General features: G+C 46.5%; 2 protein-coding genes and 1 long non-coding RNA gene across 6 annotated transcripts; 2 read left to right on the forward strand and 1 right to left on the reverse strand.

Moving 5' to 3' along the window:
* The first annotated feature begins 17,120 nt into the window (after positions 1 to 17,120).
* Positions 17,121 to 20,310, forward strand: LOC139060461 (uncharacterized). Its single transcript, XR_011514834.1, has 3 exons — positions 17,121 to 17,288; positions 18,992 to 19,033; positions 19,985 to 20,310. It is a non-coding gene; the product is annotated as an uncharacterized lncRNA (long non-coding RNA).
* Positions 20,311 to 23,043: 2,733 nt separating this feature from the next.
* On the reverse strand, positions 23,044 to 38,949 carry LOC139060462 (uncharacterized). The gene is made up of 4 exons (XM_070539596.1): positions 38,754 to 38,949; positions 33,836 to 33,962; positions 32,427 to 32,680; positions 23,044 to 23,850 (listed from the first exon to the last, which is right to left on the reverse strand). Exons 1-4 carry the CDS (start codon positions 38,937 to 38,939, stop codon positions 23,320 to 23,322), a joined length of 1,098 nt encoding a protein of 365 aa, XP_070395697.1. The 5' UTR covers positions 38,940 to 38,949; the 3' UTR covers positions 23,044 to 23,319.
* A 14,927-nt stretch (positions 38,950 to 53,876) lies between these two features.
* Positions 53,877 to 116,029, forward strand: LOC139060463 (uncharacterized). Of its 4 annotated transcripts, none has more exons than XM_070539597.1 (9): positions 53,877 to 54,071; positions 61,742 to 62,045; positions 71,083 to 71,291; positions 76,419 to 76,721; positions 80,932 to 81,225; positions 91,975 to 92,285; positions 97,529 to 97,653; positions 108,828 to 109,174; positions 115,540 to 116,029. In XM_070539597.1, the coding sequence occupies exons 1-9, from the start codon at positions 53,934 to 53,936 to the stop codon at positions 115,840 to 115,842; spliced, it is 2,334 nt and encodes a 777-aa protein (XP_070395698.1). In that variant the 5' UTR covers positions 53,877 to 53,933; the 3' UTR covers positions 115,843 to 116,029. The 4 variants fall into 4 exon arrangements, with proteins under 4 accessions (XP_070395698.1, XP_070395699.1, XP_070395700.1 ...); XM_070539598.1 differs by having other exon boundaries at positions 71,083 to 71,222; XM_070539599.1 differs by lacking the exon at positions 80,932 to 81,225.
* The last annotated feature ends 28,150 nt before the right edge of the window (positions 116,030 to 144,179 follow it).

The following is a 144,179-nucleotide window of genomic DNA, read 5'->3' on the forward strand; positions in this document are numbered from 1 at the left end:
TACCTGAGAAAGACACAAGAAAATAATTAGTGCAAGGCAGATATATAAACCAGGACGCTGTCCGGTTGGCTCCTCTACTCCTGTGGAAAGGGAGAAGGGTGCAAAAGGTTAAGAGTAGGAGAGAAAGTTTAATATTGACGTTTACTGGAGTCTGCGACGTAATCAAAACTGTCAACACTGTGTCACAGCCAGTAGCTCAGTCCGGTTACCTTCACGAATCACAGCAGGGCTTTTCTGGCCTCCTACAGCTTTCTTGACGAGGTCTAGTATGACGAGAAATATCTGCCGTCGAGGGGATGTAGAGCAGTGCGGAAGGTTTTTCCTTTTCGAAGGGCTGGCAGTAGCGCTGAAGTTGTTCTGCGGCTTGTTAGCGACTCCAGGCACTGTATTCGTTGGTATCGCTCGTTGCAATCAACAACTAGTATGAATTGGTGAACTCTAAGCCCAGGCGTCCACGACAAAGTACGGATGTTTAATTTCACACACTTTAGTTTATTGCCTCTCATTTCAATTCACTCGACCCTTGAATGTAACTGCGCTTGTTATCCAGTCTTGCCAGAAATAAGAATGCCCTTCCAAAAGGGCTATACGTACCGCTTTCTTGTTCGTTTTGTTTTTCACTGTATACAGAATATTAAATACTGGAGAACGCTTCAGTTTTCCCTTTAAGAGCAGAACGCGATAGCACTCAAAGATGCCTGACTGCTTCTCATACTTACCGGAAACTGCAGCGTAGCCGTAATGTTTACCGGGAAACGCTCGCAGCAAACGCTATGCACGAAGTTGAGCTAAATCAATTATCGGTTCCCTGTAATGAACAAATTCCAACCGTATCGTTTAAATTGAAAAAACCTCATCAAATTTGATTTTATGGACCAATAGCAAAGCTATTTGTGCGTTCCCATACATTCAAATTAGAATTCTCGAAGAACCAGTTTTTTTAAGAATCATCATACAGAAAGTTATAAAACTCAAGTTTGAATGCCTGTGGAAACCAATCACAGGAATCTATTGCACGAAATTTTTGTTAGAGTTGAATACGCATAACACGGGTCTCTCCAGGAGTGCAGATATGTTTTCGACTTTTCATGTTTAGCGGTAAATGAAGGTACGGGACTTCAAAACTAGCAAATATACTCATAAGTGTCAGAGCACCCCCAAATGTGTTCCAAAAACAAATTTTCCACGAACCTATCTTTCAGTTTGTTCTTACTGTGAATATGGTGACGTCACGACGCAGAAGATAGTCACGTGTGAGCGGGGCATGGCTAGGCCTTGACACTACACTTGCTCCACCTTTCTCGGTAGTTTTCTGCTACTTGTTGCAATGCCTGGTGCACTGGAATAAAATACTACTAGGTGAGCTAGAGCGAGTGATGAAACGCTGTGATGCACCGGTCTTTCATGGACCACTTCTGCGTCGTGAAGTGATGACACCTACATTTCCATGAGGAACGAAGCCAGAACTGTTCCATAAAAATGTCATAGCAAATTATTTAGCGCTCTCTGAGTCTGGCCGGAATTTTTTCTATGGTTTTGAGCTCCCCGACGTTCATTTAACACAAGAAAATGAAAAGTCTAAAATGTTAGGTCAGCACTGCTTTCAAACTCTAATAATGAATGAACCTGTTCTAGACGTCGGCACCGCTGAACATATCATCTCTTGCGGCCGGCAAACCTAAGGTTCACCCAGTGACCGTTCATGCAAGCACGCGCCAAGGGCGTGCCATGAGCGTCTATTATTCTCTACGCCTTTGCGACTTTCCCACGAGATTATCCTTCCACGAGTCGTCTTTCTTGTCCTCTCCCTGCGGTTGCCGCTTAGAGTGAGATGTCAAGCACAACGTACCCGCCTTGTATAACGTCGAAACGCGTGGCGGGCTTTCCTCGTCACTACCGTATCCCACATTATTCCGCCATCAAAATCGCTTGGAGAGGGGATAATCTCTGTGGGAGGGATTATGCGCTGGTGCCATGAATAGTGAGAGCGCGATAGGCCGTGATACTTACGGTTGGGGCTCCCGATGTTTGAGGAGAGTTTCTCCCTCTCACGGGCGAGCTCGTTGGCGCACCCAGCGATACGCTTTGACTGAGTTTCCACGTGGTTTTCAAGCTCCCATTAGCGCATAACGCCACCGAAAACGTCAAAGTTTGGAGTGAAGAACGTGCTGCGAAGCCGTCGACTGACCGCACGCGTACATGTCACGACGACCCGTCGTCGTATATAGCGAATTTTCTATCACCGTGGTATTACACAACGCATAGGGCACTCAAAGCGTGATCGTGTTATTTTACATCCAACTCCAATTTTCCGACTGAAATGCATATGAGACCGCAGTGTCATTACAGACGTTCATCAAACCGGGCTCTAAAACGACACTTGTTTTCTTCGTAAGGAGCAGTCAAACTGCTCGTTGATATGGTAGCTGCCAAAATTTGTCCATTTAATAGCAACTTCAAAAGCTAGACCTTACATTGGTTACCCGAGTTTTGTATACCACTCATTAGTAAATTATCAGTTTGGATTAAGACCACGGAAGGCGCGTGAAATTTCTCTAGTTTAAACTTCTGAACCAGTAGATTTCATATATTTGAAGCATCTAACAGTTTTTCTATGTTAATTTAACTCTACATGCAAATACTTCGATTAATATCAGTTGACGCAAATAACGAAAGGCGGATGTCTTGTAACTGATCAGCATATATTCCACTAATTGACTGCTAATTTATCGACAGTGAAGACATGAGGTAACAAATCGCTTTCGTGACATCTCCGCATGTTGTTGCCGTTTTCGTAGTACCTCGCTGCCATTGATTGTCATCGCGTTTCTTCACTCGTTCAGACCGAAGACGAAGAGCAAGACGCAACCTGTACTGAGGCCAGGCCAAAATTTTTGAGAGAAGAGAAAGGAGACGAGACCTCACTCGGGAAACGTTTGGAGGTTGGCGGGCATGATATAATGTCCTCTAGCCTGCTACTCCACTCAGAGGGGAGAGGCAGAGGAGCAAAAGAAAGGTACGAAGAGTGATGATGAGATGACGCATAGTAGGGCACGATTTTGCGAGCATGCACGTCTGTGTTCACAGGGTTCGTTCACAGTCTTGAGCCTAGACCTGTGCCGATTAAAATAAAAAGAAAAATGCGATGGGGAGCCTTGATGGCTCGCTTTGCTTATATTGTGCCCCGCCGTGGACTCAGTTAGACATTTGCGCTCAACTACCTGTTATTTTTTCTAGATAAGAAAAAAAATATTTTAGTGCCCAAACATGGAACAAAGGAAATAGGCTACAGGACACTCCTGTCGCCTTCTTTCGCCGTTCCACGTATTGTGCATTAAAAATATTTTTTCATCTCTACAGAATGTTTCACCGACCAGCCCAAGCAGCCTCGCTTTTGGCTTGTTATTAATTGGCGCAAACAAAGCGGTCAGTTCCTGCTGTTCACGGACATCTTTGGCACAGGCAACAGATGTGGGCTCCACTGTCTGAGGTATACCACACGTATCGCAACCTGTTGAGTCCGAGCGTCGGTAGCGATGCAAATAGTGTCGCGTGAAAGCGTCTTCTACTCTAAGCTCGTTCATGAGGCTTGTAAGGCGGCGTTGGATGCCACGCGGCGTCCGTAATGTCCTAGGGGGGCAACAACAGCTAACCTGCCATTTTCCCTTCGCTTTGATTTCTCCCCAAGGTACACGATACATTTTCGTGACACCATGCGATTCTTGGCTGAATCGCTACACTAGGTGATCGTCAGGGCCTGAAGGAAAACAAATCAAGCAAGTGTTGGGAAACCTTTTTGGTACAAATTTGTTAAGTCCTGGCATAAAACATTTAATTTTCACTCAAAAGACGGTAAGTAATCAGGGGAACTAACTCCTGCTTATGTCCTGTCTTTATTTATTTTAGCATATGTCTTCATTGACAAATTTCTTTTTTAAACTACAACAATTGATTGCCTCCTGGTACCTCGAGCCTATGGATATAACGTTAAAATGTTAATAAATCGACGTTGTCCAAAACTAACAATGTATCTCACGTTTGTGCTTTAATTATGAAAGCAGTTTTTATGCACACATATCAATCACTCATCTCCTTGGAAGTTGCGACAGACACAGGTGCACACGTAGCCCTTGGAACAAAATAGAGAACCGGCACTCAACTTATTCATGGTTTGTTGAGGAATTCTAATGGTCCACTTACCTGGCTATTTATTAAAAATAAATTATTGGTCTTAGGCACCAAAACAAAGATATGAGTGCGAGGCACACCGTAGTAAGGGACTCCGCAATAATGTGGACCACCTGAGGCGCTTTAACGTGCACCTAAACCGAAGTACACGGGTCCTTTTGCAATTCGCCGCGATCGAAATGCCGCCGCCGTGGCGGGGATATGATGCCGCAACCTCGTTCTTGTAACAGCCCACACCGCAGCCGTTAAGCAACCACAGCGGTTTACCTGGCTATTCATGTCCTTCAAAAACGACTCATATAATGTCGCTACAACTTCAACAAGGCAAGAGGTCGTTCAGATAAATAAAAGGCCTTTAATTCTAGTGACGTTTTCGCTAAGTTATAAACACTGAAGCCACGTCACGACTATAGCTTTTTGAGATACATTAGAGGGTGGTGCCACGCTTACGTTTACTGCTCGCTCTCAGCTGGGAGAAGCTATATAGGGCTCGTCACGCTCATTAAAGGGACACTAAAGACGAATATTAAGTGAAGCTAAAGGGATATATTAGTGCTCGAGAATCTCTAAGGAGTCAATATTATCGCGAACAGAGCCTAATAATCGAGAAATTAAGGTAAATGCAGGACATCGTAAGAGATTACCACGCGACATTCAAGTACTTGCCCGTTGACGAAAGCAGGTTAAATTCTCTCACTAATACTCAACCACTCGCTGCAAACAACATGCTTGTATTGTAGTAGAAGACGAAATAAAATGCTACATGTCCAGTTCCATTTCACTTTTTTAGGAAAAAATAACTAATTGAAATTACCCTTGACAACGACGCGAGCGGTCGAAACGTTTCATTTTCGCTCCGACTCCGCGCCGCCCCCGCTTTCGCGTTTCACTAGTTTCCTTATCGCGTATATTGCTGCGCTGGTTTTGATGGATCGCGAAAGTCGCACAAACTGCAAGTAGCAGAGAATTCAACTTTCATGTGATGTCATGGGATGCCCGAGCGGTCTACGCCACATGACCAAAAAGCAGTCGCAGCGGCGAATCCACCACTCTGTCTTGGCTCGGTACCGCCGTCTGTCGGGCGCTCTTTTACTCACCGACGGCAGCAGAGGGCGGTGATGGCTTATGTCACCGCTCCCCTAGTTTGTTGGTGGGAGATTTGAATTTGGAAAAAGGCATTCGGACCTTTCGGATGTAATTTCCTCGTAAAATAAATATTTTCTTGGCGCGAAAGAAGCGTTGCAAATTATCTGGAATGGTATTTAAACAGTCCACGTTGCTTTAGTATTTGTCTTTAGTGTCCCTTTAAGGCAAGCCAGTGCGTACGTACCGAAACAAAAGAACGTTTTGCAGCCCACGCCCGCTATAGGGCAGGGTGGGACACAAATATAGGGTGGGCACACAGCAACAAAGAAGGTCAAGCGGAAAGTCAGAGAGGCGGAAATAATCTCATGAGTGGCGGCAATGGAAAAGAAACCTACCATGAGTAACTACTTAAGAGGAAAAAACCAAATCAGGAAGGAAACCATTTATGATAACGCAAAGGGAAGCTCATTAATTTTCGAAGCGTGATCATGATGCCTTAGAACACGCACTTATAAAGCGAGATATAAGAAGGAAGAAGAAGCATGTGCTTGCTGCGGTAAAGCTAGAGATACGACGGAGCATGTTTTATTAGAATGTGAAGACGTCTACCCAACGGTCCATTTAGGCACCACTAGCGTCCTTGAAGCCCTTGGGTTCGGCGGGAGCAGTGGTAATGCAAACATGTCCGCGATAGACATCAGTAAGAGGCGATTGGAGGATTGGTGGAGGAAAAGTAGGGAAAGGACAAAAGACCGAGACGTGCAAAAGCACAGTTGGCAATAGGGGATGAGAAAATTTGGGCGTGGTAGTTCATAGTGTTTTTTTTTCTTTTTTAATTGTTTAACCTAGGTAGGATATTAGGCAGTATAGTAAAAAGAGCTTGGTGGCGTAACCCACCACCCCGTTCCAAAGGGGACGCTCATAGCATCCATCCATCCATCCATCCATCCATCCATCCATCCATCCATCCATCCATCCATCCATCCATCCATCCATCCATCCATCCATCCATCCATCCATCCATCCATCCATCCATCCATCTCTATTGAAAGCAAGATAAATTAAAATTAAAGGGCAAATGGTGAGTCTTAGCTAGCCGGTAAAAAAAAAGAAAAGGACGTCCACAGCAGAGAAATTCTAGGTTTCATGGGCGCCGCTTGGGATGTGGCTGCGTCAGATGTAGTCTTGAAGTCCTGGAGGCTGCAGCCGGACGACGCCGGAGGCATCAAGCGCCATTTCGAGTGTTCAACAGCTCTGAGCTCAACGTCACTTGCATCCAGATGAAGCAGTGTGGAAACGGGAGACACAGAAACGACAGCAAGTTCTATTGCGAATGTTTATGTAACAGGGTAAAATATCTACTAATTGCGTTTCGCACGCCAAGACCAGTCCGGTTTAGTGTTGACCACCTGCGATTCTTTAACCTACACCAAATGCAGGGTGCATTAGCGCTTTTGCATTTCACACTCAATGGAATGCCGTCGCCGCGACCGGAATTGAACCCGCGACCTTGTGCACTGCCAAGCAACGCCATTGTCACTGGGCTACCGGGGTTGGCTTTTAAGCGGGAAACTGACACACAAACATTTGATTCGAACTTCGCACGTTAAAATGGTAGCTATTGCGCCATTTAGATTTAGTTAAAGATTTTTAACGTGGACAAAAAGGGAGAATCTTTACAAGGCATCAGTAACATCCTGGACAGATTTCTAAGATCTCAGGTTTTCAGGGAGAAATAATCGGTGCCTCTCAGGACAGCTAGAGGGATTGATTGCAAAATTACGTTGTCGTATACTCCCCCCCCCCCCCCCCCCCCCGCCATGACCCTGCATTTGCACGTCTGGTGTGGTCATTTTTCCACTGTGCCATTTCTGTAGGATAATGGAATCTATAGAAGATTATTTTTTGTACTGCGGCCTGTTCGTATTACAAAAAGCAAAGCATTACTTGTAGCTTCACTTCTTGAACTTGAATTCAATTTAAGTGATTTGACCTTTCTCTCCTTTGTAACTTTAGCACTACACATTAGCTGCAAGGATGTGTTCGACGCTATAAGTGCTTGGATTCAAGGTACAAAACGGTTTATATGCTGATCTTAGTTATGGTTACAATCCCTAGTATAATTCTTCATTCCTTCCAGTCTAGATCATTCAGATAAGCTTATTACATTTCTTTTAAATTTAATCCATTCATCTGGTTCGAATTTTCGAAAAAGCGATAATTTCTTCCCAAATTTTAACTTTTTCTGCCATTTATTTGTTCTTGAAAGTATTAGTGCGTTCGAAGCCGTATACTTGGCTAATTCACCGATATTTGATACAGGCCCTGATTTTAAATTCTCGTCTGCTAACCCCAAGCAACCCCAAGCAGCTGCTTCACGTAATACCGCAAATAGCAGTTTACTTTTTCATATGAACGTTTTTGTTTGTTTGTTCTTTCTTCTAGTCCTTCCTTTATTATTTTTTTCGCGAGCAGATAGAGTATGCATGCAACATACACCAACATTTAGCCATTTATGTCGGGTTACGTAAACATGCAGACATTACTGGCACGAGCAATTGTCATTCGGGTGACTCATTACAATGATTCCCTAAGTAACTTGTTTATCTTAAGGTGCATGTATCAATACACTTAAGCCCATGCAGTAATGGAGTCGTGCCTGCTTTGCAAAAAATTTCAGAGCACTTTCGAAATGTGCGCCTCTAAAGATTTTCTTTTGCAATCCAGGTAAGATATTGAAAAGCCTCATCTAGTAGCGTGGGACGATCTCAACAGGAAAACCAATGCATGTTATCTAGCAGGTAACCGGTACGCATATCTCTAAGTGGTTGCAGTCCGCGAAGCAGACAGTCCTTCACTACCACTCTGGTTTCGTTTCACAATCGCAGCGTGTTTCCTGAAGGAAATCTTTAAAATGCACATTGGTGAATCTTTCTCGATTAGGCGGTCGCAGATTCCGATTTCGCACGCATGTAATTCCCGCTCATTAGACAAATGAACCCAAAAATGGCAAACAAAGCTGTCACAGGCGAATAATTAAAGAAGTATCTTTCTGGTTAAAAAAAAGAAAGAGAGAATAGGAAAAAGAGATGGTATGAGCATATTCAAAGTAAACAAGCAGGTACAGAACAAGATTAAAATAAAGCTTACACTAGTTAGGAAAAAAAAATTATTACCGCTGAAAATGCGTCGCTTATATTTCATGTAATCTTCCTGTAGGAGTTGCGCCTAAGCCACTGCGGATTCTGAGCTTTCGCAAATAACCTGTCGCTGCCTCTTAAATATAGAAAATAACGGAATAAGAATAATATCTGTAAGATCTTTATGAGGCCAGTTGGTTCATATGTAGAACTGAGGTTGAAGAGCACGAATAAAACAAGGACACGAGAAAACAAATACCACAGACTAGCCCTGACTGCCAACTGGATGTTCATTTGAAGTTCTCCAGCAATTCCATACATTTTTCAGCATAGGCATGCGTACACCAGTCGCAAAGACATCTGCAAATCAGCAACATCATAATCTTTCATGCAAAAACAATATTTCTTTTCCCGACAAGGCAAGAGAGGGTGTGCTTACATATTTACCTCCTTCCTTTCTAATGTAATAAGCCTCTCTTACTTCCCTTTCCCTCTTACCTTTTTGGGAGAGTCATTTAGCAGGACATTGTAACAAGTGTCCCTGCGCTCCCATATTTGAAAAAACAAAATTCATAGGGAAAGGAAAAGGTAAGAGGGAAAGGGAAATAATAGAGGCTTATTACATTAGAAAGGAAGGATATCAATGTGGAAGCGCTCCCTCTCTTGCCTTGTCGGGAAAAGAAGTGGCGTTTTGCATGAAAGCTTATGATGTTGCTGGTTTGCAGGTGTGTTTGCGACTGGTGTACACATGCCTATGTTGAAAAAGGCGTAAAATGGCTGCAGAAATTCAAATAAACTTCCAGTTGGCAGTCAGTGCTTGTCTGTGGTATTTATTTCCTCATGTACGTGTTTTATTCGCGCTCTTCAACCTCTGTTCTAAATAAGAATAATATGCCACACTTATTGCCCCAAGTGTACGCGTCCGTCCAATGCCAAGTTCGTTCAACCCACGCTGCCTCTCTGCAGGGCGTTTACCCGTTCTCAGAAAAATTCCACATTCCACGGAAAGGAAGACAGAGACATCCAAGTATATCGCACACCGTAATAAGAAACTCGTGAAATATTGGCTGATGCTGGGCGATTGCTTCGGGATTAGGCTAAATAAACTGCACGAGCGGCGAATGTCACTGTTAGGCTTGATATGCAGGCCGCTTCCGCCAATTATGACGCATCGAGCGTGATAAGAGGGTCTCAAATATCAGCACTGGCGGAAGCGCGACGCAATGAGGATATCAAGCGCCTGCAATCTAGCGGCCACCCGGAAGAACGAGTGATTCACGATTTAGCCAACAAGATGCCGAGCACGTGATAATCCGGAGGATTATCGCGCACTGCGCAGTGATGCATGGAAGCGCCCTTAGAGCCATTTTCTTCGCTTTTCTTCTTCTCGGCCCTCTGAAACCTAAGCGTTTCATGCTGTATCTATATACGTGCAGGTGTTGACATGTGTGCCGGGCGGCCGCGCCCAAAGAACAAAACATCGCTTCACGTCTTCGCCCTACAAGTTTTCCTTTCGGCATTATATCGTATCCTCGGAGCGGGATATCGCAGGCAGATAAACGCGCGAGACCGTTTTACTTCTCGTTTCTTATGGCCACGCTCCGGGTTCTCGACGTCAGAGCCTCGTTACGGCGCCGACAGAGTCTGCGCAAAGTCATCGCGAAACACAGCGCGAACGCGCGTGACGGGCATTCAATTCCACCGCTTCTGTCTCGATATCAGCCGACTCCGTCGTCGTTTCTGTTTTCGCGGAAAAAACGCATTGTGATTGTGCCGCTGAGGGAACGTGGGAAACAGGCCACACCAATGGCCCGCCGCGCTATATGGGGGCGAGCAGTAGCAGTGGCACCGGCAGCAGCGACCGTTCGCGATGGCTCGCACTGGCGGCGGCAAAATCCTTTAAGTGAGGCATGCGCGGGCCTCCCCAGCCCATCGGTGATGCGGTACGCGTCTCCCCCCCGCCAGAGGTCGTCCTCCGCACAAGCAGGTCGCGCAGGGGTCAGGCGATGCGCGAATGCGGCGGGGTGCGGTGGCGGCGGCCGTTTGTTGGGGGATCAGAGCGGATTAAAGCAATCCGAGATTTTGGCGCCGGCCATGCTTTACGTGGTCCAATCGCGCTGGACTGATTCTCCGGGCTCTCTGGGAACAGTTGCCGCGGCCGTAATTTCTCGGTGCCTTTTTATTGCCCGAGATACAGTTTAGAATGTAGGAATGTGAACGTTTGGTGATATATACTTATGCAGCTCTTCTTTCCCTTGCTTTATATAGAAAAAGATAAAACAAATCCGACCGCGACGATATGGCAATAAACTACACAAATAGATCTATCTGGATGCACCCTAACACACACCTTATGCGGGGAACGGTATATGACCGGGCAGAATTTATTCCTGGCTTACTTTCTGGAGTTTAATGCCCCCGCGAAAGAACGCGCAGTCTTTGACGTTATTTCGCCTATGTGATATTCTTTAATGTATACTCAGAGCATGCTACATGAGCGACCTTGCAGGCTTGCCGCGGCAGAGAATCAAAACCGTTACCTCATGTTTAGCACGAGAATGCCATACACTGGGCTACCGTGTCCGGCGGCTAGGACGGAAAGAAATGTACATTGACCGTAATAGGCCTACCGAAAATTGAAAAGGGAATAGCTCAGTCAATTTCCGATGTCGACTTCCGAATGCGAGGCACAGTTCATTCCTTTCCAGAAAGAAAGGTGATAATTGCAAGTTTTTGGCAAACAGTAGAACACGTAAAGGGTGGCGGCAGTCTTCCGCCTCATCTAGTGAGCCACCCTACAGTTGCACGCCCAAAAGCATGCCCGTGTGCAAAACTCGCATACGCTGGCACTCCTGTCTGATGAAACTTATTGCCTTAATGCCAGTGGTTCTGAATTTCGTTTGCAAACAGTTTAGTTTCTGGCAAATAAGTTCTGCGCAAGTCCTACATGTAGATTAAGGTTCTTGAAAGGAAACAAATTGTTGTCCACCTGACCGCAGCACTCAACTACAAAGACCCAATACATCTTTCTCAGAAAGGAAGGGTCGCAGTTGACGAAAAACTCGCGATGGTCTGGAATGGACAGATTTCTACCTTTCGCGCTTTCGCAGAACTGATTTGCCATTTTCAATGTCCCTGTGCTTCGAGATGTCAATTAGTACCCTATTGCACTGCGACCTGCTATAGCCTCCTGGTTAGATCAGATGCTATATAGGGCGACCTTTCGGAAATGCGTTGGTACTGGCTGTGATTGTCAGGCCAGTATGATTTTTTTTTTCAACTGTAAGGAGTTCTCTCTGCACTGTAACAATCAAAGGCGTCAAAGAGTTTTAATGCTACGCTGTCGGCGCAGTAGTCGCATGTCTCACATACGACGCTGTTTCTAGAATACCAGGAATAACGAAGATATATTTTGCCACTTTAAGAGATAGTATAGTAGCCGTGTAGTAATTTGATCTACTGCGCACGAGGGGGGAGTGGTTGCAGTAGAGCTGATTTTACTGTATCGCAGCTGCTTAGAGTGACTGCTGTAGAGCTGTTGCAGCTGGTTAGAGTAACCGCGTTGCTGTCGATTTTACTATATTGCGTGCGGCTTAGGCAGCTTCGCCCCTACACTGAAACTAGAATAATAACTCAAAGCTTGTCTCAGAAATTACAAGAGCAGGAACGTTCAATTTCGAAGGATTTTAATTAAGCCTACCTACGTAGAGAGCTTATTCAAGGCTCCCCACTGCTTTGTACGCATGTGTCAAAACTGTACCATCGCACCCTCAGCTCCGTAAAGCTTTCACGTATATCAGGGTGTTTTTCAGGCTTTCGACATGCATAGTCCGGACTCACATAAACTGGAAGTCTGCAGTGAGCACTGCAACATATGTAGGCATAATTAATAGGCCATTCCTTCACTTGTAATTTCTGAAACGGGTTTTTCATCTATCATTCTTTTGCAAGCAGGGACGAAGCTGCGCCAAGCTCACAAATCCGGCAATGCCAATGCCAATCTGCCAATGCAGAAGAAGCAAAGAAACACATAATCATTAGCCAAAGTCAATTAAAGTCCAACGTGAAATTATATAAAAAAAGAAACAAGCAGTCATTGAAACCCTTGCACATGTTAATACAGCCAGGCTAAATTCTAGTAACGCAGATGTACTGAATAACTAATGCCTTATACAAGCTGAACAACTAAACTCATCCACGAGCAAGTTAAAATGCTTTCATGGAGAGAAAATTCGCTTTAGTTTGCTTGTATTTATCGCAAGCAATACGTGCACTGCTAGCCAGTTCCCCGCAAAGCGTGTTAACTGGACGAAGTTTGCAGGGCATAATGCTGATTTCCCCATTCCACAATTGAGAACGAACAATCAGAACAGCAATAAATGTTAGCAAAACTTCACCTTAATGAGAAAAGAAAACAGGAGACACATAAGTTAACTGATAACTCAAATAAAATATAAATAAAATTGAGTTTTGTACACTAACTAGTGACAACAGTGGCTATAATAAATAAAGTTTAGCTACACTGTACGGCTGCTAACGGCGAACCGGCATGACCATGCTCGGCCGCATCGCCAGCGATGGTGCCGCGAATATAAGGGTACTACTTTATTCTTTGCGTGAACCTATTGTAAGGAGGGGGTAAATGGGCAACAACGACAACAAAACATGCCAGCTTTCGAGCGTCACTGGTTCATTATGAAGCGCCGTCAGGTACAACTTCGAATGAAAGTGGAAAAAGGCTAGCGAGGGATCAGCGGCGGTCAGGCTGATGCCACGCCAGAGCGTAGCCATGTGGGATGAGCATGGTAACTTTCGATGGGGGCGAAATGCGAAAACACCCGTGTGCTTAGATTTAGGTGCACGTTAAAGAACCCCAGGTGGTCGAAATTTCCGGAGTCCTCCACTACGGCGTGCCTCATAATCAGAAAGTGGTTTTGGCACGTAAACCCCCCCCCCCCCCAAAAAAAAAAAACTGGCACAATTGAAGACTGAGCATGCAACGAAGACAAAAATCTGGTGTGTTTTACTTTATGATAAGCCGCTATTCAAATACAACGTTGAAAGCTATGGCGTCATTAAAATCAATTTTCTCATCGACACTTTTCATCGAACTATAATATTTGAGAAGTTGATTAATTAATTAACACTAAATATGTAATTAGACTGGACGCCCTAAATAATCTGAGTATCTACAAGAGAAGGCAAACAATGTTGCCTTGGTTCTGTCACATGGAACCATGTGGAACATGGAACATGAAACATGGAACAGCTACATGGAATGTGCATAGTTATTAATGTTTGGCTTGAGCTGCGTCGGCTATAGAAGGAGCCTCTGTATCCGTTCGTCTTTACTTATGATCACGGCTGCGTGGCTGTTCTGGGTACTGCACATGTCACTACAGAATTCTTCTGCTGTTTTTACTATATTATCGAAATTGCTAATGACACTTCCCTGCTTATCTTCCACTGAAGACAGCTTACCCTGTTCAATGTCAAGTTTTCTACTCACTGATTTCATGCTCTGGCCATTTTTTACTACTTCCTCAGTATTTCCGGCGTTATAATTTCGTATATCGCTTACTTCTTTGTTGTTTTCCGCCTTTGACATTTAGTCGAATTCTATCTGATCTCGTTAGTTAGACTCTCGCATGATTTTGTCCTGTCTTTATTGGGTCTCTTGTTATTTGAGAGTGCTTACCTACTGGTTGACTTGGTATCTTACGTTCCACTTCAATTTCTGCTTTGCGAAATCAGTCTAGTTATTTCATTCATTACCTCTATGTTATCTTTATCTTCTTCTTCTAAAGCTGGATATTTCTTTGTGAGCACTAGGCTGCATTCATCTAATCTTACCCTTACTTTATCTAGGTTGGCATGCTTCTTCTTGAATAATTCAGTTCTTTCTGTTTTCATTTCAGCCATGAAACGAATTTACTTCCGCATATGTGTATATCTTGTCAAATATCTAAAAAGGATCTACAACTATCTTGTTTGTCCACAAGAAAAGGAGAAAGTTACCTATCGCGAAAGGGGTAAGGCAAAGAGACAGGTTCTCTCTAATGTTGTTCACTGCATGCTTAGAAGTATTCAAGCTATTAGACTGGGAAGGCTTAGGAGTGAGGATCTACGGTGTATACCTCAACAACATTCGTTTTGCAGATGCAGTGTGCTGTTCGGCAACCCCGGAGATGAATTCCTACAAATGACGGAGTACCGTAATTAGCGAAGAATGTGCAAGAGTTGCACATTCTTTCGATATGCAAGAGATAAAGATAATGTTCCGTTGTCTGTCAAAGGAACTAGAATTCATGATCGCCTGTCAGCCCCTAGGTTCTGGCAATGCTTATCTAGGCTAATCATCGCCTGCGCTTGAAGCGCTACATGAATGCTTATGTATTGGATACCACCCAGTGTTCGAAGGCACAAGTTTCGGCGAGGTACAATAACACCAACTTGGATATAGGACGACGGCAGGAAGACCGAAAGAGCATTGCATATACGGAAAGTACGAAAATCAAACCCATGGTACGAGACACAGATGGAATGGGACGCCCAGAGGTGCCCAGGCATTCAAGAGTGAGATGCGGAAAGCGCACGTGCGCTGAAGTGCTCAAGAAATGTGTTCGTTTCCACAGAACGGACAACGTTGTATGCGTTGCATGCTCGCCAGGAAGAAGCACGCAGTAACTGTGGCTTGCATACAATGGGCAGTAAAAGAACACTTGAATGCGTGAGGAACATATATAGGCCATCAAAAAGCCTCACATAAAAGCATACACGTATGATAGTAAACAGACTTACTACATCGGTTGCCAAAAATACTATTTCTGTTTCTCTTTGCTTAAGTAACTGAGTCTCGATATTCAATAGTGTTATGTGAACCAAGGTAAAAACCAAGCAATCACTATAATGCGTAATATGCACGTTCTAGATATTTCCCATGCACTGTGCAGTACGCCTCCGCATACAGCACACATGGCAGTGAAGGACATTGTGTTGGAGGACACCAGAATAATTTTTCAGACATGCTATTGATTACCTTGCTCCTATATTTAAGCATAAAGACGTTTTTGCATTCCGCCTGAACTAAAACGTGGTGTCCTTGGCCGGGACATGTACCAGCCACCTCGCGTTTCATGGAGCAGAAGCTTAAGAGTTATAGGCCATAGGAGGGGGTTCTGCACGTTGCGGTGAAGGCGTTGCGGTGACGATATCAAACTGTCGCAAAATCCAACCACCCTAAAACGTGTTACTAAGATGCTGTGGTGGCAAAAATTGTGAAAAAATATGTAACCAGAAATATGTCAAGCATTCCATCAGTGTTTTATAAACCGCAATGACATAGTTATACTCGTTTCGCTGACGTTCCGATTCATGACATACTTTCCATTTACGTGCTCGATATGCCGAGCAAATTTTAAACAAGATGCGACGTGACACAATGCGCGACTTCTGGTATACGCCGTCCATACGTAATCATTTAAACTCATGATAACACTAACTCCTCCTACTTCATACTGATTCTTCGGAGTTGGAATAGAATGAGAGAGTGACGAAAGGTGCGATATGCAAATTTGTTTGAACGGCAGGGATTGCCGGTGTGTTTGAGGGGACGTGAGTACTAAAGTGTACAATAGCGAGCATGAAGGCAAGTGGGTGTTCGCGAATGTACGTGCGGCCGCGAGTAAGAGCTTGAATTTGAGTAGACGCGAGGGGATGGTTGCATATAGCACACAAAAAGAATCGGCGAGTGACTATGGCCAACCACTTATTTTGCCAACCTGTGGCACATTCACATGTCCTGTCGTAGGGAGCGGCATGACAACTAGCAGCGTGAAGATCGCCCGGTTCCCGCCGTGCGTGAATGCCGTGGGTGCAGAGCCATCCGTACGCGCGCTACAGCGCTCATCGTCTCAGCAGGGAAGCAAGGTGGTCACGTGACCACCGTCATATAGCTTTAGGCTCTTTTATTAAATCATCGCTTGCACGTGCGTGACGTAACGTTGCCTCGTGCTCCACGCTGCCGAGCCCTTGTGCGATATTGGGGGCGAGGAAATCAAAGGGAGCGAAAAGAGAGAGAAAGAGAGAAGTGGGGGCAGCCCACCCGAACTTTTGAGAGTGTCCTCCCCGCACATCGTGGTGGTATATTCCGGTCTGCGAACGTACGCACGGGGAAAGGGACATGCGTTACGCCAGAAGGGGCAGCGAAGTAGCACTGAGGAGCGGGTTCGTGCGTGAAACGGAGGCGACACGCCCCCAATGCTCCGTGTGTGCGAGGTCCCGAAATTAATTCCTAGCGTGAGTTAGGGAGTGCGCGCTTGGTTCTCTTCGTTTTCTTCCCTTACTCCGCTCCCGGCAAGTGGGTTGCCTTGAGCCGATATATGAGCGCGGGGGTTCGGCTGTCATGCTCGATTACCGCGAAGCGGCGCCGATATGCTATAGGCGAAGCCCCGAACGGTGACATGGTACAAATAACATACACGTGTGCGAGGAAAGGAGAAGTGCCGATGAAAGATTACTTGTTTTTGTTTGGATTACTATGCGGGCGAGACACTAATACATGTGCTGCGTCGCTTTGAAATGGCATCATCAAAGAAAAAAGGTCGTTTGCTCATGCACTCGATTCATTATCGCAAACAGTGCAGAAATCTTCGCTCTTGCGTTGCTTCCCACAGTGCGCAATTTTCCTTCATTCGGACAGCGAAGGCAGAGGGGCATCAGCATAACGGTCGTCACAGCCTGAGCGATCAAAATCATTCAGGCAGGAAGTCATGGTAGCCTTACCAGTCTGCGTTCTGCTTTTGCTGTCTGGCCTCGCAGCAGAGGTTGCGTCAGAGCCGGGCGACGGGTTTCATTCAGCGAGCCTCCAAAGAGGTAAGCATGTACGGACCCTCAGCGACCCTGTGTGAGGCCACGACACTGGTGTGTTGCCACAATCTTCAGGACAGGAATATTTAAAATGTAAAACTTCTTGTTTCCGATGGTATCGCGTCAGCAAGTTGCCACTCTTGCATGAAATACGCGTTGCGTCGGAAACATGCGGTTTGTCCCAGAAACTTATTTTGCATTTAGTATACATTATACTACCTATAATTTCAACTAGAATGTTCGGTTCACAGGGTTTACGACTAAGTCCCTAAGCAGCAATGAAGCTGTGACAGTTGCCTTAGTGAAAGGCTCTCAATTAATTTTACCGCATGGGTGGGATTCCTTGCCGTGTGTCTCTACAGAACCACACTGCCATTCTTGCATTTATTCTTCATTGCGATGCGATCGCCGCAAATGTGGATCGTACGCACGACTTCATGCCGAGCAGCAAAGTGCTATGACCGCTGTTCCGTCACAGCACGTGGACAATATTTCAGTGAGACTGCTTTTTGGAGAGTAAAGGTAGCCAACACAGACACGCAATTATTCAGTGTTATCCTTAGATGGTGAAATAAATGGAGATAACAAGTGAAACTGTTCCTCCTTTTGCTTCAGAAACAATAAACTTATTCGGTACGGTAATGAGTTCAAATTTAGGACTAATTCTCGCATGCACGGACTAGCGCAGCTTGTCAGGTCGGCTAGTCCTTATCACTCCAAGCATGACATTTTCCAAGCGAATAAAATGTTGCTGCGATTAACGGTACCAATGATCGAATACGAATTTCCAACAGTGTTCTATGTCTGTGAGATAACTACGTGTTTAGTTAATGTATTAATAACTTTTGCACATACGTATTTACAAAACAAGTAATTTCGCAGGGCTTGAGTACACTTTTCCATCGCACTAAGGAAAACTACTAGGTCGATACCAAAGAAGCTCTTGCGGCTATGTTCCTCATACAATAGCGACCTACTGTTTCAAATGCTGCTTGAAAGAGGTTCCGAACCTTTCTCAGCTATTTTTTCGAATGCCTGGAATATCGTTTCGGCGTTGGGTTTGAACGTTCATCGCCTAGTTTATATTGCAAGCACTGAGCAAAACACGTGGATGAGAAGAAACCATAGCGACAAGTAAAAAATAAAAATAATAATACTAAGGTTTTGATAACATTTACCGCCTAGAGGTATTAACGGTGGGAACAGCAAGACACGACATCGTGACGACTACGACACCGACGGAAACAAGACGCCGACACATCTTTGCCTAACACCATAACACTGTCTTATCGCTGCATCTACTAGCCTGCCCATGAGAAATACTTCAAATGTGTTACAGTTATGCCACAAAACAACGCTAAAGCCAGATTGCTTTGAGCATTACTGTGGTGCGGAAAAAAAATAAATAGACACAACATACTTCTTCTCTTTCTTCCACATGGCCCATGCGGAAAAGATGACGGTCGTAAAGTGCATTCTTCAATGCGTGCCAGATTACACTCGTGCGCATTTCTGTGTCAAGTGAACTGAGGTCATAAGCGAATATTTCGATGCAATATATTTAAAAGGTGGTCCTTGGGTGAACTTTCTTTGTTCATACGAGAAGAAATATTACTTTTTATTTGGACATATTGGAATATATTGTACAGATTTTATATTAGTTCCATGGGTATTTTTGTGTTATTGACGCACATCATCAATATTTCCAGAACGACGGGCAGCGTTCAACCTGCGGCAGATGGAAGAAGATGGTGAGAAAAATACGTACATCCATTACCTAAACAGAAGCCATAGCAAATCATAGAACGAGGACACACGGTAGCGCCTGCAGGCCCAAAAACAAACAACAAGAGGGCCGTTCTGAAAGAGGTGTTCCAATGGGATATATAGCACACGAAATAGTAAAAGTACATTTCGGAATGGAATACACAAAAAGGCGAAGTAAGTTACCAGCATGCTGAAAATTTCCTGCTGCTTACAACACTGGCTCAGCTCGGAAAAGCAACGCCTGCACTGTAGAGCTTGTACTCCACTTTGAGCATCAGGCCTTCCAGAACCATTCAGTCTTCCTAACGAGATTAGTAACCAAGTCTGCCCAGCAGAACACTCCATGAGTATTGAACACTGCGAAGAAATGAGATTAAGATAAAGTAGGTTCAAACCGTTCATTGAGAGATGACAACTGTTTACTATCAGCGCTGCTCTAAAGTATAGTTCACAATTTTCGGTTTGTGTTCTCGTCAAGTAGCCGCATACATAAGCCACACGTCAGCTATTGTACCTCTTGCTGTTCCCCTCTTAGCGATGAAACAAGCAACAAGGCCAACTCAAGCCGCTGCTCAAGATACTTCAGGCACTGACAGTAACAAAGAAAATTAGGCAAACCGAAGGGAACTAAAGAAAGACAGAAATTAAATCTGCGAGAAAGGTTTTCAGGAAGCGCCCGCTATCAAAGAAAAAAGAATAACGGCAATTCAACAGTGTAAAATCTCGGACGTCATTATTGTTAAACAATGTCCACTAGAATAAATGACTGCGGATAATGGTGCGTGGGTTTCATACCTTGTTTGGCGTCATTTCTTGATTTTTTTGAGCTCGATGCAAATGGCTGCTTGGTTTCCCTATTTGTTCCCATTGTCGTAAATACTGCCTGTTGCAAGGTATTATTGCGAATCACATTCTGCTCTCTGATTGCACTCGAGGCTTCCGAAAGATGCACGTCTACCGACGTCCCCGGAAGAATCCGCCGTACTCGGATGTGGCCGCCAACCTGGTCAACGACGGCTTGACCTACGTTCAGGGAGGGCGCATTTAAAGCGCATCTCCGGCAAGCGCAGGGACTGCCAGTCCAAGAGGGCAATCGGCTTTCCTGGTCTCAAGAGCCTCGCTGGTGAAGGAAAGTTGAACAAACTGTGGAAAATCAAATACAAACGACAACGCGTCTTCGTATAAATCTTTCATTTCCCCATTATTAGATAAATGATTCGATCATTATGACGTAAGCTGAAGAACATTAAACGCTCTATTGAGCAACGAATATCACCCGAATAGGGTACTGAGCCTCCGCCGAAAACACCCCGTATATTAGTGAGCTGCGATGTGCTCTTTCGCAGCGTCTGCTATGGTGAACAAGCTCATCCCTTCAGCTTAACAAAACAGTTCACTTTCACGTCAATGAAACAATATATAACAGCCAACTCATCGATAATAGATTTTTGAAGCTTGTATACGCGTCAGGAATCCGCATCACAAGTTGCCTACGCTGGCTTTGTAGAGGAAGGATCAGAACAAGCGAATATCTCTGAGCACGTTAGTGATAATTAAAGTCTGCTTTGATGCAGTGAAACGTTATCTTCATCCAGAAATTGTGTCGCAGCACTTTTATACACTCTGGTGGACAACAGACGCAAAGCTTCTAGCGTGTTAAGCGTGAAGAGAGCCAAGCAAATGCTGACATATAAAGGTGTCTAAATTAGATTGTAGAGTTGCCGTTCCTAAACTGCGCAGTGAGCTCCGAGGAACATCGAACTTAAGGGCTCTTAATCAATATTGATGCCACGTGGTTCTTGAACAAGCAACAGAATATAAGTACGCAAGCGAGATTACATTTTGCCCTCAGGGAAATGGGACCACCACTGTGGGGTTCGAGCCCCCAACCTTGGTCGCGCTCAGGGAAACACTATAGCCAGTAAACCACCACGTTTGATTAAGGTGAAAGCAATGCAAATAAACTTGTGATCTGGTGCGAAGTGATGCGTAAATCGTGGCAGGGTCATATCGAGAGCCACTTTTGGTGTTACTGTGCAACGCATCGCGCGTTCTCACCAATGTCTGCATTCTTGAATTAAAGTGCATATCGAAAAAAGGGAACTATAAATACGTGTAAAATGGTCGCGCTACTGTTCAGTTTTCTCCACTTATCGTGACCAAGGTACCTAACCATGGTTACAATCGTTAAGATCATTACCCATTTATATTCTTATGGGCGGATTACTGAAGTTACGTGCCATGCTAGACGATTCAACAATCCAGTCTCTATTTTTGTTCTTTTGATTTTTTTTTCTCACGCGAGTTGCCAGCACTCGTCTGTTAGCTTATGCCATACAGCGTCTACATGTATGCTACATTTAAGGATACTTAAAAACGGCAGCTCAGTTGTGGGCTTGCCAACCTGACGCTGGTGCCGTGCTTGGAATCAACGATGTATTCGATACGAACATCGATGGGTCAATAGTTACGAAGGAATGCAAGTCGACGGAGGCACCAGTTGCGTCGAAATAGAATGTCTTGCCCGCAATCTGAACTAATGACTGCGCGTAGTGGTTGAATGAACGGTTTGTATGAAGCGGAAAAGAATTGGGAGAATATTTCACGGTCACTTTTGCATGGTTGCGGACGATGGAACACATGAAGCGACGATTTAGCCCAGCAAGTTTCTGGGGGCATGACCTAGTGCTTCAGGGGTATTTAGGTGTTGCACTTGTTGCTGGTCAGAATGATGACTGTAGCGAATGAGTGCTTTATGCTCACTATTAAAATGTAGTTGTTCCTATTACCACCTAGAGCCGTTATGAGGTAGACCGTCTAGTAAATACGGTTGGTTGAGGTGTTCGGCATGTTTTTCTGACAGAACCACCCCACAGTGGTAAGTTATCACCCCTCTCCCCTGCTTCAGGAAGTGAATGAATGGGCTGGCAGCAGCGCTGAAACTCTGCTCAAGGAAATAAAAATGTAATGAGAAGAACGAAAATGGGGACAGCACATCGAAGCGGTTATACTATCCTTAATGCGCGTTAATTTACGTGATCTGGATACTCTGAATGTTTGTACTCGGTACACTAGAGCCATTTACAATAGCTGTTTACAATTAAGTACTGCGAACCTCGGTGGCCCAGGCAGGATGGGAATAACATGACTGCAGGAAAACACTCATAGTTCTTTATTAGCGAAGCCTAGGTACCTTTATTTACGTTGCAAAACAACAAGGTTAGTGAATTTAGGCGCTGCCGGGCTATATATGAGACTTGATGCCCCAGCTCTCCTCTTTTATAGCAAGGCATCTTGTAACTTTTCTTTCCTTAATAAAGAGCAAATAAGCAGGCTAGAACGCGCTGGTGGTCAGGACTGCGCCAAATGAAGCCAGCCTCTCTCTCTCAAGACGCAGCTATCAAATATTCTTATATTTAGGCGACTCATTTAAAGTAATGCTTACGAAGCATACAGTGTCGGTAAATATTTTGTAAGACCATAATTATGTTCGCAGCAAACAGAAATATGGCAGCGCCTAAGACGGTATACGTTGTGCAAAAGAGTTTTCATTATTCCAGAAGTACTGTGCAGAACTTTGTTCTAAATGAACCTTGAAGGAGTTTATATAGTATAATTTCATGCTAGGGAGAAATTGGCGCAAGCGCTACGATTGGAATGCAGGAAGTAAAAATGGTAAGACGAAAATAAAGAAATACGCATTTCCAGAGATAGGTTTAAGTGCTTTGCTACTCAGGGGAGTTTGCATTTTTGGTAATTCAAGACTCCCATTGCGCGAGGTGTCACAGCAACATCTTGAAATTTTGCGTCCTACCACGCGGCATTCATATCGTCCGAAACGTACGAAGTCTTGACAGTAAACGAATAGGACTTCCAGTGAGAGGCATGAAAATTTTGCGAAAGAGTGTTTAACTGACCAAGATCAATCTCGGTGCTATATGGTAAATCAATAGCTTTGCCGAAACGAGGAGGTAGAGTGCACAGCCACACTTGCTGAAGAACAAAAGAAGTGCATTCTGTAGAACTTATCGTTAGGTATGCAATTGTCACAGTTACAAGTTTTTACAAAAATGTTTCCAGAGGACCAGGCCCACAAGAATTTCGCAGGAGAGTGCCAAGTTAATAATTTTCCAGCATTCCGGAGACCTATTCATTGAAACGGTGGTGGGGGGGGGGCACCAAAAATGACGAATTTTTGCTGCACTCGGGAGACAGACGACGCCTGAAGTAGGCATATAAGAATCGTAATGCTGATAAATGAACACGAAAGCTACGTCTTAAAAGTGTCCAGGAGGGCAACCACGACTGGACTTTTGAGGCACATCGAAGCTCCAGAAGCTTCGTGCGGTTCGGTGGCGACGAAGACGTTCTCGTCCAGGCTTAGCCCGCACGACGTTCCCACGATCGCGGTGGCACCGGCGAAGATGTTGCACACCGTTTCCATCACGAACGTGCTCAGGTCGTTCTCTTGCAGGACAAGAACCAGGGCGCCCTCGAGGTCGCCGAACGCGCACCGCATGTCTTCCAGGTGTTCGTACATTCGAGGCAGCGCCGTGCGCTCTCTGAATTTGATGGTCGTGGCCCGGACGCTTTCGCCGAAAATCATGGCGCCCCAGTAGGCGTGAGGTAGGAAGCGGCTTCGAGAGGGAGGGCTGAGAACTCTGAGGCACGAGGTCCACAAGACGCAGCTGGCCATCCGGTCCATGCGCTGCGAGCTTTTGAACACTGTCTTGGAGAAGGCGCTGGTGGCGTAAAGAGCGAAGCGTACTGGGCAGGTTTCGGTCGGGTGATGATACGTCGGCTGTCAAAGAAAGATAATAAAGTTGTAAATTACGCAACAGGACTGATGTAATAATCATCATTACTACCTTTGCATATAACCGATTGTGCATGAAGGCACAGCAAGCATACAGGTGAGCTTGGGTTGAAGCACCTGAAGAGAGCACAATTTTAAGAATATTGATGACTCTGCTTGAATAAACATTGGGTATGTCGTAGTATCCTGAGCGCAGTTGTTCTTCCAAGTCCTTAAGTGATTCTGGCAGGCTTTCTGGCATGCTCTCTGGCAGAAGCTGCCTACAATCGTAGTATGTGATACAGGGTATAAAACGTTAGCTGCCAAGACAGCTTTAGGCGGCCTCATTCGAGTTATGACCTTCACGAGGTATAGGATGAGGAAGCAGGGGAAAGGAGGCAAGGACCTCCTTACATGTAAGTATGTATATCCACTCATTAAAGAAATAAACTGAAACTGAGGTTGACGTTTGCATTATCTCTTAGTCTCAATTCTAGAACATGTTGAGGTCTAACGTCACCTAAATCTGTGAAGCCAAGGCCCACAGTAATCGATTGGTCACGAGCCGGTCAACTACAGTAACAGTGCCTGTATTCTTACAGTGACAGTAACTATAGCAAAACGCTCGCACACCCGATTCTTTAAAGCTCGTCACGGTAAGTTTGATTTTCCAGCCTCGCTTGCTTAGGAAGCACCCAGTGAGTGTTCATTGTGATTATATATATATATATATATATATATATTGCCGCTAGGTGTCACGCGCCAGCGCTGAAAAAGAAGTGACTTGAACGCGCGCTCAGCAAGAGGTGGGCGCTGAAGAAGAAGAAGCAGAGGCTGAGGACGCCAGCTTGAGTTTTTGTGTACGCCATCTTGAACAACTGTCTGCCTCGCCGACGCCGGGTACATCTTCAATTGTCATTTCGCGACAAAACTGGTGGAGGTGCGGGGTACGGTTCATCCGATGCCACAAACTCCTCCTGGTAGCAGGAGTACCAGCCCTATACTAGTGGACACCCCTGTTCACCGGGCCAGCAGGAGAATCCGAGGATTACCTCCGGAGTTTGATCACATCTCCGCAACAACATCGACGCCCCCACGGACCAGTATGGAAGGAACATCGACATCTTCATCGACCATTATGCAAGGTACGGCCACAACCGCAACTCAGTACCTGCTCCAGAATCTCAGAGTGCCGAAAGTCTTCCACGGGGATGTCTTCGAGGAAGTTGAAGACTGGTTAGCCCAGTTTGAGCGCGTTGCTGAGATAAACCAATGGAGTGACGTGGCGAAGCTGAGAAACGTGTACTTCAGCTTGGAGGACGGTGCTCGCACTTGATACGAGAACCGAGAAGGGCTCCTGAAATCGTGGCTAGAGTTCCGCCATGCCTTGCTGGAGACATACACAAATCCTGATCGCCGCGAACGAGCCGAACGGGCGCTCCAATCCCGCATTCATCTGCCGAATGAGAGCGTGACGTCATACGTAGAGGATATGACGCGCCTCTTCCGTCGGGTGGACCCTGCCATGTCAGAGGAAAAGAAGCTGCGCCATCTAATGCGGGCAGTTAAAGAACAGCTATTTGCTGGCCTGGTTCGAAGCCCGCCCAAGACCGTGGGTGAATTCTTAACCGAAGCCACCACGATGGAAAAGATGCTGCACCATCGCTCAGCTTTCTATGAAAGGCAAATGAGCGCTGCTTCACCTTCGGACCAGCGCTCAGCTACGTATGACAGACACGCGAATGCTGCTTCACTGACGGACGCGGTTGCCTTTGGAAACCTGGACGTTCTCCGAGACCTTATCCGCTCTGTGGTTCGTGAGGAGCTTCAACGGCTCAGCTGCCCACCTCAGCCCACGCTGGGTTCCATTTCTGCCCTCGTGAGAAGTGAAGTGCAGCAAGCGATCCAAGGTCCCGTCGCAAGCAACAACGCGCCGCCTGTGACAGCACAGTTGCAACGGCCGTCGTATGCGGAGGTTTTGGGGCGAATCCCTGTCCGCGCTCCAACCCATTTCATCCCCGCCACGTCTTACGCCACGTCATACGTCCCGCCGCTCCCATCAGTGCAACCGATCCAACGTATGGAGGATCGGCGCCCGCTCGAAAGGAAATCCGACGTCTGGCGTACCCCGGACAGAAGGCCTCTGTGTTATCATTGTGGAGAAGCCGGTCACGTATACCGCGAATGCCCATACCGCCGCCTTGGACTGCAAGGTTTCGCCGCGAATTCACCAAGGCCAAGATATGGCGAAAGGCCTAGGGCGATTGAAGAGTACTTGAACCAGCAGGGTATACCACTGTTCCCGCGGCGGCAGTCGCGCTCGCCGTCCCCCAGGCGATCTTCCCCAGCTCCTAGAAGCCCTCCAATGGCAGCGCAGGGACGATCGCCAAGCCCTCGCCGGGAAAACTAAGAGCAGCGACCTTCGGGGGCGAGGCCGCTGATAATCGCCCTTACGAAGACCTCCCATCGACGCGAGCACGGTCTGTTCAGCACGATTCAGCGACGACAGCAGCCGAACTCAGTGACAGACTCTCGCTAGACATACCTGTTGTGCTCGACGGCCGCCACGTTAGTGCGTTATTGGATACGGGTGCCGACTACTCGATCTTGTGCGGAAAACTAGCGACGGAACTTAGAAAAGTTATCACGCCTTGGTCTGGAACGCAAATTCCTACTGCTGGCGGGCATACCGTTACACCGCTGGGCATGTGCACGGTCAGAGTACAAATTCGTGGGTCCACGTTTCCAGCCGGCTGCCTTATACTCCGCGATTGTTCTCGGGACCTCATCTTGGGCGTCGACTTTCTGCGCGAGTATGGTGCCGTTATAGACCTCCGGGCACGCACAGTGACTTTTTCGACAGAGAGAGCAGCGAACAGCCGCGACAATTGTCGACGTAACGCGCTTCGGGTTTACGCCGACAGTATAACTTTACCACCACGCGCAAGTGTCCTGGTAGCGGTCGTATGCGATGATCCGCGTGACGGCGAAGCTGTTGCAGAGGGCAATACCTCCCTTATGCTGACTCACGGTGTATGTGCAGCCCGCAGTCTCATTATGCTTCGAGGTGGACATTCTGCGCTCCTCGTGACGAACTCCAGCCGTACTACTATCGCTTTTGCTGAGCCCATAGCAGACGTTGCTGAATGCTTTGCGTCTATGACAAAGAACAACCCAGCTCAGACGCTCAGCAACATCGACATCAATTCAGGCCTTTCGGAGGACAAGCAAAAAGCGCTGCGCGAGTTGCTATTTCGGTTCAAGGAGTGCTTCGCATCTACTTCTAAGGTACACCAGACGCCCATCACGAGACACCGAATAATCACGTATGACGATTCTCGTCCCATACGACAACTGCCCTATCGCGTATCGGCGAAAGAGCGCAACATGATTAATGCACAAGTGAAAGAAATGCTTCACGATGACGTCATGCAACCATCCCAAAGCCCTTGGTCGTCGCCGGTGGTCCTTGTCAAAAAGAAAGACGGAACGCTTAGGTTCTGTGTTGACTATCGAAAGTTGAATAACGTCACAAAAAAAGACGTTTATCCGCTTCCGCGGATCGATGATTCGTTAGATCGGCTGCGGCGAACCAAGTATTTTTCATCAATAGATTTGAAGAGTGGATATTGGCAAATCGAAGTTGACGAACGAGATCGCGAAAAAACTGCCTTTGTTACCTCGGATGGACTGTACGAATTTAAAGTACTTCCATTCGGCCTGTGTTCTGCACCGGTCACATTCCAGAGAATGATGGACACTGTTCTTACGGGTCTGAAGTGGCACAGTTGTTTAGTATACTTAGATTACGTCGTCGTGTTTGCGGCGACCTTCGAAGAACATCTGAAGCGTTTAGAGGCGGTACTTGCGGCGCTCCGCTTCGCTAATCTCACACTAAAGCCAGAAAAGTGTCACTTCGGTTACGAAGAGTTGAAGTTTCTCGGTCATGTCGTGAACGCCGACGGTGTCCAGCCTGACCCAGACAAAACATCCGCTGTTGCTGCTTTTCCGACTCCTCGTGACAAGACAGCAGTACGCCGCTTTCTCGGTCTGTGTGCGTACTATCGTCGCTTCATCGCAAATTTCTCCCGGATCGCCGAACCACTCATACGCCTCACGCGAGAAGACACACCCTTCGTTTGGACGGACGAGCAGGACGCAGCTTTCACCGAGTTACGGCAGCGCCTGCAGGAATCACCCGTGCTCGCTCACTTTCACGAGGACGCTGACACCGAGGTGCATACCGACGCAAGCAATATCGGTCTTGGCGCTGTTCTCGTTCAACACCAGGAAGGCATCGAGCGAGTGATCGCTTACGCCAGTCGCACGCTTTCACGTGCCGAAATTAACTACTCCACTTCCGAGAAAGAGTGTCTAGCGGTTGTGTGGACCATCATGAAATTTCGGCCTTATCTCTACGGTCACCCTTTAAAGGTGGCGACAGACCACCATTCCTTGTGTTGGCTAGCCAACCTACGAGACCCGTCCGGGCGACTTGCTCGATGGAGTCTCCGTCTGCAGGAGTTCGATGTTACCATCGTCTACAAATCGGGCCGCAAACACGAAGATGCCGACGCGTTGTCGCGCGCTCCCGTCAAAACTTGCGATAAGGACATGGACGAAGACGGCGCATTCCTTGGGGCCCTCACAGCATCTGACCTGATCACACGACAGCGCGAGGACGCCGATATACGCCCTCTCATCGATCACCTAGAAGGCAAGAATGTTACAATTCCACGACACCTTTCTCGCAGTCTCTCGACCTTCTGCCTCCGACAGGGTGTCCTCTACAAGAAAAACTCGAGTGCCAGCGACAAAGAGTATCTATTGGTCGTACCTGCCACACTCCGTGATGACATTCTCCTAGCCTGCCATGATGAGCCCACGTCTGGACACTTAGGATTTTCCCGCACTCTTGCAAGAGTACGCCAGACGTACTACTGGCGCAGACTTTCTACCACGGTGAAGCGTTACGTGCAAAGCTGCCGTGCGTGTCAACGCAGGAAATCGCCGTCTTTGAAGCCCGGGGGGTTACTGCAACCCATCGCACCACCTAGCGCACCGTTTGATCAGATCGGTATGGATCTTCTGGGACCCTTTCCCTTGTCAGCCAGCGGAAACAAGTGGATTATAGTCGCCACAGACTATCTAACACGCTACGCCGAGACGAAAGCTGTACAACGTGCCACCGCCTACGAAGTTGGCCAGTTCTTTATCGATCAGATAGTCCTAAGACATGGTGCCCCATCACATGTCATCACCGACAGAGGAACTGCCTTTACGGCCCAACTGATTGAGGACATATTCGAGCTGAGCTGCACGCAGCATCGCAAGGCCACTGCCTATCATCCGCAGACCAACGGACTGACGGAACGGCTAAACAAAACCATCGCTGACATGCTGTCTATGTATGTAGGCGTCCACCATAAAACATGGGATCAAGTCCTGCCGTACGTTACATTCGCGTACAACACCGCCTTTCAGGAAACAACACGCTTCACACCGTTCCGTCTTGTCTACGGGCGCGAAGTCCAGACCACGCTAGACGCAATGCTCCCGCACGACACCGACGCATCACTTACTTCCGACGCCGAGCAACTTACTCAACACGCAGAGGAAGCTCGTCAACTCGCGCGCATACACATCACGACGCAGCAGAGTGCAGACGCGCGACGCTACAACCTTCGACATCGGCAAGTCGAGTACCAGCCAGGTGACCAAGTTTGGGTGTGGACTCCAACTCGTCGCCAGGGGTTGTCTGAGAAGCTGCTGAGTAGATACTTTGGACCCTACAAAGTGATACGCCGCGTTAGTGAAGTGAACTATGAGGTCATTCCCGACGGTGTCGCGTCGCCTCGGCGTCGACAGCACCACTCAGAGATAGTGCATGTTGTTCGCCTCATACCGTATTTCGCGCGTTAAGGCGGCGCCCTGATCTCTGACGACTTCCACACTTCCACTTTTTCAGTAAGCATCGTAGTTTCGTAAGCATCGGGTCGATGCTTTTCTTTTGGCGGGGGGATAATGCCGCTAGGTGTCACGCGCCAGCGCTGAAAATGAAGTGACTTGAACGCGCGCTCAGCAAGAGGTGGGCGCTGAAGAAGAAGAAGCAGAGGCTGAGGACGCCAGCTTGAACAACTGTCTGCCTCGCCGACGCCGGGTACATCTTCAATTGTCATTTCGCGACAATATATATATATATATATATATATATATATATATATATATATATATATATATATATATATATATATATATATATATATGAGTGGTGCTACAAGGTAAACAGAACAAGTATTTAATTTCGACAGTTTCGATCGGTGGACCGATCTTCGTCAGGGTTTACAAAAAAATGGCAGTTCGGTCGTGGTAGGGAAGACACCAGACCGGGTATCCGGTCGTTCTTACATACATCAATCCGAGAGGAACAGTTGTGACAGTGATTGATTTTCGGCGCCTTGGCAGATTTACAGCGGCCTTTGGCAGCTATGCAGGGCAAGAGGAAGGCGGAGTCACATGTATCTAGAGCAAGGAGGTGTGTGAGGAGGAAAAAAAGGAAAAAAAGGAAAAAGGAAGAGAGAAAGAAAACGGAAAGAAAAAGGAAAAAGCACTCAGGAGGAGGGAGACGTAAGACGGAGAGGGAGGGGGGCGGGAAGTAGCGGCAGCTAGGTTCCCGTGCACCCGAGACAAGGAGGGAGGAAGCGGTCGCTCCGCAGCTCCAGTGCGTGGGCTGCCGTTGTAGCGGGAGCGGGTGGCGGGGGGCACAATAGAGAAGGGGCCCAGAAGGAAGACAGAAGAGCGGCAACTTGTAGAAAGAAACACAGTGTCACAGTACAAATATACAAGGCACGGCCCGTTCCGGCAGCTTTGTGGTCCAGCTACGGTGCGAAAAAAAAAAATAAAAAAAAATAAAAAAAAATAGTTCCAAAAAAAGAATATATGCATGGGATTCGCAAAGCAAGTGCGCCCATGGGCTTAGATTTAGGGAGTCGAGTTAAATAGCCTCCTTGTGGTCCAATTTTTTAACGTTTAACAGACAACCGACATCAAGTCAGCACGTGCGTATTTCAGGAAGGGCAATAGGTCACTCCGAATGACCACTTCAGTGGCAGGGTCCAGGGAACTGAATTTATTGGTTTTCCACTCGCCCCCTTGAGGCGCATGCGGAGGGGTGAGCAAGCAGTGAATAGCCAGCGTCTCAATTGTAGAGTACATAGAATGTATTCGCGTTTCCCACGCGCTTTCACGGCATATCCCGGAGGCACGTCATCCGCCCCGGACTCTCATTAATTCCTTTAGTGTACGTTCCAAATTTATGGATGAAAAAAGATTCTCTCTGCTCGCGTGCACGGGTGTGTTGGAAACCAGATTGCAAGAGCACAACGCTCACGCGTTCGAAGGAGTGATCTGGCAGCCGAACGTGCCTGGAGAAGGGTAAATTGGGGAGACTTTTCACATGCGCGCGGTGATTGTTAAACCGCAGGCGAAAAGGGGTCTCTGTTTGGCCAATATATTCCTGCTTACACACCTCGCATCGAATTTTGTACACGACGTTACTGGAATCACAGTCAAGATTTTCGGTAATTTTATATACGAAGGGCGAGTTCGATGCTTCAGCCGTGTCTGCTGTTGTCATGTGACGGCATACCTTGCAACGAGGTTTCCCACACGGTCGACAGCCCTTGGGCGTGTTTGACTTCTGTGTCCTCGCCCTGACTAACAAATCCCTTAAATTTTTGTTTCTTCTATACACAACCCGAGGCGGCTGCTTGAAGATAGTAGCGAGTCGGATGCTCTGTTTCATGATATTAAAATGGCGGGTGAGAATGGCATTGACCCGCGGAGCACCGGCGGTGTATGTGAGGACCAAGTTTGGATCTGATTGTGTATTAGTATTGCTAACCTTTTCTCCCATTATCTGTGCTCGATCTAAGTTGCGGGCGCGTTCAATGGCATCGTCTACAATTTTCGGAGGATATTTTTGGCGTATGAGAGCAGATTTCAGTTCCTCCGCGTGTCGCTCAAATTGCGCAGATTCGGAACAGACTCTTCTGTATCTGTGGGCCTGGGAGTAGGGAATGCCTGTTTTGCAGTGATGGGGGTGGCTACTATAAAAATGCAGATATTGCTATATATATATATATATATATATATATATATATATATATATATATATATATATATATATATATATACATATATATATATATATATATATGTACTCAACAGCATGTCTTTCATGGAAACGTACTGTTTTTGGTTAGTATTTGACCTCATAATCTGAAATAACGTGCACCAGCTTTTTGAGTTGATGATTTCACAAATCCTTAGAATATGTTTACGATTGGTAGGATTAAAACTTCCCTATGAATGCGCTGTTAGCTGGTTTCATGACATTACCTGGGATCGCTGTGATAGCTTTGTTTTTCGCCACATGGAAAGTCCGCTTTTTCACTGTCACGCCGAGCGTTCCAATGTTAGCACCGCACTGTATTCCTGAGCGACTTCCGCTATGTATGGACCAAGCGGCTTATCTAATTCCCTCCCCTCTCGCGTGTCGATCTGCGTTCTCGCTTGCTAACCTCGAAGCAGTCCGGTCGCATCGTTCTCCTGAGCCGGTTGAACAGAGCTGCCTTGGCAGCTGGACGCCTGCAGGCGACAAACGGTGACCACTCGCACTCAATTATGGCACCGGGCGCTTCGTACAGGACGAGGAGGCACAGGCAGGCCGCCTGGCGCTCCTCGAGTCCGTGCTGCTGAACCCAGATGGGACATCGCACGTCGATGCGGACGACGCTAACTTCATCGGGAAAACTGGAACTCAGGCTGCTGGTATCTATGGAGTGAAATTGCGATTACTATAATATGAGATAAAGATAAAAAATCAGGGTTATCACGGTGGATCCTCGACAACTTCTCATTAGTCGCCAGAAAAACTGCCACGTCATTTGATCAGCCGTTTCTTCAGGGTCCCTCTATGGTAGTTATTGTCAGCGTGCTTCAACTGTCCTTTCCTATACTGCTGCGGTGAGCGACAACTGATTGTATCTGTTATCTGGAACAAGCAAGAATGTATGTCTTCACTAATGCGTGCTCTAGAGCGTATTAGCTAGCTTCTACTTAGATAATTAGTAAAATGCTAATTCTCTACAGTAGGTGCAAGCCTTTTAATATGAAGGCGCTGTGTTCCACTGCGTCTTGAGTTATATTGCTTGTTTGCCGAGGATATGATAACTTAGTGCCCCCATTCTCGTCGTTCAATTGCTTTTGTAGTATGTTCACAACTCTTAACAAACATGCGTGATTTCGCACAGGTTTTTCCGTTTCAGCTCCTCTTATAGATATATACCGGACTTTGTTACATGGCGACAGGATTAGTGCCAAACAGGCGTGCTGCTTTACCTGCAAGTAAAGATATTTCAGTAAATATAATCTGCATAGGGTGGTATTGTTCACATCAAGCCCAGAACAAGTGCAGTGCTTGACCTAATTAAAACATCGCTAGTGATCATGCTTAGGTTCAAAATAGATTGTGCACGTTGCGTTCTGGTGCTCCCTTGGTCAAAAAACTGTTTCACAGAAAAGTATTCAGGTAAAACTCAAGAAACATAGTCATCACCTCTATTAGAGGACCACAATCGCCACTTCTGCAAAGGCATGACTCCATCTGTTACGTTGTTCTTTTCCTTTGGGATAACATTTGTGAACCTAAATAGTTTTACCATATTGTGCCGCTAAAAGCTTCACCTTATGAAGTGACTTGTCAAAATGACGATGGGTACCAAATTGTAACTTGTAATTTTATGGGGGAGAAAAAACGTGCTAATCGCAGTAATCGTCTGTTACCGGGCAGCCAGCTGGTAAATTACACAAGCGAAAGCTACAAACTCTAATGTACTTGGTAATATGCTGAACTAACGACGTTTCGTACAGAGCCATAGCCTACTTAGCTGTGGTGCTTAGCAGGATCTTTGCAAATGTTTACACTCACCATAACGTGTGCCTGAGCAGAAAGCTATCGCTAGCGCGGGACTTCGAGATGCTCTCTCTGCAATACGGAGGCGGGCCCGTAGCTCAGTAGTGAACGCCTTGCTCACAACGGGAGGGTCAATTTTGTCCTGCAACAAAGAAGAAAGAAATGTAGTTATTCTAGCGACATATCCACTTCAAGAAAACTGCTTCTTGGCCTAGTTGGTATATGCTGTAAAAAATCCGCAATGGCGCCCTAAAGACGAGTCATCACTTGCGACATAAAACGCGTAGACAGCTATACGAAGTAAGGATAGTACCTTAATCGGCCGTATGAACTTACAAATATTTACTCACGATTTAAATTAAAAATTATGGTGTCAGCACGCGCAGGCAAAGATAAACACATCACACTCCATGACGGCGGACACTCCCTGTCAAAACGCTGGCGTGAGGCAGCGCGGCAGCAACAGCGAGCGAAGTGACCTCCATGGCGGTGTATCACTTCTACGCAAAGTCAGCGGCGAGAACGCAGCACGCACAAAGGTACGAGCTGCCGTTGCACCTAGCCTCAGCCACCGACGCAGATGGCTTTCAAAATAAGCCGCGCGCTGCCGCGCAACGCGCAGTTGCTGTCTGAGTGCAATGCCCCCCCCCCCCCCCACCCCTCGGGGGGTCTTTCGCGGTACGGAAGACGGCGCATTCATTGCCTGCTTTCCTCCCTTGCACTCGCGAGACTCAGTCGTAATCATCGGCTCCCCTTGCGCCCTTTCCCTCGCACCTACAGTATGCGGCTCATGGCCACGATGCCATCGACCTTGGACCTTATACGGAACATCCCGGCGACGGCAAAATCCGTCTGGGCTGTCCCTATATTTGCTTTTGCAATAATATGTATTGGTCGCAAATAAGACTCCCGCAAGAAGGAAAACATTGTCGAAGATACGGGTGTCACTTCAGAGTGGTCTATTTAGGGTGCAGACCCACGAATAGTGTCCATAAATACACGCACATACAGACTAATCCCAATACGTGACGCCACGAAGCGGTCGAACAACGTCGTCGTCAATTGATATAACAGAAGTGATGTATCGCCGTTGCCGCTAGAGTTGATCTTTTTTATGTGGTCGGCGTCCCTTAGCTTACGTGCAGTCTCATTCTTGCTTCTGCGAAAAATATTTATCTCACAGAGGCGAGGTTCCTGCATAGAGGACATGCAGTGTGCTGGAAAGTGCTCGAGGATGTTTGTTCTTAAAGTTTGTATCGTGTTCTTTGGCTGTTCCCTTTAAACATTTGCACAAAGCGGTGATCATGCCGCTGCATTTATACTTTAATTTATACATACACACTGCATTTACGGAGATACATAAAGCTGCGTTATATAATGTTTAACAGCTGTATAAGCTCCATAAAACTCATACAGCTGTATAGACGTTTACGCATGTAGCCTGTCGACAGTTTGCGCTTACGTCATCGTGGCCGCCACCTTGGAGTACTAGCAGGTCGGAAAGCGGCACAGACAAGAAAGTAGACAGCATGACAGCATGACAGACGCGCCTTGCGCCTTGTAACAAAGCGATAACCGTGATTATCTAGAGAAAGACAGCCATTATCAGAAAGCAAGACAAAGTGCGCGTGATAATACAGTGCACTGACATGATCGTAGTTACCATGTTAGGGACTAGCTAAGTGAGAACTGCGTCCGCGACATTACGTGAAAGATATGATAGAATATTTATTTGGAGCGGTAAACACAGCAGTAAAAGTAGTATGGGTAGGAATTGGCGCTAACCACAGTGCCATGGCAATTATTTCTGCCCATATTTGTTCTCTCTGTTGTTTTTCTGCTGTTTACCATTACATATACTCCAAGCAAAACAACCAAGTGTCACCCATGGGTTAATTTCCTACTGGATGCAAGCGTCATTGCTACAGATGACTACGAAGCATAAATCTATTTCACAGAATGTACACATCGTACTCTTTTCTGTGACTGCGATAGAAAACGGCGTAGTATGCCTGCAGGCTTCATGTTTAATATATTTGTTAAAAACCACATAAATAAGAAAACACTGTGAGTAAGAAAACAGAACCTAGCACCATACAGGGCAACCTGTTCGAGATTCGTCCATGAAATCGTGAAATGGCAATAGTTCTGGTCGCAGGAGAAAAAGACTGGAATGGTCAATGGCATAAAATGACCGCGTACATTTTTCGTTGCAAAGAGCACAAGAGCACTATGCAGATATGTTATTCCCTCACAGCCAAAGCTCACCTGCTACAGTAGATTTACTGCTATGTCAAAAAGAATCGAGCATTGCCTTCGGTGGATCACTCGACTAGGTATATCGTTCTAATATCGTTGTTTACATTGATTAAAATTAACCGCTTATTAGAAATACCATGGACAGATACGGAACTTTTGTCTCGTTTTTTGAGGACACCGTATTGACCGCAGCAACTGCGATATACAGATGACGTTTTTTTTTTGTCGAGAGCTCCGTATAATGTATTTTATGTTTGTGAAAAATTGCGGGTGTTACTCATTTACATAATTTCATCTTTCTCCACTCTCCTGTCTTAACGAACTTGGCAAACAAAAGTAAAGAATACATCTGCAGTGTGTTTCTTTTTTGTTTGATTTGAGTAAAGTGAAGCGCTAAAGGCGAGCAATGTCAAGACGAGCGCTACTGAAAACTGTTTACATGAATTGGAAAAGTTTCGCTGCAATACGACAATGTACGCATGCACCCAAGACACCCTGAAATGAGCAACAGAAAAAGCAGGCGCAAAGGAACAAGGTGATATGGCGAACATTGCATACAGCGCATGCACAATCTCTTCATGAAGCATGATAATTGGAAAACATGTACATGCTGTGAACTGCACACAACTAGCACAAGAGGCATAAAACCCAAAACAAAATGAACCAGCGTAGATGTAGGTACCCATGCATCGCGCTTTCTTTAATTGATTAAGGGGGAAAGTGCTTCTTTGTAAAAGTGCTGTCGCAGCCTGTTGTTCAGGCACCGGCCAGTCTGTCCTAAACAAACACGACGACAGGTTAAAAGCATTCCGCGCATGACAGAAATATTACTCATAGGACATACTCATACTCTTGTTTCGTCATACAGTATTTCCTTACTTGACTTTCCGTGACGCGTTTCCACAGCTGTGCCAACTTTCATGGCGCAGAAAACGCAAAACCACCTCATGCTTCCATACGACTTAAGTTGTGCGAAAATGTATGCACACATGACGCAACCTCGAACGAGCGGCTCTTCTGCCGGGTACCTACAAGGTCTACTGCAGGCTCGAAGGAGCGGATGTGGGAAACCTGCTGGATGAAATGGGCCTGCTGCTGCTCAAACGGGAAGTTCAGCGAGAAGGAACACTTGCTAAAAACTTCTACCACCGACATAGCCACCAATGTTAAGCGTGTTGATGCGTCTAAAATAAGATTACTAAAAAATGTCTATGTATCTATATCTACATGTACTAAGCATAGTCCAGTTGCGTCAGGCTGACGTTCCAGTTGGCGGCCAAAGCTGGCCAACACAAATTCACAGAGGACTGGAGCTATGCAAAAACCTATACAGATGCCTTGCTTCCGAATGTGCACGTAGTTTACCAAAAAAATGAAAGTGGCGCCAAGGTAGAATCTCAGGAGCTCTAGGAACCGTTCTTTGGGCACGCCGCATTTATTTTGAAAGGCAACCGTGTCAGAATTGTCAATGAGTTCACTCACACCTGGGAACAGCTCGTCGTGTGGGACTGAGTAAAAGAATTCCGCGATGTCGATAGACATACCGCAGTTCGCTTCTCTGATGCCTGACTGCAGGACGTCTGTCACACATTCGGAGCTCCTGACCTTGAAGGGATGCTCTGGTGACAGCTCGTTCAGATGCTTTAGCAGCTAGCTGCCCACGACACCCGGCCAGCTCCCCTCCTCGGAGACAATGCTTCTCAAGACGCACAGTTTTTTGTGTGTTTTCGGCGTGAAAAACAGTTTTATAGCACCTCATTTAATGGCCTTCACTTGCTGCGGCAGCACAGAGATTCATTTTATCAAGCAAAATTTGTGCAGCCGATTTGGCCTTGCTTGACTTCAGCTTCATGGGCACAAACTTCTTTTCGACGACTTCTGCAGCTTTCTTACGAAAGAAGACATTGGGCAGAACTGGTCAGTGCCTGAGCGATAGGCTGCGACAGACTTCAGGTCTTGGAAATCAGTAGGAGCATAAAATCTTGCTATATAGACTGCAAAATTTGCCCTTCATATCCAGGTTGAAGAACGCGGAAGTTGTAGGCGGTGGAAAAAATGAATTGGAACGTGTGCTTTTGGAAGGGATGTCCTTAAAAAATTCTGGATCTGATATCTGCGTTAGTGTGGCTTCGGTGGTCCTTTTAAACTAAAACAAATAAAAGCGCGCTTCATGTGTAGGTATACCACTAAGCTGGTTCATTCACCTCTGTTTTGTTTGTTGCGCCTCTAGTGCCAGTTATGGGCAATTGAGACAGCGGACATGCTTCCCAGTTACGATGTTTCGTGAAGACATCTTACGCGAATTGAATGCAATTTTTTACTGTATTGCCTTTTTTCTTGCGCCTGCTCTTTTCATTGCTCGATCTGGGGTGTCTTGGGCGCAAGTGCTCGTTGTACTGATGCAGCGAAATTTATCCGACATACGTTCACATTTGTCAGCAGCGCTTGTCCTGGCTGTCTCGCCTAACTTTTCCCTTCTTGTGCGCTTCACCGTACTCAAATATGCAACAACAACTGGCCCAAAATTATACTCTTCTGCGCGTTTCCTTGTTTCGCAACTTCATGAATTTGCAAAACAACCTCATTTGAACTGCGTACGTTAGTAATTTTTTTTCCCTATGCAAACGCGTTCCTCACTTTCACGTGAGCACGTAGTATAGTGAAAAGGCTTTACCTCGCAGAGTAGGAAGAACCGAAGCCTCTTGCTGAGTAGTGGTAGGGCGAGCTCTTCCCACAGCGGATCATATCGTGCACAGTTGAAGAGGTCTTCCACCGACAAACACAAAAGAATTTCGCGCGCAACCGTGCTACACAGCAGGGCTGCTTCGGCCGTGGTCCCCATGCCCCCTTCTTCCTTCATCCTCCACCTCTTCGGCCATACGGGCGTGAACATGATGATGATGGTGCTCCGCTTTTATGATACCGATTAAGGTGGATAGGTCAAAAATGCGGCAGCATATCATCACGGAAAAGAAGGGCGACGTGGTTGCTAATTTCGTTGTGTGTTGTTTTTCACTCGCTTGCATGGTTCTTCGCCGATCTCGCACGTGGTTCTACGTGCAACTTCGTTTGGTCTTGTTGACTTTTCTTCTGTTGCTATTTTGGTCTCCTATTTAGGCTACGTTTTCGGCCCGCATTGCACCATTTCTTACCAACCTTCATCCGCAGCGGGTGTGCGCCATTGCTTAGTTGCACAAGAGCTGCAGAAAACATTGCGCCGTATCGGTTTGCCTCGTTTCATTCCTCATATACGATGTCTTGGAACCACTTCTATGAGAACTTGTTGCAGGGAGGCCTGCGCCGAAGTTGAGATTTCTTTAAAAATTCATGACAACTTCCTTTTCGAATTCCTAAACGTTACGTCGTTCCATTATTTGATGTTTTCAAAGAAATAAACGTTATGTTAATAGTTCTCATGTTTTTTTAGACTTCACTAATAGCGTTTTAACCAGACTCCAATTCGACACCAGTGCCCCATAGAGGGTGTTAGCTAGTTCAGCAACTGCTCCACTTATAACAAGGAGTGAAAGAGGGGGAAAATATGGATGCCGCGCGATGTCGAATCAGCGTTTTACGGTACGTTCACACTGAGGAATCCGGCGTCTACAGCGAATGGAATTCTCCTGCCGCCTAAAATCGCGTAGTTCACACTGCTTGCGGACCGCGCCGCGGAAAGACATACAGCGCCATCTGCCCCATAAAGTGCTAACCTCCAATCAAGCGCGGGATATCCCGGATGTTCGCGCGGCTCGAAATTGCGCAGTTGTCTCCGCTCGCGTCGAGTTCGTGTGTTTATGTTGCGCGTCTCCACCATTGCTTGGAAAGACTATGATGAACCCCGAGCAAGAAGAGGCAGTACTGCTCGGCCTGTTGGCAAGCACCTTTCTGGCGATTCATGGCGCGCAGAAGCATTCGCCGAAGAGACGGCGGCAGTGGCGTTGGTGGGTTCGCCCAGCTCTGCAAGAGCGCGAACAGCTTGGTCACGCCTCGCCACGCATTTCGGATCTGGATGTCGCGGCGGACTTTGATAACTGCGACGACTGCGACATGACGTGAGACTTTGGATCTTTGGAAGTTCTGTTTCGCGCTCCCCGATTGGTCAGCGCCGCGCGGCGGCGAGGCAATCCAGCGGCAGCTGCCGCAAAAATCGGTACGGCAGCGATCGGCGCGGAAGGGGCTATTCCGGCGGATCTCGCCGCCGCCGAACTGGGTTCCGCCGAACTGGGCGCCGCTCCAGACGCCGAATGTCTCAGTGTGAACGAGGCATAATTTTCTAACGGAAACAAAACTGATCCTCTGCTAATTTTTGAACTTTTACTCTGCCTATCTTATCGCCATTCGTTTCAGTGCAACTGTTTCTTCAGATGCTTTATTAACAATGTCTTTATTCTCTCCTTGATCATAACCTTTTTTAATAATTTTCCTTGAGTTATTCTACCTCCTAGCTCGCATATTATTCTTACTTTTCCGGTATTTCCTGTTGTTTTTCCTTTTAATTTGCGTTTCCCCTCTTCAAATAAGAATTATCTTAGGCTACTTCCTGCCGCCCTGATTTTTTGTCCAACCCCTTAAGTGGATCAACGCCTTTCCCGGTTTAAGCGCATCTTTCATAGGTGTCGCGACCATTTGCAAGTATGAAGCACGAGACCAAGTTGGACACATTTTCACCGGCAAATGCCTCGCTCAACAAAAACTTGTGACGCTCGCATATGCGGATCACACGCATGAGGTTGAAGGAGTTATGACAGTGAAAGGAGGCGGTTGTCCGACAACAGTCTGACTACGACGGCATGGCGGCATTAGGATGACGACACTCACATTACGGCTGTAGAGTGTGTACGATAGCATCACATCGGTGACGTGAGGATGACTCTATGACGACGAGCTACGACGACGCTGGCGGGACGATGACGAGATGACGACAACTTTATGACGACATTAGAATGCCTACGACAGAATGACGACCACGGAGCGACCCCGAGGCGGGGCAGCGACGCAATGACGGCGATGGTATGAGAATGATCACGTAACGACAATGTGTCGTCGACGCTGGAATGAGGACGATGGTATGATGACGATGACGACGGGGAAATGACGGCACGACGACAATGGGATGCCAACGGGGGGTATGACGGCGAATGTATGAAGACTACGGCGTGACAAAGATGGTATGACGGCAATAAGATGACAACGACGCAATTAAGCCGTTAACACGATGACGACGAAATAACGATGACGGGATGATTACGGCGGTGTGATGACGCGGGTATGAGGACAACGAAATGAAAACGACTGCGTGGTTACGACGGCGTGACGATGACTCCATATTGAAGATGGGTTGACGTTGAATTAGTTACTATGAGGTAGCGATGAGAGACGACGACAGAGAATGACAACGCAATGACAACGACAGAGCGACTATGGCTATTGCAACGCAAAAAATTATCACACTCGAATAAGCGCGATTCAATGGTGACGGTATGACGACGACGGCACGATGAGGACGCCGTGTTTGCGTTAGAGCTCACGTCCACGCATGCGTAGACCAACACAATGCGGGCATGGACCGGTTGAACGTGTTCAAGCTGAATAAAATAACACCGCACGTGACTATACGAAAGGGAAAGCTCAACTATACTCACAACCAAATTGTGTGGCTCACAGGTTCACAACGCAGTATGTACAGGTGTGGGAAAAAAAGAGAAGAAAGGAGAACAATAGTGTGATATACAATGCAGGATACGAGGAAGATACAACCAAAATAAATAAAATTTTCAAACTGGGAAGTATTGTCTATGCGAAAGAAAAATGATTTCTTTCGAGAGAAGCGGCACAGATGGCGCACTTAGGCATGTGGCGCTTTTCCCTTCGTTACAATATATATATATATATATATATATATATATATATATATATATATATATTTATATATGTCACATACACTTTGTTGCCATTAACTCCCTCACTATTTTGTACTCAGTCATCAAGGTCCGAATATATCATCGGGATCAATGCCCCTAATAAATGAACGGAAGTATAGTAATGTGAATACATAGACTGAGTCTGCGAGAGGCGCCTATAAAACGGATTACAAGCTGGTCTTACCAAACTCGTTATGTTGACCTTTCTGCTGATAATTTTCATGGTGTTTCTCTTCAGTATATTGCGCAAAAGTCCACCTAATGTTGAGAGGAAGCTTTAGCTTGAGGTCAACTACAATTTCCCTACTCAAATGCAATGTGATCAGGAGAAGTACTCTAAAAACACAACGGCTAAACAAATGTTATTGAAATTCGTTACATTTAGGAGAGAATGCCGAATTTCACATGTAACCCCCACAACGTAGCAGCATTTTAATTTAGTGTCTCATAGTTTTTTATAATAATTATCAGAAGTTGATAAGCTCAATACAAATAAAGTACTCAGTGAGAAAAACACTAACTCATCCCCATAGCCAGACCTTACGCTACTGTCCTAGGAAGCACAAGTTGGCTACCAGCCAGCTTGATCTACCTTGATACGCAAGGGTTATCGTTCATTCTATCCGTTGCGTATGTCCTCACCGAATCTTGCATTATCAGATTGCATATGCGACACGAATTGTGCAGTAGTTTCTGGACACCACGCGGGCACCAGCGATTACGCTGGAACCTTCGACGAGTGATATATGACAGCGGACACGCTTGAGCCGTTGGTCATATTTGGAGAATCGCCGAAATTGTCTGCCGCTATCATTGTGCTTTGAGTGTAACTTGCTTTTGTGGGCAAAGATTCGGCCAATAAAAAAGTTAGTTAAGCTATTGACAACTTCGCTGCTGTGTTTTTTCACCGTCCCTACTACGTGAAACTGTATTCATCAGTATTCATACAATATATACATCATATACATCATACATCATGCATTATATACATCATCAGTATTCATACAATATATACATCAGTATTCATACAAATAACACTCGCCAGTTGCGACTGCACACGAAAAATAAGGGAACCAAAAAATGTCGCATGTTAGTCACCTCAATACTGTGACGTCATCCCGATACACACTGTGTGTGCCTGTGCCACAGACATGCGCTGAGATAAGCGCTACGCTTTCATTTCCTTCGACCAGTTCTCACACAAGTCATGTGACCATTGTGGCTGTATATATTTCACGATGGTACTTTAAAAAGGATTCATTCTTGATCATGAGACAACGAGCGTCTGTCTGCCTGTCTGACAAATACCGTTAGTTGACCTACTAAATAAGAAAAAAAAACTGCTAATCGCCCCAAGTTTAGCTCACTGAAGTGTGTCCACTCCATTATTAGGCATGAAGGCAGTGCCAATAATACCAACGGCAGGCAGCAAACAAACGCGGTCGCCGAAGTTAAAGGCCGCCTGTTGCTTAGGCCTCTTTTGTACAATGATGACCGTGAAGAGCAGAAGGTTATGATGCTTTCTTAAGGGAAGCCACAAGAGAGAAAAACAAAATCATCAGCCGCTCATAAGCATAAATAACCAATATTTCATAAAAATTGAACATTTAATGTGATTCGCTGATGATATTGCCTTGCTTAGTAACTCATGGGATCAATTGCAATGCATTCTAGAATCACTGACCTAGACAGGCAAAGCAGAAGGGCGGGTTTAAAAATTATTCTGCAGAAAACTGCAGAAAGTAATGGGTAACAGTCTCGGAAGAGAACAGCAGTTCACGATAGGTAGCGAGGCACCGGAAGTGGCAAGGGAATACATCTACTTAGGGCAGGTAGTGACCGCGGATCTGGATCCTGAGACTGAAATAATCAGGAGAACAAAAATGGGCTGGCGTGCGTTTGGCAGGCATTCTCAGATTGTGAACAGCAGGTTGCCATTATCCCTCAAGAGAAAAGTGTATAATAGCTGTGTCTTACCAGTACTCACCTACGGGGCAGAAACCTGGAGGCTTACGAAAAGGGTTCTGCTTAAATTGAAGACGACGCAACGAGATACGGAAAGAAGAATGATGGGTGTAGCGTAAAGGGATAAGAAAAGAGCGGATTGGGTGAGGGAAGAAACGCGAGTTAATGACATCTTAGTTGAAATCAAGAAAAAGAAACGGGCGTGGGCAGGGCATGTAATGAGAAGGGAAGACAACCGATGGTCATTAAGGGTTACGGACTGGATTCCAAGAGAAGAGAAGCCTGGCAGAGGGAGGCAGAAAGTTAGGCGGGCGGATGAGATCAAGAAGTTTGCAGGGACATCATGGTCACAATTGGCACATGACAGGGGTAGTTGGAGAACTATGGGAGAGGCCTTTGCCCTGCAGTGGGCTTAGCCAGGCTGATGACGATGATGAATATGGTTCAAAAATCTGGCGTGCACTGCATGCTACTTTGAGTGGAAAAAATATGTCACCTTCGCACATTAGCTAAAGGGAACTTACAATTTAAAAGTTCAGAAATTTAGTACTGAGGGACTCGTTTCAATGTTACTGTGTGAAATGTAAAAAGCGTATCCAGGAATCTGGTGAACGTTAAATTTTACGTGTATTGTTTTGGTTGAATGAGCATAATTATGATAAAATTTCTTGTTAAATTAAGGAACATTTAACGTCAATTACCCTTTATTCTATTTTACTGATGGTCCCTGCACTGCACTATCCCATGTCACTGTCAAGACAGCTGTGTCGCTTGCAGTGTTGTCAGAGTATTTTGTAGTCAATATACCTGTCCCTTGCGCCATTAAACATCACATATAATAATAATAATAATAATAATAATAATAATAATAATAATAATAATAATAATAATAATAATAATAATAAATATAGTCTGCATCTTTTACGATTTTTGTTCCAAGCGTATGAACCATTTTTTTCTTTTGGAGCACCTCTCTTTACTTGGAGGTCGCATTAGAAATTGTGTGTAAGCTATCACTTTTCATATGGCATACTACCTTTCTGACTGCAAGAGGAAAACCTTGATTAAGCGATTCATAACTGTCATGGAATGATAGCGTGAAGTAATGTACGATTAATTTGGCTGCAGAGTGAAAGCAATGACAATACATTTGAGACGGGAAACGAGGCTAAAACAAGCTCCATTTTGTTTGCTGAATAGCGAGCTATCACATTTAAACTGTTTGCTTTACATATAAGCCAGTGCAGCTCAATGCTGTTAATAGCCAATGAGCTATTATTTTGCTATTCTAATTTAAGTAGTCCTCTGTGTTACCAGTATCAGCTGATAAATATTCCCTGAATTTCAGAGATGGCTTGGAACGACCCAAGGTGAACTAATATGCTATCGCACTTTATCAAAACAGTGGCAGACCGGCTGACAAAACTTCTGCTCAAGCGTAATCCTAGCCTCAATAGTAAATGTGACGTAATTTACACCGTTCATTATATAGAATTTTTACTGTGTTTTCTGGTATATATAAAAATGAGCTATCCTGGAATTTATTGTCTGGGAAGCACTACCTTTTTTAATTAGTTATAGATATCAATCTGAACTCCAGCTTGCCAAATTCAATCAAGAAAGAGAGTTTTATGTTGTGCTTTTTGTCAGTAAGGAAAATGGTCTTTTCCTTTCAAAACTTACAATATCTAATTTGAACTTGACATCAAAGTAATAATGATCAGGTTATTTGTCTTTGTGCTGACGAGTGAGTACTTAGCTTTTTCTAGGAGCACACCACAAAATTTTTGTTCCGTTTTTATACCAAGAATGGATCCCTGTCAACTCAGTCATTATGCTACGGAGCCTCAATTACGTTTCAATTATATAGAAATATTATTAACTAATACCTTAATTTTTTAGTGTTAAAGCTCAAAATATGCGCGAAGTGTAGTGTGGCTTTGAACGTGAAACATACGTCTATTCATGTCCCCAGTACTCGATGTGGCAGTCTCGTGGTGCTGCACATAACTGACGTGCATACACATACTATGACCATGCTGCCAAACCAGAGATCATTCACAGTTGACGGTATAACAGGGGAGAGAGTCCTCGGTAATAAATAAAGGAAATGAAATTTAATAAATTAATGCAGATGAAAGTGGATCAATAAACAACTTGCCGCAGGTGGGGAATGATCCCACAACCTTCGCATGTCGCGTGCGATGCTCCGCCAATAGAGCCTCACACGCGAAATGCGAAGGTTGTGTTATCGTTCCCCACCTGCGGCAAGTTGTCTATTGATCCACATTCATTTGCATTAACTTATCGTTTCTTTATTTCATTTATTAGGCACAAGTAATTTCCCTTATGTTGTCCCCGGTGTCAGTGTTCGTTGGCTTATGATATGACTAAAAAAATCGGGCCCCTCTGTTAATCCCCTTTCTTTTCGATTACAGTAAAAGCTCGTTAATTCGAACCTCAAGGGGAAGCCGCTTCAGTTCGAATTAACGAAAGTTCGAACTAACGAAAGTGAAGGAGGGCAACAGTACACTGCGATTCGGAAGCAGTAGGGCATGTCAGAAATTTGGCGTGTCAGAAAGTGGCACACGCCATCTTCAAGTTGAAGCTCTGGGTCCGACTGTGCCACACCACCGATGTCCACCGAAACGAACGTTAGCCGAGGCTTAACACCATCACAATGAATCGCGACGGCCGATACCTCTTAAGCTGACAACAGAGGTGCACAACCGATGAAGACTGCCGAGACAAAGACGCTGAACATGTGAAGGTGGCGAAGGCCCTGATTCGTTGGCTCTTGATTGCAAGCGCAGCTGCGACGTACTTGATTCGCTGTGTTTTGGAGCTTGCCGTGCCATCTCCGCACATTAGCAGCTGTACAAGATTTACAAAGACTCCGAGACTCGCAACGGGCAAGACGTCTCGGAGGTTACGTAGAACGGAGAAGCGGCAGCCGCCGCTGCCTTCTGGCTGACCCCGCGTCGGTTAGATTTTTTTCCGATTTTGCCTTCTCTCGCCGTTCTCTCCGTTTCGGAGGCAATACAGCCTTGTGTGTAGGCAGTAGGCGCGTTTCTCTGGCCGTGTGCCAGGCGAGCGTAGTTCGAATTATCCGTGAGGGAACCTTCTCGCGTTCGAATTAACGGACTTTTTTATACATAGACTTCTGTGGACCTTGGCCGGACCAAATCGTACAGTTCGAATTATCCATAAATTCGAATTATTGAAGTTCGAATTAACGAGCTTTCACTGTATCACATTTCTTGAGCCGTATTTTACATTTTCTTTCACATTTTTCTTTTACACTTTTGCTCTGCACTGTTGCCCGAGGCACCGGGATGAACACTGTTACATGCTTTGCAAAACTGCTCAAAAGATTCTATGATATTTCTACACTTCAATTACCGTTTAAAGAACATCTGCTGCCAGCTGTCGAGAAGAATATAAGCTAACTGCTTCAGTACATAGCCTTCAAGACTAAAATCTGCATGTACTCAGTTCAATCTCTGAGGCCGTGCCTGGCAGGTGGCCTCCGAAACGTAAAACGACGAGACGTTGCTGCGCGAATCTAGGAGGCAACAATTGTAATGCGGTTGCTCTTGCAGCTTGTTGCTTCATTCCCCAGAAGATGGCGATACAAGTCTGCGTTTTTTAAAGCCGATATTGACACGTATACATGTTTATCCTATTTAAAGAGCACCGCGTATCGCCCGCTAACAATTTATTGTTATCAATCAGTGCAATACCAGCATGCATGATGTGGAGATTGCTGGAATGTTATCACTGATTCTATCTGTTGCCCATGTTTTAGCTGAACCTTGTGCAATCAAACTGTATTACGATGCGAATAGTGTTGTACATTCAGTAAGGGATGCGAACACTAGCGATTACACTGGAACGTTCGGCAAGTGATGTGATGGCACGCCGGCGGGCTTGACCTGCAGGTCAGATTTCGACAATCACCGACTGTGCTCCCCTGTTATCATTGTGCTTTGAGTGTCACTTGCTTTTGTGGGCACTGGTTTGACCATTAGAGAGTTTCGTGATTCAGTTTCTTGCTACCGTTTTCTTCACCGTCCACTACAATGTGACAATACACTTGGCCTTGCGCACAGGTTCACAAACACCAACTCTGTGGAAGTTTATTCCTAGATCTAGGGTATTCGTAGCAAACTGAGGGATTTGGCGCCTTTGTGGCAATGTCCAGGTAGGTAATAAAAATGATATTCAGCTATGTATAGGCATTTTTTCTAATGACATATTCTTGCACTTGTTACCGTATTTGTAATAATCGATTTCAATACCCACTCTTTTTCTTTTACTTCTGGCATTGGCTAGGACGCGATGTTATCCACAGGATTGGCCTCTTAGAGTGACGGATATGTCGAGTCAAAATTCAGTGCCCTTCCCCTTTTTGAAGACGGATGACCAGCGAAGCTGTGAATAATGGCCCCTTAACGGCGAACTGCACCTCCGCCGCGGATCGGCCCGGCATTGCACTATCTTCGGTATCGGTCCACGTATGAGGAGTGCTTAACGCCTGCTTCGCCTCGGCCGCGGGTGGTGGGCCCGGCAATGAACTATCTTGGCGATCGGCCCACGTATGAAAAATTGTTAATCTTTGTCCATGGACACGAGATTCGCCAGAACCTGTAGCCGGATACAACCCAAGTCTGCAGAGAAGTGCCGCCCGTGCCAAAACCCAATAAGCGTCCATAACCGACAGCCACTGTTGCTCCCCGAGGCTACAGATAGTTCGTACTTCAAACTTTGCCTGTTACCCTAATGAGACGGTAAAGAAAAAAATTATGAGCGCGTAAATTTGTATGTCTTCACTCGAGTGTTATAGGGAATGGTGAAAGTCCAATTCTTTACTGAACAGAAATAAAACATTTACTTCTCTGCAACTATTTATTGTCAAGTTTCACATTAATTGGCAGTGCTTCCATAAATAAAACGGGGTCAGTAGTGAAATGAACTGCACCGACGACTTTGGAAGAGTGATATGCTCAGACTTCATACACTTCGTCCATGTCTGTTGCACACCTCATTGCTTCCGCCGGTGAAAAGAATCGCCCAGAACACACGCTTGGCAGATATCAAGTACGATGGCATATTGAAATGGGCGCATGATGTCGATTTTCTTTGCTTCTGTAATTTACTAGTGGAGTAACAACCCCGCGAGGTCCGTGTGCCTTGGTTGCCAACTGCTGTTTCTTTCAGTTGTGTCCTACTGTAGCCATAAACAGCTTCGCTGTAAAAAAAATATTGGTATAAAATGCGGCCTCTGTAATTAAGTATATAATAATGCCACCTAGATGCCGTAGGGAAAACCGCTGACGACTGGTTCACTTTGCTTTTGTATTGTGCCAAACGCCGTCCCGCAGCCTATGCGTACAAATTTTGCCTTCGCTGGCAGGGAAGTTGAAAGTAAGTTTAAAGCATAACCGTTCTTCAGTAGCTCAGCGGTGCAGCGGTGTCCACAGACGCGAATACTTGCCGTAGCAGCTTTCAGGGCTTTTGGTAATGAACACGGCTGCCTAAAGGGCGTTGTCAATATGAACTATTCCAAGAAAAAGGAGCTGCTAAGAGGTACTCAGCAGTTAATTTCCTGCGTTATCATCACTGCATCTTCGCATCCCTCCCTTTTGATATGAACGAGAACAAAAGGGTCAACTGAAGGGCCCGATTTTTATTAATCGTATCACGAGAAGCCAACAAACAATGACACCAAGGACAACAGAGGGGAAATTACTTGTACTTACCAAATGAATTTAAAGAATGATAAATAAATTGAAATGAAAGTGGATGAAAAAACAAAATGCCGCAGGTGGGGAACGATCCCACGTTTTCGCATTACGCGCGCAATACTCTACCAATCAAGCTACCGCGGCTGCTTCCCGGCCACTTAATTGGTAGAGCATCGCACACATTATGCGAAGACGTGGCATTGTTCCCCACCTGCGGCAAGTTAATTTTTCATCTACTTTCATTTCCACGTATTTATCCCATTTCTCTAATTCAATTAGTAAGTACAAGTAATTTCCCCTCTGTTGTCGCTGCCGTCATTGTTTGTTGGCTTCTCGTGATACTTTTTGATATGTTGGTTTCGGTATTGGCGGCGAGCTCCACCACTGGAAAAGCTGGCGCCACCGTCGGCTTGACGGGGCATGAGGGATCACGTGGGCACAGCGGCCGCGTCGGCTGCTTCGGAAGCGCCGAAGCGAGCTGAAAACGAAAGTTTAGAGTTCCACCTGCGCCGCCGTTCTGATTAAATGGTTAGGCTTTACTGCCTTGGGAGTCAACTTGACAACATCTGAAACTACTATAATAGGTAGTGGCCGCCTTTGGAGGCGTGCAGCATGGTAGGCTACTCCTCGGTGCCGCATGTGCCGGACGTACCCAACGGAGCCCGGTGTCAGCCTTATTCACACGTAGCCGCAGGGCAAGGAGCTGCGTGAAGCTTGGCTGGCGAAACATAGAACCGGCAGACAGCCATCGGCTACAATTCGAGTATGCAGCAAGCACAGTCGCAAGGAATATTTCTGCTGCGGCGCCGGTACTGTAGCGCCTCCCTCATACTACGCAAGGGAGGCGCTTCCGACAGATGGTCACTTTTCTCTTCTTTCTTTTGGTGTTCTTTCCTTTTCCTACCTGTGCTTGCCTTGCTCGATAGATAGGCAATAGAGCGTCATTCTGGCTTGGGTGTGGTTGCCACGTCCACCCGATACAAAGGGTTGGCCACAATGTCGTCGTCGTCGTCATCATCATCATCATCATCATCGTCACTCCGTAACTCCTCGCCGCCAATACCTCTTTATCAGAATCTAGGTACATGGAAGGCTTTCGCATGAATTTATGAACAGGTAATGCAGCATCAGAACATAACGAGGAAGATGAACGTATGTCAGAGTTTTTCACAGGGCTTTACATATGCGCGTGAATACAAATCATTATTACGTACAGTCTCGGGAGAATTTAAAGCAATAACAAATGGCCTTTCAAAGTGTATAATGAAGCGCTAATGATAAGTTCAAAAAATTTGGGTTGATTTATGGATAATGCCTTTGCGGCATGAGGGCTGAAGTAGAAAAGACTGCCATGTATTGTGAGTTCTGGAGCTTTTGTCGACGTTTTTCGCACTTGTAGCGCCCCCCCCCCCCCCCCCCCCCAAGACTGAACGCAACATACATGGGACAGCGGACCCTCCACACATTATATATATATATATATATATATATATATATATATATATATATATATATATATATATATATGTGACGACTAAAGTACCAAACTGGAAATTTCTAGAGGTCATCGTAGGGATATCATGGCTAACAAGGCTTACATAACTGGCAGAGGCACAGATTTTCTCAATGGCCTTGTCGTCGTCAAGTGAGGCAGTTTCCGTATGTTGTTCTTTCTTTAAATGGTAGTAATGTAATACTTTTTGCGGTTTTTCAAGTGGTGGCATCAGCCCGGTTGTTCGGCTACTCGCGGTTCGCGTGTTACCTCTTTCATTTGAGGTAGAAAGCACCGGTACAATGTTCTAGTTCTGTAGCTCTCTACTGTATGGTGTATAATTTGTTGGCAGTAAGCAGACGGAGGCTACACAATTATCCCTTTCTTAATTTTTAAATCACCTATCATCTTAATGTGTTCTGGAGCTCCACAGCCTTAATTTTTTTGGTTGGCCTTTCTGCACTGTCTGGTGCATTTTTTGAGTGGTCGGTCGATTGGTCAATGGTTTGGTTGATTTACTGATTTCGTCTTACGTCCAAAACCAAAGGAACTCCTATGTGTATGAAGTCGAAGTGCACACCAATGCATTAATTTTTCAATGGTTGTTTAGCCTGCAGACAAAGATCGAAATAGTACCATTTTATCTTATCAACCCTACAACTTTCCTTTGAATTTACTTCTTTCACCCTCAACGTATGCTGTTTGCACTTACTAGGTGCATAACTATAGACAAACATTCCGAGTAATCAAATGAGTACCTATCGTAATTCTCAACAGCATGAAAGTTGAACCAGTGGTAATAATTCCAGCGCTTCAGATTTAGTCGTCCCCCATCTTTGTCGCTGTTTTTGCTTTGAATTTCGTCAGTCTTTTCCAGCATCCGCCACAACCAAAAGCTAGCCAAGGAAGCAAAATTATGCACGCTTAGAGATGAAACGAAGATAAGAGGGAAAAAGTAAGCTTCTGTGATGGTGTACTAACGTTAGCTATTATTTCGAGATTGCTTATTCCGTATTATATTCCCAATGAACGGTCACTACTAAAAAGGCTGCCTTGGAGATGAATTGCTTAGCTACATAATTATCAGCCATTATTTCATTTAGCACGGTAGATATGGGAATATCTGTTCAAAAGTATTTGCACCAGTACTTTACGTACGTTTCTTTATTAATTCTTATTATTTTATTTTATTATTAACACCGTCTCTTTAACTGGCAATAAGATAAGCGCTTGGGTAATTTACCTAACCCTTTCGCCGACTCCCCGACAGGCGTACGCGCCATGAGGGAGAAGCCGAAGGATGAAAACGGCGATGCTGATGATGACGTTAAAGGCTGCATTATTTACTTACTCATGGAGCGTTAACCCGAGTACGTAGGTTTTCAAAATACATAACAGGGTTGAACTTACAGGTTTGTAATAATAATAATAATAATAATAATAATAATAATAATAATAATAATAATAATAATAATAATAATAATAATAATAATAATAATAATATATTTATTTATTTATTGTTGCCATTTTTCAATAATCGTACATCAGAAGGCAGGCCCGTCAGAGCCAAGGAAGTGGCTTGCGTGACTTGCCCGGCATGTCGGCAAACAAAGTCAAAATGGCAACGTGTACAGAAATGAAAAGCTCGTGAAGTTTATCACGCAAAAATGAAACAGAAACTCAGCTGAAATCAGTGACAAACGAAATACAAGAAACAAGAAAAGAGAAACGTAGTATTATACAAATCTTATAGGGCCTTGAAAATTTTTTTCAAGTTTCGTTTCGAAGTTGCAGTAAATATATGATCAGGTAGGTCATTGAATATTCTTGGGACATAAGCATACCTACTAGCTTTACCAAATCTTGTGTTGCAGTGCGGTACTATAAAACGCAATATTTTCCTCAGTGCACGGGGAGCAATATATCCCTGTTTGAAATCAGGGTTCCAAAAATGTTTTACCACAACCGTTTGAGTGAACAAAGTTTTATATGGCGGAAGACCCAGATGTATAAACAAGTTCACATTGTCGGCCGAGGAAGAGTTATAAGCAATGGACTTCAACATATTTTTTTAGAATTCTGCCAACTCGACAGAGCCATCGAGATGAGCGAAACCCGAACAATGTAATGCCATAACGTAACACACTGTATGCTAAGGCATGCATGATAGTGATTTTTACAGACATCGGAACAATGGATTTAATGTTAAAAAGTAGCGAGGAAACACTTCTGAGCCTGTCGCAAAGATATGTCATGTGATCATTCCATGATAGGTCACTGTCAAAGAAAACACCAAGGTATTTAATGGAGCTTACATATTCTATAGGGGCACGCTGACACGATTGGCAAGTACGACAGTGCATAATAATAATAATAATAATAATAATAATAATAATAATAATAATAATAATAATAATAATAATATAAGAAATTCAATATAGGTCAATTCCTGAAATGTATTACTCAATGAGTGAACTCGAATAAGCAACAATTCATATACATGTCTACAGAGAAAGGATAAGAAGAGGTAAAATTAGATTAACAATTTAATTGATGTGACATCCAATACAGTTTATCCATGGCGACGCACATATCCTTGCAGGAGTATCCCAGCACAGAACATCCAAACGAGAGTGCAACATACAAGTCAAAGAAGAAGAAGAAGAAGAAGAAGTCCGTTTCAATTCGGCGGAAGACATCGACAACTCAGTGCCATCTCGCCTGACGTCATGCCGAAGAAAAGCCCGGCAGCACAAGGCACGGGGCTTCCTCAAAGCCCCCCGTCCCACGGGAAGAAAGTATCCTCACCCGGAAAGCACCGAGTTGGGAGGCCCAAGACCAAGAGACGGTTAGGCAAGCGACAACAGGTAACCCTCATTCAATGTTTCATTGGCAGGGCGCCATAGAGACGGTAATCGGGAAGGGTAGTTGCCTTCTGCATAGCATTCAAAGCGGGAATTCAGGCCTTGACACTTTTATAACGTCGGTAAAGCGACAGTTTCTCACTGGCTTCAACCCAAATCCCCATTGATGGCGCTAACTTTAGGTTTTTGTGCACAATCGGAGCGTAGGTGGAAAAAAAGACCGCTTCCAATCGTATTTCCTTAACACAGCCTTATGATAGACTTAAAAGATCTTACGGATCTGATGGATCGGCTCACTTCAACCGCTCGGGCGACAGACCACTCTGCAAGAAAAGATCCCGAGAACTTGGACGAAGTGCGTGTGCATGCGCGATGCCACAGAAGCGCTGTTGGGTTTTATGAAGTTGACTGGTCTGTACGGGCGCCCACCAATTTCAAGCAAATGTTCCCCTACAGGTCTGTGCACGCTTGCTGACTCTCTGTTCTTCTTGTACCCCTTCCCCAAGAGTAGGGAATGAGCGAAAGAGGCGCGATCTTGCTGATCTGATTTGTAGAACAATCTGAGGTGCGATCTGAGGCGCGATCTGATTTTGTAGAACAAAGCTGCTATTGAGTTGGATGATGAGACTTTTGTTTGCACAAGATGACAACGTATAGCGCACACCGGTCAAGCGCTCCCATCTGTGTAAAGCCTGTTCCACGTGATGCGATTTTCATTGCACTGCAACTGCATTTTGAGTCGCATGCAACGAAAATTTTAGTTTCAGTGCCGACTCCCCTCCTCGCCCCCTTCTCGGCTGCACTTAACCGGTTGGTCACAACGTCGCAGCGATCTTTGCGATTCTCCGTCAAGATTCCGCAGTGAGCTATTTTACAGTTTGTTTTGGAAAATGACGTCTCCTTCAACAAGTGCAGTGCGCGGAGACGTAGATTGCCGAATCCCGTACATACGCGAAAGGAGAATAAAAAAAAAAGAGTCGCAGTTTCGCGAGAAATGCGAAGCATCGATTGCGATAGCAAATTATAAGCCAGGTATACGAAGTAAGGATATCAGTTTTATCGGCCGCATAAACTTGGAAACATTCGCTTACTGGCGTGGGGTCAGCGCGCACAAGCAAACCTCAACACATCACACTCGATGAGCGCGGACACTCGCTGACAAAACGCCGGTGTGAGCAAGCACGGCAGCAGCTGCGAGCGAAGTGACCTTCGTGCGGTCTATCGCTTCAATGCGAGAGCGGCGAGTACACGTCGCCCACAAAGGTATGAGCGGCCTGCGGATGGTTGACAAGATATGGCGCGCGCGGTAGTGCGAAGTACGCGCTGGTCGGCAGAGTCGAAGCCGCCTGCAGTCGCCCTCGCGTTGCCTCCCTGCGCTCCCTGCTTTCCTCCATGTACGGCGAGGAAGATTGAGCTGCGATCGTCACTTCCCCTTGCGCCCGGTCGGAAAATGTGTAGCTGCTGCCCGAGCGCAAACACCACCCTCTAGAGAACGAGGAGGAGTCTAGGAGGTGTTGGCAGAACCCCACCCCACCTCTCTTCCTTCCGTCCCCCCACGGCTTTTCGCGCGACGGAAGAAGGCGCGTTAGCTCTCCGCTTTCTTCCTTCGCGCGCCAGATTGAGCCGGGTCACTGGCACTCTCTCGCGTTCTTTCACTCGCACACACAGCATACTACGCGCGACGGAAGTGTTATCGTCCTTGGACTTAATACGGAACATCGCGGTGGCGGCGACGGCAGAAATGCGCTGTAGTGTCTGTATAAATGCTATCTCAATAAAGCCTCCTACCGCAGATTACATGCTCATCTTTCTAAGCGTTTGCTGGCACGCTACGTAGCAAATGAGGTGCGTTTTCACGTCTAGACCCACATTTACGACTTGTTAGTACTACGAGGTGTTCGGTACCCACGAGACGACATGCCCCTTGGGGTCTTCAAAGTTTTCTTTTTTTGAACAGCACCCAAAAATTGCGCGTACGTAGAAGCTTAAATAATCGCAACCTCGGCAAGGGTGAATGACCAGACAGCAAAATACTCCAGGTTTCAAAGTTGCGGTAAACACAAGACAGTTGCATATGTTTTACGAGATAGAGGTAAGGGCTCCGTGCCGCATAAAATGTGGTGTGAGCGCCTTGCGTCGACAGCCGTTTAGCGAAAAATCATTCCGAACCCAAACCATGCAGGTCCTACATGTGGCGCAAAGGCGTTACTGAACTAATTGAATCCTTCAAGGTGAGATGCGTCAGAAAAATCGTAAAGTACAACCTAAACACAGACTATTGACATGATACTGTCAGATTGTGATTTGCATATACAAAATAAACATAATTCTGTTGCACGAAAACTCAAGCATAAACCACTTTTCCTGCGTTTCTACCATTTATATAGCGGCGCGCTGCGCTCGGTTCGTTGGAACAACACGATCCAGATGGCGCTCGCCTTCGCGCATCCGCAACCCACGCGAGGGGCTGCATTTTTACCAGAAAGCTTGCCCACTAGCCTTCGTGCATAGCGCTAGCCGCCAGCGTTTCAATTCAAGGTAATTAAACGTTATTTCGCATCTTCCTTTTTACAGCAAAAGAAAATGCAAGGGCAAGAACAAAAAGCTGCACAATCGCAGCTTGACGAGTTTCCTGTTCCCTTTCGTTGACAAAATGTTGCAGCATATTCACAAATAGAATGTATTAGATATGTAAAAAAAAAGAATTCATATTATAGATACTGCCATATTCACATCGGAACATATATATATATATATATATATATATATATATATATATATATATATATATATATATATATATATATATATATATATATATATATATATATATATATGTTCCGATGTGAATATGGCAGTATCTATAATATGAATTCTTTTTTTACATACATACATATATATATATATATATATATATATATATATATATATATATATATATATATGCACATTCCTATCTACACCAACACAGCATCTATACACGTTTGCATCTGTACACGTAAACAAGCACCTATATCAAAAAAGGGGGCAAAAGGATTATGCACAAATGATAAGCAACACCGAAAAAATATACGCAAAAAAAAACCTGTAACCATTAAGGTTACATAAGCTGCAGTTACCGGTATGCGTGAGAAGCAGTCAGGGATCTTTGAATGCTATCGAGTTCCACTCTCAAAGGCGAAGCTTAAGCGTCCTCCAAATTTTTCGCGTCGGTTGTTTCACGCGTAACTTTCCCGATGTACCTTGAAAGGTTATCTTACCTAACTCACTTATCAAATTTGACACGCCAAACGTGCAGCCTATCATAACGAATTTTCTACGATAACATACTTGACTCCGTGGCTTGAATAAACAGCGTCGTCAATTTGTTTGCGAATGTTTCATGGACGTTAAGTTGTATCTTTTCTGCGATGGAGAACTTTTTTTCGTGCACAGAAACTAGTAAACCTTGAACACGTTGCGCACTTTGTATCCTTACGGCCCCTGTATTAACCCTTCCTTTGAACTGTAATTAAAAGTTGCATGACATTATTTACTTGCTATAGTGGCACAGTGAGAACGCACCCTCGCGCAAAGACTTGTAAAACTCGTACAACAATGCGAAAAGCAGGCAAACAGCCTGTACTTATGTAGGTGATACAAAAGCAAATTAAAACTGTGCAGTGAAGTCAGCCAGTTCTTTCCCTTTCTCTGAATAATTGCATCCCTTAAGTATAAACCTTTCTTGCCCGTCCAAAGCTAATCATGTGTGCAGAAATACCATGCCTAAGAAAGTTTCTAATATCAGTTTCTAATAAGTGTAACATTACATTTATTAGTGTGCGAACTCATATACAGATATCATCTGTCATTACTACCTTTATAAATATCGGACTTACATTCTACTTGCAAGACCATTTCACACTGGTATTTTAAAAGAAATCACCGAATTTTAATTTTACTCAATATTCAATGTAATAACTGAAGGGGCACAAACCGCTTTTTGGCAATGAAACACTCATTTATTGCAATTTTTACCTGCATACAGGCAAAAAGAAAAAAACGCAGACCTGTCGACAAGGTATTGTTCTTCAATGAATTCCCGTGCCCCTGCGGCTATGGCATTCTGCGCTCACAACACGTGAGGGGTTGAATTTGTAGCCGTGACAGTCGCATTTCGTTGGGAATTACAGATAAAAAACAAGAGCTATTGTACTTAGATTTAGTTTATCATTGTTTATTGCGCGTTGAAACTTCCAAAGGCTTTTGCATAAGGGGGGGGGGATGCATATGGAATATCTAAGAAGGAATACTAACACCAACCGAAAGCATACGGCAGAACTGTAAAACAAGCATCTTTCCGATACTTTGAATGTGGAAAACATGCATTGCATCAATATCTACTGCTCAACAGCACATCACAAATAAGCATGATCAGGTAGTAAGTACTGTTTCAGGTAGCTGGTTCTACTGACGTATAAATGCCAAAGAACATGAATGCTCACATTACGTAATGCGTACAGCTGAAACAAAACCTTTATAAAAAATGTTCCTTCTGGCAGATACGGGGGGGGGTAGGAGTTGCCAGCCGAAACTTTACTGGAGGGCATTGTGTAATACCGCTTGTGAAAGAATGAAGAGAGTGAAGAGGCTGTAGACGACCCTTGACCCGGGCCCGGGCCCGAACCACTGGCCATAACTCGTTCCTCCTGCAGCACCCGTCAAGGAGGAGGTAGTTAGCTCCCGACCGCGCAGCGTATGCAGCGCGATATAAAAATAAAAAGAACAATTCAAAACTCAACGCTGCCGGAGCTGGGTCTTCCTCGCATAAGCTCCTGCAAGGCTTTAATACAGTGGCTCATGCTACTGTAATAGGAGGAAGGATGACCGAGAAAATTTGTGGTAGAACACTTAGGTTCAACGGTAACTTTGTGAAAGAATATTCCAGGTGAGACAGGTTTATTTGGCCCACCCACACAAACAATACATGCATACTAGAAGAAGTACTACAGTCAGTCTATAGGGTACTTCAGACTATGGAAAAGCTATATTATACAGAAATCAAAAAAGATGCAACAAGCCCTCGACCCCATTGCAGTGCTTTCTGAGCCTGTCTGGTCTCTAGCTTTCTGATGAGTCAGTGACATCGACGTCGGAAATGAGACTAGAATCAAGAACTACCCCAGATTGCAAGTTGTGCTTCGCATAGCCTGACAAATATACCCGCAAGTCAACTTCTCCGAATTCTAAGATATTGTAAGACCAAGATGGCAGAGCCAACACATGGCTGATATAATTATGCCCCACCTGGACACAAATTCTACCTATGTTGAACAGAAAAATGTGAACATCGCATGTTCTTTGCTTGAGTCCAAGGCATTCTACGGTATGAATTACAAGCAATATGCAAAAAGGACAACTCATCGAAAATAGGCGTCGCGTACTGAGAAGTCCTTACAACGTCACTATGCTTGAAGACCTCTACGAGAAAGAGCAAACGAACGAGCACCTAAGCAGAGCAGAGGTGTAGCCTGCGGCACAAATTCTTCGTCTAAAGAGCTGGGAACCAGGTCGCAAGATACTATGTCAGCTAGCACATGAGCCGCAAGTACGACAGCCCCTGCCTTCAGAGACAGCCTCAGGAGCACCTGAAGTTGAAACACAACGCGCCCATTCCGTGCAATATGGCGCTAAGCAATTAGACCAGGAGACAATATGCAACTGCCAAATATACAGAGGAGGTTGCGAATCATGACGGCACAAACAAACGTCAGCCATGTATAGTATACTGATGTGGCAATATCAGTATAACCAGTAACAGTAATATGACACTACATCAAATTAAATACAAATGGGGACCATTCCAGGACAGCCTACACCCGGAGAAACTGAACTGGACGCAATCGAAAAAGCACTTGCAGTGCATATTTGTCGAGTACAACATCCTGCAGAAACTCTCAGCGCCTCCACATCACACAAGATTATCGGGAAAATCAAGAGACTGACACGCGACTTGCACGCACGTGGCCAAGTTATTAAATTACAGGATGCCTAGCCATGCACATATTCCAGCTCACAAGCGGGCTCATGAGCCCGACATAAGACCTGCAAACTGGACGGGTTGGTGTGTATTTATTATTAACTACTGCGCAACAAATATACAACCAACAAGAACGAAGCGTCCTGTGTGTTCATTTGTTCTAATTCATTGTCTTTCTGATAGGGTATAGTTAATGAGCTGATGAGGCTGCACAAGAGAAGAACGATACCTCCGAACGAGGACTCAATTTCACATTCAAATACACACACACAGGAACACGCATGCACACACGCACGCCCCCCTCCACCTCACACACACACACACACACACGTATACAAGTGTTGCAGGGACGCATAGCATGAATCAGTGTCAACAGAATGACGCTAGATAGGGACTAGGGCTAGCTTCCAACTAACGTTTAATGGGAAAGTAAGGCGATTTATTAAGTTCACAAAGAAACAATACAGCAAGAGGGCCAGGCAAACACGTTACAGAAAGGAAATAGATAAAAAATCGAAGTGCAGAAAAAAAAGACCATCATTGCAATCGCCAATCGTGCACGACAGCATCTTTCGAGAAACACATTTATTTTTTTAATAGGCAGACTGAGAGCTTCCTCATGCAAGCATACTCTTCCAGTTCTATGCCATTGGAAATAAAAAAAAAACTGAGTTGCTGGAGAGTAGTCGTAGACGCAGTTTGTGATCTTAGTGTTTCTTCTCTTGGACTTGTGAATTTGTTTGCATTTTCTCTCTCTCCTGTTTTTGATTATGTTTGGTCTCTCAAGCACTGGTATTTATCAAGCTTTCTTTCTGTAGTAGTTTCTCGTAATTTTTACAAAACTACATTTTCACAATAAACTTTTTAATTAGAAGTTTGCGTACCCTACTAACCTAGTGTACCCTACTAACCTAGTGTACACTACTAGGTTAGTAGGGTTAGGTTAGTAGGTTAGTTAGTTAGTTAGTAGGTTAGGTTAGTAGTACTAACCTAACCTAGTGTACACAGGATTCTCCCAGTGTTTTTAGACCTACAGCCTCCATAATTTCTCCAGGCAAGTGATCACATCTGCACATGATGCACATTTTCCTCTACAATGCACGCACAGATGTTGACAAATCTGATCGTGCATTGTAGAGAAAGAAGCTAGCATTCTGTGTAGATCGTGTGCTACACTTTCCCTGTTTGGAAGCACATGACATATTAGAACCAAAGGCGCCTTTCGCATGAGAGAACGGGACACTGCAATCTTAGAACAGCTATACACAGCTGTAGAGCCAACGGCGACAAGATGTTTAGCGTGATACAGATCAACGAGTTAGCGAATGCAATATCTATACCTTCACCTCCTGGGGCCGAACCAGCAAATGTTTTTGTTCTCAACTGCTTTTTCTCATCGGTGGGCCGCCTTCGCTAAAAATAAGCACGATTGGCTAACCTACACTATCGCGATAACTTTTTTGAGAATAGGGGTCCTGGTTATTTCATCTTCATGATGCAGAATTGTATTCTTCATCAATCGATTGTTGTCCTATATTTGACTCGGACCATGGGCAGCTTGGTTGGAATTGCGTTTGCGATTTTGCGAGGCCGCACAGTTATGCAGGCTTTCTTAATTTTTTTTTATCTATAGCTCATAAATTCCGCGATGCAGGCCATGCTGCGTTCACCGAGAAGCAACGACGAAGGCTCCCTCCTTGCAGTCGACGATGAGATCGAGAAGCCACAAGAGCCTCGCCGTCACCGCAGTCCACTTTATGGCATTGCCAGTATGTCATCGCTCATCACCAGCGGTCGCTTCACGTCCCCGCGTCCTGAGGGCGAACGGAGTGCGAGAGTTCCGGGTTCGTCACCTCTTTCGCCCGCGAACCGCCGGAAGCTGCGCGACTTGAGCCCCAATCCCCTTCTGTCCGCTGAGTGGAGCGGTGAGCACGGTAGCGGCACTACCACGCCACATGGTGAGTACTAAAAAAATTATGCAGATTCCACCTACTGTGGAAGTCGATGCCAGTGAAGCTTTCTGTACTGTTTGCTTTAATTGACGATGAATGTTTAATTTCTTCGGCGTTTATTTCAAAAAGAAAGTGGTTTGCTGATGGTAAACATTTCTTGCGTGCACCACTGCTGTTTGTAGCGCACAGACCGCACATGGAAGGCGTTTGCTTGAGGCGCTGTTGTGAGCCACACTTTGTTAGCTCCGAGAGCATATTCCGATTGCCTCCCATGGTCCATCACATCGTGGCAAAAGTATTAAAATTTGTTTGAATTCCGCGGCTGTACGTGCCAAAACGTCAATGGAATTATGAGGCACGCCACAGTAGCGCACTCCGGATTAATTTGGACGCCGGGGTCTTCTTTACCGCGTTCCTAAATCCAAGAGCAAAAGCGTTTCTTTTAGTTGGCCGCCGTCGAAATGCAGTTGCCTCGGCCGGGGTCACACCTGCGACCTTGATCACGGAAAACAACCGCGGTGGGCACAGAAGTGTTGATTTGACGTGTGACCACTTCGGTAGCGTCGTTTAGACCCTACGGTGGGCTTTAACGCGGCTCTGCTTCTGTGCGCCCTCCGTAGGTTGTCCGCTTGATACATTTGCATGCTGTTTGTTTTTCAGAAGAGAACGAACTTACCGTACCGTGCGTTGAACTTAAACTTACCTCTTTTGCCCGCAACCGCTGTCGTGTCTATTGGCCCCTAGATCAGGATATGGGTGGCAGCACCGTCCCTGTCTTACTGTGGATTGGCGTTCGGCGGCGCGCTTTGAAATGACCATGGTGGCGCTTTGCTCTGAGCGATTTGGGCCAAATTTTTGTAATGAAATACGCTGACTGCACTGAACTCATGATATATTGCACTCCAGTGCCACATTTCCTTAAACGAAGGGCACTTACCATTCCTACAATACATTTTAAAAGCGCAAAACGGTGTTGCTGTTCTTGTACACCCACGGTGCTTCTTGTTCTTGTTCAGCTCGTGTTCACCTCATGCATTTGACGTTGCTGTTGTGAAACTCAACTTTATGCTATTCTTAAACCGGTTATAAAACGCCTGTATTACTGTGCAGTGAAGTTACATCAGCTAGTTAGAGGAACTCTACGTCGTTCCTTGGCCCAGTACATAACTTTTTACATTGTTTCTGATTCTTCGTCAAAAACATCATAGGTTAAATCACGTAGGTCACTATGATGAGCAAAATGAGACCAAGGTGAAAGGAGGAGGCAACATTTCGACAAGTGGACTAGTCTTCTTGAAGGCGACATATGCTTTCCTCGCCACAGTGTATATGGGTGGGGTTCATCTAAAGGGGAGAGGGTGTAAGGCGGGAGGGCGCGGCAACGAGAGGAGGTGTGTTAGCGTGTCGAATTGAGAGTAAAGGAATGCTGTGCACAAGGCCCCCCCCTCTGTCAACCCCGTGTCAACGTCCTCTGACATACCGGCTGAAAAAAAAAAAACAGAGGAAAGGAAAGGGCAGAAAAAAAAGGAAAAAAGAATAAGAAACAAAAAGAATACGGCAAGAAACCAAACTAAGTGTTGCATATAGCTTGAAATCTAGCATAGCGAATAGATTCTAAAGCTCCCTTTGAGACGTTTATGTCGATTGGTTGCAGTGTGCTGAACTTGTGCACAAGGTGTGGTGCTCTGTATTTTCTTTCTCGCTCAGAACGGAAATTTGACTGTAAGATGTAGAGTTGAAGTTCATGAAAGTTATGACCTGGTTGGTTGAAATGCTCCGCGACGGCTTTGGGAAGCTTTTTAGATGTGTCCGTGTGATGTCCGTTTAGTCTGACGTTCATTGATTGTACTGTTTCACCGATGTATTGTTTCTTACAGAAGGAACATTCAAGCATATAAATCACATCCGAACTTGCACAAGTGAAGCTAGATTTGACTTCATGTGTATAACTATTTGCGGTGCTTTTAATTTCAATGTCACTTTGAAGGTGTCTGCAGGTTTTGCACCTGGGGCAATAACGTGCTTTTATAACGGGGGAATGCTGTTGGCTGACTCGCGTGCACTAACATGTCTTTAATGATCCTGCTTCGGCGATAGGTAACCCTAGGTGCATCCGGGAACGCTTTTCTCAGACGCTCGTTATTTGATAATGTTGGGTGCTATTTTCGTAGGATGTTGTTTATGTTTGCGAGGGCATTAGAATATATTGTTATAAAGGCCGGCGGTCTGTCAGATTCTAGTGGGCTGTTTCTTCGGCAGTTCCGACTGCCTCTCCAATTTTGATGCGGCATCATAAGCTCTACCGAGAGCAACTTGGGGATAGCTCCTTTGTGCTAGCCTTGTTTTAAGGTCATTTAGGTGGTGAATATAATCGTGGTCTTTGCTGCAGATTCTTCTGATTCGTTTCGCTTGTCCGACAAAACTTCCTTGCTTGCAATGTCGCGGGTGATGACTGTTGTAGTCTAAATATTGCTGGCTATCCGTAGGCTTCCGGTAAAGTGTCGTTCTCAGTTTCCCATTTTCTATGTGGACCGTCGTGTCCAGGAAGTTGATCTGACTAGGAGAGTGGTGAGCAGTAAATTTAATACTCGGGTGAAAGCGATTGAAGGTCACTTCGAATGAAAGCGCAGTGACAGGACCGCCATGATACTTCACACACGTTCTTGTATTTTTTTTTGCTTTTTTTTAACACTACAGTGAAAACGGAGCAATTTAGCACAATTACTTGTTTTTACATAATGGCGCGCGTGAGAATGGTGCGAATAATTTCCCATTATTTTATGAGCCAACCATTTTGCGTTGTTTTCTTTAGGTTATCGCTATCTTTCGTGAAGCTAACAATACCACACTGAAAAGTACATTATCTTAGCAGCTAGCAACTTACTTTTCCGACGACCTAAATAAGCTTAGCGGCTGCAATGTTATATGTGATCCTCTTGCAATGCTCAATTTCTTTTCACCTTTCTGTCGGCTAATGAAAGCACGAACGCGCGAAAATTCACTCACAATGCAAAATTATTTTTGCTCACTTGGATATCGAGAGAACCGAATGGCACCTCAGTAACAGCGAAGTATGGTTACGTAACCACAACAGTTATGCAATTTTACACATGCGATCAATTGTATCCTGCGACGATATCATCATTTACAATTGTTTTGTTACCGAGTGGTCTAACTCATACTCGTTCATGTTTCGGGGTAACACGAACATTGCCAAATGATCAGCACCTCATTGCAGCGAATTCGCTAAAGCGCTGCGTTCAGGTATCCGAGCGGCCACTCCATTCTCATTAAAGAGCGACCCCAAGCGTTCCTGTGAAGTGCTTGAATCTCAATGCAGCAATAAGGATCGAGTTATTGTGACGAACGCAGGGGCTCGACGATCATACATCGCGCCCTCGACATTACAGCGCAAGGACTACAGGGAAACTGTTACATAAGTATAATACTGTCTTGAAAAATCATCATCCAGAAAAAAAAAAGGTTGTGCTCGTAGCTGTCTTTTGGTCAACAATATGTAGATTTTGGGGGTTTCCGATCTAGCACCCATCGTCTCTAACCCCCATCGTCTCTGCGGTACCACAAGGTAGTGTTCTAGGCTGCTTTTATTTTTGATCTTTATTAATGATATACAAAAAAACAATTTTGGTGACATTAAGACTCTTCTCTGATGATTGCGTGATCTACAATAAAAATAAATTCAATGCGAGATTAGAGAGAATTAAACCATACCCTTCCAAAAATAATGAAATACTGTGAGGAATGGCAGATGCAGTTAACCCTAAAGAGTTGGTGTTCGTGACCTTAACTAGGAAGACAAATATTCTTAATTAGAATTATCAAATTAAAAGGCCTAAGCTTGAACGAGTGAAGCAATATCAATATCTAAGATTAACATTTACATTAGACTTACGACGGTATACCCATATAGGTACGGCAGTCTCCAAGGCTTCCAAATTACTGTGGTGCCTGAGACGCATCATGCACAGTGCAACTCCCGATGTAAAGAGCCTCGCATACATAGTAAAGTCAGTAATAGAGTACGCAAAAATAGTATGGGACCCTTAGACCGCAGTTAACTACCTCAAGCCTAAAAAGATTGAACGCCTTGAGGCAAGAACACGATATGAAAGATTGAACTTTCATTACATTATTATCTATACTACATTAGGATAGACAAATCAAAGTATTTCGAAATTAATGCTAACGAAACATCCAGATATCGCCGCAGTAAATTTCTTCTATTACCGGTTTTGAGAAGTGACTGGTTTAAGTTCAGTTGTTTCCCCCGAACTTGCAAAGTATGCAACACTCTCCCAGACTTCGCTGTTTCATGTTGCACATTGACCGAATACCTTTCATAATATTGATAATATTGTGTTTGATACTGAGACTGAGCAGTATGGACTGTACTGCCTCTGTGAAGTGACGTTTTTTAGCCTTTATGATGTTCTGATTTGTTTCGACCCTAGAGGTTGTATATTCCAACGTCCGTACGTCCATTTCTTTTCAGTTGAATACCTGCCCATCTTTGAATTTTTTTCAAATTTGTCCTCTCTCACTCCTGGTATAGTCCCTCTGGGACTGACAGTATCAATAAATGAAATTAAATGATAATGCAAAGAAGTCTCTACGCGATAAAAAAAAACACCATTTGCAGTTTCTGCTGCAACTGCACCACAAACTGACCTTAAGGTATATGAGCGACGTGCGCGCAAATGTAAAAATGTAACGGCTAGCAGACGATGCTATGCGTCATCTACACTGTTGTGGTTCAGCCAGTGCCCGACAGGCAGCGACAGCTCTCGATGTCGCAGACAATAGTAGTAGCGTTTCCTTGCCTTCTCACGTCACCTTTTCCTTATAAACCCCCTCACCCTCCCAACCTTGTATGGGAACTGTGAGCAGAGAGTGACAAAGCTATTATTCACTCGTTTCGTAACTGCAACGATTCTACCCATTCCCTTGCCCCCTCTCCCTGCTCCTTTCTACCATTTGTGGAGATGCGCGACTCTCGCGCGTCCCTTGATATGTTTTCCCCGCGTAGCTCCCTTTTCCGGCAATCTGGCTTCGCCGAGTGGCTTGCGTGATGCCAGCGGCAGTCGGTCTGGTTGAGGAGGAGTACGAGAGATGGCGCGAGTGCTGCGCTGCTGAAGCCGCTGAAGGCGGCGTTACTTGGGCGCGAGAAGGGAGAAAGCGTTTCGTCTTTGCTTCGGGAACGGGAAGCAGCGTGGACGTGCCGCGCGTGCGCCGATCCATGCTTCTGCGAGGCCGTCTCGTGAGGCCTCGTGCGAACGCGCCACCGTTCGCTTGACCGCACGCGCGAACGACCAGGCGTTGGGATCCAGCATGGGGCGAACATATTCGCTCGTCATCCGGTCGCGGGGAGTTGGACTTCTAGATTTGTCTCGCGCGCACATCGGTATGTTTTGTGGATAGAACCTCGGCTAGCAGGCATCGATCTATAAAAGAGGCAATAAATGCTCTTGTGATTGTTTGCACTACTGTGTTGTCGTTCCTTTGTCCCAAGAGCACGGGTGTGAGAATCCCACACATTACATCTAACCTCCTAGTAGACGTGCACATTAGCGGAAAGGTAAGCGCTGCTTTTTATGCAATGCTTATGCTGCAATGCTGCAATGCAATCACAGTAGTCAAGAGCCTAATGTGGCGACGCCCAGGGAGCTCCAGAGGCTATTGTCAACATTCGACGTGGTGCAAAGGTCTAAACGATTTTGTCGCGTCGCTTTTCCTCCCTACTGCGTTCCTGTCACCTATACATACGCTCTGAACCAACTCCCGACGTGGCGGGACAGACAGCAGCAGCAGCAGCAGCAGTTGTAGTAGTAGTAATATTAGTAATTGTAGTGGTAGTGGTGGGGATGGCGGCGGTGGTGGTGGTTAACCGCTGTTCTAAAATCCTTAGTTCAAATTAAAGTTTGAGTGGACAATGGCTGAGTGGCGGCGGGTCTAGGCATCATCTTGACAGAGTGTAATGCCTATAAGATCACCACTGCAAGACTGCCCCTTAAATCGGGACGCTCGAGCCTGGCAAATTCGCCTCGATCTTTGACGTCAGCACCTTCTTCTGTCGAGTACCGGTGCAATACCTCTCCCCACCACTTGCCAACGCGTAGAAGTGGATCGGCAGCTTTTATCATTTTAATGTGCTTTGATTCCAATCTCCTGACGTCAAATGTACGGAAAGGCCGATGCAAGAATCGGGCGGTAACCCGCAGCGTTGTACGAAATGCCGAATCAAACGCGCTCCTCGTTTATGCGAGGTCACTTTTATTTTTTGTTTTGAAAGAGAATAGCTTTGCCTACATTGCGCATCTTTTCTAGTCGAATTGGCTCACTAGAGGCGAGGCATCACGTTCTCTATACTTATTGCGATAGCAATTATATAGACACTCAAGGCGCATTTCTGCCGTCGCCGTAGCCGTGAGGTTCCGTGGGACTGAAAGCATCTGGGAGTGAAATCTCACCTGTGCGAGCGAGGAACGCGGTCGGGATGCGCGCCCTCTAGTGTCGGGCTCGAGGCTGGGGAGACAGGTGAGGGAGGAGGGTGTTCTTCTCTGGCGGCTGCTAGGGTGCCTCAGGCGCTGCTCCGTACAGAGTGGAGACAACTTCGGCGTCCACTACGGCGTTAGTCACGCGAATCGCGGAGGCCGTAGTAGACGCCTTTGGCGGACGCGGCAGGGACGCGTTGCCTGCGCTTGCGTCTTGAAACAAATCTGAGACATGGCCAATGTGCGCGTCGCCTGGGCCTCATCTTCAAAGCGATCTGCGATGTTTGCACAGTGCGCGTAGTGCCGGTAGCTTCGCATGCGCTGTGCTTTCGACGTTTCGGTCGCGTTGAAGAGAGATATGCACGAAGGCCGCTTCGCTTGCTTCTGCCGCGATTCCTCACTCCAGAATTTTGACAGCGAGTTGCCGCACTCATCGAGCGAGATGTGTTCATGTTTACCTGTGCGCACGTGTTGCGGTGCTTGTTAATTTATTAATTTCACGTCGGTGGGCTAGTTCGTTTAAATCCATCATAGAATGTGTAAGCGCGACAAAAGAAGGACGTAGAAAGAAGCCGACACACAAAGGCAGCGCTGTTTCTGTGTGTCTGTTTCCTTCTACGTCGTCGTTGAGTCACGTTTACATATTCTATCATTGTTAATTTATTTAGTAAGCAAACACTGTTAAAACCGTTGCACCCTATGGCGTGTATATTTGTCCCACAACAATAATCGTCGTCTGTCTTGCTTTCGTTTTCTTTCTTGAAGACTCGGCGCTCGCTACTTTCCTGTCCAGGATGCTGTGTCACGTTTATAACGCGCGAGCTATTCGTCACTTGAAATTACCGGGCACGCAGCCTTAAAGAAAGGAAATGTGGCTAAGACAAGCAGCGATTATTATTGTGGGACCAGATAAGCCCCAAAGGGTGTGCATTTTTTTAAGTGTGAATGTTTACATTGATTGATTGATTGAAAACATCTTTATTTGCAGAACATTCGTAGAGCTCGTGGGTGGGCCGCCTAGTCCCGTAGTCCACTAATTATTGCTGCTGCGCTGGCCCTCCCCACCAGCCAGTGCTGACAGTGAGGATCATCGCTGAGCAGAATAGCCTCCCTCTGCTCTTCTGAAACATTTGAAATGGGGTCAAGTATGGGATTAAATTGGCATGCCCACACCATGTGGTAGATGTTAGCTACCTCTCCACAGTGAGGGCATTACGGTGAGTATAATGTAGGATACCACTGGTGTAGCTTAGCTGGCGTTGGGTATTAAGGGTGTTCTCTTCTAACTTATTGAGGGATTTATAGGGTGTTAATTGAGTACTCCTTCCTGGTGGTTCTGTAGGGTCGCATGGTCAGCATACACTACTAGAGCAGTCAGGTCACAGCACCCTTCAAGGTCATCAGGGGAAGACGCCTGGTATAGAAGAGCTCGGGCATGCCTGTGAGCGGCTTCGTTCCCTCCTGGTAGTTCCACGTGGCCTGGAAAACAGATGAGTGAGGCTTGGCTCGGTGGATGCTTAACCAGCAATGACAACCCTGACCTGTGAATTAATCCATTATTGGAGTTGCGACAGGCGTTCTGGGAATCAGTGAACACAGAGGCGTTGGGGTTAGATGGTATAGGTAATGCAATAGCTGCTTCCTCTGTGCATGAGTGGAGTTGGCTGTTTTCATCGAGGCGCAGTTCACCATCGATCCTGAAGGCGTTGAGACCACAATTGTCATCACTCCATTCTTTGGTCCTGTGGCGTCCACGTAAAGGGTATGCATGTGGGCTGATTGCAGAATTGGAATGGAAAAGTTTGGAATAGCTTTAGGTCACAGCGCCCCAGCCCACCACCAGACAACCAAAGGTAAGCAAGCAAATCATAGCACCTAGGCAGCTGAGTGTAGACATTCGTGATTTGTTGATTCTGTGAACATTCCTTCAGCGTTCTTCTATTCTCAGTGTTACTTTATACCGTTTGTTTATCTCTTCTTGTGTTGTGTATGCGCTTCACCACAAACCCTTCGGAGAGTCGGTCAAGAATCTGCGTGAGGTGAGGTGCATTAGATTAGCGAAGCTCATAAACTTATTATTTTTTTTTGCCCATCAAAGCTGCTTTCGAGGAAGTCTCAGGCGTAACCCTAAATGCACCCGTACTTTCTTAAAGCGCAGTCGTACCGGTAAAAACTCACCATTTTTATAAACTATAGCTTCGAGAAAGCGGTAGCCAAGACATAATAAAGAGCACGTGCAATGTACGCCTATGCTCGTTATAGGAAAAAGCACTCACACTGCAATTATTCCTAGGAGAAAATTCCGGCGAATCCTTATGCTGAAGATATCATTAGCGAAGGCGGCCGGCGAATGGCAAATAGCTCTTCAGAAAAAAAAAATGGCAGTGTTAATGCGGCTCCTGGTGCAGAGTACATCGTATATTTGTTGTTTGTTACATCCTGTCCACTGGGGCTGAAGTCATCTCTTAAACGGCAGCGTTCCGACAAGCCCGAAAACAAAAACAAACTATCCTGTTGGAAATTGCACCCAGGGTCTTCCGACGCAGAACTCTCCCGCACCAGGAAAATACGCCTTGGCATCGTCGCTGTGCTGCTTGTGTCGACCGCCCTGTGCGTGGTGTTGTTCCTCTGGAAAGGTCGCGCCCTCTGGGGAGCCCAAGCACTGCACGAGGTACACCACTTCTGCACGTCTTCCGACTGCCTGATGGCCATGTCCAGGACCCGAAGTTCGGCGCGCGTGGTACGAATTTAGTCCGTCGAAATATGCAGCTTAGCATTCGCCCTAAGGCCGTCGAGCGTGTCGTATTAAATGCGCTGGCTCTCCTTCCGTCACCGAAGCTAAGATTGCTCGGGACTTTCACCGGCTCACGTGTTCCGAAAAATAAGTTGCGGCCCCTTTTTTGCAGCAGAACCCTTCATTGTCCAAACTCGCAAAGCTTTTGTTCGTACAAGTGTTGTTGCCATCCATTGGTCACCTTTGCTAATATTTTCTACGTTGTGGTTGGCTAATAACACACTTTACCACAGACTTGTGGTACGAGTGGCTATAGTTACATTTAACGTATTGGACGTTTGGAAAGGACCAGCACGGATGGGGAGACCTCACCTCATGTCGGCCCTTGCTGTCCTGTACTGGCCTCCCCAATACCTGATTTTCCAATGAGCATCCTAGGGGAAAGCTAGAGTCTGTTTCTAATACTTATTTTTTTTTTGCTGTGGCGAGCCTTAACTAAATACATCATAGAGCAACACGTAGAATAGTATTCAAGGAAAAAATAAAAAAAATAAGAAAATAAAACCAGAAAGGACAAGTAGAAACAGCAAGGAACGCGAAGGGAATCTCGAAGGGATGCCCACGGTCGCTTTCTAAATCTATAAAGGCCAATTAATCTACCCCGAAGAACGCAGGCACTGAACCAAGCCACACTGGCACGAGGCAAACACAAGTTCTTGCCCAACTCCAAAGCTTCACGACATGTCATACTCCTTGCACCGAAAACCAACCCCTGCGAGGAAGATTTAGTGGGTGAACCAAAGCAGCTCTGTAGAGGAGCATACTTTGCTGCCTTCTGACGCGCTTTGTCTTTGAGCACCCTTTCATTGACATCTGATACGACAGCTAAGTCGACCACGAACATTTCGTCTTCAGTCTCGATGGCTATGTCAGGTTTCAGCCTAGTGCTCTCCCGAGTCGTTAACCGAGGTTCTTCTTGAACCGTAACGTTCGGTCTCTTTTCCTGGACTAGACGGGCCACCTGTTTTGCCACGAAGTTGTGTCCCTCTGTACGCGCGAAGTGCGCAGACTCACATTCCTGCAAGATCTGGAATGCGGTTTCCGGACTTTCGTGGCCTCTGCGGCAGAGCCGTGATGTAGGACCACTGCTTTGTTTGTTAGTAAGTGACCTGGTTGGGTAAAGATTAGTCCAAAGGCGCAATGCCTTGAGACTATCATCTTTTTTCCACAGCTTGGGATCACGATACAACCAAGTGTTAGCGACGATCTGGTCTTAGTGCGCCAGAAGATCCTTGGTGTATTTGGACTTTAGATCAGACCACAACTTTTGCGGTCCTCTATTAAGGGTGGTTTCAACTGCTAAATGCGGTTCCAACTGCTTTTGTTCCTATAAGCATTGTTTATCATCCATGGACCACCTTTGCTAATAATTTCTACGTCGGGGTTGGCTACCCCATGTTGTCTTATGAACAATCATATCTTAAGAACTTCATCTTTAACATGGACCCAGATGGCCGATGATTGTGGAATGCCTGGAGTGAGGCATGCTTTCGGAGGTGATTATTTAGGGCCCTACTTCCCACTATGTGCTATGAGTCGTGCCCCCTTATCACCATGCTTTATTGCGTACGCGGGAGCGAACCGGTACCTCGAGTAGCACCTGCTCAAAAATTCGCGCATTGTGTGTATCCAGAGGCGCAGCTGCTCCACGATAGCCGTTTGAAAGGCTAGCTGTCGCGAGGGGATCATGTGAAAACACTCCCCATTAACACCGTGCTAGGCTGTCGCTTGTAATTAAGCAATTTATGTTGTATCACTGTGCATGTTAGCACACAAAAAGTTATTTGGCTTATATTTCCAATGAGGGATCATACGTACAGTGCATATCTAGGCCCAATTTCACGTTTCGCGTCCTGCATTTCAAGAACATTTCTGCTATTTGCTTCCATAATTAGCCGAGAAAAAATCCAGCTTTAATGTGCTGCGCGCACGCGACTAAAATTAGAAAGAGAGCTCACTACACGAGTCGGCTGGCGCCGCCCCCTGTCAGCAATGCACGCAGCTGCTGTTTCGCGTGTTACTAGCTCCAGTCACAACATTCTGACATGTCGCGACACGATTGCCTCTCAGAAATACGTTCATGTCTTTCACTTGCTTCTTTAGGCTAAATTTCCAGCAACAAGTACTTTCTCTTGTGTGTTACTACCAAAGTGACAGTAAGTGTTCTCTTAAGCTTGGAAACATAAAGGTCCCTGCGCCCCCCCCCCTTCCCCCCCACAGAAAGCATTCCATGGAACCCATCTCACGATGACTGTCGACGGTAATGCATTTCAAATTCAATCGATATAGTGACTCATTGTGTTGCTACTATCGAAACGAGTTATGTATGAAGCATGTACCGCCAACAGCATTCTTCTTTTTCGCTACTAACTAAAGAAATTTTTAGCAGTTTTGGAAGAGAACAGTAGTTTACGATAGGCCGCGAGGCACTGGCATTAATGAAAGAATATATCTACGTAGGGAAGGTAGTGACCGCGGATCCGGATCATGAGGCTAAAATAATTAGAAGAATAAAAGTTGGCTGGGGTGCATTTGGCAGGCATTCTCAGATCATGAACAGCAGGTTGCCATTATCCCTCAATATAATAGTGTACAACGGCTATTTCTTACCAGTGCTCACGTGCGGGGCAGAAACCACTTACGAAAAAGGTTCTACGTAAATTGAGGACGACGCAACGAGCTATGGAAAGAAGAATGATGGGTGTAACGTTAAGGGATAAGAAAAGAGCAGATTGGGTGAGAGAAGAAACGCGAGTTCATGACATCATAGTTGAAATCAAGAAAAAGAAATGGGCATGGGCCGGGCATGTAATGAGGAGGGAAGATAACCGATGGTCGTTAAAGGTTACGGACTGGATTCCAAGAGAAGGGAAGCGTAGCAGAGGGCGGCAGAACGTTAGGTGGGAGGATGAGATTAAGAAATTTGCAGGAAAAACATGGTCAAAATTAGCACATGACCGGGGTAGTTGCAGAAGTATGGGAGAGGCCTTTGCCCTGCAGTGAGCGTAGTCAAGCTGCTGCTGATGATGATGATGATGAAGCACTCTCGGCACCATCTAGCGTCGTCGCCGCGAAGCCTGCGCGTGGCTTCTGAAATGCGTGTGACGCCAGTGCATGAGTACGCTGAGAAACGCACCATGCGGTAGCCTGGCTTCTTGCTTAAGCTTCTTTGTAAACACGCTGTGCAACCTAATAAGAAGTCCGCTTGGTCTCCGAGACGAGGAGCGTGGCGCGCCGGTGCATGCGAAAGCTAAATATTGTTCCTTCTCATGCTGAACACCAAGTGGCACATACACAGTGACCTAAGTTGGTGAGAGGTTCATTGAAGAACGGCACATACGCACTGCATTCATGGCCCTGCTCGCTAGTGTTCGCATGAAAGGTGTTCTTGGAAAGGGGGCACATACCGCAACATTTGTGGAGCAGCCTGCTTCAGTGTCGAGTTGCAGTCCTTGAGGAACCTTTGTAAACGGACCGACAGACAGACAGACAGACGGATAGATAGACATGGAGACAAACGGATAGATAGATAGATAGATAGATAGATAGATAGATAGATAGATAGATAGATAGATAGATAGATAGATAGATAGATAGATAGATAGATAGATAGATAGATAGATAGTTAGATAGATAGATAGATAGATAGATAGATAGATAGATAGGTAGATAGATAGATAGATAGATAGATAGATAGCGCCTGAAAGTGCGAGAAGTACCCTAAAATTGCTAAGTGGATTATTAAATATTACAAAAGTTGTATTATCGCCCAATAGGCCAAGCATAGATTGCATGGAAAATTAGCAGACAGCTATACGAAGTAAGGGTAGTACTTATATTGACCGTATCAACTTGTAAATATTCACTTGCTATCTAAATTAAAAAATATAGTGTAAGGGCACAGAGCAAACATGAATACATCACACTCGATGAGTGCTGACATTCGCAGTTAAAACACTGGTGTGAGGAAACGCAGTAGCAGCAGCGACCGGAGTGGCATTCGCACTGTCTATCGCTTCAACGCAAAGCGAGCTCAAAGGACACACAGCAGGCACAAAGCTACGAGCCGCCGACATACCTAGACTCAACCCCCAACGCAGATCGTTCCAAAGTTACGGCTGCGCGACCATGCGCAACTTCCACATACGTAGTTGGAGCCGAAGGGAAACGCACCCCCCCCCCCCCCCCCCCCTCTGCTCTACGCCCGGTGCCTCGTATCGTTAAACGCCTCGCTCGCGACTGAAGCCGGCGCGCTTCCTCCCAGCTTTCCTCCGTTTCTCGCTGGCGAGATTGAGGCGCGATTGTCGCCTCACATCCACGCTTTTACTCGCACATACAGCGTGCGGCGTCGGTATTATAAGGGCGCGCGGCGACAGTGTTATCGTCCTAGCACTTCATGCGAAAAATCATGGTGGCCCCAACGCCCACGGCTGAAAGGGCCTTGGACTGTTCATATAATTGTTATCGCAACAAAACCATAGCACTGCTCCGTGTTGTGCGTGCTGGCATGCGAACTTGAATAACATTTTAACGCCAGCAGTAAAGGACCAAAGGCAAACGTAGACATGACGATGCGCTAAGTTCAATAGTTTCCTCTAAAAAAATTTCAAGCACATCTACACGAGTTGACGCATCGTGGTGCGTACGTCTCCCTTTTTTTATTCAGTGAAAGCCTTCGGCGGCAACAGACATTAGTGCGGGTAGGGAGGAAAGAAGGGGGGCACGACAGAAAATATAACTTATAACCACTTGTCCTCGTCCATATGCTTGTCTCCTGGCGCTGAAATTTTTGTATAGAGCTGTAATAGTCTCTGACATTCCTCTCCTTTCCTTCATTACCTTTAAAACTGTTAAAGTTTCTTGCAATGACAAGAAGTGTCAATTTTCTTTAATATCATGACAGAATTTCCTGAAACAGAAAAAAAGGCCATGCGCTTAGAGCACTGCTGGTGCACGTGTAAGGTGTTTTAAGTGGACTCTTCCTCCATGTGCCTTCAAAACAAGGGACGGAGGAAGTGGTCGTGTTTATTCTAAAGGTGACTGAGGTGATCTGAAGCCACGTGACCTTCGCAGTCGGTGGACCCATGCACCAACTTCTACGAATACGCGTGTGGTAACTGGGTGCCCCTGGACTCGGAGGGCCTCGCCGCAGACTACAACGACGAGCTGTTCCGCAACTACACCAACAACCTGTTTCGCCTGCTGGAGCGAGGGGACGACGAGACGCTTCGGTGGTCGGGCAGCAGCATCCGCCCCTTTTACAACAGCTGCCTGCATTACATGATGTCCCCGCACGAGGCGTTCTTCAATGACACCATCAGGGAGCTGAATCTCAGCTGGGCTTTCTGGCGATCTATCAAAAGATTTGAGGACATGGTCCGTGTACTTCAGGATTTCATGTTTCTCGCGATGACGGGGCACTTAAAGAGGTTTCCAACTGGGCTCGCGCTGATAAATTCACGTTCGAAAAGACACCTAAGAAAGCATTTGTTTGTGTTCGCAATTGGAGTGTGCCCCTACACTATCAAAGGAAAGCGAATATTTCTGTGAGAGGTGTTAAGACAGAATAGGCGTCAAAACCAAAAGACGGGGTAGTGATGCCGTTCCTTCACGGATGTTGGCTGCATCGTCTCTGGCCTAGTGACTTGTCTTTCTTCGGCAGAGGTGGACTTTGTTTTAATATAGAAGAGCCTAGGACGGAAATTAAGAGGTCTCGAGAATATTTGCGCGACCACCGATGGTCAAAATACGGAAAAGAAATGTGCGTTGCAATTCACGATAGCTTTAATTAAAAAGATGTGGAAATTTGTTCTTTTATTTTCTCCTGGTATTTAACAACTTAACGCGACGTTCAAGAACGCAAAGGTTCCAAAACGTTTTCCAGCCTCAACTAATTGTTTTCTCTTTAGTGCTCCTTTAGGATTTAAAAGAGTCCTGATGGAAAATTCTCATTTTCGTTGTGCTACTACAGTGCCGTCGATCCAGTAATTAAGCTATGTAGTCTCGATTCCCCGAAAGCACCCAAATGATTTATCACGTGACCTATCAGTGCGACCTGTTCTTGAGGAACGCCACTTGCTGCGCGACTATCGACGTGAAAAGGGAGGTTCATTGCGTCATTAAAACCTTCAGCTGTAATCTGTGGCATTAAATTCCACTGACGCGTACACATATACTGTGCTACCAAAAAAACTGAGCCTGTTTAACACTTCACAGTACAACAAAGAAGAGCATGTCCCCCGGCACTTCCAAACGATGTTAACAACTGCACGCACCAACTTGCCGTCTTTTTTTTAATTATATAGGGCCCTCTCAAGCATTTAAGGCTTCGTTCCGTCTGTATGGGGTGGATAGCTGCCTAAAGAATAAAAAGAGGATCCCGACATTTTCGCAACATAGTCCTTTTAGGATTCGAGCATCTCGATCAGTGCATGTGGCTACCAATATAAACCGTTGCCCGTGCATGGCCTAGATCTATAGGCGGGCGCAGCAGTTACCAAGATTGTAAAATGACCCTGCAACCTTTCTTTTTCAGGCCACCATTTTTCCCTTTTGGTCTTTTCTTAACACGTCAAAGAATTAAGAGCAAATGAATTATGATGCTTAACGCAAATGAACCCAAGTTATTGGTCGCAGGAACTTCGAAATACCTGCGAACTGAGAGAACCTTCGACTACAACATTTGCATCTCTGGGCCACACATTTGACTCTTCGGTGAAGTGCACCGTTTCATAACCACACGCCATGAATCTTAAATAAAGGCGGTTGGCGCCTTGCTTGCCAAGACTGCCCAGCGGAGGGCATGGCCATAGCCTCCGCGATTGGGAGTTGTGCTGTTCGGTGTCAGAGGCGATGGCGTCAGTTATACGGCTACAGCAGCTTCAGCTAGGAGACCGTTGGCGCGCGCTGTGCTCGGCATGTTGACATGTCGTTATCAGAGTTCCAACACCTTGCTCGTCGCTGTGCGATAAGGTGATATTTAAAATGGCTCCAAACATAATGCCTTAGAGTTGTAACAGTACTTTGAATACTATGCTAACGTAAACTACGCATTACATTCTTAACCCAATGATGGTACTGGCACTCATTAACGTCAAGTGCACCACACCAACTTGCACAATATCGCCGCATCATGATGGTGCTTTCGGTGCCGCCCAACTGCTTTCTCGGGAGTGTGACAGGGCTCTTTTATATGGCTATCTATTTAAAGCAGGTAATCCGCAGCTGAATGTACTTGTAGAATGATCACTTTAGTGGCCCAGTGCGGTAGCATATGAATACACAAGAAACCAAAGAGCTCGAGAAGCCTTACCCTATAACCAATTCAGGCGCTCAAACCTCAGGTTTTGCTGCAGAGACATACAGGAGGCAGGTATACGCAAATAAAATTCAAACAGCGAGCGTATAGCATCAAAACGTTAATTTGAATGCATATTGTTGTGGGCTTTGTGTACGACGTTGCGAAGGGCCTTTCGGATGGCTTCCAGCGTAGAATTTCTAAACATTGCTCGGCATCTTCTTGCTAATCACAGTTTTGTACGTTGCCAGCCACAACACTGATCGAAAAATTGTGATTATTGGTAGTACTGCCATTTTTCCTAGCAAATAAAATGATGGTCGTATTCATGCCGTCGCCGTCATCCCATTGTGGTCAGACCAATGTCGTTACACCTACTTCGTCAATCCATCGGCGCCATTCCTTGTTCTTCCTTCTATCGTAATCACGTTGTCCTTGAATCGTGATTTAGCTGCCATTGTCATGACATCGTATTGATTGCATCGTCGTCTCAAAGATGCAATGATGCACGGGTTAAACGAAGTTGGCCGTCATGCCATATTTCTCGTGCCATAGTTGTCATTCCCGCTTCTTCATTCGGTTGTCGCCATACAGTCGTCGTATATGCCTTTGTCATTGATCGATAACATTTCTTCTTGGCCACTGCATCGTCCTTGCGTCGTCGTCATATAGCCGTTGCCCTGCCTCCATGCTCATGGGCGACCTCAGCAAGCGAGCGCCATAGCATAGCAGTACGATGCAAGAGTATGTGGTAGATAGCCAAAGCACTGAAAGTCTCAGAATTACCCCTACACGCGTACAATAAACATGGCACATGTCGCTGAATTGTTCGATTGTTATTCGCATTACCGTGCCCAGACACCATGGGCTGAGGTTTACTGTGATTTCTTTTGGTTGACAATCCTGTATGTTTGAAGAACTTATTTTGGGGTGAAGTTGTCATAGACGCGAGGGAAATTTTGACTCATGGTAATGTTACGTACAACACCGGATTCTTTCAACAAGTTATTTGGACTAAGCTTGTCTCTGTAACGCGGAATTATTAAATATCTGGTTTTTGTGGTCGCACAAAGAATAAGATTTAATAAAAGCATAGGTCGTACATACCAAGTTTAACGAAAAGAATAGCAAAATCATACTTAGCGTAAAAGAACCATACTAAAGGAATATCAACCGGCTCGGTTCGGATTTTCTTGTTCTTAGAAAGTAAACAAAATACTCAATCGCTCAAATGAGCAGACAGTTTATTTGATCAACAATGTTTTTACAATGAGGAATATCAATGCAGACCCCCTAAAGATATGCAACAGTTTCCATACGGAGCCGTGAGTACCCATAAGTAAAACGAACGAAATTGCAATTAATAACAAGAACGTTAAATTGTGTCACAAGTAAAAGCGGTGGTTGGCAACTGCATTTGCCAGTTCTCCCCATTGTTTGCAACGTAATGATTGTGCCGATGCATTTTGAAGATATAATGCTAGCGCGCTTTATTTTGTCCGTGAACATACCTTCCTTCCCGTGATGTCGGGTTACCGAAGACGTGCACTGCAGCAACCATGATAGTGACAACAACTGGTGACGCTTTACCAACCACAACGCGCTGGACACGTTTTGCGTATGTCACTGATCTTCTTGCTCAAAACAAATAACAAAACTATATGTTACCGAATATTTCGCTGCGGAAAGTTCACATCGGCAGCTAAGTGGAACATGACGCGTAACTGAAATAATAGCTCCGTGTCTTCACTTGTGAAACTCAGAGACATCAAGTGGGGCCAGCGACCTGGCTACTGGGATCCCTAATAACCTACTATTTGGGGAATATAAGTTACGTAAACATACGAATTGAAATTCGCTATTAAAAAGTTTTAGCTTGGCCACATACGCATTTTTGCGTCAAAGAATCTTCCTTTACCAGTGCCATAAACGTGAGCAGCAGATTTCGTAGTTCAGTCTTATTACGCAGAGATTAATCCTAAAGAAAGAATTGTTGCAGTAACTGAACGTACGCTACTTATCTGCTGGTGTGAGGCATCGGAAGTGGTGCAACCAACAACATGCAGTTCCTTGCGTTTTACACTGCTTCGAAGCGAACGCCCAAATAAGACAAACATGTATCACGAGTTGTTCGACAAAGCGTCGCTAGATGCCGCTAGCAGCGCTGTTACTGCCATCAACGATTACTGTAGCCGGCTTTATGCGTAAAGAATGAAAAAAGCTAAAACTTCCTATATAAACAATTGCCGCCCCATTCCTCTGAAGGCACACTATTGCCGCTATATGCAGATTGACATCGCCAGCCGGATCGCTATTCGCGGAGGCTTGCCGTCCGTCCTGAACGTGAGCATGCGCAACGCCGTGCTACAGATGGACGTCGGCACTACGCTGAGCGCGTCGCTGAGACCTTTTAACGTGACAGCTATGGACGCCATTGCGTTTGTTGCACGCTACGTCGCGCATGACTTCCGTGATTTCAGTAGCCGCCTGCTCAACCTGGACAGGAAAGTAGAGTTGCAACGAGCGCAATTCAACCGCAGTACGCCTTTCCATGCGGTAAAGGATAAGACGACCAGTATAATGGTAAGACCACAGTGCTTCTCCTCATGTCTTCTTTTCAGTTTTTTTTTTTGCTTTCCTGGACAAAGGAAACTGTAAATGAAGACTGTAGAGTAAAAAAGCATCTTACAAGTAATAACTCAAATGTGCGCGATCTCAAGCCGCCCGTGAGATAGAGGCCAAAGTCGTTCCACATCCCAGAACAAGCGTGCCAGCCAAAATTATGTCGGCACCACACATAGTGGCATAATGGAACGTGACAAAACGCGTTCTCCGTTAGACCTAGCTCACTCACGCTACATTCGCTCAGGGCAGTAAAATTTGGGACAAATGTTTTTGCACCATTGCGACACTGAACACGTTGAGTTTTGTCGCAGCCGATGTGCGTAACTTACAACTGGGCTAGGCTGACTAAATTTCCTAGATCGAAAGTCGTAGCGCACCTGCGTTTTCTCTGTGGGCGCGGTGCACAAACTTTTGCGGCCTACTGCAATACTTTCCGTAAGGACCCGTGCGCATGTGCGAGTGCTGAAACGCGCACGTGAAAATTTGCGTTAACTGGAAATTTTTAAACTGGCACATGTCATCTCCTTACCGGCGTCGATTACGTTTACAAACTGCATTACATTGATGCCCAGTTCTACTTTTCCGGGGGTGGCCATTATTGCAACCTAATATACGGCTACATAATTCCGGATGAATGCGGAAAGATCTTGAAAGCACGCTAGGCCACTATTGGATAGGAAATCGAATATTTAACTTCTTTTTTTTTCTTTTTGAGGGAGGAGCGGCATATTTTCACAATTGGTTTTACTTCAGTAAATCGATGCCGACAGGAGCCATCACATTTTGGATGCATGTCGAATCAATAGAAACTTAGCTAGTAACAATCATGCACGCTGTGTTTAGCGTGGCACCATTTTCGCATACACCGATTTCATGGAAAACACTGAGTCATCGAACAATTCCCGCACAAAAATTCCATTATTCAACGTGTACCTATCCTTTCACAACTGTAGTTCAGTACAGAAACTGAAAATCAACAAACAAAAGAAAAGTGCACCAGTGCACCTTAAGAGAACTATTGTTATCGGAATGCAAATGATAAGAAGGCATCTAATTTTTCGGCATCCCGTTCACTTCTCTGAGTCAGATTTATTGCCGCACTGCAGCAAAAGTAAGTCTTGTACGTTCGACACATATGTAAAATTTTGATTGCAGCAAACAGCTCCCGCACAGATAGCATAACACACGCTAAGCGAACTTGTTATATCCCAGAAGTTGCTAATAAAATAAGAGTGTACACACTCATGTTAGTTCAAGAGAAGGAGAGATAGTGTAAGCTTTCTTGTGAGATTGTGAATGAAAAAGCAGCTGAAAACGCAGAGAATCGCTAGCCGAACAAAGCCGGTAGATGCCACGCCCTGTGGGAATCGGTGTTATGTTAAGCCCTGTGCGGTTAGCCTATCAAGTTAATGAAAAGGCCATGAGAGTACTAAGACGTGGGCGGCTGTTCATTGAGCTACACGACACGCAGGTCATGGCATTCATGTCATGACCTATCATTTACGTTTGTCATACTCTCTTGCCATACTACGCCAACCTTAGTACATACCAAAACATAGGCAGATGTTTAATGAGATACATGACACGACTGCCATGACATTCATGACATGACCAATAATTTATGTTCGTCATGCACTTTTGCCATGCTGTGCCAATTTTGTGTACACCACGTTAACGAAACGACCGTGAGAGTACCAAGACATACGCGACTGTTTTATGACCTACGTTATGCACATGCCACGATATATCATGTCATGACCGATCATTTATGCTCGTCATACCCTCTTGTCATACTTTGCCAGTTTTGGTACATATTAAGACATAGGCGGTTGTTTCATGACCTCCCATTTATGTTCCTCATATTGTCACCGCCTAGCAGGAGACGGTATAACTGGTGTAGAGGACGTTGTGGGGTTTCTGGCTCTCGCGGTGGTTGTGTAAAGCCGTTGCGTTGTGTTGCCGGGGGCTCCGTGTCCCTCTCCTCCTTGCCAGGACGGGGTCGCAGCGGATCATAAAACACTGTCGCTCTGCTGTCATCCCGCCCACGGGAAGGTCAACAGGCTTTCCCATTGGCCGACATTTTGGCGGGATTCGGGCCCTGCTTGCGTGCACTCCGGGTAAGCGCGCGCAAGACGGGCGCCCGGGAGACCACATCGGGGCGTCGGAAGGTGCATACGTGTTCTCTGCCGGCGGCGGCCCCCTTTGTCGGCCGCCGGTCGATGGTTACTTCGGCTCGTCGGGGTCCCGGCCTCGGCGGGCGCGCGCGCACTCTTCCGTCGTCTCGATGTCCTGAGGCAGCGTCTGCCGATCGTGCCCCCGTCTGTTCGTCTGTCATTTCTCTCTATTTCCCTTTTCTCTGCTCTGGGGCGCACGATGGCAGGCGCTGACCGAAGGATAGGCAACTTCTTACTGTTCGGGTTCTTTGTTCCTCGTTTCTTCGTTCTCTCTCTGTCGCGGTGCGCCATTAGCGGCTACCGGCGACCATTCAGCCATGTTTTGTGTAATTAGATTCATATTCGGACGTGACGTTAAAACGTGTGTTTGTATTGACTACCAGGGTAATGAATGTACTTTCTGGCTTCTCGAGAGCCTTGCCTAGGGTCTCCCTTGCTGCACGCGCGGTCTCGCCTTCCCCTAAGCTGTGAGGCCGGCGGGGCGCGTACGCGCGCAGCTGCACGTCGGCACACGGAGCGGGCCGGAGCAGGCGCGGGCGCGCGGTGCTCTGCACGCATGGCGGCTCGGAGTGCTCGAACCCGCGGTGGTCGTCCGGCGCGTGCGGAATCGGAGCGTGCGCGCCGTGAGCGTCGCGGGTGAAGACCACAACGTATAAAAGCACTTTGTCAGAGCAGTCAACGCGACGTTGTTGTCTGTTTTTCTACCCGCGTGCTACTTCAGTGTCGTTTTCGTCGCCTGGCACATACTCGCGGCGACCATATAGGATGTAGCATTTGCCCCTCCTTTGGAAAAAGAGGCATCCTCTTGATGCACCAACTTCCGAAGGCAGTGCACAGGCGGTGCAAAGTTGAGGTCATTAGGAAAAGTATGCGTTCATCCGAAGCACGTGCACAACGTCGGGAATGCCGCCCGCGTTTGGAGCAGTTACGACTATCGCGGACAACATTATAATTCACATGGCTGATGGTGCGCAGAACTGTGCACGCCACGGAGTATTTTCGCAGGAGCTTCTCTGATAGCCGCCACCGACGAATAGGAGTCCAGACTCGCACCTGGTCACCGACGCTGTATGTGACGGGTCTGTGCCGAAGGTTCGAGTGTCCGGCATCGCAGCCCTGTCGTTCTTGGATTCGCAAACGCGCAAGCTGCCTGGCTTCCTCTGCGCATTGCGTAAAATCCTCGGCACCGAGAAAGGCAGTCGGCGTCCGTGTGTAGTTTTTCCTATATGTACACAACAGTGAAGTTCAACTCTTGGAGCCCAAGACTCCAGTGTCCAAGCCGACCAACTGGATCTTTTAAATTAGTCAGGCAGTAAAGTGCATGATGATCACTGACAATGGTGAAACACCGACCATACATATACGGGCGAAAATTCAGGACGGCCCATACCAGTACGAGGCATTCTCTTTCTGTAGTGGAGTGGTGAGCCTCGGTTCTTGATAGCATCCTGCTGGCGTAAGCAATCACTCTTTCGGTTCCGTCCTGCCGCTGTACAAGCACTGTGCCAAGGCCGACATTACTCGCATCGGTATGAAGAATCGCCTGAGCATCTTCATGAAAGTGTGCGGGCACGGGAGAGTCTGCAGCCGTTGCCGTACGTCGTGAAATGCCCATTGATGGTCTTCACTCTACACGAAGGGGAATTCTATGGTGAGACGTGTTAATGGCCACGTGATGCGCGAAAATTGCGCGGTGGTTGGAGTCGTCGGATCTTTAGAGTGATGGGGGCTCTTGAAAAGCTAGACCGCTTGCAATCTCACCGCGGCAGAACACTGCCTCTAGTTTCCTCGGCGTGGGCTAGGGGACCTGCCCCTAGAGGCGTCAGGACAATCGCGACGGGTCCGTGGGGTGTAAAGAGCTGGAGATGAGAAGCGCGATCGAGGCGTCGTTGAACCTTCGGGCCGAAAGTTTGTAGAATCGCCGTCACAGGTACGTGCAGCAACAAACAGGGGATAAGTGCAGTGCGGAAATCTTGGATACCCAGTTGCGCGGTAGTGCCACGTGCGGTAATTATGTGTTGCATCGCCGCGATGAAAGCATACAGGTGTAGTGGTGGGTGGTTGGCGGTGCGCCACAAATCGGTCTTTCGAAGCGGGTAGCTGACAGGGGATTTGCCGTAAGACCGAGGCGCAGCGATCGGCTGTCGGTGATACGACATAGCTGGGGGCGGCGGTGACTGTCGAAAATAGGGCATCGGGGGCTGCGTCGTGGTTGACGGTTTCAGAAGCTCGAAGTGGCGGGCGGTGGACTACAAACAGCTTTCCGGTAGGTTCATTGTCGCAGCAGGGCCTACCAGTTGGGCCACGAAAAAGGCCTGTGGAACTTCCTCCTGAGTGACATCAGCGACAGAAGCCACCGCTGATGCCATGGGAGAAATCCTGAGCTTCCGGATCTCCTCTCGCACAATCTCTGATGACTTCATGCAGAGACGTGCCGCGGCTCTCAGGTAGAATTTGTATCGGGCATGCATTGTCTGCGCTACCTTATCAGGACAGCACTGGCTTAAGATTGTGCTAATGCACTGATTTAAGAGCGTGCTAATAAACCCTTCGCTACTTCTTGTTCCTGCCATCGTGTAGTTGCCTCGATCTTTACCAGACACACGTCACACACGTTACATGGTGTCAGAAGTGGGCACTTCGGGTCGAAGCGTGGATTCGGCGGAGCCCCAACGATGGAACTAGTCAAGGCACCGCCACCCTTGCAACTTTCCGGCAATCTCTCTGAGCAATGGAAGCGCTTCAAAGAGAAGTTTGGCTTGTTCATAGTGGCAACGATGACGAATGAGCAACCCCGCACGGAAGCTGCAAAAGCGGCAATCCCTCTGAGTCTGGCTGGTGACGAAGCACTTGACGTGTTCAGCAGGTTCAAGTTTCAAGCACAAGAATCCAAGGAAGACTACGCAACAATCGTTGAAAAGTTCTAGTCTTACTGCTCTGAGATAAGCAACGAAGTGCATGAGCGATATCTGTTTCGCTCGAGGAAGCAGGCCGATGGGGAACCGTTCGAAAAATTCTTCGTGACCTAAAAAAGAAAGCTGGGCAGTGCAATTTCGGATAACAGCGTGATTCAATGATCCGGAATCAAATAGTGTTCGGCACGAATAACTCAATGTTGCGCGAGAAAATGCTTCGCGAACAACAGTCGACTATAGTGAGGGCGGAAGAATTTTGCAAGGTCACCGAATCTCGTGCAACGAAACGAGGTCCGGCGGGCCACGGACAGCCACATTGACGCATTTGCGGGGCCCGCAACTGCACCAAAAAGCAGAAACGCCCAAGATGGCAAGAAGCAGTACCGCTGCACAAAGTGCGGCCGGCGGCACAGACCAACGCAGTGTCCTGCATACGGAAAGAAATGCAACGTATGCCACTTGCCCAATCATGTTGCGGTGTGCTGTCGAGAAATGTCCAAAATTGCTGAAGTCAGCGAAGACGACTTTGACGATAACTTCGACATCCTAGAAATTGGTGTTGGGAACAGAAATGCCAAATACTGGATAGTGGAAGCTGAGGTCAAGGGCAAGAAGGACTCTTCAAGGTAGACACCGGGTCACAGGCCAACTTACTACCGTTTTCGGCATACCGGAAAATGCGTGTGGCGGGACCGTTGACTGCTGCTACCTCGGTACTACGGGCCTACAACGGAGGCGTCATAACGCACTTTGAAGCAACGTCGCAGGAGGTGACGGTAGGAAATACTTCCGCCACAGTCCAGTTCTTTGACGTAAAACACGGCAGTCAAGCCGTACTAGGAATGGCAGCGAGGGAAGCCTTGGACCTTTTTCAACGCACAGTGGCCACTGTAAGCGCCTCAACAGACTACGAAGCAGTGACAAACTTCCAGCACCTCTTCCAGGGTATAGGCTGCTTGAAGCAACCATACAGCATGGTCCTGCAACCAACAGCGGTTCCTGTCGTTCAACCAGTGCGGCGTATTCCCGTGTCCCTGCGGGGCCCTGTTCAGGAAGAGCTGTTAAGACTGGAGCGCGAGGCTATCATCGTAAAAGAGAACGAGTCTACGGACTGGGTAAGCCCTTTGGTTGCCGTCAAGAAAAAAGACGGCAGAATTAGAATTCGCATGGACTCCCGGGAAATTAATGAGAACATAAAAAGAGAACACTTCCAGCTCTTAAGGCGCGAGGATATGGAAGGGGAATCGGCCGGCGCAACTGTATTTACTTGCTTGGACGCAAACTCCGGCTTCCACCAGATCACACTTGACCAGCAGACGTCGAAAATATGCACTTTTGCTACTCCTTTTGGCAGCTACCATTACCTTCGATTGCCCTTCGGCATCGCCTCCGCGCCTGAAATCTTTCAGAGGGCGATGACTCAAGTATTTAAGCACCTTCCCGGTGTACATGTGTACATTGACGATATTTTGATATGGGGAGCAAACAAACAGCAGCATGACCAGAGACTGGTTGAGGTCTTGAAAGCGGCCGAAAAATCCGGCTTAACGTTCAATGCAAAAAAATGCAGGTTTGGTGTTATGGAAATACAATTCTTGGGCGATATCACTGGACGTGACGGCATCTCGCCAGACCCAAAACTTATCAAAAGCTTGCTTGAAACGCCGGAACTCAAAACCAAATGTGATGTTCAGCGCATGCTCGGTGTAATCAACTACTTTGAAAAGTACGTGCCACAGCTTTCTGAACGGACTGCGCTTCTCCGAGCGCTTATCAAAACACATGCAGTATTTGAGTGGACTGAAAAACACAGAATAGAGTGGAAAGGTATCACTCAAATTCTAATCATGACACCCGTACTCGCCATCTTTGATCCCCAAAGGCAGTCTAAAATAACATGTGATGCATCAAAAGATGGCATGGGTGCAGCGCCCTTGCAGTGTCACGATGGTGATAAGTGGCACCCAGTGGCATATGCATCCGATGCGCTAACACAAGCTGAGCAGCGTTACGCGCAGATTGAAAAGGAGACTCTCTGTATTTCGTGCGGCTGTGGGAAGTTTCACCCCTTCGTGTACGGGCACAAAGTTTTTATTGAAACTGTCCATAAACCGTTGCTATCTATTGCTGCGAAAGAGATCTGCGACATGCCTCCCCTCCTTCAGAAGTTTTTTTAAGACTTCTCAAATATGATTTCGTTTTGCAGTACGTACCAAGAAAACACGTCGTCTTGGCCGACATGCTGTCAAGATCGGCTCCGGCTAGTCACGAGGACATCGCTGGCGCCGCTGACGACGTGGAAATGCACGCAGTGCAAGTCCTGGGCTATTTGGCCCCGGGCGCTACGCGACAGATGCTGGCGCAAGAAACTGCGCGTGACGTTTACTTGATCACTGTCATCTCCAATTTGTCAAGCGGTGAGATCCTGCAGCGTGAACTCAAGCGTTTTCGTCAGAGCTTTCCGTCGTGGACGTTATATTGCTGAAAGGAACAAAAGTGGTCATACCTAAAAGCATGCGACGTGAAATCCTAGGGCGAATTCATACTGGGCACCTAGGATTGCAGAAATGCAAAGAAGGAGTACGACGTTTGGTTTTTTAGCCTGGGCTCAGCAGCGACTTATCTCTGCTGATTCAGAGTTGCTCTACTTGTCGGAAGTTTTCATACAAGCAACCGAAAGAACCGTTACTCATGCGCCGATTCCCATTATGCGCACAGGTTTGAGTTGGTGTAGACATTTTTTATTTTGGGGGAAGTTCGTACGTCGTGTCGTTTGACGCGCTTTCAAACTTCCCGGAAGTCTAGAAGCTCCAGGAGACCACTGCAAGAGCAACAAGTTCTGCACTTAGCGCAATGTTTGCCATATATGGCGTACCTCTGGAGGTGTGCAGCGACAACGGGCCGCAGTTTTCAAGTTATGAATTTGCGAAATTCGCAAGAAACTATGACTTCGCTCACGTCACATCCAGTCCGCGCTTCCCACAGTCCAACGGTTTGGCAGAGAAAGGGGTACAGATCGTGAAACTCCTCTTGAAGAAAAGTGAAGACTCACACGAAGACTTTGGCTAGGCTTGTTGGCTTACCGCTCTACACCGCTTGTGGACGGACGATCACCTAGAGAACTTCTTCAGGGCTGGCGTCTCAGGTCGAATGTACCCAATTTTCGCGACGTGCAGCCTACGCCAGTCAAAAAACATCGTCAGAACAACGGTGTAAAGCATTTGTCACCTTTGGACAAAGCGTCGATCGTAATGCTCAGGGACACATGGTCCCCGAAAGGTATTGTGATGGGTAGAACGTCTCCGAGGTCCTACAATGTGGAAACGGAAGGTGGTCGCGTGTTTGGACGTAACAGACGGCATCTCCTTCAGACTCGCGAACAGTGGACAGCAGATGAGAGTGAGGATGATGACTGCGGTTCGTGTTACAGCTTGTGCACTGACTCTAGTGCAAGTAACTCCGTTGATGTTACACCGTGCCAGCCTACACACCCGCATCCTCAAGCGCCGTCCGCCTTTGGCCCGGCGCCAACTACAGCGGACCACGTGCTATCTCCTCCTAGGCAGACGCTAGTCCCATGAAGGTTGGGTCGCACCCGTAGGCCATCGCAGCGGCTTCGCTACGACGCGGCCTATAATACAGTAACCTGAACTGTTGAGCTTCTTCGTTACCCATCAGAGGATGTATCGGGCAAGCGCTCTCTGCGCTACCTTATCAGGACAGCACTGATATCATGCGTGCGTTTGACTATTTAAGAGCGTGCCATAAACCCTTCGCTGCTGCTTTTTCCTGCCATCGTGTAGTTGCCTCGATCTTTACCAGACACACGTCACATACGTTACAGAATTGAAGCATTCACCGGCGAGTTCTTGCAATAATATTGGCGGTACCATTGTTGTAGTGCTCATTCTATAGCGGTAACCTCCTTGGTAAATTTGGCCACTGTCGTCGGTGGATGCCTCACGAGTGCGGCAAGCAGTTCCTCCTCCACTCCGCGCAACAGATAGCGCAACTTCTTTTCTTCGGCCATCTCAGGGCCTGCTCTGCGGAAATGGCGGGCCACATCTTCTGCAAACATGGCAACGCTCTCATATGGTTTCTGAATACGAGATTAGAGAAGGCGCTGCGCATTGTCTCTTCTGTCGCTACTAGTGAATGTGTCTAGCAGCTGGGTGCGGAAGGCATTTCGTGGGGTCAAACTCCTGTCCCGGTTCACGAACCACGTCCGCGCACCGTCTTGAAGAGCAAAATAGACATTAGCGAGTTTCTGCTGGGAGCCCCAGTCATTAGAGCTGACGAACCGCTCTATATGGGCCAGCGAATCTTGGACATCTTCATAAGCGTCACAAACTCACCAGGAAAACTTTCTGGGATCTTAGGATTCTGCAGCGTCACCTGCGATGAAGTTGCAGTGGCCGTGGCTGAAGTAGGTAGACGCGTTCCTGCAGGGTTGAACTCGGGCATGAGGCCTAGCAGGCGGTGACTGTACTAGTGAACAGGAGTTGCGACGAACGAAGGTGATTCCGCGTTCGATGTATGGCTCCGCGAAGGAGTAACGAGCATGAGGCATTGTCACCACCACCACTCCACCAGTGTCACGGCCTAGTAGGGGATGGGAAAGCCGTTGTAGAGGACGTATAAAAGCACATTATTAGAGCAGTCAACACGAAGTCGCTGTCATCTATCTCTGTTTTTCTACCCGAGCGCGACTTCAGTGACGTTTTCATTGCCTGGCACATACCCGCGGCGACCATATAGGATGTGGCAATATACTCGTTGTCATACTACGCCAATTTCGGTACCTACTAAGGCATAGGCGGCTGTTTCATGACCTACATGACACGCATGTCGTGACATTCATGCATTACCTATCATTTATTTTCGTCGTACACACTTGTCATCCTATGCCACTTTTGCTAAATGCCAGGCTAACGAAACAACCATGACAGCACCAAGACGTAGGCGGAACTTTCATGACCTTTTTTTGACAGACACGCCACGATATTCATGTCATGAGCTATCGTTTATGTTCGTCATACAGTGTTGTCATACTATGCCAATTGCGGTACATACCAAGTTAAAGAAACGACCGTGCGATTACCAAGTCGTAGGCGGCTGTTTCATAACGTACATGATAAACATGTCATGATATTCATGTCTTGACCAATAATTTATGTTCGTCATAAGCTCTTATATTATGCTAATTTTCGTACTTAGCAAGACGTACGCGGCTCTTTCAAGACATACATAACACGCATGTCATGACTTTGAGTTCATGAGCGATCATTTATGTTTGTCATGCACTCTTGTCATACTATGCCAATTTCAGTACATACCATGTTGACGAAACGACCGTGAGAGCACCAAGGCTTAGGAGGCTAGATAGACAGATAAATATTGTCAAAAGCGGAAGTGTCTGCCAAGAAGTGCTTCACGTTTAATAACAAAATATAAGATCAAATATGTGCTTAACAATAACATGATCTTCTTATTGTCCGTAAGCGCAACTCGGATTATTTTAACTTTTTAGCTTTCGATAACGATGTGGCTTTACCGAAGATGCTGGTTCTTGGAACGTTTGGGCTAATTTTGCTTCCTCAAAACGGCGTCATGCCCAGATGCTCGTGCTGTATAACCTGACCGTAGCACACGCCGACAGCCTGGGAAGCAAGGTCATAACGGGCACCATTCTAGTACGCGGCTTCGATCTCATCGAAACGATGATCGGCACCCTGTCTAACGAGGGCGCAGACCTGTCCACCGTCTACTTCTACATGGTGGCGGCCTCCGAGATGCTGGGTTACGAATTTTCCCGCCAGCGTCATTACTCTGACACACGAGGCCAGGTCAGCCTTCGCTGCGTCTACGCGGTGCTCGCACACTACCACAGCGGGTTCCTCCACTGGGCGGCAAGATTTCTACAGTCCAGGTGCGCTACACGGATTATTATTGCGGCATCAAATATACGGACACTTAAGGCGAAAGTCCGGAATCATGTACCGCATAGCTTTATGTATACGTGTGGTATGTATCTTTATTTCGACCTTATATGTAAGGTAGATCCTATATAATTTTTAACTGCCGAAGTTGCAAAGACCAGTATTTCATTCGTGGCTAAATTACTGGTCGGAGTTTCATTTTTTAGAATTTGCAGCACGCAATCAAAAGTTATGAGACACTTCATTCACAGTGCGCACCTTCTATATGAAATCTTGACAGTCTGTTAAAAATTGCGAAGCAATGTCTTCTGTTTGCAATCTTAAAGTGACGTAATTTCGTAGTGGCGTATGTGAGATGCCATTACAGGCCCTACGGCATCAAAGATCTTTCAAAGGTGCAAGTAATTTAGGATGCACACGCTTATATCGCATTAGCGCATGGTCGCACCTACGTACATTTCGAACACTGTCCGATTAGTTCGAGCGCTACGCTAAACCTCGCTATAGCTGCCCATGCTTCGCCCTTAGGTTGTAATTGCAAGTTTTTACGTCGGAAGTTGTTAATTAATATTTCCATAGATACGCAGGCCTGCTCTGCCCCCCCCCCTCCATTTTTTGCACCTAAAATCTGTTTGTCGCTTACCGCTGCTCTGTTGTTTTCTCAAGTTTCACCGCAAAGTGTGTCGCGATATATCACACTCCACCCAAAATAACTTGACAACCGTGATATCCAGCTCTGACCTGCCTGACCAGCAACAGCTGCTGCGGTGAACGCGAGAGGCATCCCGGGCTGCTGAGACCTGGACTCTGCCTGGAACCTAATGCCAGCTGAATAGTATTTAGACGATGACACACTAATCAATACTAAATAAGGCTCTATTATTTCGTTCACATTTTTATGTCTCGAATCTTACGATTAAGTGCCTGACACTGTAACTTGCCTTTGTTGAAACGAAAGAACCGAAATTTCCTCTAATCTGTGCCTCTCCCAATAAGTTATTACGGCGGCTATGGTGTTACCAACCAGCTTTCGGTGTCAGCAGCACGGCAAGACATGGCCTTCGAGGTTACTTCCTAATAATCGTTGTAGGTCGCTACGTGAAGACAACGAGGGTGAAAGACAAAGGCAAATTTACATTGTTTTCTTGACAAACAAGACGCATGACATTGCGATGCGGTATACTGAAGGTTCCGGACGCTAAAAGGCGAACATGTTGCGAAACTTGAGCGAGAGCAGAGCAGTGGCAGGGCGAATTTTTTTTTAATGATTTCATGAAGAAACAGAGTTCTCTGTATAAGTAGCCTCTAGGAGCATTTGTGTGCATTACACATTTACACTTGATAGGCAATGCATCGTCTCCGGACACTGCCGCCGCTATTATACGGATGTCAGAAGCTCAAGCCTTGCGCAAAACCAAACAGAAAGATACCTGACGCGACCTAAATAGAACCTTTTGTTGAAGTGTAGCTGATCATTTATTTGTCCCACTGCGGGCGTTGAAACCCATGACATTTCGCATTTCTTTGATTCCCTGTCGCACAAAGTGAAGACGGGAAGCAAAAATGTCTAAATAATTGTGTACTCCTCAACAGAGCGATTTTTAAAATAGAGAGGAATACAAAGCTGTTTGAAGCACATCAACTGATAGTAATATATAGGTGAATTTGACGGAACCATTATTACTCACGACAGCACTACGATGGTTTCACTTCAACCAGCTGTATCGATAATTACTCATACAGTGACGACAAACCTAACATGGGAAAGCACAAATTTTCGTAATGATCAGTTCCTTGAGTTTCTTTGTTAGCTACGTCACCTACAGCTTAAGTTAGTCCACTCGTGATCAAAAACGGAATGAAAACTGAATAGACATTGCGCCCTCATTGGTACGTTCTTAGAATAAAGTTCGCGTCAGTTAATAACCAAAGGCTAGTAACTGTTTGTTACTAAGTTAACTGAGATCCCAGTAAAGGTTGATAATAATGGCACCGGGGGTTGCATTTACTACCCAAAAGAGATGGCGTCTGCGACTAGCACAGGTTGTCAGTCTACGAACCCTTGGTGAAATCGATAACCATTTAAATTTGTGGGACCATTTTTTCGCTTGCGAGAGACATTACCACTGCCGGTACATGATGAGTAAACTTCGGCTCTAAAGGTGACTATAAACACGTATGCTAAAAAAAGAAAAGAAAAACGAGGACCGTATTGCCTCCAAATTATGTGATATATAGCCTAACACTGTCCAGTTGTAAAGATTATGACAGGAATACCAGGTAGAACGTAGTAAATTGCATGGTAAAGAAAGGAACAAGCGAGAATTGGGCACGACGCTTCACACAGTGTAATAATCGGAATACTATACGCGACATGTTGCTTAGAATGACCTTATATGTATATACAGTCAAGAACATTTAGGAGAATGGATTGTACTGGAGCGCATTTATTTATTTGGATAAATAACTTATATGAATCTATATTTGCAAATGTACAGCGCACATATATGCGCGTCACGATGCAGCATATAGCTGCTAGCCTAACCTAATCAATTTACATGGCGAAGGCTGCCAACAGATAGTGAAGTGGTAGTAATGGTTTGTAAATTTATTAACTGCATTAGTTACTACGTTATTGGTGCCTATTTTCGAAAATTGAAGCTAGAACGGTGGACTTTTTCGCATTAACCTTGTCTTTAAGGTTCTCGGTTGTAATTGAGCAGCACGCTTTTTCAACTATCAATTTCTTTCATATTTTTTTATTCGTTGGGTGATGTATTAGGCAAGAAATTTTAGCAAGCGTCCCGCTCAGACGTGATTTCCCTACGTGAGGGTCCATGCCTGTTTAGTAAACGTGAGGCTGAGCCCATGCGCTTGCGCAGCACTGCTGATATCAGCAGGGCTCATACTGACCAGTTCGTCCTTTCAACTGATGACCTGGTATTAAGAAGAGGAACAAGTAAAACAATACAGCTTAGCTATACTGGGAATTCAAGATGCGACCTCTCGATCGTGTGATCGATAGTCTACCGCCGCAGCATCCCGATAATATTTTAAACAAAAGGCAGCACGAGATTGGGTACTTAGCTCCCACGGCAAATCACGTCTGACAAATCCCAAGGCAAATCACGGCGCGCGTTTCATGTTCAGCCGCTGGCGCACAAGTGGGAAGGTGTGATGTCCGTCACGTGATCCACCGTAGAGAAGCGTCGCAGCGGGTTCGCTGGAGCCGCGCCACTATGTACCACGTGACTATGCGAGGGTTCAATAGTTGCTTCGGCAGCTCTTGGTGGCTTGGTCGCTCAGTCTCGATATGGATGTAGCACGCGCCGGTTCTCGCGCGTCAACTCTTTGCCGCAGGCGCCTGCCTGAGACTGAGCACCCTGACGATACAGCTCGCCCTGAAGGAGCAAGGAAGAACCGTGTCTAACCATGCTTAACAGAGCTTTCGCTCATCTAGCTATGTTTAAGTCACGTTGAACCCCAGCCACTTTTGACAACGCTTCACAACAGTACTCCCAGGATTTTATTATTTCTTATAAATCGTGAGAAAAAATATCAACCACGTCTTCATCTCAATCACAAAGCCTCTTTCAATCTTGTATACATTGAGGCAAAAACCGAATGCCACGCTCTCCTCACGGAGCCACACTTTGCCATTGTAAAAACCACCTTAGAAAAAGCATTTGATTATTTTAATGAAAAAAGGCTTTTTGAACGAGTTGAATTTATTAAAATGTTACTCGTAGGCTTGCAACTGCTGGTAAAGTTCAGTACGCCAGAAAATATAAGCTGCACGGTTACACAAACACAAGCTCTCTTTGCGGGCCTAAAGCATTGCACGGATTTCAACGATTGTTGGTTCGCCGAAATGTGAAGTCTGGCGTCGGTCACACGCAGGAAACAGGAGACCTACTCTGGGACGACCACTTTGGCAATGCTATCTCCACGGCCATGAGGCATGCGCTGATTGGCTGGTTGAGCAAAACCTAATGAGATTATTGGCTGGTTGAGCAGTACGTCAGGCGAAGGCGACAGTATCGTTGGAAGTGACCTTTTAGTAAAGCAATGAAGGGGGCTAGTGGGTGAACGTTCATGGTTATATTGCGCTCAGTTTTACACAGACAATATCTAGTGAAGGACGGTGCGTGGACGGACGTAGCGCTACGTCCGTCCACGTCCCGTCATTCACTTTATATCTTCTGCGTAAAGCTGAGCGCAATATAACCGTGAAAGTGACCATTCTAGAATACGTCCCCAGTTCGTTCACCTCAATAGATTGTATTTTTTTTAAATTGAAATCGCACCTCATGATCTCGCGTGTTCTTCAAACCGTACCATCGCCTTGGCGAAAGTGCGTCAAGCTGCACGACACGCTTAACTTGCAGTTAGAGAAATTCTTTCGCAACCGAACAGTATTGAGTTAGAGTACAGCCAACAAGTGCTCTTTTTTTTTCTAAGAGTAGAATTCTGTTGAAATCAAAACATTGGGATGACCAGATTCTGAGCTGAATTAAATGGATGCTGCTAAGTCTAGTCAGAAAATTGGTGCGGATACTATTAAGAGGACAATAAATATGAATGTACACTCTAAAAAAAGAAGGCTTGTCGTATTTACTGCCTAATTGTCAAACTATTTACTACCTTAGTATAAATGTGGCTGAAAACATTTTTGACTAAACAAGGCAGTTGCTTTTACTAACGCTACCATTGCCAACTACAGTAACACCGAGGCAGTCAACTGTTTGACAGTAAGTGTCGACTATAATTATCTTATATTCAAGAGCACTGGGGACAAAATGCCAAAAGCCAACCTGCGCATCCAGCCTATTCAGATGTGCTTGCTCCAGATTTGTCGATACCTAACTCGCAGCGAACCATGGTGACAAACCGAATGTGTGGTTATCACGTTTTTTATTAACGTGAGCAGGTTCGATGGTGCCGCGAACGTTTGGTCGGTACATATACACAAAGCTGAATTCGTAACAGCGCCAAATAAATAAGTAGTTACTTTGCATATTTTATTGTTCTATTGCCTAATTCACTTTGTGTACTTGGATGCTTCTGTTCGCTTACTTATATGCGATTTCTACGTCCAATCATGCTTGGTTCGCCCGCAGGAGGTCGCCCGCGGAGGGCATACTGAAATGCACGCAGTCAGTTTTTTACTTTGCGGCGTAGAAATGGGCTGGCTTGAGCCACTACGTTGGCAATAATTGTAGCACATTCGCAGATATGCGGTGGAATCGGCGCGAGACATCACGGCACGAATCAAGGACCAGTTCATAAAAATGGCGCCGGCTAAGATGGTGAACGAGGTGCGCACCCTGATGAACGCCACCAGGTTTCACTTCTACGGTACGTACTTACCGTTTGCGCACGGGTCACACAAGCAAAGAGATATATCAGTTTACATATGAAATTGTTAGGTCATTACTACCTCAAAAATGAAGCGCAAAGGAGGAGTGTGGGTTTTGTTTCTTTGGATTAACCTTGCATTATTAAACTCAATGCTAGACGTACTAGAGAAACCGCAATAACTTTGAACCCTTTGCTGTCATGCCTTACTCCCTACAAGTTCACTTTATGGAGTTCCACAAAGTTTCAAAATGAGTGTGTGAAGAAGGCTTTAGAGCCGCACTGCCAATGTGTGGGTCGGCTGCGCTCGCGCTGCTTGTTGCTGGCATCTTTTCGAACGGTGATTGGGACTGCCTCGCCGTTCCAGGTCGCTGTGCCGTTTGCATAAGGAGCCGCTAATAAACACCTTCTCAATTGGTAGAATTGTTGCGCTTCAAACCCCGTTACTTGAAATCGGTTAGCTGCGATGAAGAACGCTACCACCCACCATAACCGACAGCTCATCCTAAACGGCGCCTACGCCACACTCCGACACCTGCACCGGCGTTGCACGAGAACGGGACGACGAAGACTTTCAGCGGTGCAGACGAAAAATTTGTGGAAGACTGGTGTACGTCATAGGAAGGGGTGAGTGTGCACAAGGGGGCGACCCAGCCAAGTTAACTAACGTCATCGTTTATCTGGCTGGCGTTGCCCAACTCTGGTTTCACAACCACTCAAGTGACGTACCCACGTGGTAAGCCATCAAGACAACCTTGACGGATGTGTTCGTCCGAGCCGCTGTTCGCAAGCTGCGCGCTGAATAGCGTTTGCGCGCCCGAGCACAGCAGACGGCTGAAACATTCACAAGCTACATTTAATGCGTCGTGGACCTTTGTAAACGAGTCAATGCCGCCGTAACCGAAGCTGAGAGAATGCACCACATATTGAAAGGCCTTCCAGAGGCTCCAAGCCAGGAATCCTCGCACCGTTTCCAAAGTCGTCAGCCAATGCCAAAGCTATGATGAGTTAAGGAAGCAACGCGCTTCAATTCGGCGTCATCCGCGAAGCAACGACTCGTTGGCGAGCCTTGACAGCATGTATGACCAATCCTCTTTCTTTCAACAGGTCAAAGACTTCATCCGTTAGGAAGTTGCCCGCCAACTTTCTTTAGTTCCCTTCACTCATGAGCCCACCTCCCCTCTTCCAAACTCGCTCCACACCCTCATTTCCGAAGAGGTAGCCCCAGTTGTACCTTCTGCACACTGCCAGTTGTGGGGATTTGGGGAATTCGACGCGCCATTGCAAGGGCGCATTTCACCCATGTCTGTAATCCAAGCCACGTCGCCCTTGCTCCGAACCGGTTTTAGCGGTGGCGCTCCACTCGCGCGGTGGTTCGTGGTGAGGGCGGAGCTAGTGACGTCACGGGGCGGCCCCTGGTGGCTACTGCCGTGACGGTAGCGGCTCTCTTCCTCCTTCGGACAGCACCCGGTACGTACGATGCTCTCTCTCATCCGCCGACACCTTTGTGACTAGGATTGAGCTCACGCACGGTGCCTTTGCCCGTGCGGGGAGCGCGTACCTCGTGTTGTTTCCTATCCCGACGCTAAGCCGAAGAACGGGTGCCTAGTGCTCGCGCGAGGTCGTACCACGCCGAGCCACACTCATCGGAGGCCCAAGCCGAAGGAGATTGCCCGAGCTCTCGGGAGTTGGCCCATTGGTTATCGCGAGAGCAAGTAGCATAGCCGCCGGGACTTTTCCTAGCGGCGCGTCCCAGCTTGAGCCTGTGCTCTCACAGCGACGTGCTACAGGCGCCCTTAGCTGTATTTTTCGCTCTTGGTGCGGGAACCCTTTGGTTCCCCGCCGTCCCGGGACCGGGCGTTTGTGCAGTGTTGGGTGCCGTAGGAGACAATAAACGGTTTCCTTCATTTTAGGGCAATACTGTGTTTTTGCGTGCGTCGCTCGGTAGCCCCTTGTGGCCTCAGCTCGCGCGCAGCGGCGCTAGAGGCTGACGGCTGACGCGGCCCTGTGGCTCGCTAAGCTCGAACCCGCGGTGGTCGGTACTCCTGTGAGACCGAAGACACCACACAGTCACCTGCAGCCGCGAATCTTACCTCTGCGCTGGCAGTGAGGCTTGTCGCCACCTCTCACCTATGCCCAGCCAGTGCTTCCTGTGGCCGCGTGTCTTACGTATGCGCAGGAAGTACGCAGACCTCCGCTGGCGCCTTTCTCGACCCAGTCCCAACAGGTGCCACTGGAAGCCCATGCTGCATTTTGGACCGCGCCGAGAGCTAATCCTTTGAGGACGCCTGACAATCGTCCCATCTGGTATTTCTGCTGCACTCCCGGACAAGCCGCCCGATATTGCCGCGATAGCCTTCAATCATTCGGCGACGTCTCTCGGCTATTCAGTACATCAGCCAACCCTTCGCCAATTCGCCGCACCTTTCCCCCAGCCGTATGCTCCTGCTGACCTCCCAGAATTCCCGTCACGTAGCTCGCCATCCGCTCGCCGACGCTCGCTCTCCCCAATGCGTCGGCGACCTGCACCATCCGACCAGCAAAACTGAATGTCGCAGATCCAAGAGGCACGAACTGCGCCTCGTTCGAAATGTCTAAGACCTCGCGCCTGTCCTGCCAACGTGGTGGAAATTCTGTAGAAGATGTCCCTGCATTCGCTCTTGTGGATATCGGTGCAGCCTTTCTGTGATAGCCGCCAAACTATGCCGTTCCCTCCACACGGTGACCCTGCCGCTTTCTTGAATGTCGCTTCGTACGGCAAGCGCGCAGGACGCCACTCCGCACGAAGCCTGTACTTTACGTATGCTTTATCACGTCATTGTTTATATAGGCGAGTGTATTCTTCCCGCCTGCTCGCATGACTTCATCCTTGAATGAGACTTCTTATCCCATCATAAAGCCGTAATCGACTGCGCACGCGCCGGAGTTGAATTTTCCCCCCTGTGTGACGCACCATTGCACTAAGTTCGTGATCGCCCTTCTAAACTGGCCGTGCGCGAATATACACTATTTCACCTGGCTCCTTCGCCCTCGTACCCGTCTCCTGCGATTTCCTCACTGATGAAACGGTTCTCTTCACGCCGTCCGACGTCTTCGTGAGCCGTAAAGCTATACCACTACCCTTCGCAACGTTTGACTTCACCGGCAGCTGCAGCAACACATACATCTACAATCCATTCTGTGCGCCCATTACTTTGCTCGTTGGTGAATGCCTTTGCTTCGTGGAACAATTCGACCCTTCGTCTTTGGTTGGCGTCCGCAGAGACTCTTGATATAGACCGCGGCCAACCATACGCCATTCGGCGCGTTTGAGGAGACGTCCAGGGATCCGTTCTGTAGTGTCATCGCCAATACCCTACGCCTGCCGAACGCGTCGACCTTCTTGATCTCCTGCACCACTTTAGAAGTTCGCTCGATGTTTCACAACGTCAGCAGCCCCGCTGAGGCTGTGAAGTTTCACAGCCTCAGTTGGGCCGTAGATCAAAAATGCAGCACTACATTGACACCAGTTCGCATCAGCCAACGTCAATGACCACACCACGTTTCTGCCGAAGAGCGTCGTGTCATTACCACCAAAGTCGGGGATATGCACCGCCATGACGTTATTCAACCTTTGCACACTCCCTGGTCATCTCCTGTCATTGCCGTCCGGCAGAAGGACGGGTCTATTCGCATTTTCATCGACTACCATCGGTTCAATAAAGTAACGGGCAAAGACGTCTATCTTTTGCCTCGCATGGTCGACGCCCCTCGACAGTCTTCAGGGGTAAGAATTCTTCTCGTCCCTCGACTTGCGTTAAGTCTACTGGCAGGTCCCGATGGCTGCGGCCGATTGACAGAAAACCGGCTTCACAACAGCTGACGGCTTATATGAGTTTAACGTGATGCCTTCCGGGTTTTGTAACGCCCCTGCCACGTTTGAACGACTCATTGACAACAAGCTGCGTGGCCTCAAGTCGAGAACTTCGACAATGTCGTGGTTTCCTCGCCTGAATTTCCGACTCACCTGCTCCACCTGAGACGTGTTTTAACCTGTCTAGGGAACACTGGCTTCCAACTCAACCGCGAGAAGTGACGCAAGGCTGCACGGGAGCCCACAAAATTAGGACACGGTGGGTCCAAGCACGGCGTTCTAACCGATCGTGCAAAACTTCTTGCAGTCGCTGAGTTTCCGAAGCGTAAGACCATCAATGAAATTCCAAGTTTTGTGGACTTACGCATATATTTCCGGCGCGAACGTTGTTCGGAATTACGCATCGATTATGGCGCCATTGACTCAACTTCTACGCGGTGACGCCACCCTCTCCTCCTGGTCCCCTGCATGTGACTCCGCCTTTGCTACGCTGCGTCGTCTTCTCACATCACCACCTATTCGCCATTTCAACCTGTCAGCAGCAACTGAGGTACATACAGACACCAGCGGGGCCGGTCTCAGCGCCGTCGTCGCCCGAAGAATAGCCGTCTACACCAAATACCTAGTCGCCTATGCGAGTCGCACGCTGACGAAGCCTGAGGCCAATTACAGCGTGACCAAAAAAGAGTGCTTGGCTTTAGTATGGGTACTTGGCGAGTTCCGATCATACCTGTACGGGAGCCCATTCGAGTTCGTCACAGATTACCACACGCTTTGTTGGTTCGCCAACTTGAAAAGTCCTACTGGCCGCCTAGCCCGTTGGGCGCTATAATATACGCGTCATATACCGCAGCGGGCGCACACACTCAGACGCGGATTGTCTGTTCCGTTGGCATTTACCTCCAGACACAGCCTGCGCAAAGACCTTGCGCACACTCTGTGTCATCTCTGGCCATGGACTCCTTTGCCACAGCGTAGCATCGTGACCCGTGGATCGCTTCTCTTTTCGACGGTCTGTCTGAATCGTCGACCATCCCTGTATCCCTAACCCTCCGACGCCAAGCAGTTGATTTCGCCATTCGTGACCAGCTGCTCCACCGACGCAATTACGCTTCTGAAGGCCGTAGGTGGCTTCTGGTGATTGCCCAAAGCTTAAGGCCACAAATATGTGCCCCTTTTCACAACGGTCCGCAGTTATGGCCACGCCGAACATTTCAAGACGTACGAACGAATTCGCCACCGCTACTACTGGCGCAGCATGTACAATTATGTACAGAAGTTTGTTCGGCGCTGTCTTGACTGTCAACGCCGACAATCGCCGCCTTTACGCCTGTCTTGAGCCTTGCAGGCGCTCCGTTGCCTTGCCAATCCCTTTGATCGCGTCGGCATTGACCTATGGGGCCCGCTTCCAGGGACACCAGACGGCAATCGGTGGACCGTAGTTGATGTTGATCATATGACACGCCGCACCGAAACTGCTGCTTTACCAAGTGCTACAGCGCGGGATGCAGTCTCTTTCGTCCTACATCGCTTCATCCTTGGGCACGGTGCACCTTGAGAAATCCTCAGCGATTGAAGTCACACCTTCCTCTACGAAGTCGTCGAAGGTTTGCTTTCGGATCGCCACATTATTCATCGGATAAGCACGGCATACCACCCGCAGACTAACGGGCTCACAGAGCGATTTAACCGCACACTGGGTGACATGCTCTCGATGTACGTGGCATCTAATCATCGCAACTGGGACCGCATCCTTCCATTCATAGCGTTCGCATACAACAGTGCGATCCAGGTGACTACGGAATTTTCAACTTTCTTCGTCCGATATTGCCGCGAGCCTACGCATACCATCTACACGCTCTTTCCATACCGTCCTGACGTCTCCGAGTGTCTATGTCCTACATCGCCCTACAAGCCGAAGAATGCCGCCAGCTATCGCGCACCTTTAAGGCAGAGCAACGGAAGCAAAGAAAACCACTCCGACTCGCGTGCAAACACCACCTACGCTCCAATATCGCTTGTGTGGCTGTCTATCGCTTTTCAAACGCCGCGGCTTTTCTCGAAACTCGTTCTAAATTCGAAGGGCCTTAGCGAGTCTTTTAGTTAACATCCCCAGTGAATTTTCTCATTGAGCAAGAGCCACCACCTGACACCTTGCGCCGGCATGGACGCGACATTGTCTACGTCTCGCGTCTGAAGCCCCACCATGACCCTCGGCCTCCCGATTCTTAAGTCGCCGGAATGGCTCTTTTTATCCTGGGGGAGATTCGGAAGAAGATAACGCGGCTCTTTCTACAGCCACATCGCCAACGGGCGGCTCGGCTCTGCTCGCATTACTGGTTTCTGGCGCCTTTTTGGCCGGTGCTTCGGGCCGCCTCGCCATTCTCGGTTGCTGTGCCCTTTGCATGAGGAGACGCTAATAAACCTCTTTTCAAGTGATACAAAAGTAGCCGCGTAAGGTTGCTTCCGCCTTGTGCGTGAATTCACCTCAAAGCCTATTGCACTGCGATATGAATCGAACTGTCGGCTAGGTAGGTGTACTATCGACTGAGAGGTATTGTATTTCCTGCAATGGAGGGCGGGAAATTATGTAATAGCAGAGCGAGGAGAGCAAACACCGTTTTATGTAAGTTCACTGTACTCATGCATATATACTAAATAAGTGCCTGGTGTTTGGCTCAGAATATACTCCAATTATTCCCCGATGTTCTGTTTCGAACCTCATTATTATGACACACAAAAAGTTTGGCTTCGCCGTTGGCTACGAGCAACCAGCGCCAGAGTGATCGAGAGGCAGCCAGCTTGCATTCCTTCCGGAACCGAGTAGTATCCGTCCTTAAAGAAAAATAAATCTTGTTCGACATAAAATCGCACGCTTAATGCGTACCTGTAACATTAACATGAGGAGTATTTCTGCTCTTGATTTTTCTTGGCGTCGTGTAAAAGGCGTAGTGGACACAGCTCGAAAACTTTTCATCATTAGCGAATGGCTAATGGCGACGAAAGGCGAAGAATTGGAATGAATTTATCTGTGTTTTCTTTGGCCTAAGTATGCATAATTAGTGCGTCAACTTTTTGGAATGTTGAGTTTTCACCATTTTTCTTTTTTTTCTGACGTTGCGGGACGAACATGTCAAGTGAGCGAATTTTGGCCCATGGCGGAAACTGAAGAGAGACAGGTTCAAATACCTTTGTGTTACAGCACTCAAGATTGCGCTTTGGTAGTTATAACCATGGTGCCAAACCAAAAAACAAATAGCGGTTTGGGTCTCGTTCGAGTTCAACGCACTCCGACTTGGTTCCGGTTCAGTTAAGGTTCAGAGAAATCAAAATTTTATTGCGGTACGTGAACCGGTTCCCAACAGTAAGCTGCTTGACAAACCGTTCCAGTGCAGTCTATCTTACCCTGTCCCATGGCGATACGCCCCATTGTACCATCGACTTATCCGCATAGCGCATGCAGAAGCTTCACCAAGATGAAGTTGAAATTTACAAATCAATTACACAGATACGGGCGAATTGTTCATATGTAGGTTCTACGTCTAAGTAAGGTCTCCATAGCTTGCGCATTTGTCGCTTTGACAACAGCACGGTCAGTCAATTTTAGTTTTGCTTCAACTTTTTACTGCAGGAATGGCTGTGAGCGAACTGTGGCAAGTGACTCGTAGTGCGAAATACAGTACAAATCAAATTCTGTTACATTAATTACAATTTCAAAATTCAAGTCTGTACCAAACAATGAAGCCAGCATTTGTCATTGAGCTCAGTTTGTTGCCTCTTCAAAAGCGGAGGGGATATTGATGCTTGTGAGCGATGAACAAGGACGGTTTGTGTTGAACCATACGTCGATCTTTCTTGTGCATCTGCGTATGGCTCGTATTGTTGCGCTGGGTAAGAGCGGATAAAGAAGTTGCGCTACACAAATAAATTCTGCAACTCTACGAGCGTTGGACTTTTCTTGATTGAGCAAGAAACGAGCGTTGCACAAGGAGACGTTACAAAAACAGATTTCGCGTGGCGTTTTACAGCCGCAGTTGTTCGCAGTGAAGGTGACGGCATTCGTTAGAGATTGCAGTGTTACGGTTAAACAATAGGTCATGCACCTGCATTATCTGATAAACCTCGTCGAGAACGTAATCGTTTCCTGCAGGTCTGATCTAGTTTCACTATATAACTTTAGTTACACGGTGACCTACCAGTGTAAAGAATTAGGAGCGTGACCAGAAATACTCACTGAATGGAGCGACTGCAACAACGTTTCTGCCGCGGAGCACAACTGGCATGACCGACTTCAGACGTGCAAGCTTCACTGACGAGTTCGCCGTACTTAACACGCCGCAACCATCGCCTATCCCAATTCAGGCAGAAAACGGTACTCGTGAGGCGTAACACTCTGCTAGCAGGGTAAGCATATTGTAGAAGTAGTTATTCGAACAATCGTGCTAACTATAGAGCCTCCGCTGTCACTTTATAGGTTTCAACAGTTTCGTGCCGAGGCAGTAACCGTTTGCTTTTTCGGCTCGGGTGTGGTTTTGGTTCAGGTACGTTCCCAAAAATATCGGTTCGGGTTCAGGTCCGCCCAAAATGCGGTCCTGGTGCGGTTTTCGGTTCATATCTGTTCGACACCTTGGCTAAAAGAATCTCCAGACTGCTTTTTTAAAAATAAAACAGTGTTCCTCGTGTAAGAACACTCTGTTTCTTTTCAATATGATATATATAGAGAGGATAAAAAACTCCGAATTTTGTATTGAAGCTTTAACTCAGGAATCGTTCTGAAGCGGGTGCTCAGTGGTACTGAGCACAGGGTGGAGATTTGAGTTTCCGACCACTGTGGCCGAATTCTGATGACGTAAGGTGTAACAGCGTTCGCGTAACTGGAATTTGTGCCATCAAATGGCACCAGGCGGTAATCATTAAGCCGGAGCCCTCCACTACGGCGTTTCTCATAGTGTTATTGCGTCATAAGGACACTGTAAGGTCGTTCTGATTGTTCGTGTTCTTAAGTGTCATGAATCGGCCGTGTGCTTTGTATATAGAGAGGGGGTTCACTTCCCCCCCATGTCAGCGGGGCGACAGTTGCTGCGTTATGTGGGGTCACAGGCACCGCGCGGTTTTGGGTGACGCGTCGCGGCAGGCGCTAGGACGGCGAGTGCCGATTCCGGGAAGTCGGTATTGTGCGCACGGTGTTGGCAGTCCGCCGACGGTCACACAGACCAGCCTTGAAAGGGACCGCTGTACAAGGTATTGTGGGTCTGGCGCCCGAGTGCCTGACTAATTGGAGGCGCCGCCGAGGCTAAGAAGGACTTAGCAAGTCTGACCCCGTGCCGCATGCAGTGAGCATGGACCTAATCTTCTACGCGTCCGGAACGCAATCGCCACCCTTGTTGTTGGGTGCGACTGCCTGTGTGGTGTCGAAGGCCAGCTTACAGTGCACGCTGTAGGAATGCGGTGCACACGTAAATAGTGCATTCGGACGACGTCGTCTTGGAAACATGAACTCGGAGAACTTTGTCTTGGAGACAATAAGTTTGAAGGACAAGGAGGGCCATCCGTCTCCCACACGGCCAAACTTTGAGTACAGCGGCACTACGTAGGTGTCGATGCCCCTGCTTCCGAGACATTTGCGGCCTAGAGGCCGTTGGGATTTGAGGCGGTCTAGCGATAACTTGTTCGGGCCTGGCGTGTTTTGCTGAGCCCGTCACTAACTACGGAGAAATGAGAGGGCAACGGAGTTTTAGGGAAGAAGGAAAAGAGCTTTGTTTTCCAATATGTTTATTTTTAAAAAAGCCCATCCCTGTGGGTTGTGGCTTGACAAACGGTTGACTCTGATTGGCAACTGAACCTGTGGGACGGGCCAATGGCACTACCGCCTTTTTTTCTTTGTATATTTGGCCTATAAAAATCGGGACGACATGCTGTCCCTCAGACTTGGCTGAAATCAGGATTGCTGATAGATCAGTGAGCCTCCGTACTATGTACGTTAAAACGAGTCTGGGCTCTTACAGTCATTGAGACAGTCGAAGAGTGAGACTTTGTTTCTCAATTGTTCAAATTTGTAATGTATTTGTTTTACCTGCCTTGTATATAGAAAAGTTTACGTATACACGTTTCTTGTACGTCTGACCTCATCGTTTCCTGCCTGCGTTTGAACAACAAATGCCGATCATCGTCCGAGAAGCTTCAAGTTCCAACGGTGAAGCGAGGACGGAGAACGAACGAAACTCTACTGACACTAAACCCATGAACCAAATTGTTATTCACAACACAAGGATATTGGGGGGCGTGATCGACAAAACGCCATCATGAAGGCTTGCCTACGGACCCATTGATCCTACAAACTTGCAAAACCATTCTGTCTTTATTGCATACAAGACGTACCCATGCAAAGAAAGCACAGCAGACAGATATACTCTACAAATAGCACAAAAGAAAGAATAAATACTGCGGAGCCTACTGATAATCATACATTAGAACGAAAATATGCATTAGAAAGCTAATACATAATTTGCGAAAAGACAGCTTATAAAATCAAAGAAAGCTCTCTGAAACCACTATACGCGTTATTCAACTAATTCAGGAAGTACTATCGCGTAATCTGGTAAGCGTACTGTGTTATCGCATGTATTAGCATCCACTAATGAACAGTGAGTGGATTAGTAGCTGGTTTGTTTGAAGCTGGAAAAATGCATTGTAAAAAAGTTTTGGTTTGAATTTTATCTTAGAAGCAAAATAGTGTTGCACAATTCTAGCGTCGGCACATCATAAAGTGGCCTCAGAGGATCCCGAGGGAGGGTTTAATAACGTTGTTTCTAACTGCACGTTTTTCACACACACACAAGCAATATCGACAAGCAAACATTGTCGTGGTTTATGCCAGTGATTAGTAATGAAAGAAAACAGAGTATCGTAAAGATATGCTACATTTACTGTGGCATAAATCGAAATTTTGACACAATGCCAAAGAACTCTGAGAGATTACCAACCACCAAGTCTACATGTGCATTCAAGGAAAAGCATTATTCGAATATTGCTCGCAGAGGTGTTACTGTGAAAGCTGCCTGAATCGATGACAAAGCAATCATTAGGTGACAATCAGGGGTATCTTTAAGTCTGCTGCGGGATGCCAAAAAGCCGAAGAAATAAGTATCCATTAGTTCCGTAGTGTTGAAAAGACCGCAGGAAGAGAAACGGCGAAACGCGTCTCTGTAAACAGCATACTTTGAATGGAAAGGCCAAGTCTGACCAAGCTGTAGTCGGCAACAATATGCCGTTCTGTTTGACGCTTTCACGTTCCTCTTATCGGTGCATCGTCACGTTGCAGCGGACCCCGGCAGCGAGGCTTACTCGCAGGCGGCCAAGATCGACACGCCGTACACGCCGGATAACTTTCTGCGCAACCTGGTGCTCTACGCACGTAGCCCGATCGTCGACCGCGCAGTGTGGACGCCGTTCCAGGTCGGCGACGCGTTGGAGGGCACGGTGCGCGTGGTGCACAACAAGCAGCTGCACGTGGTCATGGCGTCCATGTACCTGATGGAGGACTTCTTCTACGGGGACGCCTTGGAGTCGAGCCTGAACGTGGCTACGCTCGGCGCGCACGTGGCCGATGCGCTCCTGAAAGCGGTGCACAGCGCCGACGTGCGCGGAGTCCATCAGTGGAAGGAAAAGGTGACGAGACGATGTGCCTTTGTGCGATAGCCTCGTCTTGTTAATCCAGTAAAACCTCGGCTACGTAGTACCAAAGCCTGTGAGACAATGCAAAGCATAACTCGGGGGCTAGATTAAATTTTGAGCACGCCACCAACAAATGAATAAACAAAGAAGCAAGCAAACAAACAGTAGCTTTGTCACTTGAACCATTTCTGGTGAACTTTAGTTTGGAGTGGCACGTTTAACGTAAAATTTACTGACTTGCTGGGAAAAAAAATTTAATCATGGTGTTTTACGTGCCAAAACCACTGCTTGATCATGAAGCACGCCGTAGTGTAGGATTCCGGAAATTTCGACCACCTGGGGTTCAATGATGACCGGCGCTGTTTTTAACGTGCACCTAAATCTAAGTACACGGGTGTTTTCGCATTTTGCCCCCATTGAAATGCGGCCGCCCTGGCCGGCATTCGATCCCGCGACCTCGTGCTCAGCAGTCCAACACCATAGCCACTGAGCAACCAGGGTGGGTGCTCTGCGAGGTGTTGATGCTGTATGTAATATCTAAGCCCATTTTTCCTACATGCAATAACAATTAATTAACTTGAATTCACCACACAATAAAAGATGGAACGATCGCAAAGTTGTCATGTGCGCTTATATACCCAGGTATCATTGCTGATGACCGGCGCTGTTTTTTAGACAAATACGCAGTAAGAGCGGGAACGACGCCTAAATATCCAGAGTGCCAGAAATTTTTGCTTTCAAGTGTTTTATTACTTCATTTTTTTTTGGTGTTCCTTCGTGCCTTAGGTGTGCCGTGTCTGCTCAGTCGGTTTTTCGCCGATTTAGGTGGACCGATCATTCAGAGGCTGCAAAGCTAAACCGGGGGCAAATGATGAAATGATGCGTTGACAACTAGGCCAATGCCGGAGACAATGCATAGCGCAGTATACTGGGCCTGTCTCAGAGACGATATAAGAATGGTAAGCAGGGTCGTTTGCGGAGAGGGTGTAATCAATAGTGCGCTGTTCCTGGAGGCTATCATCGAAATCAATGGCTTTGTGGACCGATTTTTACGTCAGTGCACCGTTGCGTGCTCGCTCAGTGGCTTTAATGGGCTTTGAAGTGTAAGCCATGTCGTACAGGCAGTGCAAGTCTCATAATTGTGATGGCATTGCACACGCTACAAGGTGTGGCATGCGAAATCGCTTTCACTGCCGATTCTTTCGGGTAGCGCGGATGTGGCTCACCGTCTTGTAGTAACGTGGGGTCTCCCACACGGCTGCGTCAAGGAGAGGGAGCGCGCGAAGGACATTTGCTTGAAAAACGATATTTACTATCGTTAGTGTACTCCCCGCCGTACATACTCAATAGTATGCCGCGGAGGTGTGCCTGCGTGGCTGCTCTAACTAATTTATCAGGGCTTCTTTAAGGGCGTTGAAGCGTTAAATGCGCACCACTGTGCTTCTTGTAAGTCTCCGTACACGCATTTTGACTAGGAAATGCCTCCTGAACCACTCGCGAAACGTCGCCTTACTCTGCAAGTCACAGTTGCATTCATGTCCCATAATACGAGGCCTTTTGAAGTCGTGTTTTTATTTAAACAGGCGATGCCAAAAAAATTATGTAACTTGTAAAAGAGATGCAATTGCAATTAACCCATCTAAATTTAGGTAGATCTTGATTTCAATAATTCCAAGAACGTTTCGTTCAACGTAGATTCTATTAAGAACATTGGATCTGCCGTACATATATATATATAATATATATATATATATATATATATATATATATATATATATATATATATATATATATATATATATATATATATATATATATATATATATATATATATACACATATATATATATATATATATACATATATATATATATATATATATATATATATATATATATATATATATATATATATATGTATTTGAATTTCATTTAAAAGCATACCGGCTTTATCAGCAGCGAATATACAGGTTGACCCAGCTAACGTAGCCAAGTTCTTAAAAATAAAATATACGGAATACGACGACGCACCCAGCGTTGTTCTTTCAGCAGTGAGGCAGCGTATGAGGGGGGACGTTTTTCATTGTTGAACAATCGTTATTCAGGTGAGAAGGAATACCGAACTTTTTAACTACCGAATCAAGGGCGCGAGTTGGGACAGAAAAGTACGAATTGTGCTTTAAAACACCCGATTCAGTTGTTTTCAGTGTGATGTGTCTAGCGTAAATATCTTTTCCGCGTTATTGAGGGAACGCACGGAGTGTGAAAAAAGCCCCACAATTCGGCATCCGCGAAACCAGCGGTCGGTCCCCGGCGTTGCTCGAAACAGTGAACTCTGCCCAGCGCCATTGTCCTCCCCCGCAGTGGCGCTGCGCACAGGATTGGCTCCGCGCTTCAGGCGGAAAGGGTGACCAACGCCAAGGCCGATGGCTCGCCACTTGCGCGTGGCCGCCGAGCCAGGCATAGAGGAGAGTGAATTCTTCCCAGTAACGCCTTGGACCGCTGGTGTCCGTGCGAGCGCGCGCGTAATGGCGCGGCTATGTTTTGTTATATTTCGCGAGTCTTGTTTATAACGCGAGAAAAGTTATTACGCGAGACATCATCATCAGCAGCAGCAGCAGCCTAGTTACGCCCACTGCAGGGCAAAGGCCTCTCCCATACTTCTCCAACTACCCCGGTCATGTGCTAATTGCCACCATCTTGTCCCTGCGAACGTCTTAATGTCATCCGCCCACCTAACTTTCTGCCGCCCCCTGCTACGCTTGCCTTCCCTTGGAATCCAGTCCGTTACCCTTAATGACCGTCGGATATCTTCCCTCCTCATTACATGTCCGGCCCATGCCCATTTCTTTTTCTTGATTTCAACTAAGATGTCATTTACCCGCATTTGTTGCCTCACCCAATCTGCTCTTTTCTTATCCCTTAACGTTACACCGATCATTCTTCTTTCCATAGCTCGTTGCGTCGTCCTCAATTTCAGCAGAACCCTTTTCGTAAGCCTCCAGGTTTCGGCCCCATATGTGAATACTGGTAACACACAGCTGTTATACACTTTCCTTTTGAGGGATAGTGGCAACCTGCTGTTCATGATTTGAGAACGCCTGCCAAATGCACCCCAGCCCATTCTTATTCTTCTGGTTATTTCAGTCTCATGATCCGGATCCGTGGTCACTACCTGCCCTAAGTAGATGTAGTCCCTTACCACTTCCAGTGCCTCGCTACCTATCGTAAACTGCTGTTCTCTTCCGAGACTGTTAAACATTACTTTAGTTTTCTGCAGATTAATTTTCAGACCCACCCTTCTGCTTTGCCTCTCCAGGTCAGTGAGCATGCATTGCAATTGGTTTCCGGAGTTACTAAGCAAGGCAATATCATCAGCGAATCGCATGTTGCTAAGGTATTCTCCATCAACTTTTATCCCCCATTCTTCCCACTCCAGGTCTCTGAATGCCTCCTGTAAACATGCGTTGAATAGCATTGGAGAGATCGTATCTCCCTGTCTGACGCTTTTCTTTATTGGGATTTTGTTGCTTTCTTTGTGGAGGACTACGGTGGCTGTCGAGCCACTATAGATATCTTCCAGTATTTTTACATATGGCTCATCTACACCCTGATTCCGTAATGCCTCCATGACTGCTGAGGTTTCGACTGAATCAAACGCTTTCTCGTAATCAATGAAAGCTATATATAAGGGTTGGTTATATAGACATAGCACACTGAAAACAAGTGAATCGGGTGCTTTAGAACACAATATTACATTTCTATAAAAGTTAGCACCCTCAATTAAATAATATAAAGGTTTGTTGACTAATCTAATCCAATTATCGATGGATCCCTTATGAAAGAAATCATGTGCGTCACTACTGAAAAAATACCATAGGTTGAGTATTCGCATGTTCAATATTTTAAGAGCACTGCTAACGTTAGGTGGTATACCCAGTATATATGTCCAATGTTTCCTCCTTCAAACCTTTTTCTGTCTTTGGATAAGCTTAGAAAATTTCTTGCAATAACTCCACTACAATATAATTATCCTTAGTATAGGATGTCATATGCAGACACAAGAAGCAAATTAAGTCATTCATTAATTAATCTAATTACAATAAATAATTTCTTATTTACAAACTTCACGGCACACGTCCATATCAGAAACTTGAAGGGAATCGTGAAGGAACCCTATTTCCGTGTTTCTGCATTTAAAAGGAGCCAGGGGCCCTATAACGTAAAACTATTCCAATATGTTTCTATTCCAATTTCCTGACGTCAAATTTGCGTAACCACCGACGCAAGCACCGGGCGGTCACCCATAGGGTTGTCTGAACAGACCAATCAAACGCTCTCCTCGTTCATAGGACGTCCCTTTTGTTTAATTGAAAAACGAATAACATTGCCTACACTGAGTGGCTTGTTGTATCTAATTGGCTGACAAGAAGCGAGGAGAACGCTCAAGTGGAGAGGGATTCGATGGGGCCGAGCCACTGCACTGAAAACCGATAACCGGATGAAGAGGGTGGTGCTGGCGTCTGCGATTGGTCGGCTTTCCCTTACCTAGCTTGTGGTGGCTGGTCGAAAATCGCGGCGCCATGCAACGGAAGCTTAAGAATGACGCTAAAATTGACCCTCAGCAAAGAAGAGTTGGCAGAATGAGGTAGTAAACGTGCCGAAAGTGCTTGAAAACGTTACACGGTCACGCAAGAAGTTTTATTATACGCAAATACACCCATGCTCTTCGGCAGGTACGAGTAGCCAGCGTCTCAGCGATCGGCTGCAGCTATGTTTTATTCCTTTCGGAACGGGGCAGCCTGCGGCTATTCCGAAAAAAATTCAGTTTTGTTCGGCATATTAATGCATCTTTATCGCGTACACGTCACTTTGACGCGGTGAGTTCGTGCGGTTTTGTGACGTCGCGTGACAGGCAGGTGAAGTGGGTGCAGCCCGAAAACTTTTCACCAATAGCCGAGGGCCAATGGCGAAAAGGGGTCGAATCAGAAATAACTGTTTTTCTTTTTTCTGTCAAATCATGCATAATCAGTGTGCACACATCATATCAGATGAGGAGGTATTGCGGTTGTTGTAACGTCGCGTGACAGACAGGTGAAGTGGAGGGTGGTCGAAAAAAGTTTTTGACCAATCGCGGAGGGCTGATAGCAGAATTGGAATAGAAAATTTTGGAATAGTTTTACGTTATAGCGCCCCAGAAGGATTGACCTAACTGTCGTAAGAAAATTCTTTCGATTTTGTTGGTTGGGCACGCCGAACTCTGGAGCACGGCTCGCAGCGTCCTCTGACGTGGAAAGGTGACGTCATATGAAACTTCGCCATACCGCGAGATAAAGTGGTTAGTGTCATCCCTCCTGGTGCTGGAGTGATAGTGGGTTCAATCAGGGGTTGCGCAAAGCGTCATATCTGGATGACATTGCGGGGATCAGATGGTGAAATGGCACCTTCACTATGCGTCACGCTCTTACGTCACAAAGCGCTTGAACAGGGAGTCCAATACTTTTACGCAAGCTATTTTAGTGTACGGGATCGTCTTGAATTGCACAAACTACTGCTTGCAAATATCCGCCATGCCTGCTATCCTCTTTAACTGGACGGAAGTGAATCCAGTCTCAAAACTCGTTTATCCGGTTATTCGGATTTCAAGAAACGAATATTCGGGATAGTCGGTTTAAGTAACCGGTAAGCTCGATATTCCAATATTGGGACTCGAATATTTGGTGTCACTACCAGCTTTTCAAATTTTCCATTCTACTGCCTGTATAAATATTACAAATATACTACAAATGTATTACACATATAAGAATACAAGAGAGAAATATGTTTTATTTTTGGCACAAGCAGAGAATAACAAATATCTGGCTATCAGAATATCTGGATATTTTTAACCGAATAACGAATCACTCCGGTTACCCGGTTTTCAAATTGCAATAACCGGTGAATTAAATAACCGGTATTTCCGCAAAACCGGTTTGATGCGTCTGCACTCGTAGAAATACAGAACAAGAACGTTATGACGATTCCGTTCAACTTGGAAGTAGAAACACATGCCAGGTTGTTTGTAACCAAGAAGACAATTACTGTATTCAGTTTAATTAGTAAATGGATTGCTTTGATTTTTTTAATATTTTATGTCTGACAGTGCACATCATCTTTAGTGACGCAATTCCGACTTAATGACCGCACATATAGTTATATAATTAGAGTAAATTGTTTGTCGTTTTTTAAGGTGTCCGAATTAAAAAAAAAGAACACACAAACAGACCATGTATTACTTAGCGTGGTGTATTTTATTGGCAATAAACATCTAAAATCCCACTTAAATGATTAAATTTCGGAACCTTGCATTGCCAACTACAGGTGGAAGCCTGCCACCGATCCAACGCCAAGCGTTTTGGCTGGGAGGCCGGAGCGGATGGCGAAGACGAATTCGACTACGGCGCTGCGATTCGTCTGGCCATCGCTTACGGGGCCGGCTTGGAGAACGACCGAATTTACGGCAAACGCAGCCGGCTCTTCTTCCACAGATTCGCATTGCCCTACTGCGCCACCAATGCTTCGGCCGCGAGGAGGCTGAGCATTGAATACGCTATGCGCTATATGCCGGAGTTTGCTAAGACGTTCAAGTGCAAGCCGAGTGGCCTCACGCCGTGCCACATGTGAATCGGATGCACGTTATTTATGGGGAAATGAACCAGCGTATCGCAATTTCGCCACAGATGCCTGGTGTGTAGCTTTATCGCCACTATTTCTGAATAGAAAACGTTCGTCCTAATGCAATTATTTCAGTGAACCATGGTTTTTAAGGGGAAAATTGGGATAATAAACTTAACGTTTATTGTTTATTTAATTTTGCTATTTATTTATTTTACGGAGATTGCATGACGCTCACAGCTTTCATCATATTCATTACAATACTTACGCCAGAAAATTGGGGTTAAAGGCCTGACGAGACCTCGTTCCCTTGCATTGTGAACAGCAGCTAACAGCGGGGAAGAACCTGCATCAAGCTCATCGGGAGAACAAAAAAAAGGGGGGGGGGGGAGTAATAGGGAAAAAGAAAACATGACAGTAGTTTTAGAGGACACCGTATATAAATGACACCATCATTCTAAATTTGAATAAATATATAGAAGATGCTCTATTAGAGCCGAAGAAATAATAATGAAGCCGAAGAAATAACATAAGAAATAACTATAACGTGAGAAAGACTGAAGAAGTCGTAAAAAATGGACGCAACCTGGAATCCGAAAGAAACTTGGCATAGGACAGGCCAAAATGTGTGCACTGAAAGATACGCAGGGCAATATCAGTAATCTCAAAGATGTAAAAGATTCTATACTGACCTGTGCAATATCGAAAGGAGTCAGGACGTACCCCTCCATTAGAAACAGGAATGAACAGGATACAGAAATTCCTCCTGTGAATAGTAATGAGGTCAGAAGGGTCTTGCAAGACATGAAACGAGGGAGAGCAGCAGGAGAAGTTGGAATAAACGTCAATTTAATCAAAGATTGAGGAGACATAACGCTTGGAAAACTGGCGGCTCTCTATACGAAGTGTCCATCGACTGCAATGGTCCCGGACAACCGGAAGAATGCAAACATTATGCTAATCCACAAAACGGGAGGCGTTAAAAATTGTAGGTCCCTTAGCTTACTACCAGTATTATATAAAATATTTACCAAAGTAACCTCCGATACAATAAGGGGAACACTGGACTTTAGTCAACTAAGGGAACAAGCAGGCTTCAGGAAGGTATACCCTACAATGGATAACATCCATGTCATCAATCAGGTAATCGAAAAAGCTGCAGCGTGCAGTCAACGTGCTTATATGGCTTTGACAGATTATTAAAAGGCATTGGGTTCAGTACAAATTACAGCAATCAAAAAGGCATTACGTACTTGAGGAGTATAGGAGGAATACATGAATATCCTGGAAAATATCTACAAGGATTCCACAACTGCCTTGGTTCTGCACAAGGAAAGTAGAACGTTATCTATCAAGAAAGACGTCAGAGCTAGGAGGCACAATCTCTCCAATGCAAGATTCACTCCACGCTTGGAACGAGTATTCAAGCTAAAAAACTAGGAAGGCTTAGGAGTGAGCATTAACGGCGAATGTCTCAATAAACTTCGGTTTGCAGATGACTTCCTGTTCAGCAGCACTGGGGACGAATTACAGCAAATGATCGAGAGTGGGGCTGAATAATAATATGCAGACGACAAAGATAATGTTCAAGAGCCTGGCAAGGGAACAATAATTCAGGATCGCCGGTCAGCTTCTTGAGTCTTACTAAGGTCTTAATTTAACTTTATTGAAGTCCCTTGGTGCGCACGATTAGCGCGCAGCGGGCCGCTCCCACGTCGGAACCGAGACACCATTTAAATAGGTTAATTACTCTTAGGGGACCTTGATCATGCGAAGGAAATTTACAGAAGTATATGAATGGGTTGGAGCGCATACGGCAGGCATTGACAGATCCTAACTAAGAGCTTAGCACTGTCACTGAAGAGAAAGATATACAATCACTGCATTCTCTATGTGCTGACATATGGGGCAGCAACTTCGAGGTTGAAAAAGAAGCTCGAGAACAAGTCAAGGACTACGCAAAGAGCGATGGAACGAAAAATATTAGGCCAACATTAAGCCACAGGAAGAGAGTGATGTGGATCAGAGAGCAAACGGGGATAGCCGACATTCTATTTGACATTAGGAGAAAAAATTGTAGCTGGACAGGCCATGCATTCCGTATACTATAGGGTAGATAAAGGGTTGACCATCAGAAATACAGAATGCTTGCCAAGAGAAGGGAAGCGCATTCGAGGACGGTAGAAAACTCGGTGGGGTGATGGATGGATGGATGAATAACTTCACCGAGGTCCCTTGGTGCGCGCGCTTTGCGCGCAGCGGACCGCTCCGACGTCAGGACAGAGAGGCCATGCCCCTCATCCGCGTAGCGGGCGGAGGCGCATGGCCTCTCTGTCGGACCTTGAAGCACCTTGAAGCCTCTCTGTCGGACCTTGAAGCACAGCCCAGAGCTGTGCTTCAAGGTCCGATCTGCGTAGAGCTCGGTGCCAGTCTCCCTTGGTGGTTTTGGCCCCCAGCGCCAGGGGGCGACCCCAGAGCATGCGAGCTTGTGATTTGTGGCGAAGGGACGTGCTTTTCGGGGCTCCGTGGCCGCGATGAAATCATAAGTTCTTGTGCATGCTCTGGGCTTGCTTTTTTTATTTGCTTATTTTTTGCCTTTAAATAGTAATTGGGTGTTTTTTTTTTCTTTCCTTATTTTTGTCTCGTATTTCGGGTGCGCGGGTGTGCTTCGTGTACATTTCTTTTGCAGGATGGTTAGAGTGTCCTTTCGTGCCACGTGCTCCAACACGTGCAGGCGGGTGGGACGTTGAGTGTTTGTAGTCTTGAAATAGTAGTTTGCAAGTGGCAAGAAAAATAGCTATTAGGGTTTTATTGTGCGTGTTTTCATAGGGAAGTCAGAGCGTGGCCGCGTGGTTGAGTGCGTGCGAGAGCCTGTCATACCTTCGGTCTGCGCGGCATTGATTGTTTTTGAAACAGTGGTGAGAATTGCTTGGCGACATTTTGAGGATTTGGATCCTGTGCGTATCGGTCTTTGCTAAAAGGCACGCGCTCCGCGTTGATATAGTATTATAGTAATATAGTATTTGCGTCAGTAGTAGCATTATTATAGTATCCCAGTATTTGCAAAAAGCCATACAATACATTGCGAGAAAGACGTGAAAGCAAGCAGTACGTGAGAGGTCCCTCAATGCAGATGAGGAGACGGATGAGAATGAAGAGGGCATCGAATCAACCGGCACACAATGTGATGTCGCTACTAGGCTGGAGAAAACGGAGGATTTCCAGGAAGAGCTTCTCAAACAGATGCAAGAGCTTAAAAATGAGCTAAACAGGGAGCGTGATGCACAGAAGGTAGTTAAACAGAGACTTGAAGCAGCCGAGGGAAAGCTGAACAGGGCCGCCATTGTGAACGAGAATGTGCGTGACAATGGAACTCAGACCCCCGACGCGACAGGCGAGGGAGGGCCAGCGAAATACGTGGAATGTATGCAGGGTGATGAAGGCTTAGCTGGAAGGAGCGGCACCTACCTTGAGGTCGCCACGGGGGAAAAGCAGGAGCCCAGGGGACAATGCCCCTTGGCGAGTCCGGATCATGCCGAAAAGGAAACAGGGAAGCAGGGCGAGGTAGGAGAGAGTGAAAAGGTGATTATCACTGGTGACTCAAACCTCTCTGGGTGCTCAAAAGCAATTGTGGAGAGGGTGAAAGGCGACAAAAGAGTGATGGTAGGAACATTTCCAGCACGGACACAGGGTTCTGTCAAGGAGCGAGCAAAAGAAAAGCTCGCGGAAAATGCCCACGTGCGCAACGTTGTCATAGTAGCAGGTGGACTAAATGACGTCCTAAACAGGAAAGGGCCAGGTCTAGCCCGGCTCTTGGCGATGGGGGTGGACGACTTGCGCGAGCTATCCCCTCAGTTTCATATCGTGGTGTGCAGGGTGCCGGAGGTGCCTGCACGTGACAGTCACGTACAAAGAGCCGTAGTGGCTGCTAATGAGGCAATATGGAAAATGAGCGGAGAGAAAGGCTTCAATGTTGTCGAAGTAAACAGGGAAGTGAGAAGTTGTGGTGGTGTAAAACGAGACGGGATCCACCTAAATTACAGGTTGGCACGAGAAGTAGGCTGGCGACATGGTGGTCGCGCTGTTGCTTTTTTAGTGGGCCCTCGGGCGCTCAGGAGGTCAGAGTAGATAGTAATGAAGAAGGTCCCCTAGGGGAACATCAGAAGAGCATCGCCGTCGATAACAGAAAAAGGAGGAAAGCCAGAAAAAAGAGCTTGCCATGCAATAGGCTACATAAAAATGCATGGCGGCAGAAGAAAGGAAAAGTGGGCAGAGATTGAGGAGCAGTTGCATAGAGAACAAATAGGGGTGTATGTGGTTACAGAAACGCACTTTAGAGACTAAGAAGAGCCGCCAGTTATTGAGAATTATGGTTGGGAAGGGTGCAACAGAACTTAGTCGGAAAGGGAGCCAAATCCATGAGGGAGCTTAATGGAAAAAAGTAAATTCACAATGTCCAGAGCATCTTTAGTTATCAGGTACAATGAGTGGGAAAGAAACTTGGCTGGGCGTTGCGTATTTGTGGACCGGAAATAATTGCACAGAGAAGAACAAAGAGTTAGTGGAATGCATAAGCGCTAGTATTAAAGGTTTCGGGAATGGTGCTGAAATTGTCCTATTAGGTTACATGAATGCCCACATACAGGATTTAGATGGCTATACCGACAATAACGGGAAGTCAATGCTAGACCTTTGTGAACAACATAACCTCCTTATCGTGAATACAGGGCCTAAGTGTGAAGGAAAGAGCACGTGGGAAGTGGGAAACCGGCAATCGACCATTAATTACTGTCTGATGACAAAAGGAATTCATAATAAGTTGAAAGAAATGGTCATCGATAAGGAAGGGTTTGGCAGCATAGGGAGTGACCATAAACGCATCATTTTGAAAATGGAATATGTAGTTGGCGCAAAGAAAGCAAGGAGAGCAAAATGGCCAGTCCAAATTTGAACGCTGAACATATAGCAAATATAGTCACTAGAGTTGACGAAGAACTTCGCAAATCGCCAAGTAAAGAGTGGGAATATGGTGAGCTCCTAAGTGTCATAACGACAGAAATACGGAAAGAGAAACAACATGTCCATTGGAAAGGAAAAAAAGAAACCGAAAAGCTGGTGGAACAAGAAAATAAAAGAAGCGATCGCCGAACGACAGAAAGCATCTCGAGAGCACAGACTGGCAAAGAAGGCGCAGTTGCCGCAAGATGAACTAACCAGTAAATTGGAAATATACCGGGAGAAAAAGTCTATGGTTGAAATACTGGTGCAACCAAAATTAAAAGCTGAGAGTGAACGTTGGTTGACAGAAATACGTGAGAAAAAGAGGGCCGCACCTAGAATATTTTGGAACCACATAAAATTATTAGGCAGGAAGTCAACAATACAAGAACATATCCTAGACGAAGATCAAAACAGACCGGAAGGAGAAGCGGCAATAAATTACATCCGAAAAGCAACAGCCGAATCTTTCAGAGGCAATGACGAGGTTGTATTTGAAGAAAAAAACGACATGAAAGAGACCCAAGTGGAAAAGGAGCTGGTGCTGAAAGATTTAAACTGGAAGAAAGCAGAAGAGAAAAGTCCTAAGCGTACAGCCACAGGGCTAGACCAGGTTCCCGTTAGGCTGATAAATTAACTAGGATCAGAAAGTAAGGAAGCTCTGGTGAAAGCAGTGGAAAAAATTTTAAAAGATAGACGAAAACCAGACAGTTGGCGACAAAGTAGAATGAATTTAATTTATAAAGGTAAGGGGGAGAAAGACAGATTTCACTCGTATAGACCGTAGACCATTGCATCGGTAATATACAGGCTAGCAATGCAGGCAATCAAACTAAAGCTTCAAGCGTGGGCACAGAATAATGGCATTTCGGGAGAGCTTCAGAATGGCTTCAGAATAGGTAGGCGTTCGGATGATAACTTGTTTGTTGTTACTCAGTATATTGAAATATGAACAGCAGAAAGCAGACCGTGTATGTGGCTTTTTAGGCATTACAGGAGCCTACAACAACGTAGACCACAACATTTTGTGGGATATTCTGGAAGGGGAAGGCTTAGGTAACAATTGTATACAGCTTTTGAGAGAGATTTAGCAAGAAAATACCGTTTGCGTTGAATGGGAAAAGATGAGGAGCGAGGAGAAAGTTCGTACCAACTAGGGACTGAGGCAGGGGTGCCATTATCCCCGCTGCTGTTTACGATGTACATAGTGAGGATGGAGAGGGCGGTAGGAAGAAGTAATATTGGGTTTATTCTCTCATACAAACAGGCAGGTGCAGTAGTAGAGCAACAACTCCCAGGTTTATTTTATGCGGACGACATTGTGTTGCTAGCTAACAAGCAAATTGATTTGCAACGTCTGGCTAATATCGGTGGACAGGAAGGCAACAATTTAGGTTTGAAATTTAGTGTTAGAAAATCAGGTGTTATGGTATTCAATGAAAACAGTGAACAGACAGTGGAGATACAGGGCCAGGAAATACCTCGGGTAACAGACTATAAATACCTTGGTATATGGATAAACGAACGCAATAGATATTTGGAAACACAGGAAAAAACAAGAGCAGTATAAGGGAAGAAAAATGCAGCCGTAATGAAGCACAGAGTGCTATGGGGATACAAAAGGTATGAGGTCCTCCGAGGTATGTGGAAAGGTGTAATGGTTCCATGACTCACGCTTGGAAATGCGGTTGCTTGCTTTAAATCAAGGGTGCACTCAGGACTCGACGGTAACCAAAGGTCAGTGGGTCGCCACGCATTGGGCGCTCACGGCAAGACTACAAATGAAGCTGTGCAGGGTGATACGGGCTGGACTAGTTTTGAAGTGAGGGAAGCTCGCAGTAAAATTGAGTATGAAGAACGACTCAGGAATATGGAAAAAAGTAAATGGGCTGGGAGAATGTTCAGGTATCTGTACAGGAAAAACATTGATGCACAGTGGTGGAAAAGAACTAGGAAGCTTACCAGCAAGTATGCGGCATGTAGGGTGGGCAACACAGCAACAAAAAAGGTCAAGCGGAAAGTCAGAGATGCTGAAATAATCTAATGGGTGGCGGCAATGGTAAAGAAGCCTGCCATGAGTAGCTACTTAAGAGGAAAAAAGAAAATCAGGAAAGAAACCATTTATGATAACTAAAAGGGAAGCTCATTACTTTTCGATGCGAGATCGGGATGCCTTAGAACACGCACCCATAAAGCGAGATATAAGGAGGAAGAAGAAGCATGTGCTTGCTGCGGTATAGCTAGGGAAATGACGGAGCATGTTTTATTAGAATGTGAAGACGCCTACCCAGCGGTCAATTCAGGCACCTCTGGCCTCCTTGAAGCCCTTGGGTTCAGCGGGAGCAGTGGTAAAGCAAACATGTCCAGAATAGGCATTAGCAGGAGGCGACTGGAGGATTTGTGGAAGAAAAGTAGGGAAACGACAAAAGACGGAAACGTTCAAAAGCACAGTTCGCAATATGGGATCAGAAAATTTGGGCGCGGTAGTTCATAGTGTTTTTTTTCTTTTCATTGAGTCGACACAACAAACCATTTCTGAAATAACAGCTCACAATCACACATGCTAAAGTGCAGAGCCTGCCACATCCTTTCTTCGAATTGGTGCAGTGTTCTCTTGATTTCTTTCTTAAACACTGTCCTCTAGGCTGGTTCTTACAGAATCGAAAATTGCAAGTTGAAAACCTAGTGCGTGAGCACGACTTCATTAGCTCTCTCAAAAGGACAACCCCTTTTATTGCAACATAGAGCACACATGGCATGTTAACCTTCATGTTAGTCTGATATATAGGCTTATAAATATGTGCAGCTGTCTCTAAAAGACCACATTGAAGTTAGGGCTTGCACATGTCCACTTCGTTCTCTCCATCCGTCACAGTGCTTAAACAATCATAAGTATGTTTACAACAAGGGTATAAAGCCCAATGATCAGCTAGTTTTATGTCTTTTTCTGATGAAATTGTCGAGGCAATAAAAGACCTGTTTTTTAAAGGTTCGTGTAAGAAAGGTGGTAACAGAATTGGGGTGTATTACACATTTCCTATTGAGGGCCAATTCATCGTCTACAATATTTTATCTGCCTGATTCAGCAGGTATCACTCAGTGATGTATATTCCCATAGCATGTATGCCGAGAATCTGCATGAAGCTGAGTTGCTGAGACATAGGTTGTTTGTCACAGGTGACTAATAATTGGCCACATCCTGGTTGGCAGGTGTACTTGCAGTAGTGCAAATTTGGGTGGGGAGCATTTTAGACAGTGGTCTGGCGCAGCATCTTGAATGTTGTTGGTGTACTGGGTTTTGTACGTATCCAGGGGAGCCTGTGTTTGGCCATATTGAGATGTCATGGATGCTTGGAAGTGCTCTCTGCAGCTGGCATAATGCTAGACTGAAAACTGGTGTTACTGACCGGAATATTATGTGTGAATATTGCCTTGAGGTGGTATATTCCAAAAGTTATTGTTTACGTCCTTTTTCACATAGAGGAGTTCTTGGCAACATGTAATGGCTTATAAGCTGTTCTAGTATGGTGTGGCGAGTGGCATTGGCAAACGCTTTTTAGGGGTTAATGGCTAGGACAACATTGAGTTGTGCTGGTCTGAGGTCGTTAATTATGTTGGCCTGTAGTTGAGTTAAATCATCCTGTGTCGACATTTTCTGTAGCCAATGTGTGTGTAGGATGTGTCACATTAATATGTTCGTGATCTGCTGAGGGCTATTTTTCTCACAAGTTTTTCTACACATGAGGTTAGTGAGGTGGGGCATAAGTTCTCAACGGAGTCTGTTTTACAAAGTTTCATGTTGGCGGTTTTCTGTTTAAGAGCTGTGTGTCGTGTAGGTCAGACATCATTTGTTCGCTTTAGCAGAAATTTGTAATCAGTCTCTGAGAGCTTGTATAATGGTTAGCTATTATAGAATTTGTGTATAATTTTAAAAGGTGTGAGTAAGCAGCTGTGAGTAGTACTTTTATAACTTTAAGGTCAGGTACCATGCCATGTTTTATAGGCTCTCTGTGTTGATTTAGTATTTATTAATCAGGAATGTGTGTTTCACATTGTTAAAGACTACTGTACCTTTGTAAATACACTTCTAGAGCCAGACCATATTGGGCGCTGAAAGTCCACGTTGTGATGTGCATGAACTACTGCATGTGTTGGCATTGTTTGGCTTAGTGCTTTGAGAAAGTCAGTGTTTTGCTTAAGTGGACTGCATACGTTAGCAATGTAGAGGTGATGTTGCATGTGGTATTGTCTTGTGCCCGTGATCCAACGTAGTGCTTCTGAAAGGGTATATGGAACAGTTGAGTGTATTACTCCTATTCGGTAGACTTGGCATACACGTAAAGGTCAATAACAGCAATGAGGTCCTGTACTTAACCACAATTGCAACGTAAAAACAGCAATCCAGTACTTCACACACAACACAGATAACATTCAATGCTGATACACTGGTTACAGGTGCCAAATTGATTACGAACCATCGCAGTGAACTTCACCAACCTAAAGCTGAATTTTCGCAAATGGGCACAAATTCTGTTTCTTCATTCTGCAAACTTGAATTTGGGGCTTACGGATAAATGTCTGGGGCCACTACTGAAGGATAAGGAGCATCTTTGTTAGGTTACAGGAGGAACAGAGGGCAGGTATAAAGCGACTAGCTTTTTTTTAAAAGCACTGTCCGAGGAGAAAGAAATGAAAAATGTCCAGCCGCAGTGGTATCCCGCAGGTAATGCAGAGAAAATGCAATCTACACCCCTGTGTCAGATCTGATGGGCAATATCTGCACGAGTTCCACACAATGCCATTGGTAGTTTGCTAGTGACCTGCCTAGTGTTGCCTACAGGCCACAAACCTGTTGCTTATATCGTTGACTTTTCCTTTCCACTAAATATTCCAATTCTTGGCAAAATAGACATTTCCTTTAAATATTGTTGTGCTTTGTCTGTAAGCGTGAGTGCAAAGACAATAAATGTGAAACAAGCTTGGTGTTAGTACAAGAGTGTAGTTCAAGTGATGCAGCTTGCACTCACTGAGTTTCACTTCAGCCAAATCATATCAAAAGGAACCTCATTAAAAGTGCTGTACACAGCACCGTGTGCACTGTCAAGTCAAATTTTGCTATTTAACCAACAACATAGATGAACATGTTGCAGCTGTTCTTTTTTACCTTTTTAACTTTAAAGCATGATTACTGAAGCTCTGTTAGAGCCATGAGACACCATGGTAGAGGGCTTTGCATTAATTTTGACTGCCTTGGTTTTCTTATGTGCATTAAATTTACATACACAGGTCTTTTGCATTTCTGCCCAAGGCTACACTTGCTCCAATGTTACTACCAAGGTGAAAATCCTCAAACTCAACGGAGTTCCTATAAAATCTCTACACAAGAACAATGATGGGCCGAACTCTCACAATTAAGTACTCCTTGCAATACACGCCTGAGGTCATATGCAATGGTTCTCTACATGATAAATGCTGGTAAAACGACTGATGCTGTCCTGAATTACCTGCAAATGCATATAATACAACAGAGAAGGAGAACCTTTCCACGCCGCAGTTTCAATTTAAAGCAGTAAACTTTCGTGAAATTTCCTAATTTATTCTAGTATACACATTAACATATGATATAGGCTGACAGTGTGAGAAGGTTAATTTCCCGATTCAGAATGAGTAGCACGATGCTCTACGGCATTTATCTATGATTGCTTAAGGTTTTGCGTGTTTAGAATTGGTGGTTGCAGATTCACCAGGATGCAACATATTCCGTGTTATCACTCATATAAGGAATGAGGTCATTAGGTACTCGAAAATTAATAATAATAAATATTTTTATACGCTGGATAGCTCTTTCAACATGAATGCGTACCTGAGCAATGTGGTCAGTTTGCTGGAGCTCATAATATGTAAATTGCATGCTTCCTTTAGAGAAAGGGGGCAAGACAACAATGCCCTTGTTTCCTTCCACTGGTCCTTTTATGCCTGCAAAACCTTTGTCGGCTAACACAACAACCCTGGCTCAGTTCTATTGAGAAAGCCTGACTCTAGAGTTATGTGCTTGTCAGAAGCTCGACCTCCAGAAGCCTCTGATACAAAAGTCACTGCACCATTGCGCAAGATTCCAATTAAAAACTTGAATGTGTAGCATCGCTTGTAGTGTGAAAAAAGAGCTCGACGCTGTTCTACAGTAGGTGGCTCTTCTGTCCTCACTTCAGTGCAGTCTATAATAAAACGACAGTTAGGGCAGTGTACCTTAAAGCATGCTGGCATAGTTGCCTTGACAGCAGGTAGCGACGGTTCAGGAATGAAGTGTTGCATTGAGTAAAGAAGATTCCTCAAAACGAAAAAAACAAATATACGGCCTACAGCTGTACGATGCAGGCCAAAAGGAACAACTATGCTTGCAAATGAAATGCCAAATTTCATCTTCATTAGGAAGATCACCATCTTTTGAGGGATAGCGACATCAACACACCTCATGACTACAGATGAAAATAAACAGATTAGCATGGCAAACACATTTGCACTGACTCCACATAGTTCTGTGAATGCATCTTTCCATTCGCAAAGAGAGCTGTATGCAAGGAAAATGCAGCTTCACTCTTCTGGCACAGTAGCGGTTGACCTCACTGCAGCTTCTGCTTACACGCTGCCGTTTCTAGTTTCAATATGAGACACTTGTGTCATTGCATCACAGTGTCACACCACAGAGAGAAAAAAGCTGCATGGCCCTTTGAATGAACCGTTCTCTGTCTGAGTCATTATTGTCACATCTTATTACTGTGTTGCCATGAAAACGATCAAACAGGCCAAAAATATAGGCGTTGTAAGTTGTCTGGAACGGTATACAAGTCACGGACAAGCATCTCTGAACCTATCTGTATCAGTAGCAACTAGTTAGGTGCAGAAAAATATATTTTGGAGAACAGAAAATAGCAACAGAACGTAATCAGCACAACAGTTCATGTTAGCCTACAAGATTTCAAGATGCGCCTGTTTGGAACATAACCGACAGTGTACCGTGTAATAATACGGGCGTCTTACCACGGACGCAAACGCAAACGGCGGGCCTCCTGCAATCATTGTTGACTGCATGCCTTAGCAAGTAGTTATGTCTGCACTGTAATAGCGGCCGTCTGTCCCTTTAGCAACTGATAAATAACTGATGCAATGCATATGAGCTCGCCGCAACGTACGTGCGAATCACGCTGCAGTGTGATCTCATGCGCTGCTCGCTTGATGTAGCTTTTAATGAGAGCGTTCGAACATCGATGTGCTGCAATCAATTCTACCTTGCTGCGCTGCCTCAGCGTGCTGGCTTGAGGTCGAGGATAAGCACATTTGAGTCTCTAACCTGTGCCGCTCGTAGTGGGGTAGTGAATAGTCACAGAATTAGCCCAACCATTTGTGGTCATTTGCACACACCTGGTCACTTCACCACTGCGCACCAGTTGAATTGTTAATTGTCGCTGTGGCCGGGTGTCGAATCGTGAATTACCAGCCATGCCTGCTGCTATGTCGGTCTGCCGTCGGGAATGTAGGTGCAAAAGACCGAATTTAGAACGCAGATAATCAAGTAAGCTTCAAGACAGGCGAAACAGACAGAATGGCGTGAAGTTTCGCTTACCCAGCGCGCCCGACGCTCCGCTTCGTGAGACCTTGAAGGAACAAGGTAGAATCTGATTTTGGGATTCAGGCCTTCTTGTTAATGGCAGCCCACGATGCAGCAGTAACCAAGGTGACGCTTTTCCGAAGCTGAGCTAAGTCTCTCTGGATCGGCGTCGCCGGTTCCTTCTGTTTCCAGCATTAGGTCTAGCGGAGAGTCCGTTTTCGTTAAACTAAAGGCTGCGGCTAGCTCGCAGCGTGGTCCGTGTGAAGTGATGAGCCTTTTCGTACTAGCAACAGGGAAGGAAAAATTGCGAATCGACGCAAAACACGGCCTAGGAACGAGCTTCGCCACAGCCAGGGCTCAATACTACCCAAGCTGGTACTACCCAGATAACGTTTCGCTCACCAGCACCAGGCGCCGCTGCTATACCCCAAACTCCAGCGCAAGACGCCCATAAGCCGCATACTTGCTGGTAGGCTTTCCAGCATAGAGTTATTATACTGCCTCTAGAGGACAAGCTACCCATAGGGCCCATGCATTAAAATCGGGAACCACAAGAGCGCCGCCATGTTGCTACGCGCCGAGGTTGCTAGCTCCTGAGATGCTTGCTAGACTTGGCGACAGTAGTCAGTTTTAATCCGGCAACAGTAGCAGCGTAGCAGCATGGCGTCTCGCTTGCAGTGATGTGATGTGTGCGTGCGGCTGTGTGTTTGGGCTTTATAAGTTGGTTCCTTATTCTCTGTTGCGGGACGGTGTGGGTGTGGTCCATGTTGGCCGTACAGCTGGCAGTTATGCAACCGAGGGATGATCCTGTTCAAGTTTCCGGCGGTATGCGGTTTTCAGCGGTCACGCCTGTTGCAGGAATGTCACTCGCCGACGTTACGAGCTCGAAGCTGTGGTCAGATTCCTCGTTGGCGTTCCGCAATTCTCTTCGCACGGGCGCGGTATGTTGCAAAAGCCGCTTTCGCGATCTATCTTCGTGACGATAGATTGGGTTTTTTATTATGATAAGTAATGATCCAGCTGTAGGGCACATGTAACCGACAAACGGAAGTCTCAGGATAGCATCTGAGATGATAGTAGAGCAGGCGGCGCAGGAACTCCAGAGCACCCAAGGGACAGTGGGGGGATCAAAGCTCGAAGCAGAACGGTACGTAGGTAGGGGACGCCGAGGCTGGTGTGTGCCAGGGAGTGTTCGCACGGACAGCTCCCCTGGCACGCGCAGCCGTGCCTCGCAAGGTCGAGATACCTTAAAGGCACCTGCACCCATGATCTGTCTTTTGCCTCGGCGCAGTGAGCACGATTAACGAGAATAATGTGGAGGGCATCCGGTGCAGTCGCGAATGCATCATGACAAATGTAGCTCGCGTTGCCTGGCGTCTGTAAACATATCAGACTTAATGCATAATACGCTTTGTTACGGTACCTTAACAGAATGGGTCTAGATGACGGTGTTGGTACATTTGTTCGTACCGCCCTAATCTTATACCCCTCACTGCAAACACACACACATACTCCCTTTTTTATGTATACATACAATTCCTTGCCATGACGGATCATAGCCTCCATTATTTTTGAAAAATAGAGGAGGCTATGGACCGATTGACCAGTTCAAGTGGTCAACTTGTCAGTAACTGTCATAGGAATCACTGTAATAAACACAATTCCACGATCGGATTGTTTACTTTCATTTTTTGTTGTAACACTGAGGACTACATAGAACTTTATTTTGTATATGTGAGAGAAGTATGTGGATATCACGAGCTTAAGCCAATGTGCGATACGCAGACAAAGCAGCTGCTACAACATGAACTGCATTGAGGGCCACACAACACATAAGTAATTAAAGGTGCAAAATATAGGGGGAAGCTTCAAAATACGCTCTGTAGCACTGCAAAGTATAACATATATTGTACGTGTACAATAAATGTTCAAAAAACAATGCATCAATGTCCCATTTGCCTTCAAGTTTATTATCAAGTTCAAGTTTACTGAAGTTTATTATGAGCATATGTACAACAGGAATCTACTGACACACCCGCAGTCAAGGTGGCTGTTCGATGTGTGCTGGCTGCCTCAGTGTAAGAAAAAAAATTACCGACGATTACGTTACTTCCTAATGCGAAATTTGAGCGCAGCAAATAAGCTGTTTCACCTTTTCGATAGATTGAGGCAAAGAAATCGAGCAACACATGTATGCGCTATCACAGAATTTTTTTAAAATTTTTCACACGTATTCCTTTAACAAAGACTCCACTAACAGTTCTTGACAGTCATGAAGGAAGCTTTGCGGTCGGAGAAATAGACTGATATATGTTCGACTTGGTACACCAATGCTTGATTCTCAAAAACGAGATCTGTACAAGTGCCTCGCGAGGTTGTCACAGCTGTGGGACGCGTTACGAGCGAGAGGAACGGGATGTTCTCCCGCATAAGTGTTAGGAAATTGCTGTTTGTCTTTATGTCAACATTAAAGTCCCCCACTACTAACATCGGTGTGGATCGATGGACGGTTAATGCGAGTTGCAGGAAGTGCACGACGTCTTTCGTGAGTGCGGTATAGCGGACTCACGAAAGCGGTATCAGTCGGTCGCTGCTAGCGCTGGGGAGATGAAAGGGGGGCGGAGCTGGTTACGAGGCCGACGACAACGCCGACGACGACGCGAAACCCAGGAACGGACGCCAAAGAGCCATTTGTGTAGCCAGCCCTCCTCCACAGTCTCTCCTCCTCCCTTCCATCATCCTCCCTCGCCCGGAGAGCCGACAGCGCGCATGCGCGGCGGCGGAGCAGATTCGTCGGCGAGCTGGTTACGAGGCCGACGACAACGCCGACGACAACGCCGACGACGACGCGAAACCCAGGAACGGACGCCAAAGAGCTGCGCTCTAAAAGAAATTGGGTAAAAGTCGACACCAGTGCCACTGCTTCTTGCCTCTGACCTGCACGTGCCTCTGCGGCATCTTTGTGCACAAGTGTGCTGGCGTGGCGAGGCGTAGGAGTCATCCGAGAGAAAGAGTATTGTTTACATCGAGAAGTGGTTGTTCACATTGCCTGTCACTTTCCCTCAAATGTTTCCTTGGCGACTATGGTGACACACCCGCAGTCAAGGTGGCTGTTCGAGGTGTGCTGGCTGCCTAAACGAAATGAAAAGAAATTAGATGAATGTCGATACCAGTGCTATTGCTTATTGCCTCTTACTTGCATTTGGCTCCACGGCCTCTTGGCTTGCGGAGTCTGTATGAGGGAGCTGCTGTGGCTAGGCGTAGGCATTGTATAAGCAAAAAGGCCATTTAAATGGGGAATTATGGAAATAAATGCAGTTGTTATATCTGCTTCTTGCACTCTTCTTGCCTAAATGTTTTCGAACATAGTGTCCAGAACACACCAGCACTTTGACTGCTTCTGCTTTTTACCTGCAGGTGTTGCTGCGAGATCCTTAGTATGGCTGCGTGCAGCATTGTAACACTTGGTGGAGGTATTTGAAGTGGTAGCCAAGAATATAAAGAATCATCTTTGTCTGCACGAATGCTTTCAATTTCTAAATGCAGTGGTAACTATCACTATTGGTGCAAGGCCCCCCCACATCTATGTGGCAAGTGCCATAGCTCGAAACTGAATTGCTCCTTGAGTGTTTCACAAGGCATCTGATATGTCCACATTAGATGTGATGTGTTTGTTTTTATTTATCTTAGTGTGGAGAGAGCATCATTAAATGTTTTTTTTTATTTTTGCGTGTCTTGTTTTTTGGTTTATTTCTGAATTTATCATGATGCTAAAGTGACTTATGTAATGGCAATCGGCTTATGTTTTGCAGAAAAACAATGCATTTCCTGACCCATTGTTTGACATCCCCTCACTCGCATAATTTTGCAGAGTATTGTACCTATATTGACTTGCTTGACCTCCACTAAAGAGTCTTGCATTTTCAAATACGACTCTTTCCTTAAAATCATTTGACACTTCTCACAATTTCTGTACCTTGGGCTTATGATACTCTGGAGTCACCATTTTTGCTTGTTTCTGACTAGAAATATCTTCTTTAATTTAGAGCTTAAATTTTACTTTTGGAACACATGGAAGGGCTTGCCATTGCATATCTGCATAAAAGGGAAACATGTTTCATTAAACATTTGCAAAATCCAATTGAAGATTGATGAATGCAGCTTGCAGTGTGATATGACTGAATGAGCCATAAAAGTAACTCATCTCACTTGGTAAATGAAAGCACATATTCGTGTGATGCACAAGATACGTTACACTAATGTTCTCTTGCTTGGGTTCTCTTGCTTATACAGCAAAATAATGGGTGCGCGAGAAAAAAATTATTTTTCCATATCCCTTGTACACACTGACTTAAGGAAAATGAGCTGGAGCTGTCCACATGATGTACTTATTTTACCTGCGAGTATGGTCAACAAAAATGTGTCCCAGCTGCTTAGTGGTATTCGGGATTATGTCAGTATTGCATATGTGCCTGTTGTCGAAAATAATTGAATTTTGAAAATGCTCGCAGGGATCTGATGTGCATATCTGCAGGTTATGGATACATGTAAAAGACTCGGCATCAAGTGCAAGTGAACGGTCCGACAGGCCCGGAGTCGATCATGCAAATAGATTCGCTGCACAAATATGTGACCAGAAAAGATATTCCACATGAAATGGCATGCAAGGAAGTGTTGAAAATATTGCACAGTTAATAAAACGCCTACGCTATTAATATGTGGGTTGATGCACTCGCTATGCAAAACGGAGGTGAGGCGTGCAGACAGGACAGAAGAGTAGAGTATTTACAAGCAAAGAACACGAGCGCCGCCCACTTCTCTACTCTTGTGTCCTGTCTGCACGCCTCGCCTCTGTTTTGAATAATGAATCCTTACCAATTAACTAGCTCAGCTTTCTGTCGTTCTAAGTCTCGATGCACTCGATTTCGTCCGCATTAGGCACTCGCCTCTTCATTACTTCGTGGCACAGAAATACTCGGCATCATGGCTGTTTTTCTGCTGTGGCCTTTGTAGAAGCATGATTGTTCAAAGTGCAACAATTAAACAGATTCTTTGAGTTGCTTGTGCCTTCGCCAGTACAATTCCGGTGCGCTGGTCCGCCTCTCCAGCAATTTCCTACTGAAGGGAAACCAGCAAATAAAAACACCGCTCCGCATGTCGAAAAATGCTCTACTGTGACGCTTCTCAAACGATTGTGATGCACCACAAGAGCTGCCTACTCGCGTGATATTCTCAACAAGGAGATAAGTACATTCGTTTACTTACATGTGAAGGTATATGCCAGACCACTTCAGGGCTTCGGTGGCACATAAGGCACGAGTGTATGTCGACGCGCGATCGCATGTCAAACCAAAGCCTCAAACCTAAACTGTACGAAACTACTACGCATCCAAAAAACATATTCGAAACCGAAATTCGCCTCATCCTTTATTGCATGAACGCGTACATCGTGATTTACATAAGTCACGGACTTAGCGATCGCTTTCTGTAAACTTATTTTAACGCACCACCTTCATAAAGCCATCAGGTATGCGTATTTAGATGACAAAGCATAAGGTGACCTGTACTTGTTTTCAGCTCTTTCAATGGTAATTGCGCTGGCCACATTGACACGTAGCAACAGGGCGGCGCCCTAGAGGTTCCCACTTTTCCGGCCCAGCTTTTCCTCTAAAGTTGTTCTACTAACTCTATGCTTTCCAGTTCTTTTCCTCCATTGCGGAACAGTCGAGATGTCAGCACCACCTATCGCTACAGTCGGGAGATAGTCGCAACGACGGCACATGGCCTTCGAGAACAAAAGATCTCGCAGGCCAACTAAAACTGTAAAAATCGTGCACTGCTTAGCCTACGCTATAGCCACGTACGCTACAGTAAAGCTCTTTAATATATACGTTGGCCATTTTTACGAAGTCTAGCAAGCCGAGAAGTGCGACTCAATAATAACCACGTGAATTCCGTCATTGAATGGGTTGGTGGCGCCATCTATGCAGAATATTTTCAACCATATGTTGCATTCGGTGGCCTCTGAGATGTGTATTATCACTTCATTCCCGAGGTCATGTGAGAAGTCTGCCCTGCATCATTTGCTTGGAAGATGGCGCAAGTGTCTTTAAATTGAGTGAAGTCGCTTTATTGGAGTCTAGAATAGAAATGGAGCTGCGCATAGCACCCGTGCGTGAATTCAATAACGCGTGCGCCACCATGATTCATCAGGTATTTTTGAAGCTTCATCCCTTCTGAACACTTCCATGAGTGAGTGAGTGACGAAACTTTGTTCTGAACGCCTGCAGAACGGTTAGCCTTCCCCTGTTAGGGAGGCGTTACCGTGACGCCGCCATGACGTCTTCGCGGCGTGTGGCGCCTCTACTTCGGCCGCGGCCGCACGATTCCCTTTGGTCGACCGCGCCTGCCCCTCCTTTGGGGTGGCAGCCTCCCTCCGGTTTCGCTCGGTCGTTGCCTTTCGAGGGCCGCCGAGATCTGCTGGACGGCCTGGGTTTGGACGTCTTGGTCATAGGACCTCGTTGCGGCCTCGAGCCGCGGCGGGATCGTTGTTAGTGTTGCCGCTTCATGCGGATTCTTAGCACAGTCCCAAAGGATGTGAGCTGCAGTGGCTCTTTCCTTTCGGCACACACAACACAGATCACTTTCATAAACACTTGGACACACGTGCCTCATCAGCACCGGGGTGAATAACGACCCCGTTTGAAGTTGTCGGTATAAAACCGCCTCCTTACGGGTCAAGCCCGGATGAGGTGGCGGCATAGTCCTTCGCTCTAGTCGGTACCATTTCACAATTTCATTGTAGGAAGTCATTTTGTCCTTGGTTTCCCACCACCACGACGGGTCGGCTGTAATAGCAGCGGCACGGTTGGTTAGCCCTCGCGCCGCCGCGTTCGCCGTCTCGTTGTGGTTAGCGTTGCCGCGATCCGACACATCACTGCTCATGTGGGCCGGAAACCACTTTATCACCACACACCGACTTTCACTCGCGAGATCGACCACTCGCAACACACGCGCGGCTTCACCACACACCCTTGCTCTGGCGTAATTTTTCACTGCCGTCCTAGAATCACAGAGCACAGTCGTGCACTCGGGGTCGGCGATGGCCAAAGCAATGGCCACCTCCTCGGCTTGATGCGCCCCTCGAGTCCGCACACTCGCCGCTGTTCTAGTTGCACTGGTCGATGCCCCGACGACTGCAGCGGCGAATGCCTTTCTGTCATGTGGATACTCTGCCGCGTCCACAAACACGGCACCCCTGTCTTTGGCATCGAGATCGATGAGCGCCTTAGCCCTCGCCGCCCGCCGCTCTTTGTGGAACTCAGGGTTCATATTTCTTGGCACCGGACATACCCGTAGCCGTCTACTAATTGCGTCCGGTACAGGCACCTCTGTAATTTCGGGTCCCATTTCCTTTGGTCCCAGGCCTAGGTCACGCAGCACTTGTCTGCCCGTTCTTGTTTCTGACAGCCGCGCGATCTGAGTGGTCCTCTGCGCCTCGGCGATTTCCTCCAGGGTGTTATGCACTCCCAAGGCCAGGAACTTGTCGATGCTTGTGCAGTCGAGAAGTCCGAGTGCAGCCTTGTACGCCTTGCGTATGAGCGCATTGATCTTATTGTGTTCGCACAGCCTCCAGTTGTGGAAAGCAGCAACGTATCTAATGTGGCTTATAGCGAAGGATTCCACTAGCCGGGTGAGGCTTTCTTCCTTCATGCCTGCTGTTCTGTGCGACACCCTCTTAATGAGGCGGATGGCCGTGGTGACTTTGGCCGCCAGACGGTTGACCGTCTCGCCGTTGTCTCGTTTGCGCTCAGTCAGCATCCCCAGCACTCGGATCTTCTCGACAGCCGGGATCATGTGACCACCGCTCGTCTTAATCTTTATTGTGTCTTGCTCTCTCGCAGGCTCGTTGCCTTTCGTCTTCCTAGCTGTCCTTTTCGGAGGAACCACCAACAGCTCAGACTTGCTTGGGGAGCAGACGAGCCCAGACCCGTCCAGCTGCTCCTCGATAGCGTCAAGCACCTCTTGCAATGTATTCTCGATGTGTCCGTCGCTTCCTCCTGGGACCCAGAGCGTTATGTCGTCGGCATAGATGGTGTGTCGGACCCGCGCGACTCGTGAGAGGCGCTCGGCCACCCCTATCATTACAAGGTTGAAAAGCAATGGCGAGATGACTGAGCCCTGGGGGGTCCCGACACTGCCGAGCTTCTTCTTCTTTTGGAGCCGCAGGTCACCGGCGATGATTTCAGTAGTCCGCTGCGTCAAAAAATCCTTTATATACGCATAAGTTCTCTTGCCCATGTTTAGCCGTGACACCTGGGCCAGAATCGCAGAGTGTCTTACTTTGTCAAAAGCGCTCTGCAGGTCCAAACCCAAGATGGCTCGCTTGTCTTTCGTGTTGGTAGTGTCATCGAGGATGTCGTTTTTCAGTTGTATCATGGCGTCCTGAGTTCCGAGCTTGTTTCGGAACCCGATGATGGTGTTTGGGTAGAGCCCCGAATCTTCCAGGTACCTCTGCCACCTGTTCATGAGTACATGCTCCAACGCTTTGCCCACACAGGACGTAAGCGAGATCGGCCGGCGGTTCTCAATGTTGGGTGGCTTGCCCGGCTTGGGAATCAAGATGGTCTTGGCTGCTTTCCACTGCCGAGGTAATGATCCGGCTCGCCAGCAAGTGTTGAAGTATGCCGTGAGGTTCTCTATCGCCGCTTCGTTAAGATTTTTCAGCGCTCTGTTCGTAACGCGGTCGGGACCAGCGGCTGAGTTGCTGTTGAGATCGTGCAGGGCAACCCGTACTTCCCATACTTCAATGTCTCGATCTAGCCACTCGTTTGCTTCGCCTAGGTAGTCCGGGTGCGTGTCTGTGGGAGTGACCGGGAGGTACTTGTCGTCGAGGCGTTTCTTCACTTCGTCTTCCCCGTGCTCGGTCAGCGCCCTGTGGATGATCTTGGCCAAGTTGTGGTGCTGGTGAGACTTGGCCGTGGTCGCATCCAAAAGATGCCTCAGCATACTCCACGTCTTGCCGCAGTGCATCTGGCCGTCCGCTGCGTTACAAACCTCATTCCATCGCTGTGTGCATAGCACTCGGCTGTGGGACTCGATCGCGCGGTTGAGTTCGGCGACCTTCTTGCGTAGCTTTCTGTTTGTCCTCTGCGTCTTCCACCATGACAGGATGGACTGCTTGGCTTCGATGAGGTGGGCGAGGCGGCTGTCGACCCTGTGGACACGCTCGTCCGTCTCGACTTCCTTGGTGGCCTTTTCTACCTTGTTTACAATCTCGGTGGACCACTTCTCAATGTCCGTAATTTCGGTTTGCTCCTTGGGTAACAATCCTCGAAACACATCCCAGTCAGTAAATCTATGTTTCCGAAGGCTTCTGCCAACTTCGTCGGTACCACCGAGCGAGACAGCGACCTCCACAATGTAATGGTCACTTCCCAATTCGTGGCCCGTGTTGCGCCATTCGAAGTCCGCCATACCACCGCCATTACTCCTGACGAAAGTGAGATCGGGCGTTGTGTCTCGGGTGATCGAGTTGCCGATTCTTGTAGGGTATGCTGGGTCGGTAATTAGATTTAGTCCCAAGTCGGTAGCATCTTGCATTAGGTCCCTGCCCTTTGCCAATGTTTTGGGGTAACCCCAGGCTTGATTCGGCGCGTTGAAGTCCCCGCAGATTACCAGCCTGTTGTCGGGCCCCGCGACGTTGCACGCTTTGTGTAACAGTGCTTTGAATTTCTGCTTTCCGTGTGAAGGGCTACTGTACACGTTTACCAGAAAAGAGCTTTCCTTCTGCTTTTTCCCGGTAACCACCTCTACCATGGTGTGCTCGATTGGGCTTTTGCTCAATAACTCGTGCTCGACGTACGTGATGCCTTTTCTCACCAAGGTGCAAACTCCCCTGCCGCTACTGCCGGCCGCAGTCCGGAAGCTTGGTGGGACCGGTAACCTGAGAGCTTTACTTCCTCAATGAGGGTCTCTTGCAACATGATAATATCTGGCTTTCTTGATACTTGTTCTAAGTGTTGCTGAAGTGCAGCCTTTTTCCCAGCAAAACCGTTGCAATTCCAATGCCAGACCAGGAGGCCTTGCACTGCTGCTGCGGTTGCGGTGGTTGATGTCCTATCCATGTTTGCTGAAAGTTAGCCATTTGCGTTGCCAAATTCTGTACTGTCGTCGTTAATTACTGGCACGTCTGTTCAATTGCTATGAAACGGTCGGTAATTGTCTTGGTGAATGTCGTGCGAATATACTCTTCAAAGTGGGTGAGCCTATCTTCAAGGTTGTCTACCCTATCGCTGAGTCTCCGCTCTTTAAGATTTTCAATTGCTCTTCTCTTGGGTGCCGGACCCGCCGAGGCCGCGTTCTCTGTCCTCGGGTTCACCGCTACTTCGGGTTCATCCTCGGTCATTGCCATCTGCTGTGGTTGTGGCGATAAAGGCTGTGCGTGCTGCTGTTGTAGCTGGGCCGTCATCATTCTCTTGATCTCTGCCATTTCCTTGCTGAGCTTATTGACTGTCGCCTCTAGTTCAGTGTTTTTCTTCCGCAACGCCTCGTTTGCTTCTCTTAGCGCCTTCATTGCCTCACTTTCGTCTTTAAATTTCCCTCCACCACCTCGAAATGGCGGTGACTGCTGCTGCTGTCGCTGCTGCTGCTGCTGTTGCTGCTGCTCTTTCTTGGCTACCCCCGACTTTACTACGTCTGCCCAGGCTACTCTGTCTTTGGATTGGGATCGGCGGTGGCGGCTCATGCTTCTGTTTTGACTTTCGCTGTTGTTCCCGCGCGAGCGTGACTCGTGGCGACCAGCTGTGCCGCTCACACCTGCTGACGTCATCAACGGTGGAAACTCTCCGGATGCTAGTTGTTGCTGTACGCGCTCTTCCGCCATCTTGCGCTCCCACTGCCTTTTCGTTACTACGTAGGGAGTTTTGTATTTGTTCTTGCATTCTCTATCGGCCATTGGGTCTTGTCCCCCACATAGTTTGCATTTAGGCGTACACTCGTGGCCATCGACAGGGTTATTGGCCCCACAATCGAAGCACACTTTCATATGGGGGTTAGGACAAACGTCTCTTCTGTGGCCTATTTTGCCGCACTGTTTGCAGACATCGAAATGCTTGCGGTACAGACTGCACCTCGTTAACACAGGGCCATAACATACATAATTTGGAACCTTTTGGCCTTCAAAAGCTACAATTACGGTAGTCGTATTGCCAATTCTTTGCGCCCCTCTTGCTAATGGATTTCTTGAGTTAACAACGTTCCGGTCAATATCCGCCGGAGTATCTTCAATGGGAATGCCTCGAATGATCCCCTTGACCGTGCCATATGGTGTGGTTTGGTACGCGCCTACCTCGTGTATCTTGTCCCCGATGCGGATGGCCTGAATCTTGGCATAGGTCAAAGCACGCCCCTTATCGGGGGTACTCACCACCATGATATTCTGGTGTAGGTTGGGGCAGAAGGTATCCGCCGCACCGTCTTCTCTCGAAACCCTCGCCGCAGCCATGATGGCCGAGGCAACGATCCCAGTCTGCGTTCTTGCGATGTTTAGGCCTCCCCGCGGCCTCACGATCACTTTGGTGTCCTCTCTCGGCAGCACGTCTGGCATTCTCGCTGCCCTTGTTGTCGTTGCGATCACTTTTCTGTTGACGTGGTCTCTTGTTTTAGGTCTCTACTGGCGAGCGGCGGAGCCCTCGCTCACCGGGGCTGTTATGCGCTGGCCCACTTGCCACCAGCCGATCCCAGTGTGGAACTGCTCAGGAGAAATCTCTTGCCCTTGCCCCTCGACGCACATCTGGCCGGAGCCAGGGCTCGATGTCGTCGGAGACGTGGCCGTCTCCATCTCGGACGCCATGTCGTATGGTTCCACGCCGTGGTCAGGCCCAATCCCGGCGGCCACGAAGCAAGCCTAGGCTTAGCACACCACCGCACCAACGACGGCGAACAAGTTCCAGAAAACGGCGAAAAACTTGCCTTACGTTGAAAGTTGGGTATCGGGCGATTCCTAGCGCCTTCACAAATACACTGGTAACAACGAAACTGCGATTTGAGTCAAAAGACACTGTCAAATCGGTCATCGAAGACGGAGCCAGTGCCAGCGTTCAACTAGAGAATCACTTCGTCGTCTTCTCCGACGAAGTGATTCTCTAGTCCATATTCCTTTTTTTTCTGATCGAATAAGAAGCACCTACAGCAGTGCTTACAAAAACTGCCGGAGTAGTTTAGAGAGAGAGAGAGGTTGCCAGACGAGAAGGTGTATTTAATAACGCTACACTTCAAAGTGTTTTAATCACAGAGTTAATGCATTACGGACGTTTGACTATATGGACGTCCGCAGGCCAAGTTTCATCCTAGACGCCAGCGCTCGTTTCTCCCCTGGCGGAACGATTTAACCTCCAACAGGTGTAGGTTTCCGCCGCCGCTTCCCTTCACGGTCGCGCTCGTGTTCAGTTTGCGCTGCGCGCGAACCCCCTCTTGTTTCGACGGCGCCTCTTCAGATGATCAGAAATTATTATTGTGCTCTTAACTGTCACGACAGCAACGTAAACACGAAAGGGTTGATGCCGCCAGTGAGATTCTGCCGATTCACAAGAAAATGATACGAAAAAAGCAGACGACAGACGTGGATTACTGCGGTGCGCCGAACGAAGTAAACATCTGGCAAACGAAGCGAGCTCGTTCATTGATCACTCGCGAGTGTATGACGGTTTTTATATCTAACCCGCATGAATTTCGCGATTACTCGGTGTATAATCATTTGGGATGAATGGATAAAAGGTAGGAGCGTCCCCTTTAAAACGGGGTGATGGCAGTTGCCACCATGCTCAGCTTTTTATTTTTGTTTAACTGTGTAGTAAGTTATTAAAATTCGCTATTTTCTTTAAATACGTCTTCCTACACGTTTAACCTTATGTCACCTTTCTGCTTTTGAGCCACCAATCCTCCAATCGCTTTTCGCTAATTTCCACCGCATATTTAGTTCCATGACTACTGTTATCTCTGAACCCTAGGGCCTCCGGAAGCGTGACCGTGCCCGCTTCGACATCGGGATGGATACCATCACATTTTAGTATGAGGTGTTATAAGTCAAAGTTTAGTCAATGTTTTATTTCATCTCTCAACAAAGAGAGAAAGGGGGTGGCGGGAAAAAGCTATTGTTTTTACAGATTTACCACACACAGTACATATGTCTTCTTCTTCGTGAAATGTCTTTGTATTGCTCCCCGTTCTAAGACATCCTCACCTGGCTTCAAAGAGTAGGGCACTGCCTCTTCAGTTATCATAAAACTCTTCATTACTGATCTGCTGTTTCCTGTATCGATATAGTTCAACATTATGCTTCTTTTCCACAGAATTTATCCAATTTTTACCTTCCGTGTTTTTAACCTATCGTTTAATGCTCTTTCTCCGTCCTCGTGTCTGGCATACTTACTGGTTAGCGTCCTATTGTTTTCCGCCATTGTAAGTCTACGCTCTTTATGTATGGGTATTTAAGTACCTTGGCTGCCCACCTGTTATCGTCCAATTCCCTCAGGCGTTTTTCGTATAGGATTTTACTATGAGCTTCCCGTGCTTCGAACAATGCCCAGCCCATATCCCCCTGTATTGCTTCGTTTGTGGTTCTCCCGTGGGCACCTAGTGCTAATCTTCCAACAGCTCTCTGATTTACTTCTAGTCTCGACTGAACTTCTGTCCTGAATCACAGGACCGCATTCCCGAAAGTAAGCCCCGGCCCCATTACTACCTCCTGTTCATTACTCCCTTCCTTTTATTCATATAGAGAGAGAATAAACATTTTTATTAGGTAAATGCAGCTATGGAGAGGCGTCCTCATTCCAGAATGCCTTGAGCTCGGGCCGCGTCCTGGGCCCTCGCAATCAGCCGTTGCTGATCCTCGAGGTCGGAGCTGGCCAAGGCTCTCTCCCAAAGCTCGTTAGTGGGGTAAGGGCTCGGATGATTTAATGGTGCTGCTCTGCAACCCCCTACTATGTGCCTGAGGGACCCGGGCTCTGCGCAGAAGCGGCATTGCGGAGAGAATTTTGTAGGGTCTATGAGGTGATTTCTGGTTGGGTGGGGGAATGTATTAACCTGTAGAGCTCGGAGGAATCGCTCCTGCTCTCTAGGTAGTGACTTGTGTGGGGGTGCATATATTCTGCGGGATAGCTTGTAGTGTTGTGTGATGTCTTGGTAAGAGACTAGAGGGTGCATGTGCTCGGGTTCAGATTCCTCGGCGTCGGCTCGGTGGGTCAGATCTCAAGTCACGTGGTTGGCGACCTCGTTGCCAGGAATGCCTTGATGAGCTGGCGCCCAGATGATCATGACTGATCTCGTTGGCGGCTTTTGATTGATGATCCAGTGGTATGAATTCTGCCGCTAGCAAAGTTGCGGCACGCCTGTTGGGAGTCGGTCACTATGACTTCAACCTCTGTTTTGGAGAGAGCGAGGGCTATGGCCGCTTCCTCGGCTTGGACGGGATTGTTTCGTGTGAGCGAAATGCTGCTCCGATGTTCTGTGTTGACGACTACGGTGGCTGTTGTGGCTGCGCGTCTGGAGGAAGCCGCGTCAGTGTAGGCTGTAGAGGGTAAAGTGCCGTATCGCTTGTGTATGGCCAAGGCGCGGGCATCCCTTCGCTCTGCGTGGTGCACTGGGTGCATATTGTGAGGTAGAGGACGTACGGTGATGTTTCTTTGGATGGCATGGGGTAAGCTCACAGTCTGAGGCGGCGGATGGCTCAGAGGGGCAGAGAGCCCCAGGCGTAAGAGAATGGACTTCCCTGCTTCCGTAATCGCCAGCCTTGTTCGCTGACTGGATAAATGTGCCTCGATCAGCTCCTCGGCCGTGTTGTGCACACCTAGTCGTAGTAGGCGTTCTGTGGACGTACTGATTGGCAGACCCATCGCCTGCTTATATGCCTTTCTGATCATTGTGTTGATTTTCTTGAGTTCCGTCTCGTTGAGGAGTGCGTACGGAATAGCGTAAATTATTCGACACACGACGAAGGCTTGGACAAGCCGAAGCGTGTCCGCCTCCCCCATGCCTCTTGTCTTGGTTGTTAATCGCCGGATCATGTGCGTAACTTAAAACGTTCAGTCGTTCGACCAGCGCTTGTCCTGTCTTCTTTCTCGTGTTTCGTTTGTTTGTGCGCTGCCCAAGAATGGAAACCACTTCTGTTGCATGCGCTAGCAGTGGCCGAAGTTAACGCGTACCGAGAAAGTGAATATGCGCGCGATGCATTGAACATGAGCGGAGTTCATTTCTGCATCACCACTGCACCGATCGATCGAGTTACTGGACGATAGACGCCCGCGTCTTGGTCGCGCCAGCATTGCTGAAGCAGAAGTGAATACTAATACTTTCAACTTCCGTCTCTTGAGCACTGTTCAAAAATGGCCAGGCTATTCACATTGCTGCCTCTTTCCTATATTGTAGGGGACGTACAAGTCAAAGTTGTGTGCGCATGTCGTACCTGTGCTATGCGGTGATATATTTTGTTTATTTCCGCCCAGTGTCGATGGAATCCGTTGTCGCCATCAGAGACAACACCGATTTGCAGCAAACATTTTGTGGGAAACTGAAAAAATGACTTTAGGTAACACGCATCGCATATGCCGCCGATTTTTCCGGCGGCACATACGATATCATTTCCAATTACCTGCTAAGCGTCACTTACATGTCTAACCAGACGCTGCGCTTTAGCCGCATTGCAGCCATAAAAATGATCGTCAAGCGTACCGATCTTCTT

This window comes from Dermacentor albipictus, chromosome 5 (assembly GCF_038994185.2).
Source record: "Dermacentor albipictus isolate Rhodes 1998 colony chromosome 5, USDA_Dalb.pri_finalv2, whole genome shotgun sequence".
NCBI lineage: Eukaryota > Metazoa > Arthropoda > Arachnida > Ixodida > Ixodidae > Dermacentor > Dermacentor albipictus.

What these genes read in the sequence shown, in the direction of transcription:
- LOC139060463 (XM_070539597.1), top strand. Translation starts at nt 53,934, where the DNA reads ATGCCGAAGAAAAGCCCGGCAGCACAAGGCACGGGGCTTCCTCAAAGC. An exon ending in GCAAGATTTCTACAGTCCAG is followed by an intron (nt 92,286 to 97,528) that starts GTGCGCTACACG and finishes GCACATTCGCAG; the next exon opens with ATATGCGGTGGAATCGGCGC. An exon ending in CACCAGGTTTCACTTCTACG is followed by an intron (nt 97,654 to 108,827) that starts GTACGTACTTAC and finishes GTCACGTTGCAG; the next exon opens with CGGACCCCGGCAGCGAGGCT.
- LOC139060462 (XM_070539596.1), bottom strand. Translation starts at nt 38,939, where the DNA reads ATGAAGGAAGAAGGGGGCATGGGGACCACGGCCGAAGCAGCCCTGCTG. An exon ending in GGTTCTTCCTACTCTGCGAG is followed by an intron (nt 33,963 to 38,753) that starts GTAAAGCCTTTT and finishes TCTTTGTTGCAG; the next exon opens with GACAAAATTGACCCTCCCGT. An exon ending in CTGCTCAGGCACACGTTATG is followed by an intron (nt 32,681 to 33,835) that starts GTGAGTGTAAAC and finishes TTCACTCCATAG; the next exon opens with ATACCAGCAGCCTGAGTTCC.